This window comes from Macrosteles quadrilineatus, unplaced genomic scaffold (assembly GCF_028750875.1).
Source record: "Macrosteles quadrilineatus isolate MER2022 unplaced genomic scaffold, UCM_ALF_1.0 Scaffold_1__1_contigs__length_201487025, whole genome shotgun sequence".
In the NCBI taxonomy this organism is placed as follows: Eukaryota; Metazoa; Arthropoda; class Insecta; order Hemiptera; family Cicadellidae; genus Macrosteles; species Macrosteles quadrilineatus.
Window position 1 is genome coordinate 42,880,515 of NW_026542594.1, and position 127,714 is coordinate 43,008,228.

General features: G+C 35.7%; 1 protein-coding gene across 2 annotated transcripts; it reads left to right on the forward strand.

The window, feature by feature from the left end:
• Window positions 1-10,745: 10,745 nt before the first annotated feature.
• LOC128982843 (zinc finger CCHC domain-containing protein 8 homolog) lies at window positions 10,746-119,469 on the forward strand. Of its 2 annotated transcripts, none has more exons than XM_054401882.1 (8): window positions 10,746-10,887; window positions 18,917-19,308; window positions 39,059-39,234; window positions 43,631-43,848; window positions 69,390-69,514; window positions 107,185-107,374; window positions 107,740-107,843; window positions 119,106-119,469. In XM_054401882.1, the coding sequence occupies exons 2-8, from the start codon at window positions 18,928-18,930 to the stop codon at window positions 119,415-119,417; spliced, it is 1,506 nt and encodes a 501-aa protein (XP_054257857.1). In that variant the 5' UTR covers window positions 10,746-10,887; window positions 18,917-18,927; the 3' UTR covers window positions 119,418-119,469. The 2 variants fall into 2 exon arrangements, with proteins under 2 accessions (XP_054257857.1, XP_054257858.1); XM_054401883.1 differs by having other exon boundaries at window positions 107,743-107,843.
• Window positions 119,470-127,714: the final 8,245 nt, after the last annotated feature.

Consider the following 127,714-nt stretch of genomic DNA (forward strand, 5'->3'; position numbering starts at 1 on the left):
GCTATAGGATTGCCGGAAACCTGATTGAAATTCGTTAAAAATATTGTTTTGAGAGAGGAAATCGGATATTTGAGAGTGGGCAACTCTTTCGAGTGCCTTAGAGAGAGCTGGAAGAATACTAATCGGCCTATAATCTTGAGGAAGTTTAGGGGATGAGATCTTATTCAAAGGACGGACTATAGCAGACTTCCATTTTTCTGGGAAAATACCTGTTCTTAGAGAAGAATTAAAAATGAAAGTTACCGTAGGGAGGAGAGCAAACAAAACCCGTTTTATTAAAGAAATTGGGATATTGTCAGCACCATTAGCATCAGACGTAATTCGTCTTATAGCTTTCAAGACATCAGATTGCAAAATTGTACGGAAACGAAATTCAGGAAAATCATTGTTTAAATTGCATTGCAGTTTTAAATCATTTAAATGGTTCTGAATAACTGTGCTATTTAAATTTGTAGAGGCTGATAAAAAATAATCATTCAATACATTTAACGGGACAGATACAGTGTTCGACTGTTCTTGTTTTCCAAGACCAAACTTCTTTAAATTACGCCAAAGCACAGAAGAAGCCTGTTTTCTATCTGAAAACAGCCTATGGAAGTAATGAAGGCGAGAGTTACGTAATTGTTGCTTAACTTGGTTTCTGAGCTGACGGTATTTGGCCATTAGCCCCACGTCTCTAGTTCTCCTGGCTCTGCGAAAGACTGAGTCCCGCTGAGCCATTAACCTGAGGATCTCATTTGTGATCCAAGGCACGGGATGCTTCTTATTAACCCTTCGGGTAATGATTGGAGCGTGCTTATCATATAACTGCAAAATCATTTCATTTAGGGAATTTACCATGTCATCAACAGACTGTAGAGTATGTATAGATTGCCAAGGTATCAAATAAACATCAGCTAAAAAATTTGCTTCGTTGAAATTTCGAAAGTTTCTATACGTAATGATTTTTTGTTCGGGTTTTGGTGCTCTTATTGAGAGGGCGCAATAGATTAAATCGTGGCGAGATATGGCCGGGACTGGAAGCTGTCCGTGGTGGACTGAAGTTTCTGGATCATTTACAATGATGAGGTCTAATAGAGTTTCAGCTTCGGCAGTGTGATGCGTTGGGTCCAGTGGAAGTATAGTAAAATTGCAAGAGTCAAACATGTTTTTTAATTGTCTGCAGTCGTAGCGCTCAGGTTTCAATAAGTCACAGTTGAAGTCGCCCATGATTAAAATACGACCGTAGCCAGGCATGAGGCGCAAGAGAATGTCTTCAAAATCTGCCAGATGCCCCACGCCTGGAGGGCGGTAACATGCCCCCATGAGAAGAGCATCTGAGCCAGACAAACAAATTTCTAAAAACATGAACTCGGGTTTAGCCGAGTACTCACCCGGAGATGCATACAATTGTCTGGCATTCAAACCGTCCTTAACATAGACAGCTACTCCACCACCAGTCTTGTTAAGCCGATCATTCCTAAAGATAGAATAACCAGACATTGCAACAATCCCGGATGAAATACTCGGCTTTAACCAGGTTTCTGAAACAGCTACAATTTCAAAATTTTGCGATTGAAAAATTGCTCTGACTTCATCAATATGTTTACAAAGTGACTGTGCATTAATATGAGCGGCTTTGGTTTAGTGAGTGGGAGAACATTTCGCACCGTTCCGGCCAAACCTCGCATGCGGGGTTGGTTCGGCAGATTGGCCACAACCTAAACCCCAACTCTCACTTGTTAGCTGCGGAGAGCTACCTTCTGCCACTGGGTGTTGGTCCACCTACAGAACCAAGTGAGGGGGCCCTAGACTAAGGTGTAAATCGATCCGTGCCAAAAGAGTCTTGTGGCACTGGGGGCCTAATATTCAGTGTCTTAACGGAGCCTTCTGGGAACCAGGGGAAACCCAGTCGTATGTACCCCTTACCTCTATATATATATAAACTCAATTACGGTACCACTTTCCTTCAGATCACTTCGCAGGAAAACTAAAACATTTTAAAAATACAAAATTTACATTAAAACATACAAATAATGTTCAAATACATTTTTAAATAATACATTGTGGTATAAAAGTTAACAAATACACTTTTCCTTGATCAAAACCGTCTGTTTATAAACAGAAACCCCTAGATTGATTAATAATTACTACTGAAAGTGAGGTTATAAAAATAATAACAAATATCTGACAAACAGCTGACAAATAATTTATAAACTGTGTATTATTATATTCGTCAATAAGAATTGTATTGACTCAACCTTTGAAGGGCTGTAGGTCGTAGCTCTTAGAAAAAACGTAAATTCCAAGGAAGTTTGGCAAATCTACGCACTATCCCCTTTAATTTGAGACATAAATCTTGTAGATCGGTCCAGTAATTACTGAGAAAACAGTGTTACAACTGTGTATTAAATATATAGATTGCCATGCTCAAAACCAAATATTGATGATAAACAGCCGACTTTTTCATTCACGTAATAACAGACTTATTTTCACCCCATGCTGTAAATAGAACATGTGATTGGAATTTCTTCCATTTGTTTTGATTTTCTTTTTATATTTTGTGGTTATTTCACCATCAGCATAGCAACCCATAAGGCCCATATATTTTTTTAAATTTAGAATTAATTTTGTATGCTTATTTTTGAGCCTACAGTAGACTCCCTCTTATCCGGACACCTTTTAACCAGACATCAGTTTAACCGAACTACACTAGGCAGAAATGACATCTCTTTAACCAAACAATTTTTATCAGCACATCAGTTTAACCGAACTAGATCAGCAGGAAGTGGGCAGTACTGAAACGACTGTTCTCGCGGGAAAGATTTGAGACCAGTGATCACATGTCTAAGTACAATGCTCTCCTAAATTTAAGTCAAATGTTTGGATTAGTTTTAGAGTGGTTCTCAAGGTGTGCACATGTATCGTTACAGTAATTATCATAAAGTGTCTAGTTTTACTATTCTTTCGTAATCTATCTTCTATAAATATAATACGCTGAGCCGATTTTTGTAAACAGAACTCCTCCCTCATTTCTGGACCGATTTTAATTATTAAAGTGTCAAAAAAATGGCCTTGATCTGTAGTTTTGCAAAGTGTTTTTCATTTTTTGAAATCTTTATTAGTTTGGGCAGGATCTTCCTTCAAAGTTGAGTTTTCTCCCATAAGATTAACATGGGGGAATCAAAATATTTAATTGGAAACTTTGTCTCCACTATTTTGAGAGAACGGCTGGGTGTAGAAACTTGGTAGAGGTGTCCAAAGAAAAGTCTTGGTCTGTAGATGATTTATCAAAAGAAAAACAAAGTAAACTCCATTAGGGCTCTGCCCCAGAAGCATTTAAAGATCCCTCCACAGATTTGTTTACATTTTGGCCACGTGGATAATACTTTTTAATGAAACAGCTGTTAATTTTTAAATTGTATTTTGAACAACACTCGTTTATTGGGAGTTACTGAATTGTCAAAAATAAGTAGGCCTATTTGCAATGTTATTTTCTGATTTTAAAATGGATTTTCATCTGTATCATGTCATGTTTTGCAAAACGTTCTATTGTGAAATCAGTGGAAAATCCTTTTATTACAGTAACTCTTACAATTATTTATTATTGAACTATCTTATATCTGTTTTACGAGTTGGTGTCTGCCTTTTTCACCACTTTTGCCTATATTTTATCATATTATTCTAGACAGATCATCAGGGCCGGATTTAGCATTTAGGCGCCCCTAGGCCCAAATAATTTTCCGCCCCCTAGTCTGGTCAAAGTTATCATGTTCATAGGCCTAAGTGAATTGCTTGAATACCACTCCTTTTCGGAATTTTGTCATTGCAAGTTTTTTGAAGAATTGACCCATTTAGCCTTAACAAAATGCCGTGTTAAACACTTTTAGCAATCGTATGCTTTTAGTAAATGCTCATGTTTGTGGGACTGAAACAAAACAACTCAATCCACTGAGCATTCTTGCAAAAAACATGGCCATTGATAATTGATTCCAATTTCAGGCCCAAAAACATGAACTCCATACAGTACGTGATACCATAGATGAAACATACTCCTTTAGTAGATTCGTCATCATTATGGATTAGCTGAAAACAATTCTTGTTATATAAACTTAGTTTATACTAAATAAAACGATATAATCATAAACAATAGGTCGTCTCCTAGTTATATTACAAGAAATTAAAACAAATCATAGAACTAACCTAAAAATAATAGAAACAAAAGTACCGTACGTCAAAACTATCGTCCAGTGTCACCAACGTGAACTACACACGAAAAAGAATTTGAATTAACAAAGTGATAGGAAGTCGACTTGAGTTATATTTAATCTATGTTGGTACTGCATCTAGGTTATAGATTTCCAAAGCAATACAGAGCCAAACATATTCCGGCCAACCATACCGATCCTTAGGTCTGAGGAGAAAATTACAGCATTAATGGTGCTTTGGGGGGTATTGAATTAGTCAAAAACCTGTTGCAAACTAAAATTAATATTTTTTTCGTTAATTTTAAAGATAAATTAATCATTTTTTTAAATATTCAACACGACGTATTATATATTTTAACTTGATCCTGCAGATTTTTGTAAACTAATCAAAAGATTAGTCAATAACTTTTGTTTTGTGAGTTATTTGTTTTGAGTGTTTGGTGGTAACAGTGTCTAGCACGCATGCGCCCCTAATTACTCCGATCAATCAGTAGCACCGAGCCAACATAGTGGCAATACGATGCGTACAGTACAGCTCGGGCGCTCGTCAACATCCCTACAGCCTCCCGTACTAATGTTGTAATGAAATTGATGCGTAGTTCAGAAAAAAGTTTAAATCTTCTAACAATTATTTCTTTTCATCAACTTCAGAATCAGAATGCTGTATTAGCGAGCAGAGTTTTTTTTTTTTTTTTTTTTTAAATCAACTATGACTATTTATTTTTATTTTTAGATATACAAAAAATTCTCTCGGCCTTGCGCCCTCTGGGAGCTTGCGCCCATAGGCCCGGGCCTACCGGGCCTATTGGGAAATCCGGCCCTGCAGATCATCATAAATTCATGAGATTATTGTCATACATGTGTTCAATCATTGGAAAAATCTTCAATTGTGTAATACAATACTGTACAAAATTATACAAGTGCAGAAGGGCACGGTGCCCATTTGAGCTGTGTCCATATTTTGTTAAATTAATAGTAGTTTTCAGGACCTGGATAAAACTTTTTACAATATTTATGTAGAAATATGTGAATGATTTAGTAAGTCATTAAGCTAGAAAACTGCAATGTACTGAAGACTTTTCAGAGAGGTTACTTCGATGTATTCATTCAGCTTAGTGAAAACGTAATATAGGCCTAGATATGTTTATAAATAAGAACTTGAAATCTTAGAGAGCCTTTGAATGTTTGAATGTAGAGGGTTTTGCATGTTTACTAGCGCTACTCAGCAACAAAAACCATTTAATTTATCTCTAAAAATATATTCTTAAAGTGCACTTGATTTGATTTGATTTGTGACATTTTTAATTCGGCATATATTTCTCCAACAGATAATTCATCTAATAACATCCAAACACAGAAATCTTGCCTAAAATGGTACCTATCTTGACAAATTATTTGCAGTGGCCTATATTACGGACGTAGCCCGGGTTGGTAACATTATTGAAAATAACACAACATTTTGGCTGTAAAAAATGGCACAATGAGTAAATACTATTTAAGCAGCTACTGTCATGACAGAAAGGTCATACTCATTTTAAACTAGATCACATCATCCTTTATAAGATACGTTAATTAAAAATGTAACGTATCAATATTTACGTAAACATATTTCATGTAAACGTCAATATTTACGTAACAGCCAATGTACAGTATTTTTTGCTTTTTTAAAATGCCACATTGCTATTTCATTTGCATTATTTGTTGCCAATGAAGCCGCACGACCATATGAATGAGGGGGCCCCTAACAGTTCAAGAATAAAAGCCAATTACCCAATTTCATTTCAAGTATATTCCACTACACCTAACATTTTGTAGAGAGATTATATTGACAACTTTATGTAATTGATAAGGCTGAGACAACTAACTGTCATCCCCCATGTCAAGGAATTCCAGCTTTAACAGTAACCCCACAACAAATTTCTCAAAACTATGATAGAGGGTTATTCATTGGCACAGAAGTACGATAAGAAATGACACAACGTGACAAATGAAAAATCAAACATACACTCTAACGGAAATACCTCCTTTTGAAGTTAGAACGTGTCTTCCCAACAGATATCTTTTTTTTTCAAATAAAATCATAGATTAATCTGCATTACACTGATGAAATCACAGAAGTGTTTAGCTACAAAAGATCCATCAATACGATTTTAATACTATTTAAAGGTTCTTCCAAAGGAAGAGATACCAGATAACATACTAATAATAGCTCTGATGACTTACGGTATGGGAAATATTTTATTCATTGAATGATCATTGATCAACCATATTTGGTAACTAACGCAATTAATATCATTATTGTTTTTACACTTATTACTCTTTAATCAATGCTAAATGATCGAAATATGTATAATTTCACTAAATTTTTTAGCAGTCAGATGAATTAGCGTAAGCCTTGAAAGTAACCGTCGATTTCGACGGGTTTCACATAGTAATCATTATTGGCTTATACAGTATAGCATTTAAATGGTCCGTTTTAACAAAGTTTTTGTGAACGTCAGTTTAACCGGAAAAACCGTTATCCGGACTGGCCTCAGTCCTGAAGAGTCCGGATAAGAGGGAGTCTACTGTAAATTAATTTAAAAAGGGATTCTGCACATGTACAGGAAAATATCTTTTTAACAGTATGCGTAGATTTTCCCTGCGATGCACTCAAGCTGATATAAAAGGTTTTCAAGAAACATGCTTGCTACATACAGTATATGTAGGATATTTCTTCATTGCCATATTTGATATGTTCACATAGCTAAATGACTGGTTCAACTAATCTTTTAGGTTATATGACCTAGGCCCAGTTCCTTGAGGGTCAGCTAAGACTAAGAGAAGATGTACCGTGAACTCGAGTTACAAGTCGAGTCAGACTCAACTCGAAACTCGACCCGTAACCAATGCATCATGGGATGCCGCACTGAGCTATAATTCTAACTGGAGGTAGCACCGAATGTCAAAGATGCGTGTCGCCAGCCGCCATGTTTGCGTGAGGTGGGTGTCATAAGAAGCCATGTTATTGCTATGACAAGAAAACTCACTGCTATACCAACCTAGTTATAAGAAGCCATGTTATTGCTATGATAAGAAAACCAACTGCTATACCAACCTAACAAAATCAGCGATACGCTTTTGACAGACTTCTGCCATGGCAGTGCTACCTCCAGTTATAATTTTAGCTCAGTGGGATGCCGCAACCCCGGTCCGCAACGACTCGGTGTCGACCAATAGAATAGCGTGTCAGCTTTACGAGTCGACTCGACTCGACTCGGTCGGTATCACTAACCAACTAAGGGAGTATGTTTTATCTATGGTTACGAGTTCGTGTAGCTTCGGCAATCTCCGTACGAGTTCGTACCAACTCGAGTTGTAATTGAGATGGCTCGAGTCGAGTTGACTCGACTCGAGTTGTAATTGAGATGGCTCGAGTCGAAACTCGACTCGGGTCTTGACTCGAGTCAACTCGACTCGCCAACTCAACTCGATCGTCACATCACTAAGCAAAACACTAGGGTTTGTTTCGAGTTTCGACTTTCTTCAGTTTCTTGCGTTCTTCAGGAGACCTTGCCGTCAGACCGTCACCGCCCTTTTTTTCGTCTGTCTAGAAACGGGACAGCGGAATTTGAAATCGGAACAACGCTTCCCCCACTACTGCGCTGTGCCGAACGCTTCCGAATCTTACCGAGCAGTGCCGAACTTAAACGTCAAATTCAATGCTGTCTGTCGCGTGGTCGCGTGGTGTACTTAATCGTTTTGGCTTGTCTTGTCAACAATGCATGTATGCCAGTGCTCAGTTTTGTGATAAGAGTTTTGTTAATCGGTGGGTTTTGTCTCGACACCTTCGTGAAATACACGAATTCATTGAGGGGGAAAAGTATAAGTATAAGTAAAAAATAAGTACTCATACTGTGAGTACTTATTTAGGCTACCTACGATACAAAACCAATGATAGATTTTAAGGTACAATAAAAGAACGTGTTAAATGGTTTGCACTGTAAACAAAAAAACTATCACAACAGTTACAAACCGAAAAATAGAAACAAATAGGAAAATTGAAATAAATATGAAGAATAGGATAATTTTTTTAACATATTTTATCGAAATTATAATCAGGTAAATGGAAATTCACTAAGTCTATATTTGCTGCGGAAGGGGGATTATATTGCTGTTTACACAAAAATAAAAATAAACCTCATAAAACTCAGGATAATGGCTTGGCAATGATTATAGAATCTTAATTATTTCCTATATCCATGAATGATTTCTTTTACAACAAATTATTGCCTGTAAAATATTATTACAGCATTTCACAAATATTAGAACAGACTCAGTATAATAGATCATACAAATGGTGTAACTGATGAAATTATATTAACATATTGTTTGACAGCTCCATTTAAGTAATGTTAAATAATGTTTACATTCGGGCTAGTGACATCATTATTTGAAATTTATAATCCCTACCCTCTCTGTTTTAATATTCGTGCAGTATTTAATATGTTTGAACCAGCTGTGTGGAGTGGAATTGTGAAATCAAAACTCATTTGACAGTTAGTTCTGCTTGTTTATATTTTTAAACTTTGTAGGTTTGTTCTTTGTTACCATGGATATACCATCAATCAATAATACTTTTAAATCTCTCACCTCAAATTTTTGAAAGCCCACTGGGCAGAGCCCTAGGACAATATCGAAGCGGGAATAGTTCTATATGTATCCTCGGAACTGTAGCTTCATGTGTGTGCAATTTGAGCCCAGTCGGTTCAGTAGTTTTTGCGTTATTGAGTAGCAGACAGACACACAAACACACACCATCTCATTTTTATATATTAGTATAGTATAGATAATACATTTTAATATTTTTTCCCCCAATTTTAATTTAATTTATATAAATGTCATCATATTTACTTATCGTTTAATTTAAAACAGATTGTAAATAAAACTTTGCAAAAAAAATATATTTAATAATTTGTAATCATTAGGTAATAATCAACCATCAATTATAAATTAAATGAAATTGTAACAGCTGACACATTCTTATTTTCTAAGTTAAAGTTCTTGTTCTTCACATTTTTTTACTTGCCTTGAATTTTCATAATTTGAGTATTTACTTGAACAGAAGTGAATAAGCATGAGTATTTACTTGTACTTCTAAAAAAAGCCTTTCCAAGGAAGTATATACCCTCATAAACCTATAAATTTGGTGTGAATAACCACCAGCAAATACTTGCCTAAAGAGTAAATACTTGTTTTTCAACTAGTTATCAATAATCCATGCTTGTTTAAATTTACTTGTTGATAAATGCATGTAACACATTCAGTACCGTATAGTGTAATACACTTATTTAAATTATGTTTGACTCTAGTAATTTCCGCAAAATAATGCTTGAGTAATTGAAGATGGAACCTTTGTGGTATTCCTTCGTTATGTTCAAGCTATTATTTTGTTAATGAAAATCCATCCACAAGTCTCAATTATGCAAAACCTTCACATTTTACATGTTTAAACGAAGGCCTTAGACATTCAACAATATATATATTTATCTATATTTATTTATTTAATGTATATATATACTTGTACTGTATAATGTTTACTTTAAAATGGAGTACATACTTGCAAGTATACCCTCATCTCCGATAGATCAGTGAGTATACCATCTCATTTAGGAAGTATTTACTTGCAAGTAAAGAGTCGCTTTTATTCACAAGAGATTACTTGAACGACGAATACTCGCAAGTATTTACTCACAAGTAAATACTTGCTGTACTTGTATTCACTCGGCCCAGTGGTATGCTTGCTAGTGAAATCTTTTACTGAAATAAAAGTTTTTGAACTTGAACACACACACTGACATCCCAGATATTTTCACAACAGAGATACTGGTACCTACAAACATAAACGTAGACTCATGCTGAGTAACTTGTGACACTGACAAACAAACAAAATAAACAAGTAGGCCTATAGAAAATTCACAATAAGATATTTCTCATTTAAAATAGCCAAATTTTTGTGTTCATTTTGTTGTTACAGTTTCCAAGATGAAGAAAATATGTTGTAAATAAATGTAAATATTATTTGTGTGTGCGAGTGTGTATCAATATATGTGTTAAATTGTTACATTTTAAGAAAAATTTATTTTGAAGACCAGGAATTTTAACACGAGGTATGTTACTAGTTTTAAAATGTTCACAGCTGAAAATAGGCCTACCTGTTAGCTATAATTTAGAACGACATGGAATTAAACTTTTTCTTTCTATACTTTTGTTATTTAAACAGTGTAAACAACAATTAATAATAGTTAGGATTTTTATGTAATTAATCTTTATTTGGACTTATATAGTTTTTTGTAATTTTTTATAATTATTCTAGAAATAATTTTCAATTAACATATTTAGATTTATATTTAACATTAAACGGCTACTGTACTTTGTTCCCGCGTAATTTAAAACAGGCTCGGTGATGACAGAAACCCGCGATCAGATGTTCAGTTCGGATTTCAATTCCGCTGTCCCGTTTCTAGACAGACGAAGGTGGGCGGTGACGGTCTGACGGCAAGGTCTCGTGTTTTTCTACGTGTTATTTTAGCCTAAGTCACTGGTCCGAGTAAAGTCACAGTCCTCTCCCTCTCGCTCTTTACTCTATTAAGTTACACCTGTTTTTATTTTGCTAAGAAGGTTATAAGCATAAGCAGGGCAGGAACAATTTCAATTTCAAGTAAGTTATTCGTGGTTATGGTATAAGTTATAAGTTAGTGGTGAAGGGTTAAGTCATAATCTTAAAGTCTGCATAGACCTAGGCAAAGCAAACTTAACTTAATTTGAGGGCTTTATTCACTTTATTGTTTTGTTGCACTAGGCTACTTAGTGCGCCGTTTAATCATTGACATGAAAATTTAGATCGTCCTAGGCTATGCATGAGAGTGACAAGAATCCGACGTGATGCATAAGGTCTATATTTTCATGTAGGGCTAGCTTGTGCTTTTTTACTTTAGCCTGGAGTGGAGTAGCCTATTAGTGTTATCTGGTTAGTCTGCCAGTGTGTTAGTAGGGAAGATAGATCACTAATGGCCCAAAACCAAGTTCTGTAGGTTAACTTCAAACCTTTCTCTTAACACGTTCGCTGCGGCACGTCAAATAGCGGGCGTATCCCCAGTGCGGCGCAGCCCTCAGCGTCGAGTAAACCCGATTGCCGCGTGTGATTGGCCTTTTCAATTTTGGTCTGACGAATAGCAAATAACGTGAGGGGATGTCCTGCTTTACAACGAGAGTCGATGTAGTTCGCTAAACACCCACAGATAGCAGCACTGCTTGGAACGTAGCCGGTCCCATTGGAATTGTATTGCCAAATGGAGGGAAAAAGACGGGACAAAAAGAAGACTTTTGAGATTGCCAGACGGGAATTTTACGGGGAAATTTACTACCAACCTACACCACAACAAAATGCAAGTCACATACTACACGCTAACGTCGTATAGGTCCGCTTTCGGCCGACGCTAGAGCAAAAACGAAGACATACAAAAGGCATTACCGAGCGTTCCCGATGGGGTACGGACGCACCGTACGGGGGCCAAGCGCCGTACCCGATCGGGAACGGCCGCACTCTACGTGTTAAATACTTACCACCTGTTGTCCTTAACTCCTTTTGAAATACCTTTTGAGGTCTACTTTTAGGTTATCTTAATAGGCTTAGGCTGGGGGGTTTGCTGTAGGCCTATCTGGCTGCCAGCATAACGGCCTCGAAAATTACAGTTGTCGTGGTCATCTCCCTAGATTACGGCAACACCGTTAGGCCTATTATCTCTCGTGATCATGGATACATCGTAACTTAGTAATTTACGTGACTCGCCGACATGAAAAGATAACAAATGGCGATTCTTTATTGCATTGAATCATCACCGCTGACTCATCAACATTAAAACTAGTTTTTCATTCCCATAAGTATCCAATCACATTTAACTATGTCATATGGAATAACTTAAAAACTTAGCACTACCTAGAAAAATTTGGATAAGATTCTTGTTTACAGAAAAAAGCAATAGGCTTTTTAACTTTAAAACTTTAAAAGAATGCTGTTAAATCTAGATTAAAATGAGTGTTGTAAAGAAAAATAAAATCTTTACAAAAAACACATTCAAATATAAATATTTAAATATGTTTATTTGTAAAGAAAAATAAAAATACTCTGACTTATATATTTAAATATATACTAGTGGCTTGTAGGGGCAACAGCCCCTATAGGTATATATTCTCGTAATTATTTTTTACAAATTATTAGTCTCATGGGTTACCCTACCTTGAAATATCATTAAATATTTTTGTATATTATAATATGTATAGTTATTACATACCTGCATAATGCATTTTGATGTCTGCTCTGTTTAAAATAAAAATTCCAAAGGACTGTTAATGCAGTGAGTTTACAATATGAACTGCTTAATTATAATACCACCAAGGAACATTTTCAATAATAATATTCATGACTATTAATTAAATATATTCTTTGAATGTAGACAGATTCACTTCGATAAAACACATAAAGATAATGTCATCCTTCAAATTCTAAAATGCTAATTATATAAAAAAAATCTCTCTGAAAACAACATTTGTTGTGTATAGTAGTATTCATAGTATTCATCTTGGTTGATTCCTTGGTCTTTATTTGGTTCTAGTACTATTTTAACACCATCTAGCCGCTTTGCTCGGCTGAAAGCAACATAAAGTTACCATGGGGGTTTTTCTTCAAATAAATGCCAACTTTTGTGAAGGTTTGACCTTTCGCTTTAATTATAGGAATAGTGAAAGCTAATCGCAATAGGAATTGAATCCTTGTAAACGGCATATTAGGATCTGTAGATATTAGTTTTATTTGGGCATGAAAATAGGTCCCATTTGCCTATTCCATCAATTACTTCTAGCTTTACACTATTTTCAGACACACCTAACACAACCAATCATACTCTATTAACTAATCCAGACCCTTAAAATTGGGAAAAAGTCTATTTCAGCTGTATAATAGTTTGTTTTTTTTTGTACCTTTTGACTATTAATGATATTACATATCACCATATGCTTTAAATAAAGTTAAACCACATGTTTTAAAGTAAACAAAGCAGAAATGACCTAGATTTCCATGCTATTTAAATGTGAATTATTTTATTCCGTAACAACTTTTTGGTGCATAATTAAGAAAAATGAATATTTTTCCCCAAAATTTCATGCCCAGACCTTTAACCCTTAGAGTGCCAGGCGAGAAATAAAAGTAGCGCTCAAAAAATGCCTATGATTTTTCCCGAAGGTCGCGCTAAAAATGCCGAGCGCGATCTGGCGATTTTTAGGTTAAAATTTCGTAAAAATCGAATTTTCGATATTTCGACCAACGAAAATCGATGTATCGCATCTAGTAACTTTCGACTCAATGTTAATATATGGGTTAAAAGAATCCAAGTATCCATTCGGTTGTTATGACAGCTGTTCGATCATTACGAAACGTCCGGTCAGCCGGACGTTGGCACTTTTGGCTCGTTCTAAAAACGTCCGGTCGGCCGGACGTCGGCACTTTTGGCTCGTTTTAAAAACGTCCGGTTCCCCGGACGTTGGCACTCAAAGGGTTAAAATGAGACCTCTTCCAGCTTTCTACAGCCTCCCGTTCGCTCACAATTTCATTGTAAAATTTTGGGCTTACGGAATTAGATATATAGATTACTCTCCTTACAATACTCTCAATGATAAATTCTTTACAAATCTTGGTTGCCCCTAGGTTGGAAGAACTGTGTGAACAATAATTAATCAACAGAGCTTTGGCAGTGGAAGTTTGATGTTAATAATTAATGAGTGGGCCCTGTGGAATACAATTATTCCCAGAGATACTTAGGGGACGTCCCTGATACTGTTTGAAATTCTTCCAAGCTGAAAAACAAATCTTAAATGTACCGGTACACTGAATTTACTTTTCTCACTACCACACTAACTTTAGTGTTGCACTTCAATGTGAATCTTTTGTAGTGACCTATTGATTACCATAATATACCAAACTCTTTTGAATGAATAGTATTGCTAAAATAAAATACCCAGGTTATTGAAAACTATAATATATAACAATTCGATTTATTGCAGAAAATTGATAATATGACAATATTGACAATAAAGTTTATATCGAGTGCGACAATCAAAGATATTCTTTTTCATCAAAATTGTGATCAAACCCCTTGAAAGGGAAGTATATGGCGCGGTTACAAACCGACTCCGAATATGTCAACTGAGGCGTTATATTTTACTTTATTTTGAGATGACCAGTACTCGCAAATCCTTCGTTGGCCAACGACTTATAAAATGAAGATCGTGTCTCGTAGTCCAACCTGGTTAAACAGTATTTCTGTTTGAACGCAGTAAAACGTGATGAAAGATTGCTTATTATTTTATAGCTAAAGAGTACTATGGCGGTTCATCTATCTTGAAACACTCACTACCCCAATTAACACTTCCGTGTCTAGTCGAACCTGCAGCCTACCTCAACTTTCAGTATTATTTAATTTATTTTGCCCAAATCAAAACAAAGGCTGTTACACTCTTAATTAATACTAGTGAACCTGTGCGGCTCAATGCCCCGCAAAAACATATGAATTTAGAAAACAAATTCATCGTGTTATATATTGACTCGTTGAAAATTAAATACAGTAATAATAAAGCATTAGAAGGGAAGCAATCCAGCCATTTTCTAGCTGTATGCGTATTATATTTAGTAAATTAATAAGTGTTCAAGTTCAAGTATGTTACAGGGTAGTTATTTTTTTAAGACTTTTAAAAACACATTTAACAAAACATTTTATCATATCAAACCAATAGGCAGTGAATGTAGCATATACCTATGTAGCATATTTTGAGGGTCATAAAATGCTGCTTGAAGAAAACACTTTTAAAAATAAACACTGAAAAACAATATTTTTTTCACAAAAGCACTTCCATAAATACTACGATTTTAGTCTTAAAGTTACCTTCAGGAATATTACCCTGGTCAGAATTTTCCGTAATGAATATGCTTATCCTACTATTAAAAGATGTAGCCTTACTTAAAACAACATATACATATACAATATATACCTAGTTGCTCATGACTGAAATTGGTCTGGCTAAGAACATTGCTGCTCTTTATTTAAAGTGCTTGTGCTGCAAATGCCAAAGATGACAGAAATTAGCACCTTTCCATTTTAAAAGGTAACTTTGTTTCAGACGGGCAAATTTGTTATCCTCGAAATCAAAATATGTCCTTACTCACTTGTTCCATGTTAGGACTTTAGATTCTAGGCTACTTTAAATTGTTTTTAACCGTTCCGATCATGAAGCCTTGTGCCATTAATGAGGCCCTTTTTGATGTATTAATATCAATTTGCTCATGACTGAAATTGGTCTGTTTTTGTTTTGTGTTTGTTTTGCTTCCTTTTGCACATTATAGAGGAGGACACATTTTTTTATCCCATAAATTCCCCCCATAAATCCCCCTTCCCATAGTTAAATCATGCTTGTTCGCAAACTCATTCGAGTAATCTAGGGTTCGCAAACTCATTCGAGTAATCTTAGGTTTACATGTTTTTACCAAATTTCATCAAAATCAGATAATTTTTACTCGATTAATTGAGCTAACGGACTCAATAATTTTTATAGCCTATACAAATGAATTTGAGGCCTCAACTCTGGGAACCTCAAAATGATAAAGTAAATGAGTCTCGGGTTGAAGTATTACCAAGAGACCTACGGTAATAGCTTAGGCCTATTCCCTACAGTAGGCCTATAGAAAAATTGCTAATAAAAACGCAGTATCAACTAAAGCATTACTATTTAAAAAGCTCTATCTATGTATGACATGTAAACACATCAGCTTTGTTCACATTAAAACATGTGGATCTGTTCCATTAAAACCTCACAAGATTCATATTTAGTTTTCATTCAAACCATTTTTAATCACTAATACACGTTACTATAATAAATCAAATAAGCTTTTCCTTAGCAAGCCTATGGCATTTCCGACGCACCATTTCAAGTAGGCCTACCTATTATTAATAAGGAAATATGTATGGAGGACATTATAATTGTCAACCTTTTTTTTACATTAAAACACGGGGTTTTGTTTTATTGAAATCCCACGTGATCAGTATTAAGGAACGCGGCAGCGTTCCGCCCCGCCAAGTCCCCCAGCGGTACACAGCTGCTGCAGTGTATATATACATGACGTGACAAAGTGGCTTTTTTACTCGTCTATAGCTCTGAAGAACATTCATCTACTGGATAGGGGCACTCATTCTCAACAAAATAAAAAAAAGAATTTAAAAAACGGTTGTGTGTGAGCCAAGAAAAACTAGTTTGAAAATTCACAAATTTTCCGTGTTCTTCTCCTCCTTCTCCTTGAATGTTGACGGACCTACAGCCCAAACCACTGGCTCAATTTTAATGTTTTTTATGTTGTTTGAAAGCCCTTAACGTGTAGATGTGCCTTTTGAGGGTCAGAAGTCGGTGCGTTGACCCATAAACCCTTGGCAAGCCCTCAAAGTTTGATTTTGGCCCATTTAAATAACATGGGATTAAAATCAAAACAAAAGAAGGACCAGCTGCGACTAAATCTCAATTAATTTAAATGTTAGAGAAATTCATAGGAACAGCAGAAAATTGTTTTTAAAACTTTTATAAAGTATTTTTTTCAGGTATACCGAATGATTTGAACTACTTACTATATAAAATTACTTAGAGCAGTGATATTCCCCGATACTTTCCATTGAAAAATGCAGTGTACCGATGGTAAAGTGGTACAGCAGCTCGTCATTTTTAACAGTTTAATACTTCATTATATTGAATTTTAGCCTCCTGATCACAGTTAAATACTAAATAATGGTGTAAATACCTGCATTCATGTGATCAATTTGTTGCTAAATTGCAACCGGTTTCGACTCACAAAGGAGTCATCGTCGGGCCAGTACAGATGTCTTCTCGCTTCATTTGAAGGTCGTCAATTCATGATAAATAAATACATTTAACACGCACACGTACACGAACATAAAAACAAACATTTAGGGCTAAAAACGAAAGATGATACAATACGGTAACGGGACACGACGTGATCGTGTCTTCGACCAACGCATTTTATGTTGTTCAAGATGACCATTGATGAAATTTGAAACTGAGTTTAAGCCCAGTGGGTTTGTTAAATAGTTATTTTGGTACGTGTGTCAAAAAGTTTTTAGCCCGATCACGTCGTGTCCCGTTACCGTATTGTATCATCTTTCGTTTTTAGCCCTAAATGTTTGTTTTTATGTTCGTGTACGTGTGCGTGTTAAATGTATTTATTTATCATGAATTGACGACCTTCAAATGAAGCGAGAAGACATCTGTACTGGCCCGACGATGACTCCTTTGTGAGTCGAAACCGGTTGCAATTTAGCAACAAATTGATCACATGAATGCAGGTATTTACACCATTATTTAGAGTTTAATACTACTTATCAAAACATATGAAACCTAGGAACTTGAAACTTAGTACTAGTACTAAGGTTTGTTTTATGTTTTGATACACTAAAACAAATAAAACAATTTGGAAAATCACTCTACATATGTTAAACAAGCAATTAAAAAGTGATATGTAAATTTGGGATAAATGAGTTTTTCAATATTTGTTTTGCCTTATGCTATTTCTAACAAACCTAATCAGTTTGATTACATTTTTACATCTCTAATAAGGGCTCAATTTACACTAGTCTTTAGATATACGGGTTTAATTATCAGAACACTTATGTAACTCCGACCAACGCATTTTATGTTGTTCAAGATGACCATTGATGAAATTTGAAACTGAGTTTAAGCCCAGTGGGTTTGTTAAATAGTTATTTTGGTACGTGTGTCAAAAAGTTTTTAATCGGTTTAAAGCAGATAAGACCAAAAATGTAGAATTTAGTTCTACACAAACAATATTATTGAAATTAAATGAGATGTAGTTGTGCCGTGGTCTATATATCAGAGAAAAGAGGAATTTTATTTTAACTGTTAATTTTCTACAAAAATAATAAAATCTAACAAAAAACCACTAAGTGGTAACACTTTCCCCGCCAAGTCAGCAATCCAAAAAAGTTATTAAATCATTACTTTTTCCGCCAAGAAAAACAATGTAATGTATGTAAGTTTGGCAACTTGGCGGCAGACTTTTGCTCGATCACTTTAAAAAATACCATAAAACTAGTTTCATTGAGCAAGTATCCCTCCCATTAGTAAATTGCTAGGTGAGAGCTTATTTTACAAAATTTGACCTTATTTGTGCCACATTACATTTCATAAAATCATAATAGTGATGGTTTTATATTTACTGATTACCTCGAAATTATAATACTTAGTTGGACTAATTAATTAGAGAAGTTGATTTGTGAAATTATTCACAAACGTAACTTAAATGAAAAAAACCAAGCAAAAGTCTGCCGCCAAGTTGCCAAACTTACATACATTACATTGTTTTTCTTGGCGGAAAAAGTAATGATTTATTAACTTTTTTGGATTGCTGACTTGGCGGGGAAAGTGTTACCACTTAGTGGTTTTTTGTTAGATTAACATATGGTTTTCATTCAAACTGATTCATTATTAATATACAAGCTTTGACTATTTACAAGCTACCAGTACTTTAAAAAAATCAAATAAGCCATCATATGATATATGATTAGTGTACAGATAAAGCATTAGTTAGGCCTAGCAAATAACGATTTTGTGTGTTCTAGTCTAAATTAAAATGGAGGACCGTGAAAAAAGTAGTGAAGAAGAGGATGGAGAGATACTATTCTTTGAAGATAGAACACCAGGAAATGCTTCATCTAAACACATCTCTTCAAAAGCTAAACATTCGGAATCCGAAAACTTCCTCCGTTTTGAATCTACAGCTCAAGAAAGCCCACTGAGTCCTGATGAAACTCCAATGAGCCCTGCAGACTCGGATAGGGGTAGTAGGCCAGTTAGTGTGAATCGTGATGAGACTGACAGTAGGCCAACAAAGTCAAAATTGATTGGAAACAGTGATGAAGGTGGAACGGTTGAAGATATTTTGTTTGTTGAGGAAGATAGAAACCCTATTTTGACTGGGCAAGAGACCTGCTCACCAAGATACTATATCAATGTAAGTTTAGACAAATTGTACTTTTTTATTTGGATATTATTTTTATTTTATTTTATACTAATTGTTTATCACACGATACTTTGGTAGGCCTATTATCCGGAGGCCACCCTTATACAGCAATGCGTTGGTTATGTTAGGTTGGGTTATCATAAATATGTTTGTAGGACTTTCCTCGTTTTGTTATGAATCGAACGACACCAGATGAGTCATATTTTCGCACGCCAAATCCCCTCCAAGTAGGCCAAGGTCAGGTCGTTGACAGTACCGCATTTCCCATTAGGCCCACTAGGCCCAGGCCTAGGGCGCCAAATTTTAGGGGGCGCAAAATATTCAACTTCTTAAATGAATCCCACGAACGCACCCACGTGTCAGACCGGTAGCCCTGCTACCAGCCCACTGACGCGCGGGCCCGTCCGAGACCGAGTGTAGTTTGAATTTGCCGCATTTAGTAAGCAAATAGATGAAGAAGAAATAAGGGTTGCCTTGTTTGGTACTGCCGTGTTGGTAATAACCTGCTTTTACTTGTGTGATATTTCGTTTTGCTGTTGTCCCAACGACATCCCTGCAGCGACTGCCAAAAGTCAGCTATGTTATTCTCTCCTGTTTACTTAACCTGTTGTGTTGTTCTGTTTATGTTTAGTTAGTAAAAAATGTTGAATTATGCCGGTATTTCACTTAGAGATAATGAAATAGGTGTAATTTGTTCATCAATATATTTGCACACCGGTATTATGTATCGTGATGGAATTATTTCTGATTTTGAATGTTGTTCATCATAAACGTATTTTGTGTTGTTTATGTTAAATAAAAAAGACTAAAAACTCATACTTTTCAAGTTATTTCACACCATCCAAATAAAATTTTGACCATAACAATTATTATTTACTTAAAACTGGTGGATACCGGTACATATAGGCCTATATTTTTTACAATACAATATGGTACGGTTTTGTAAATGTTCCACTCCTACATTTTACAAGATTGGGATCTTCTGAGGGAAGGTAGGGTATTTATCATTGTTCATTTAATCTCATTAGAGGTATAGTATTATAGGGGCATACATTTTAAAGGAGTTGATTTATTGAAAGTATCAACGGATTATCCTTCTATATGCTACTCAATGACAATGATTGTGACATTATTTACGTTTCCCGACCAATATTACGGCCGGGAGGGCGCAACTGTTTTGTGGGCCTAGGGGCGCCGTTTGGCTAAATGCGGCCCTGGTCGTTGACCGTAGCGTGTGCATCGCCTGTGGTTCATTCCTTGTTAATGAGACTTTTTGACAAAAAAAAGTTAGATTGAAGCCAATTTTATATCTTGCTTATTTATCAACTTATTCTGACAAAACTTGGGATATTGCTTTGTATCGATGTGGTCTATTGATATTTGCACAATTTTGTTTTGCCAATAGTTCCCGAAGCAGCAAACCTGCTTACTCAGACCCCATGTTATTCTTACGAAGGATAAGACAAATATTATCTCCTTAATTATGAACATAAATTATAACTTGGTATGTGGCTTCACCTAGTTGAGTTGTTTATTGATTGTTTTATGTAAAATTAATTATCAACGAGTTTTTATACAAATAGGCCCTAACAAAGTTTTGATTCAACGATGTAACACCCTTAACATTCAGTGTAACACCCGTAACACAAGAAAACTGTAATTACGATTACTAAGCCTAGAAAATTACAATAGTCATAGTCAATGTATAACTTAAGTAGCTATAAGTATTGTTACTCCACAAATTTTTTTATAGAATAATAGTTTTATCCAATTCACAGATATCATAGATTTCTCAACCAGATATCAATAGCTAGGTCTATTTTAGGTAACACCCATAACTCTACTTTTAGTTTTAAGATTAATATCTTGAAAAATATCAAATACACACAAGTATAAGCATACTCAGCATACTGTAATATGCAAGACCTAACAGTTTTGAATGTGGTTTAAAAAATAAAATATATACTGTACTTTTATCTTGTACTATTAAATTTATGCTGTGTGAATGTGTTATGTTACTTATTGAATTAAATAATTATAACACATAATTGTAAGAAACTAAAAATAAAGTCTTGTTTTTATTCATTCCTCAATCTTAGAATTGTAAATATTACATCAGCTGTAAAAAGAAATAAAATTAAATAATGAGTCCAGACTAACATATCCTACTATCCTACTAATATTATAAGTGAGAAAGTTTGGATGTATGGATGTATGTATGTTTGTGACAAGTAAACGCAAAAAATACTGGTCGGATTGGGCTGAAATTTGGGGTGATGATAGCTCACATTCCCGTTTAACATATAGGCATATTGTTATCTCAAAACTCCTTTCAGGCTCTGCCCCAGTGGCTCTGGAGTTTCCCATGTTAACCCAAAAGGAATAAAAGAATTTTGTCAGCTGTTTCAACTACACAAGTTGGTTCTATGATATTAAATAGCATTAAAAAGTTATACGGTTTAAAAACTGGTTGCAGCACTATTAGTTTACTAGTGGCTTGTAGGGACATAAGTCCCTAAAAAGCTCAAATGTAAAACAACTTTTTGCAATACCGGTATTTAAACAAACTCAGAATAACATTATCTATGTGTCAGAATAGGCATCCCTACACCATATCTTTTGTGTAAAAACCAGTTTGTTGTTCTTCTTTGTTTGCTTTTGTTGATGTCATTTTCAATAAATAATTTGAATCACTCCAGTGGTTTAAAATGAAAAGGCAGCAAACATATCATTGTTTGTGAATAAATACTGGTTTACTAAGGTAGCTTTGGTCTTGTGGTTAATGAGGATAAATAAAAGCTTCCCTGTTTGGAATTTTAAAAATTCATTGGAGATTCGCCTTCAGATGAATTGAAGACGCCTGCAATTTCATCTGCAGTAGGCTTATCATACCTACGACGATCCATATTTATCCTGTCTACAAACCTAAGTTCTAATTCACTGTCACCTTGTACAACCATTTCTTCCGAAGCTCTTTTGTAAATTTGTGCAAATGGATTTTCTAATAGAATTTCAGCTAGTTTTGACAATATTTCAGGTTTTAAGTCACTATTTTCTCGACGCCTTTGATGAATTTCTGTTGCTGTTGATGTGTCAATAATGTACAATTGGCCATACACGGGGTCTTCATCATGTTGAGGCAGCAAATCTGAGATTGAACGAGAAATCTGTCCTTGAATTTTGAAACAGTATGGTCCTTTTCCTGGAATATCTTTCTTACTGGCTGAAAAATAAGCAAAAGCCATCGCACTGTTGCATTGTCGAATGAATTTATACAGTTGTGGGCTCTCTTCAAACAAACTTTTAAGTTCTACATTAGTTTTTGACTGAGGAAGGTTAATAAGTCCGTTATGGCAACATGTCATAAAATGATTATTCGTTAGTTCTTCTCTAAAATGAAGAGCACTACATTGAATGCACTCTTGGTCCAGTAATCCTGCATCATTGATCTTTACATTTCCCTCGTCTACCATGGGTCTCCTAAAAAGGGGTTGTAACATATCTTGATTAAGTTCGTCATTATCTACTCTTGCTCTCCTACGCGCACTGTCATTCCTATGAACAGTTCCCCGCCTTTGTGGTATTCCCCTGGCGTTCATATTAATTACAGTACTTATAATGAAAAGAATATATATCCAGCAGCCTACATACCAAAATATCTTGAATCCCTGGTGATTTTATAAAAGTATGATCGAATATGATTACTCTACGTTGTATATTCACTGCACTAAAAAAATTTACTTACGAAGGAATGCAAATACACCATTTTAGAACCAATAACATTATAGGTTATTTTAGTTGTATATATTTACACAACCTTAACCTTAAAATGTGTAGAAATATAAAGAAAACAACATCATTTAAAATAAACTTGAACATATGATTTAAAAATAAAAACAAAACAGAAGTTAGATTTAATTTCGACTCTTTGATTATTTATACAGAATATTTATTCTATGTCGTTTATTCCTTTAACACGACAATAACGTAAAAGCATGAAAAAATTAAACTTGAGTATATGACTTAAATTGAGTATGTATATGATTTAAATATAAACAAAGAATGCAGACGTTTTTCCGACTAATCTTCAATATTTCAGTTTTATTATAGTATACATTTCATAGTTGACTGGCTAAAAGTAAACCAAATGCGTGTATTGATCACTGTTTTCAAATCTGTGGCACGGCTGTTTTAATTTCAAAAGATGTAAACAAATTAAACCCCATGTTGTTTTAATGGGAAAAGTTTTATTCTGTTGCGAATTTATGGTAAAAAAATAAGAAAAATGAATAGTTTTCCCTCAAAATTCACGTCAAGACCTTTAAAATAAGACCCCTCCCATCCTTCTACGGCCATCCAGTCACTCACAATTTCTTTACAAAAATTTGACTTACGGAATTATATATATAGATTATGCATTTACCACAACATCTAATTTGAACCAACTAGCAACAAAAAGCTAAAAAAATGAGAATTTCACTTTTTTCATTGTTTAGGTGTAGTGGTTTAGAACATTATGGCTATGGTAGATGTGCTATACTATATAGCATATCGTAAACTAAAAGAACAAGAGTGCGCTCTACCCCTGACGCGCAACCAAATGCAAGGGTTTGCAAGATTACTGTTTTCACCTGCTACATTAAAGGTAGAATCAAAGTTAAGATCTCATATTAAAGAGGATGACATTTTCTATATTTCTGTGTTTCATTATTTCATTTATTTTTAATACACACCTTATAAAATTGATTTGTAGGACAAGAAAAAAGGTCTTTTCAACTAGCCCTAACTTATTGAAAAAACGTTAGGCCTATTTGAAAATTTTAAAAACGCAGAACTATAGATTGGTATTTGCACTACTATAAGCCGTTTAGAGTGCGTAGCTATCATTATTGGTTAATTCTAAAACAGTAATCTTGGAAACCTCTGCAAGCGCTTCTCGCGGCACTGTCCAATGGTGCAACATAGCAACTGAATCCCGAGCTGAGGTAGAGTGCACCCTTAAACCGTGTCCTCTCCCATATTGCAAACGCAAAGCACGAGTGTAACTGCAATAAGTATTAATTTTATACTTATACGCCAACCCCGTACGAAGACCGGGTACTCTGCTAGTAATAATAATCCTACTAATATTATAAATGAGAAAGATTGGATGTATGGATGTATGTTTGTGACAAGTAAACGCGAAAAATACTGGCCGGATTGGGCTGAAATTTGGTGTGATGATAGCTCACATTCCCGATTAACATATAGACGCATTCTTATCTCAAAAGTCCTTTCGGGCTCCCCCCCCAGTGGCTCTGGAATTTCCCATATTAACCTTATGAGTAATCATATTTAAAAGGAATAAAAGAATTTCGTCAGCTATTTCAAATACACAAGTTGGTTCTGTGATATTAAATAGCATTAACAAGTTATAAAGTTTACCGACAGGGTACAGTACTATTAACTTAAATGAATATATCGAATAATCTATAGCCTATATCGATATTTTTCATTGGAATGAGTGTAGGACAGATACTAAAGTGCAGCCGATTTTTTTTTCTAAAAGTGGTAGCCTATATGTGTAACTATTTTATACAACAAATGTAAAGATCAAAATGTTTGTATTTTGTGTCCTCTTACCGTTGCAAAGCACGGGTACAACAGCAAACACAGAATAAAAATAGAAGGGCCACTCGAGACGAAAGCTGTCGCCACTTTTACACCGCTGCCGCCACCAAGATGGCGTCCGCTGCGGATGAGTCACTGTAGTGGTGCGCGCACACCGTACCGTATTCGTTGGCATAGTCGCACACACCCTGCTTGTTTTATGTTTTACTTTATACTGTACGTCTTGCAAATGCCTCAAAACAGGAGAGCACTGTTTTGAAATGGAATCTGAACATAGCCATATTATACTTCTTTTAATAAAATCTGTTTGTAAAAGATACTTCGGTGAGTTTCTTTTTAGAGAAGATTTTAGCACAAGTACAGACTCAGTCAGAAAAAATGGATTCTTATTTGGCAGATATTGAAAATAAAATTTCGTCCTCAATCAGGGAAATTACTCAAACACATACAAAATTAGATACAAAAGTAGGACCGGACCATTAAGGTTAGATACTGTCATTGAATCTATTAAAGATCCAAAGCTAGAAGATGGAGTGGATACTAACACTAATGAATCAAGCGATTTGGACATCAGAGTCAATTACATTGAAACGAAGCTTAGCAGCGGGGAGGATTACGTAAAGAAGACGAGGAAGAGAATGGTCTTGGACCACTTGGTGGTTAACCGAATGGATTCCGTGGAGCAAACTGTGTTGGAAATTGGGCTAATCTCTGGCTCTATGCCCTTCAACATGGAGTCGAGTGCGTTGTACAGGTTTAGGACTGAGAAACTGCTCATGGACGAGAAGAATGCTGACGAGGAGATGGCATGTGGTGTGAACGAAGGGGATACCGATGAGGAGACGACTTGTAGTGTGGACGAAGGTGATGCTGACGAGGAGACGACGTGTGGTGTGAACGAAGGGGATACCGATGAGGAGACGACTTGTGGTGTGGACGAAGGGGATGCTGACAAGGAGATGACCTGTGGTGTGAACGAAGGGGATACCGATGAGGAGACGACTTGTGGTGTGGACGAAGGTGATGCTGATGAGGAGACGACCTGTGGTGTGGACGAAGGTGATGCTGACGAGGAGACGACCTGTGGTGTGGACGAAGGTGATGCTGACGAGGAGATGACCTGTGATGTGGACGAAGGGGATGCTGACGAGGAGACGATATGTAATGAGGAAGAGTTCCCGCGTCGTTTGGAGACTTCCGGGAACACGACAACCGCCGCGTGCGAAGAACTGCTTCCTGCAATCAATGTTGCGTCCTGGGATTGCTTCAAGAAGGTTAAGGACAGGCAAGATGAGAAGGAACAGGAGGAGAAGATCAGGCGCTGGAGCATGATGATTTCTTACCACAACCGACAAAATGTAAGAGATGAAGAGAAGGCTAAAGAAACTGAAGACATTTTCGGACAGCTCAGAAGTTTGATGATAGTGCAGCAGATCCAATCTGAGAGAAATGAGAAAGGTAGTTGGAGAGGAAGGGAACAACTTTCACAGAGAAATACACAGAAGAAGAAGAAAACCAAGTGTAAAAACGGTCTAGGTTAAAGATTTTTCAAATCGATATTGAAGGTTTTAGGGGGGATAATTGTTGTGTTATGTCTAACTGACTATTGGTATTAAAACCCTCAATATCTATTTAAATTAACCTTTGCTTTGAAGGACTGGTTTTTATTTTTTCTAAAAGACTGTTTTGTCTTAGTATTTAAATTTATAGTCATACTAGCAACAGAGTTAAATACAACGGTCTCTAGTAAAATAATGGTTATGAAATCCATACACCACTTTACTCACTAATATTAACGGTAGGGCCTACAGTTTAAACATATAACGTTAGAACCACACATTTAACATAAGGAACTCACTTTAAACATAAATGTAAATTGTTAACAACAACATTTAATCAAAGAGAAATTAATTAGATAACAATATAACAATAAGCTGTTGAATTATTAACACATGTTTCGTATGATTAGATTATGCATACTGGTAAACCAATTATTGCCATCTATAAAAATAATTGGTTTTTCTTTTCCGAGTCGGGTTAGCTCTTCTACCCGACCGATTTTCATAATTTTGGCCTTAAACTAAAGGTATGGACGTACCGCAGATTTGCCATCAAGCATCGGCATTCATTTTGACGTATATTACGAGTTATGCACAAACTGCCTCCGTGTACATTTCTTATGGGAGTTAAATTTGGGTTTTTTCGAGTTCAATGTTTCGCAGGCGGGCGATGGTTTAAAGGAGGGCTCTTCTACCTGCCCGATTTTCATAATTTTGGTCTTAAAATAAAGCTATTCAAGCACATATTTGTCATCAAGCATAATCATTAATTTATCTAATGTATTACTCGACGAAAGAATTTTTTTTCTCTTCAATTAAAGATGTGTTCCAGCAGTTCTAATTACATTATACATTTTGGTCTAAAAACCTTAAGTGAAATACCAGCTTTCATTCGAGCTATTGAATATTAAGATCGGACTACCTAAAGCACACTGCTGAATCACGAATCAACGATAAATGCAATCGTAAATTCGTTTTAGTACCTATCTGCAATCAATGATACGTAACTCTATTTTTATTTAAGTTATTTTATATGTCTTGGTCTTAAAATACTTCTAAGGCTTTCATTTGAGATATTGATAGTTTTAATCAGTTAAGTTCAAGATACTGTATCGCTCAATCAGAAAATATAAATTTGATTATATCTTGGATATGGAATTAAGTTTTAGCATTGAGTATGTTTATACTCAATGGTTTTAGATACATTTACTTAATTCTAATTACGTTATTCTATTTGTTTTGACCTAAGAACCTTCATTGAAATACCAGCTTCCATTTCATTAAAGCAAGCAGCATCACGACCAACACAATTGTTCAAAAAATGGAGTTTTTTGTCATCGATTTATAGCCAAACGATCTTGCTTGCAACCTCAACAGTACTTTCATAATTATTTGCAAATCTTCACAAATTAGGCTATCCAATGACCTATTAATTAATAAAATTGGTTCAGTAGAACTGTAGATTTAATAGTACAAAGTTTAACAAAAACATCTTTAATTCAGTATTTTCTCACTACTAAAAACCTGGAGGCTGCTTAACGTTTTTGCAAATAACTTTGAAACGGCGAGGAAATCGACCAAAGTGGAAGGTGATATTCTGAAAGAGAATAAAATTTCCTACAAATTACCATTATGAATTTCCTGAATATACTCAATAAAGGCAGCCAAAAGTTGGCTGCAAATATAAAATTGAAAATATAAACCTGGAAAAAAGGAGTTTTAAATGTATCTTTTTTATTTTTTATTTTTTAACCTTAAAAACCTAATAAAATCAAACTTTCATAATTATTTGCAAATCTACACAAATTAGGCTTTCCAACGACCCATTAAGTAACAAAATTGGTCCGGTAGAAGTCTAGATTTAGTTGTACAAAGTCTAACAAAAATATATCTAATTCAGTATTTTCTCACTACTATAAATTTGGAGATCACTTAGATTATTGCCAATATCTTTTAAATGGAGGGGAAATCGACCAAAGTGAATGTGATATTCTGAAAGAGAATAAAATTTACTACATATAACTACTATGCAATTCTTGAAAATACTTAATAAAGGCAGCCAAAAGCTGGCTACAAATAGAATACAGAAACTTGAAAAACCCAGTTTTTAATGTATTTTTGTTATTTTGAATTTTTCACCACAAATATTTAATAAAATCACAATTTTATAATTATTTGCAAATCTACATGGGTTAGGCTTTCTAATGACCCATTAATTAACCAAATCGGTCCAGTAGAAGTCTAGATTTAGTTGTACAAAGTTTAACAAAAATATCCCAAACTCAATATTTTCTCATTTCTATAAATTCAGAGGTTGCTTAGCTTTTTTGCAAATAACTTTTAAATGCCGAGGAAATCGACCAAAGTGGAAGGTGATATTCTGAAAGAGAATAAAATTTCCTACAAATTGATACCATGCACTTCTTGGAAATATTCAAAAATGGCAGCTTAAAGTCGCGCCAAAATAAGAAGTGTGAAAAACACCGTTTCCAATGTATTTCTTATGGAAAACACGTTTTCTTTAATTTATCACCATAAATCATAACGAAAACAAACTTTCATAATTATTTGCAAATCTACACGACTTAAGCTTTCCAACGACCCATTAATTAATAAAATCGGTCCAGTAGAACTCTAGATTTAGTTGTACAAAGATTTTTAAAACTGAATTATATGTAGAATAGATGATGAATTGTTTCAAAATGTAAATAAAGTTTAGTTTGTTGTTTTGTTTTGCATTGAACACAAGCTCATTTCTCTTCTGTTAAAATTTATCTAGCATTTTGTCATTTCTGAATTTAATTCACTACCGAAATCGTCCGTGATATCACTATTAATCGTGAATCGCGTATCAGTGACGACGACAGGTTTAACTCATGCTCTCAAACTTTTCCACAGACGAAACATTCCTGACCAAAAAATAAAAAACTTCCTCACTGAGTAACTTTTTCATGTCACGATTTAAAAATTACTGCAAACAGTCAACTTCAATTAGGTATTAAGATTGCATTGAGGTTAAAATTAATACTTTTAATTACACCATTAGCATCCACAATTAATATAGTTTAATTGTGCTGAGTTTCAAAAATTTTTATCTTGACTCTAAGTATGTCAAACAGCGGTGTTAATGAAAAGCGCGCACTACAAAATTCTCCGTTTCTAAGCGCTACTTTCAACCTGATGCCGCCCCAAAGATGGCGGACTGGCGACAATCCTAGTAATGGTTGTATATAGCGCATGGCCCTTCTATTTTTATTCTGTGTTCGCTGGGGTACAACAGCTTGTATAATAATATATAACAGTTCTCCTTCACTTGACTTCAACGTTAATTCATCATCACTTGCTGTTCTATTTCTTATTTAGATAAAAATTAAAAGATCAAAAGAAACTAAACTGTTTTTAATCAAGACACTAATACAAGACAATATTATTAAAGAAAGTAAATAAAAACACATGGTTAAATATTAATTAAATAACCATAGAGGTTAAACATCTTTCCCTTTGAGTTTCTTTTCAGAGTTTAGTCAGGAAAACGTCTTGTAGGTCTTATAATTCTGCCTCTTGATGATTGTAATCACAAAAATTTGATCCGTTGTTGATCCAGACTAACATATATCGTACCAAAGATTACATATGCTACGCAAAATAGATATTGCAGCCAAGCCATTTTTGTGATATCAAATTTCCATGCGAAGCCTAGCGAATGTCTTCACAACCTAAGACTTCATTGCCGACATGACCAGCTGTTATTTACGTATTTTTTGTTGTTGTTTATTGTTATGGTTAACCTATATTTGTGGTTGTTTGCTTATGTAAGTAACAGGAGGTTTATTAGGAGATGGATTAGCAAGAGTGAAGAAGTGTAGTATTATGTGTAGTGAATTACAATTGTATTATGATGTGGATATTTTCATGAACAATACCAGGGACGAGTGTATGTGATAAATGGAAAACACGGCAATCAAAAAACGGAAAGGCCTTCCCGACACTGCTTTACATTTACGTTTAGTGTGTGAACTGCATTTTGAACCTAACTGCTTTATAAATAATATGAGAAGTAAAAAGGAAGTTGTTCCAACATGACTAGTTATGCACTAACAAATTATGGATGCACGTACACCAAGTTGTCACTCAGCAGTCTGCACTCAATACTGCCTCTACAGACGATCACCACTGTCTCGCGGCAGCCCCTTCATCACATAGCGACAAATTCACCAGTATTTCTACTGTCAATGTCTCATTATCTGCCTAAAAACAGTTATGATAGAGTTCCGAAATATATTATTAACTACCTTCATCATACTATTATGCAATAGTACGGAATGGCACCTACATGAAGGGGGGGGGGGGCAATTAAAACTCACCCTGTATAGCCATAAGATTGGTAGAACTAGCGTCTGGGCTTTATGAATAAAATATATCTCAATCTTATAGCACTAAATCAACCACATGCGGCTCATTCAGGCACAACGCCTGCCTGGCAGAGGGGGTATTTCCGTTGTGCTGGAAAAAAGCTAGGCTCGTGCTCGTAGGGAAGAGGAAAGGAGACCCAGAATTGCCGTCCTCTTACAGACCCCGTTGCATGTTGGATACGGCTGGGAAAGTCCTAGAGAAGTTGATCCGTTCCCGACTGAATTCAGCCGTGGTTGCTGCGGGGGACCTGAGCCCCTCGCCAATACGGCTTCAGGAAGGGGCGATCAACGGTCGACGCTATTGAGGAGGTGAAGCAAGCCGTGATGAGAGCTGAGGATTTTAATCACTACTCTCGTAGGGTTGTGCTGCTCGTCACACTCGATGTGCGAAACGCATTTAAATCTGCAAGATGGTGCGATATGCTGGACGCTCTGGAGAACAACTTCCACGTCCCGGCATACCTCATGCGCATTATTGAGGATTACCTCCGGTTCTGCCTCCTCATGTATGATACTACAGAAGGTCCGCGGACGATGAGTGTCACTTCTGGTGCTGCCCAAGGTTCCATACTCGGCCCGGACCTCTGGAACGTTGCCTACGACAGCCTCCTTAGGTCTGAAATGCCTGAAGAAACCGTTTTAGTTGGGTACGCAGATGACATTGCAGCTTTAATAGCTGCTCGTAGTGTTGAGCTGGCCCAGCTAAAATTAAACCGAGTCATGCGAACTATAAACGCATGGATGGCAGATCACTGTCTCTCGCTGAACAAAACTGAGATCGTGATTCTGACCAAAAAGCGGATTGACACCATTGTGCCGTTGAGGGTGGGGGACGTCGAAGTCCAGTCCGTTCGTGCCGCCAAGTATCTTGGTGTCATGGTGGACTCTAAGCTTAGCTGGCGGGACCAGATATTCCGAACGGCGGACAAGGCCGCTAAGGTGATCTCTTCTCTTAGCCGGTTAATGGCCAATGTCGGAGGTCCTTGTTCCAGTCGCAGAAGGCTGTTGATGTCTACAGTTCAGTCTGTGCTCCTGTATGGTGCGGAGGTGTGGGCAGACGCGCTAAATAAGGAGGTGTATAGGATGCGGCTTGCCAGAGTGCAGCGTCAGGCAGCACTCAGGGTAGCATCCGCCTACCGAACAGTGTCTGAACCTGCCATCTTGGTGGTTGCTGGAGTAATCCCCGTCAAACTTTTGGCGGCGGAGAGGAAGGCAATTTATCAGCGGCGTGGAGAGGACCATGCAAAAATGGAGGAGCGCAACCGCACCTACCAGCTCTGGCAGGAGAGCTGGGAACAGGAGTCGCGGGGACGCTGGACCAGGAGACTGATTCAGCAAGTCCAACCATGACCGACGGTATGGTGAGGTGGACTATTACCTTACCCAGTTTCTGACAGGTAACGGGTTTTTAGGTGACGGGTTTTTAGGTGACGGGTTTTTAGGTGACGGGTTTTTAGGTGACGGGTTTTTTCGGTCGTACCTGTTCAGGATGGGCAAAGCCGTGTCACCCGATTGCATCTACTGCCCAGGCACTCCCGATGACGCGGAGCACACCTTCTTCCGCTGCCAGCGTTGGGAAGGTTCCCGCCTGGAGGCTGAACAACATGTAGGGCAGTTGTTGGTGGACACGGTCATTCCGATGATGACGGAGGGTGAGGACAATTGGACCTGTATGTCACATTTCGTCCAGGATATTCTCCGCACAAAGAAGCTAGAGCTTGACCGAGATGCAGTCTAGGTCATAAAGAAATTGAATGCCAGAAACGGCGCGAGCCCTGAGGGCTTAGGTCACACGTTGACCTGACCTGAAGTAATGTGACAAACAATCCCAGGTCTGTGTCCAACAGAGTAGAGGGGGTTTTTTAGTGAGTAGTCTGACAAGCTCAGGAGTCTCACACTACAGGCTGGCTACCTGTGTGCGTAAAAGCATTTTTACCTCCTCTCCCTTAAAAAAAAAAAAAAAAAAAAAAAACTATTTGTAATTTATTGTCAATTGAAAATAGACGTACGTTGAACGTTGTGGTTTAAGTGTTTATCAACGAAGACCACTAAGAGGGAAATAAAGTATCCTAGGCTATATATTTATGGGGTTCAATTTTGGAGAGGGGTGGTTAGGCAATTTCTGCTCCAGGCTCCAAACCTGGCTACGCCAATACAATGCCTTAATGTTGATTCAGGAACTTACCATAGCTACTGGGTATACCTACTGGGAAGGCGAACGAAATGCCTGTTGTAAAATGTAGTTACAGGCTCCCGGTACAAAGTATTCGACCTATTGTTAAATATAATGTTTAAAACAGGCCATACCAGTAAATTGGGATGTCGGGTCACTCGGGTTAGTTCACTTTCGTGTGATTGCGAGAGTGTGACTGACCTCCAATTTCCAACCTAAATATCGTTTATACAAGGTAAAGATAACCTCTTTAATTTATGTACAACTAAGGTTCCGCTGTTTCTAAAACTATGTGTTCTTAAATTTATTTTATATACTCGTCAGTTGAAAGATTTGTTACATAAAACAATCCAAATCAAAAATCTATATTTTATATCTTATGCTCTACATTTTCTTCAAAGCTCAGTTGCAAACTGCAATTACGAAACACCAATAATGTGACGAGATAATACGTATTTTGAAAACAAAAGCCGATCTGTGTAGATAAATGTCCTTCCTACAAAATATGTGTATATTGCTATGTTTAAAAAGATCAAGTAGCCAGTGAATGGTTAGATAGTAGTTGACTAACCATACATTCCTCATCGTGAGTTAGTAGCAAGATATTGCGCGAGTCTAGAAATCCGGAAGCAAACTTTGTGGATACAAATTCCGAAAACAGAAAAGTCGACGAACTCACAAATAGTCACTAATTATTAAAACTTGTAGGATTAAAAATTTCTAAATTGTTAAGGGTTCTCTAAATGTAAGTTAAAATTCAATGCAAAAAAACTAGTATAACCTTTGACTATTAACATTGTAAGCTTATTATATCACTGTGACTGCAATTTTTGAAGATTTTTATTAATTCATGTTTATATTAGTAAACCTTTAGTATCCTTTAGCTCTTTGTTACGTGGTTACTTTAATTTTAAATTAAATAACTGCCATTTTTGTTATGGTACATTAATAACAGCTGTGCGCTTTCAAACAATGATGACGACGGGTCGGCGAGCGCACGCGAACATTACCGAACTCACCCGAACTTGAATGGTAATGCAGATCGAGTCTTGACATAGCGCCTCTGTTGAGGGACCACCCAACTACGTGAAGGTGGCCCCGTCTAAAACCGACTTGGCACAAAATTGCCTTAAGGTGCATTATCTATTTTGCGTAGCATATGTAATCTTTGATCGTACTAATATTATAAATGTGAAAGTTTGTGTGTTTATTTGTTTGTTTGTTTTAAGTTCAATCACACATTAACTACTGGACGGATCGGGATGAAATTTGGCATGATGATAGCTCATATTCCCGATTAACATATAGTCATATTCTTATCTCAAAAATCCTTTCGGGCTCCGCCCCAGTGGCTCTGTAGTTCCCCATGTTAACCTTAAGAGTATTCATATTTAAAGGTAATATAAGAATTGAGTCAGCTGTTTCAACTAAACAAGTTGGTTCTATGATATGCAAAAGTATTAAAAAGTTATAAGATTTACCAACAGGGTGCAGCACTAATTATTTTTTTGCATTTATGAAAAAAGCTAATTTGAACTAAGCAGCGACAAAAATTGTGATTCACAATGAGAACTGTCAAAGAGGATTGTTTTCAGTAATGTTTATATTTTTAATTGCATGAATAATTTGTGATATTTTGCAAATTTTTAATAATTTATTTTTCTTTATTGTTAAGTTGAAGTGGTAGAACATTATGGCTATGGTAGATGTGTAATACTATTGTAAACAGTAAATTTAAAGAACCGAATTTTATCAACTGTGTCCTCCCCCATTGCAAACGCTAATCTAGAGTATAACTGCAATGCGCATTTTACACTTATATGCCAACCCCATACGAAGGACGGGTACTCTGCTAGTAATAATATATAACAGAATGTAACACGCGTAACCATGGAATCTCCCCTGTATCTGGGGTATTTGGCCGGCGAAAGTATGACTCATCCGGTGTTGTTTCTATTCATAACGAAACGAGGAAAGTCCTACAAACATATTTATGATAACCCAACTTAACATAACCGGCGCAGTGCGCTGTATACATACTTGGCAGAGTACATGTGGCAGCTAGCGGCGGCGACGCATTCAACTCAATCCTCCCCGACATCGCTGCCTTCTGGGAGTCAGAACTCAAAGGTTGCTAATTGTAATCATGTCAAATTTGGAAAGTAAGTCAATTAAAGTATGTTCTTTCAAATTATTATGTAGTTTTACTTGTTTATAATTGATTTTCCTTTATAATAATAGGAGTAAAATGACTACACAGTATGGTTTCTAAAGTCCATAGTGCAAGTGATGTTTATTTACAACAAATTAATAAACATAGCAATCACATGGCATATAATTAACACATGACAGCTGCTTCTAACTTAGTACCAAGAAGGCAATGAGGAACAAGATTATAAATAAATTCCAACACCCCTCCTTAATCTTGATCCTTCATTGGGGTAAGACCAAGGTTGGTCATGAAACCATCATGCTTGATTTTGCCAAGTGATTTTGTCAAAATGTCCGCTACCATCCTGGAAGTTGGAACGTAATTCAGCACAACTAGTTTTCTCTTGATTATGTCTGTGACAAATAACTGTTTACGAATTATATGTTTGGTCTTGGCATTCACGGTTCTCTTCTGCAAAATCTTCATTGCTGGCATGTTGTCACAATGCAAATTTACGGACCTGTGTCTTGGGGAAGCAAGAAACAGATGCTTGTTTATAATTGAATTTCCTTTGTCATCAAAAACTAAAACTTGCCCTTTACTAGCTATTTTGCTCACAGATAGCAAATTTGTAGATAAATCTGGTACATACGTCACATTCGATATCACTCTCTCACCAAAGTTTTTAAGGTTCACAGAAACTTTCCCAGAACCCGCAGAGTAAATTTTGGTATTATTAGCGACAGTGACCTCTTCAACTCCCTCATTCGAGTTAAACGTTTGAAAACTTTCTTTACTTTTAGAAAGATTGTCAGAACAACACGAGTCTAAGTACCAGCTTTCAGGTTCTACCTTTACAGTCAGAGCAGTTATCCAACTCACATTTTTATTTTTGTTTTCACCATCTGACTTACCAATTTTGGAAATTGACCCTATCTTTGAGCTATTACTAATATTAGCTTGGTTATTTTCAGGACAATCCCTTACCATATGGCCTGCCTTTCTACATTTGTAACAAGTAGGAATAAAAGGCTTCCTCGTCTTTGAGCTTTTATTAGAATTAGCTTGATTAGTATTTGATTTTGATAGAAAAAGCTTCCCAGTACAGTCTAACCTTGATATAACGAACCTCAATATAACGAATTCCTTGATATAACGAATTTTTTTTAATCCCCTAGAACTCTCCATAAGGCACAATGTATATTTTACCTCTACATAACGAACAAACCATAACAACGACCTTGATTTAACGAATTTTTCGTGATTTCGGCTAAAATAAGACACCTCAATATAACAAATTTATCAATGTCAGAACCTCTACATTGCGAATTTAACCTCTGCATAACGAATTGTCTACGTCTTTCCCTTGATATAACAAATCCCCCACCCCAGTATTGTTTTTGGAAAATCTGTTTCTTTATCAAATTAAATGGAAAGGTTACGTCAACGCTTGCGCTAACATTCGTCTGCTCCGTTTTACACATCTCTCCCTCTCCGTCTGCTGTCGCTGCGCACGCTATGTTGCAACTGAGAACTGATTTCATTCACTGAGGACTGATGACGACGTAATCTGTAGTAGGCCTAAGCTGTGATTGGGTGATAAGTAAATATGGTGAATTGTACAATTTTTGGATAAAGAGAAATCTAAGAAAGAATATAAAAACATAAGCAAAGAGAAAGAATAGCAGCATTGTTATTTTAACATTCCTTAATTTACAAGTGTTTTTATTGTCTTTAAGTTGGCTATGAATATGCACTTTTATAACGATTTATCTAATAATTTATTGTTTTCAATACGATTTGTTTCAACTAGCAACACCAATGCTATAGTTAATGATTATTATTGACATTCCTCTGTTGTGATAAATCAGTACCGGTACTGTACTGTAAGTAGCCTACCGGCCTATCGAAGCAGTCAGTAGCTTACAAAACTTTCTACTGTTTTGTTTTGTTTTTTTACATGGTTTATGACTACGCAATGTAGTGTTTGGCTAGGTTTTAGGAGGGTTAGAACAAGCTGTGATTTTAAACTTACAGTTTTTAACCTGTACCAAGGTCAATGCCATTGTCATGATTGCGCAATATTCAAGATCCCTCACCTTTTTTATGCCGGATAATTTAGGTTCTACCATTGACTATTGGATACAGAAGGTTCTACTGTACAATCAACACTGTACTGTAAAGTATTGTAGCCTATGCTACTTTAATTGTGTTTTAATGAGGTCAAATCCCGGCCTATATTGACCGACGCTGGTTCTGAACCTCGACTTAGCGAAATTCCTGCAAACCTAACCTCTATATAACGAACCTCATTTTAACGAAATCCTTGATATAACGAATATTCAGTTCGGTCCCATCAGATTCGTTATACTGAGGTTGGACTGTACTGCTTTTAAAAGTTGAAAATACTACAGAGGACTCAGTGGTATCCTTTTCAGCCATGCTATTTAATTTTTCTAGTACTTTACTATATTCTACTTTATCTGTACTCTCGACTGCCATCCTAAATGCCCTGTAAGACTCAGGCAAACCTCTTAGAAGTAGACACGCCTTCATTTCATCGTCTACGGGTTTCTCTATGTCAGCAAGTTGAGCATTGAGGTCAAGAAATTTAGAAATATACTCACTCATGCTGTTGCATACTTCCAACTTCAAATCTAAAAGCTGGTCTAGCAGAAATATTCTCCTGTTTGTGCTCTTGACTTCATACTGCTTTGCTAAAATGTCCCAAGCTTCCTTCGCTGATGTGGCCGTCCTGATATGTAGTTTTGGAGCTGCCTCCAGGTGCATGGCAATCTTGGCGAGTGCCCTCTCATCTTTGTCTGGATCCACAGTTAGCGGTGTCGTCTCTGTAGTAGTCCTTCGTGGTTCAATGCAATTCCACAATCCCTCATATTTTAGAGCCATCTTCATGTCAAATTTCCAACTGGCATAGTTGGCTGACCCTTTCAACTTAGAAATTCCAGGGGCTGATGTGGAGTATATAACTTTGTCTCCCATCATAGTAATTAATAAGTGTTAATCCAATGAAATTTACTATAATATTTCTTAAACACTTCTCTTCAAAAATTAAACTGTTCAAAATAGGCCACAGAGAACATGTTACAGTAAAAGTGAAACTGGGCCCATGTTTATAATTGATTTTCCTTTATAATAATAGGAGTAAAATGACTACACAGTATGGTTTCTAAAGTCCATAGTGCAAGTGATGTTTATTTACAACAAATTAATAAACATAGCAATCACATGGCATATAATTAACACATGACAGCTGCTTCTAACTTAGTACCAAGAAGGCAATGAGGAACAAGATTATAAATAAATTCCAACAGTTTTTTGGTCTCCCAGTAAAAAAATCCCTTTAATATAAGTGGCCTCCGTATAATACCAAAGTAGGCCTACCTATTATACTTTTCTATTTTAATTTCATAAAGATTTTCTCTTTTGGCCCAAGCACAGAACAAATCAGATTCAATCTTTTTTTTAATCTTTGTAAAAAAAAAAAAAAAAATAGTCTACATCTTTTAGAGCCATTCATTTATAAAATTTTACACTGTGAAAGTTATATATATTTACCAAAATACCTACTTTACCTTCTCATGAAGGAAAATTTTGATTTAGCTTTTAAATGTTTGTTTAAAAAAGTACATAAATTAACAGGATGTATCCATAGATAGCTTTAGTCAACATTTTTACTTTGTTACCTAGTTTAAAATAGCGCCAATCAACCCTTTTAGATTTAAAATGTCAGGGCTTACTTAATACTAGCCTAATTACTTTTAGTTTATATATGTACATTTTTTCGAGTTAATTAAACTAATAAATTACTTTCCAGGCCAATTTCATGAGCAAAAATGATGATAACTCATCCATCCAGAAGAAAAATAAGTTTGCCAATACTTGCTGGAACTGTGATGAAACAACTCACTCCTTGAGAGACTGTCCTGAACCTCGCAACCATGTTAAAATTTCCCGTAGTCGTCAGGAGTTCCAAAAGTCTAGAGGTCCCCAGTGAGTAGGCCTACAGCACTCTAGGTAGCCCTCCTTTAGATATAGGTCTTCTGAACCTTATAACTTGATTTTTGTTTTCTTACTTGATTATTCCAGTGAATGAATCTTCTACTCAACTTAATTTAATTCTTAATGAGTGCTTGTTACAATAAGCCTCTCTCAGAAGTTATACTTTTATACTTTATACTTTCTTATGAAATGGCGACCATACAATGTAGGTATTTTAAGCCAAGTATGAATGGAGATGAGTGTAGGATGAGTGGCGCGATCTTGTAGTCTTGTTAGTGACTAAGGCCGACATTCCTTAGAGTAGTGAATTATTAGTAATGAAAAAAAAACGGTCGTAGGTGAAGTAGTGTTTGCAAATAGTCTTTAAGTGATTGTTGCGTAAACTACATTTAAATAACCCTGCCGCAGCAAACCTGCAGACTAAGCAAATTTCCATTTACCTGGCTGGATTTCTACTAAAATGTTCCCTTAAAATTGTCAGATTTATTTCCTACTAGTGGCATGTAGGGACATATGTCCCTAAAAACTCAAAATGTAAAACAATGTAATATAATTGAACAAACTACGAATCAAATGATTTATTTGTCAAGATGGATATCCCTGTACACCATATCTTTGTGTGAAAAGGTCTCTGTGTTTGCTTTACAACACAGCACATATTGGACATTGACTGTTTCAGGGTTGTCAGTGGCCGGGAATTCCGGGAAAATCGGGAATTATGCGTGAATTTTAACAGCCGTGAAAAAACCGGGAAATATGCGTGAAAATCGTATTATTCCGTGAATTTAATTGATATCGTTAATACAGTTTTTTTCTTTCAAGTAATTTTAATAGTTATAAACCGTTTTGCAATACTTTCTTGGTTGATTTTATAGTAAACCAAAATTTACGGTTTACTGGTGAGTGGCGATGGTTCGGAAGAAGCAGAAGGTAAGTTGGATGTACACTGCCTACCACCATGAATAGGCCTACGCGGGAAGCCGACATCGCCGGTCGCCGGTCGCCGGAAGCACTTAGTTAAATATACTTGCAACTCGAGTCGAGTAATAGAGGTTAAGCCGATTTCGTTGATGTTTGACAAGTAAATAATAAGAAAGGAAAATGTTTGAGTTTTATTTAATCCCTTAACCCCTTTCAATATTGACATACTAGGCCTAATAATAATCGGCAACCTAGGCATCGCTTGCGTCATCCATTTCACTGACAGCGACAGCTGACACTGGGTGATGGTGATAGTGATAGGTAGTGGTGTGCAGCGAGTGCGATGTATTGAAATTTCAATTCGATTCTAAAAAGGGATGTATCGATACAACCATCCATTGGTTACCACTTGGACATTGGTATCGGTTCGGTACCAAGACTCGATTGTCAAAAGTCGATTCCGATAACACCTGACACCCGACAGGGATAAATATTTTTTTTTTACATCTATTAACTTTATAGCTACAGTATTAGTTTTGTAATCACGATTAGTTTTGTAATCACGGTTAACAATTTTCATAGCCAACATAGAAACTATCTAGTTCAAAACAGCGACGGTGCCGGTGACATTGTTTAGCTTCAGCTCATTGCACAACACAATCGTCACAATCTACATTTCAAGATGTCTGAGACTCAACTCATGAGACAACCGGCGCGCGAATGTCCTGCCAACACGAAATTAATTAATACTAAACAATGTCTGTATCAATAAGTCAGACATTTAGATGTATTATTTTTATTTTTAGTACAAAATAAATAACCTAAACACGTCGAAATATTCAGTTTCCTCCCTGCAATATTCAACCATTAAACTTTAACATCGTCATCGTCGTATGGTTAGGCTTGCTTTATATTGCGCCAAAAAGTAGGTCCATATTTATCTGTACTATCTACCTGATTAAAGAGTTTAGTGAAGTTTTAAGTGCTACTATGACACAATGCATTTATTGAAAAATATCATAAGCCTTAGTCCATGTAGATTTTGTAATGGGCTCGTTCTGGGAACATGTACCGGTGCACCGGTGCAGATTAACCGGTGACTTGTTCACCGGTACCGCCCCGGGGCAAGAGTCTTGGTATCCCAGAACGGTTATTCACCGGTTTAAGGTACACATCGGATTATAATATACACATTCACCTATTATTTACTTTATAATATTTAAACCAAACAAACTTGTTCTCACAGAATAAATTATTTGAAAATTATTCACTTAATACGTAATAACACCCTCATAGCATAAATTATTCACTCATTACGCAACATAACCTATAAAACTGATGAACTATTAAATTATTCGATGGACCCGCCATCATGCCGTAGCTACATGCTGTTGTCGTTGTCCAAGAAACTGACCGATCGACCGATCAGAGGCCGCCGGTGTATTATGCACCTGCACCGTACAATTTCTCCGGTGCATAAATCTTGCACCGGTGGAGGAAAAAGAGGAAATAATGGTCGAACTCTGCGATACTTTCAGATTGTTTCTGGCATCGACTATAAAAAGTATAACGCTCAGCAACCACAAGGCGTTTAGGAGAATAATGATCTTCCAAGATTTTGCTCAAATTATCGTAAGATTCATCGTCAATCTTCTTAGGAGAAATAAGATTGGTGAGGACGGCTAATATTTTAGGGCCTATTACAGTAATCAAGATGGAGACCTGCTTCACGTCCTTGACCTCGTTGGCCTTGAAAAAGTGTTTCAAACGTAACAAATACGAACTAATATCTTCTTCGTGCGGATTAAACTCCGATATCCGACCGATATTAGACATTTCACGCACACGCGGATTAAATTTCGTCGCCAAATGTAATAATTGTAGTTATTAGTAATTGTACTACTAATAACTATAAGATTAAAGAACCCGATACTAGGGACAACTTACAACCCGATACTAGGGACAACTTACTACTTTGCATGATCACTCCGACTGGCGTTCCACTTCGCTTCGTGCCATCGTTCCTCATCGGTGACGTCACTCGGCAGTGCAGCCAACCACACACACAAAACTCAATATTCTTCTGGCAGTGTAATATAGCCTTATATATTACAGTAACTTTACTCTTTGACCCCTTAAACTTTGGTTTAATGTCGAAAATTGAAAGGTTTTACCACTATTACGAAGCCCCATGCTATTCTTATGGAGAATAGCTATTTAATTTTAAGACTTTGGTATGCTCATCTGATTCATTTAGAAACGTGCTAGAGACTTCAAATTTGGTAGTATTGTAGTATGGGATCTTTAATAAACGGTGAAATTTGCAAGAATCCCATTTTCAAATTTTAACCCCCCAAAAATCCAAAATGGCGGACATCACAAAACACGTTTTTTTTAAACGGCTATAGCTCAAAAACGGTAAGAGCTAGCAAACATTTGAAAGGATGTTCCCGGTCAGAAATTAAATTTTCTACAAAACACTCTTCGGCGTTTTCCGAAAATCACACCCTTTCACCCCTAAAAAACACCCTACTTTCAATAATGGCAAATTTCTTTCCAATTTTTAATGGTTTTTGCTATTTTTTCTACCTAGGTAATATTTTTTTACAACATTATTAATGCTTTCTACTCTCCTTAGTTTACTTTAAATTGAAGTCTTTACATGTTTTTTCGTAACTTTACTCCTTGACCCCCAAAACTGAAGTTTAATCTCAAATTTTGAAATATTTTCCCATTTTTACGAGGTTATAACAGATTCTTTACCTATTCTATGGGTGCAAGATGAGCTAGAGACTTGAAATTTTCGGTGGTTGTAGGTCTAGTGCCCAAACCCCCAGGAAAAATTCAAAAAGTGGCATTTTCAAATTTCAACTCCCCCCCAAATTTTGAATTCCCCCCCTCCCATGTTATTCTTATGGAAAATAACATTGAAAAATACCGACTTTCGTACGCTCATCTGAACCTTTTAGAAACGTGCTAGAGACTTGAAATTTGATAGTATTGCAGTATGGGATCTTAAATTAACAGTAAATTTTGCAAAAAACCCCAAGGGTATACAGAGACGACTTGAAGAAGAAACGTAAACGTGAAACAGAAACGCAAAAACCTGTGTTGAATCCAAGCTCCTGGCTGGTTGTTGTTTGCTTAAGTAAATCCAAATATCAACCCTGGAAGGATAACTCAGATCTTCGTACTGAGGTATATCCAGGAACTTAGCACTGTTTAGTGAATGGTACTTGAACCTGGTACTCTTACCTTCTCTGTAGCAGCAAATCTAAGTACTCATTTAACCTAATGTTAAATTTAAGTGAATGAATCTGACATGTTGAAGAAGATATTTTTTTCATTTAAAATCCAATCAATCAGGCAAATGAAAATAAGCTTAGTCTGCAGGATTGCTGCAGTGGTGGTATTTTTTCCTTGTGAAAAGGCTCATCTATGAAGTTGTGATATCTGGTGTTGACAGGGTCATATACAAGAGGTATCATGTGGAGGAGTCCCAAGTGTTTGGTCATCTAGTACCAGGTCAGATCAGCAAGGGGCTGAGGAAAGCTCTGGGTCTTGAGAAAAGACAAATACCTCTTCATATTTACAACATGCGGCGGCTTGGCTATCCCCCGGGCTGGCTTCTGGAGGCTAAAGTTTCTCACTCTGGCATATCCATGTTTGATGGACAGGGGAGAGGTAGGTTTGCCGCATTGCACCTCTTAAAGCTTCTCACTTTTAACTAGGCGTCTCAATCCCGGGCCTTCAATCCAATCCCGGGATTTCGGGATTTATCTCAGCCGATCCCGGGATCAATCCCGGGATGATATAATATTATGATTTTAAACTTTTTAGCCATTTTAAATGAGCGAGAAGTCCCCTAGTCGAGTACTTTAATGTTTTAAACTGGCCTTACCAGTGTTACCCTGCTCAATGTTTCCGTTTTCTAAGTAAATAAATATTACCACGCGGAACTTTCATCTTCTTATTTACAGTGTATAAATGTTGATATGTCACTCTATAATATAATAAATACATCTATATAAATAAAATTACAGTTTTGTCTGTACATTGCTTAGAATTATGCAGTTTTTGGTTATTTTTACGTTTCATAGCCTAAGAAACGATAAGAGGTAAGATAAGAGGTGGATTGGTAAGAGTGTCTTTTGGCTATAAAAACATGGCCTCGAATCTTTTAAAACAAAATAACGGACCATCAAAAACCCAATTTTGTTTGATTTTTGTAAAATTTTCTCCCAATGTTTACTATTACATTTTATGAAATAACGATCAGCTGTTTAGATTACTTTTTCATGTTCTAGTTGTTTTTCTAGGCCACTTCATGCAAATCAAAATAAGAAGGTTACAATACCTGCAGACTGCCTTTAGTGGTCCTTAAATATCCAACAGGATTACGCGTTTCGGTATTTGTTATACCATCATCAGATCCATATATACAAACTTGAAGTTTTTTGACTCATCATGTCACGTCACAGTTTTAAACACAGTTACAAAACATTTAAACACGAAAAACTATTTACAGTAGGCCTACTAATTAAAAACGAGAGACAAAAGTGAAGCAATGCATGCATTTCAAATGTCGAGTCTCAACTGGAGGTTATCTTGTCCTAGTAGTTGTACTTTGTACCCCCGGCTTCCTTTATCATTCCTTTCTGTCTCTGTCTAATCCTATTAATGTTTCAAATAATATATTAGACTGGAACAAGCTTTTATCATTTAATAAATCATTAGGGCGAATTTTTGTTGCTTTATATATTTCATAATTTTCCAAAGTTGTCATAGTTCGTCCTTTCCTACAGATATGTAGGAAATTTAAAAATAATATTAATAAATTTAAAAATAATAGTGAAAGGGGATTCTTTAAGGAAATAGTCAATGCTGAAGCCGCGATTCAAGTATTATCTGATGTTAATGCACAAACAACGGCAAGGGTTATGATAAACAATAAAGTAAATAAAGTTATAAAAACTCATAAGAAGTATAATCCTAACACTAAAGAAATGCATGTTCTTAAAGGAATTAAAAATAAGTTAGAAAATAATAATTTAATTATCACAAAAGCTGACAAAGGGAACACTGTTGTGATTATGAATAAAACTGATTACAATTGTAAAGTTGATGAATTCATAACTAAAAATGACATTGACAAGTTAAATAAGGATCCAACCGAAACTTTTACAAAAGAAGTAAATAAAGCCATGTCAAAGTGTAAACATTTGTTATCAGAGAAAGAGATAAGGTACATGAAGCCAATTAACCCTCTAGCTCCTCCGTTGAAAGGATTGCCTAAGATCCACAAGAATGAAATACCTATCAGACCTCTGGTAAATTACATGCCTGCACCTGCCTATAAACTTGCCAAAAAGCTGGAACGTATATTAAAGGAGGAGGTAAAATTAGAAAATAGTAGTAGCCTTAAAAACAGCTTAGAATTGATAGAGAAAGTAAAAAATGTAAGTCTCAATCCCAGATATACACTTGCATCGTTGGACATCACAAATTTATACACTAACGTACCTGTAAATGAGACCTTGAAAATATTAGAGTGCAATTTAGAAAAACACTCAAAGTTGACTGAGATTGAACAAAAGGAACTCATGACCTTATTAAAGTTAGTACTAAAACAAAATTATTTTAGCTTCAATGGTAACTATTATATTCAACATGAAGGATTGGCGATGGGCTCACCTTTATCTTGTATACTAGCAGAAATTTTCCTAAACAATTTTGAGAACATGCACATAAACACAGAGAAGAATAAATACAGAGAAAAAATAATATTTTTCTACAGATATGTTGATGACATAATAGTCCTATTCAACGGAAACTCAAGACAGATAGCTCTATTTAATAACTATATTAATGGCATTCATCCTAAACTAAAATTTACAGCAGAATTGGAGCAAGCTAATGTGTTGAATTTCCTTGATATCACCCTGAAAAAAGAAAATAGTAAATTCTCATTCAACATTTACAGGAAACCTACAACTACAGATACCACCATACATGCAACTTCCCATCACCCGTTTTCATACAAAATGGCAGCTTATAATAGTTTTGTGAACCGTTTATTAAATGTACCATTAAGTCCAGAAGATTTTAAAGAAGAGAAAAATACACTGAAGCATATAGCAATTTCAAATGGTTACAATCCTAATATAATTGACGATTTAATCGGGAAACATTTAAGAAAGAGGACTGAACCAAAACCAACTAATCAGCGGTTTAAAAATTCAGATTATGTCCCAGTCGAATATGGTAGCAGATTCCCTCTAACTCTTAAAAATGAATTAAAAAAGCATGGGAAAATTGCAGCTTTTAGAACCAGCAATAAATTGGAAAACATAGTTAATCCAAAGGAAAAACAAAGCATTAATAACAAATCTGGAATTTATCAAGTAACATGCAATGATTGCAGCAAAATGTATATTGGTCAAACTGGGCGATCTTTTGAAAAAAGATTTAAGGAACATATCCCCCGAACCAGGGAGACACAAATATCCAGTTTTGCCGAGCATCTTGTTAATGAAAATCACAGTTATTCAAATGTCAGTACAAATCTAACAGCTTTACATATCTGTAGGAAAGGACGAACTATGACAACTTTGGAAAATTATGAAATATATAAAGCAACAAAAATTCGCCCTAATGATTTATTAAATGATAAAAGCTTGTTCCAGTCTAATATATTATTTGAAACATTAATAGGATTAGACAGAGACAGAAAGGAATGATAAAGGAAGCCGGGGGTACAAAGTACAACTACTAGGACAAGATAACCTCCAGTTGAGACTCGACATTTGAAATGCATGCATTGCTTCACTTTTGTCTCTCGTTTTTAATTAGTAGGCCTACTGTAAATAGTTTTTCGTGTTTAAATGTTTTGTAACTGTGTTTAAAACTGTGACGTGACATGATGAGTCAAAAAACTTCAAGTTTGTATATATGGATCTGATGATGGTATAACAAATACCGAAACGCGTAATCCTGTTGGATATTTAAGGACCACTAAAGGCAGTCTGCAGGTATTGTAACCTTCTTATTTTGATTTGTTTAGATTAGTTCTCACTTCTAGCTGTCACTGATATGTTTACATTAAAAGCTGTTTACAAATGCCGTAACCATTTCCGATCAAGTTTTGTTAGCACATCAAAACCAAGTGAGATTAAAAAACTTTGTGCCTTAACCGGTTTAATTAATTGCAAGTGCAACGATTGTTCTTGAGTTTTGATAACCAGGAAAAATACCGTGAATCAGTGTTGTATTAGTGCTGGGAAACTTACATTTTTTTAATCATCGTCACCAATAGCTTACTAAAAAGGTTTCCACTCATTGACGGCGCTTCAAGGACAGTTGTGTAAAGTGCAAAGTAAAAAATCACAACTGCAGTGGGTGATCGTGGATGTTTCTACGATCTTGGAAGATCTTTCTGATTTCACTGTGATCGTAACAGAGGTTTAACTTACAGATGTAGCTAAACTCGCTTTTCCAATGTGTCACTTTTGGTTTCTATTTACTTACATTTCGACAACCATATCGGTACCTTTCCTAATTAGGAAGTAAAACTACAAACGTTTAAAACCCCAGATTTGGGCGTTTTTTGTCACATTTCCTCCGAATGTTTGCTAGATATATGTACCGATTATCGTTTAGGGATTACGTAATATTTTAAATAAGAAACCTTTGTTTGGATAAAGGGGGTTTCTTCAATCTGTTATTAATATGTTAACATTAAAAGTTGCTTATAAATAATGATATTAATGGGAAATAACTTTGATTTTTGAAAACTAAAAAAAAAACTTAAAACCAAAGGAGATTAATAACTTTGGTAACTGCACTACATTAGTAAAAGTTTTTTTGAGCAAACCATAGTGAGCTTTTAAAGCTTTACGTTGTTAACGTTACATGTTACATGTTTTGTGGCCTGTGTATTTATTTATTTATATATTTGCCAACGGATAAACACCTATAATAAAGTTTGATTAGAAGGACAGTTTGAATTGGTCGTAAGTACGAGGGTTGTTTTTTTAAGTAAGGGCCGTTTTTATTTTTAACAAAAGATACAAATAATTTTGTAAAATAATTTTTATTTTCTGATTCTACACACTTTTACCTATTTTTCTATATAGTTGCCTTGTTTATTTAAGCACTTGTCACAACGTAGGCTACAACTAAGTTTTTAATTCCCTCTTCAAAGAATTCGGCCGCCTGCTCCGACAGCCAAGAGTTCACGGCCGCTTTCACTTCATCGTCGTCATTGAAGCGCTGCCCGCCAAGATGGTGTTTCAGGTAGCCTACCGGAAAAGGTGAAAATCGCTAGGAGCAAGGTCGGGGCTGTATGGTACATGGTCCAAAACTTCCTAGCCAAAAGAATCAATCAAATCCCAAGTCTTTTGAGAGTTGTGAGGCCTAGCGTTATTGTGCAGGAGCAAAACTCCTTTTGTCAGCATGCCGCACCGTTTGTTTTGAATTGCTCTGCGGAGCTTCTTTAGAGTTGCACAGTAGGCATCTGAGTTGATCGTCGTTCCTCGTGGCATAAAGTCCACTAGCAAAACACCGCGCCGGTCCCAGAACACAGTTGCCATAATCTTGCGCTTTGACAGAGTCTGTTTGGCTTTGACATTGACGGGTGAGGTTGTGTGTCGCCATTCCATTGATTGTCGCTTGCTTTCGGGAGGGATATGAGATACCCACGTTTCATCTCCAGTGACAATTTGACTCAACATGTCATCCCCTTCTTCGTCGTAACGAGTCAAAAAGTCCAATGAAGTGGCAAATCTCTTCACTTTGTGGTCCTCTGTGAGGAGTCTGGGTACCCACCGAGAACACAATTTCTTAAAGTTTAGCTTTTCAGACACAATTTTGTACAAAACTGATCTTGAAACTTGTGGAAATTGCAAAGAAAGAGTGGAAATTGTGAATCTTCTGTCCTCACGAACCTTTGTTTCGACTGCAGCCACCAAATCATCAGTGATCACAGAGGGCCGGCCTGAGCGTTCTTCGTCATGGACGTTTTGACGGCCATTTTTAAACTCTCTAACCCATTGTCGCACTTTACCTTCACTCATTGCATCCAAGCAAACTTCTGTTAACTGACGATGAATTTCTGCAGCTGATAGGCCTTTGATAGGTCAAAAAACGTATCACTGACCGTATCTCACACGCGGCGGGCGATTCAATAATCGTAAACATTATAAAGTAGCACAGCGATGCGTAGACGTCAGCTACAGAGCTGCAACTGGCATCAGTGTGAACGGGAAGGATGCCGGCAAGTGGCGCGGTGGCTTGTTGCGGCATCCGCGTGAACTACGGGACTATACACACAACCGGCCCTTACTTAAAAAACAACCCTCGTACTATATAGTTCTTTTCTTCAATGTTCTTGGTTTTTGGTACTGCTACTTTTCCTTAGAACCGGTGGTAGCAGTAAGAATCATTTTTACGTACAAACACATCACTATTTACAACTATAGTTATCGTTAGTGCTGCACCTTATTTCTTATTAAATTTAATTGATACTGTATAATTTTTGCGTTTTCTGTCTGGACTCCAAAATGTTAGTTTATGCTATGAAAATGATAAAACATTAGTGAAAGATTTTTTTAACAAACCATCATGAACTGTTAAAGCTTGGCGTCGTTAACGTATAAATGTTTTGTGGACTGTGTATTTATTTACTTATTTATATATTTTCCAACGGATTTACACCAATTTTACAGTTTGATTAGGCCTAAAAATGATTATGATAAAATTTGATGACACTATCAAAACTTTCAAATAATTATTTTGTTTGGTAATTTGCTTTGGTTAAAGCGTAGCAAATCCCCTAATACAATTCTGTATTTATGTGTGTATGTATGTTGTTAACGCATTAATGTCCTTATTTCTCAGTGTTTCGTGGAAAAGACAAGAGCACCTTTGATAATGAAAGGTTCATGAAAGGTCATTAGATATAAAATATGGACTAACACGATCGGGTGACATTTAATTGTGAAGCATTTGTTTTGGCTTTGAAACCGTCAGATATTGTATATGCGAAGGTTTATATGTATTCCTATACAGTAATAGTTTTGCCAGCATATCTGGAAAAATGCACACTAAATATGCAAACCAACTCCTGTTCTGAATATAAGGTTTCAACTTACTATAAGATTCCCGTACGTAGAACGGGCAAACAGCTAGTTTAAAAAAAAAACACGAGCAACAGCACTCGCATGTAGCATATACGTCACGCTAATAGCTATACTATTAGTACGCAGTACTATCCTAAATAATTAGACCAATTCGTTAATCACGAGGAAAAAATGTGGTTCGGATTCCACAATAAACTGTAGGTCCCTTAGTTGCCATTAGCTGTATGGGCTATTAATTAACAGCTGTGTCTAAGGAACATGTCGGCCTTAGTCACTAACAAGACTACAAGATCGCGCCACTCATCCTACACTCATCCTTCACTCATATTTGGGTTAAAATACGCACATAGTGGCGTCCCCATCTTAAATAATTGATAATTGAATATACTAAAGATAGCTGAGATAAAAAGATAAAATGGGAAGAATCATGAGTAGTAGCGTACAAATGTTATTTTCACTGATAGCAATAAAACAATAAAGATACTGTAAACAGTGTTTCCATCCGCAAGAAAAAAATATCCCTGGGCCAACGTCAAAAAATCCCTAGTTATCCCTAGTCCGTGTTCTAATAATCCCTCCAATTATCCCTCTTCGTCAAATCTAGATAACTTATTATTTTTGCAGCAATGCCAATGGATATCATGAATAGCCACCTAAATTATGGTAACTGGTGATAGTATTCTTAAATATCCCATATTATTTATAAAGTAATACTATATAAAAAACATTTTTGTACCATTAAAACCACGGCCATCTTTAACTCCACGCAGGCCGCGGCCTGGTAGATTTGGCAACGTTGCAAGTACCGTAGTATTGTTTAGCGCAAGACGTCCTAAAAGTTAACATGGAAATAAAACATAATAGAATCGAAAATCAAAGCAATATAAATTGAAAATCTATTTCTGTACATTCAATGTGGAGTCAACATTTTCATAGCCCAGTAACCAAGCTTTCGTATTCTTAAAAAAATACATAAATATCATTAGCTTAGCGTTCTCCAATCAAACACCTTTTACAACACTATACCTGAAACGTTGCCACTTCGAAGGCCGCGGCCTCCGGCCTGGAATTAAAGGTAGCCGTGATTAAAAACTGTCTATGTGGTACAAAAAGAGATTAATTAATTAAAAAATTAAACAAATAGTTATTTTTAAAATTTTATAAGCTAATAATCTATAATATTAAAACGAAACAGGGTTTTTTTATTTCACGATTCTGAATCAACTACTCGACGGATTTTCATGATTTTTGTGTTGAAAGAAAGATAATTTTGAGAACTAGGGAATGTCGAAGCCATAATTTTAGTTTAGAGTTTCAGTTTTTTAGAAATTAAGTTTTCATTTTGAAAAAGTCTAGCAGCCGACACTAGCAATTTAAAGTATTTTCAATGCTGGTTTAACTAACAGCTGGTTTATAACTGTCATTGAAATGTTTATGCTACGAGTTGTTTGTTAACAAAAATATTGTTCGTTGGTGTTTGCCTACATATTATTTCACTTTAAAATATAGGTAGTTTTCCTCTACCGTGAAGGATCTGCGTTATCAGGAAAAGTGTTATTTTGAACTAAACATCTCAAACACTTGCGTTTATTCAAGTTTTGTCGTAAATGCAATCTGTGTAAGTATTTAGTTTAAGCATTGCAAATTTCAACTCATATATGGTAAATATTTTTTCAGCAGTTTGTCGCTTAATTGTTTAATATATAAGTGGTGTACGTGTTGATACTTCTCTTTCTGTATGTTTGAATGTGAGTATGTCGGCATACTAAAATTTTGGTTAGTAATGAAAGCGTCAATCGGTGTAGTAGGTCTCTATAAAACTGTCAAATAAACTGCAGCAGAAACCAAAGTCGACTCATACCATACCAACTATCCCCGTAGTACTGATGATTCAGAAACTTGGACACTGACCAAAGAACTGAAAAACCTTAATGCTGGGTTAGATAATAAAGTGCAGAGAAAATATACAGACCAGTTCGAGATAATGGCCCGGAGGTTGAAATAAAAAAGAACAGAGAGCTAAGAGAAATGTGTTAACACCTAAATATAGAGATGCTTTCCAGAAGTAGGTAAAGCTTGGATGGACCAGGCTCTGCATAAACTTTTAAAAAGTATATTCCAAGGAGTACCACACGATAGACGGGAAATATCAAGTTATGAAACTCATCCTCAGACTGGGATCTAAATTTTGAAGAGGCAGGTGATAGAAGAGAATCCGCATAAAAGTGTCAGTGGTCACGGATGTAAGTACATAAGTAGTACAGTATGCAATAAGAGGTGGCATGTAGATACTCTACTCAAAACCAGTGTGAATCGGTCGCCAATCTAACTTCATGATTTTTCAAATCAACACAAATGCTGTTTTATGGTAAAATTATCGGATTTAAAATGCATATCGCCATATTTTAGGTCTATATTCGAATGGAATAAATAGGTGGTCACGTCACATTTGTTTATAAGGCGATCTTCCCCATTAAAACTGCCAGAATTTGTGGCCATGCGTGTAAACTAGATGTTCTGAATTATTCTGTTTTAGTTGACAACTCGATTCCCGTACGTAGGACGGGCCACCAGCTCGTGTTTATTTATAAGTATTTACAATTGTTTCAAAAGTATTACTCAAGTGTCCAAATTTCAAACTTAATTGTCTTTTTCAAACATCGCCACCATGCCTTGGTGAAAAGGTTAAACCAAGTTACTTACTAACCAAAAAACATTACAGAAATCACCGGCAAACAAAATCAAAACGAAAACAAACATTCGACATTGACACAGGGCACAGGGCTACTAAGAAAGAAACAAATTACAACAGTAATCTAGATCCGCCATTCCATTCCACCGATCGACTCCAGCCCTTTGCTTGTTTCGTGCAGTGTTGGCTGTTTCTCTTCCCTTGTGTGTTCCGACTTTGAAACACTACGTCACTACCACTACCTACAACCATAGATAAAACCTACTCCTTGAGGAGTATCTTCTATCTATGCTACAATCGATTTGTTACCAAAACCTAGGGAAAAAGTAGTATAATAAATGTGTTATCAATACCTTGCAAAATTAGCCAAAATAGGTCCTTAACGTTGTTGAAATACAGCCATCATAATGTATTATTTTATCAATATTTCAATTTTATAATGTCAAAGGCCTGAAATCCCTAGAAAATCTAAAAAACCTTCAATTTCTCTTATTATCCCTAGTTATCCCTCAATCCCTTTTCAATCCCTCGAAGGCCCTAAATATCCCTAGAAAGGGATTTTTATCCCTCAAATGGAAACACTGACTGTAAAACAATAAACCATCTGCTTATGTAGTAGCGTGTGTATGAAAAACGTAATTTAGGATTGTAAAAAATTTAATCATTGCACTAATAACCAAATACGAAGATAAAGTTATAGACCCTAAATACAAGCAATCTTAATAATGAAATTATAATGGTGTGTTTATTTATAGTTATATTTTATGGCTTCAATGCAAATAATACTTCAGTTTCCGATTGCAATGTTATGTTTACAAGAATTGCGTTGTTTACGTTTAATGTCAAAAGTAAAACTCAAAATAACTTATTAAGTTCTAACTAATGTAATAACATTTACAGAAAGTAAATCCAACTAGTGTACATGTTGCTCAAAATCGAGCAAATACAAAGAAGTACAGGAGTTATTTATAAACAAATAACTTGTTTAAAAACTAATAACAGTCATAATTTCAGATGGTTTTAAAAGAGTCAACTAAAATATTATTAACTAATGGAAATACTCACAATTTACATAACAGTCCTATTCCAGTTTAAAGGGTTAAATTTTAACAATCAAACTAGCCCAAACTTGACGGGAAAAGGTAAGCTTACAATTTAAGTCAACGTAAAAAGGATGTCAGCTTTTATAAAGTACCGTACCTAAGTTATTTAGCCAATTTGTAGACAATAAGGTGTAGGCTACTTTAAACTCTACAGGACAGAGTTAGGCAAAAACTGGCAGAACTCTGAAATGGTGTTATTTATCATAGGCTTACTCTATGCCAAATCCTTGAAATAAAAATTCAATAATAATAACTTATATCATTAAACACAAACCAACATCCAAAATTATACACATTTTTAATACAACATAGATAATTTACACATTGACTGTTTACAATTTACATATGTTCTTCTTCTCACCATTAATTTTTGCTTCGCAATGGGAATAGTATATTTCATTACTAGGACCGAAAGTGGCATTTTCCGTCGCGCGCCCAAGTTTTTGTGTGAGGCGAAGCCGAACATAGGGAACTCCAATTTCACGTGCGAGGCGAAGCCGAGTATGTGAGAGATATTTTCACGTACGAGGCGAAGCCGAGGACGGGAATAATGGAGCAAGTGCCGGATAGTAACTTTCGGTACGAGTTATGAACGATACTTTTCATCACGACGCAAAAATACACAAACACAGAATAGCAGACCTCAGTATATTAAAACAATTTGATTTCTCAATTAATTTGATTGAACATCAAAATAAAATAAAATCTTCTAAAAAGAAACCTACGTATATTTCTCAATAAATTTGGTTTAAACATCAAAATAAAAGAATAACACAACTTTTAGAAATACATACAGCTGATTAAAATCATTAAATTAAACCGTAACAAAACAATGGCGCGCGTAGTGAATAAATGGAGAACTAATTGAGAGCGAGGGAAAATCAGCTGATCGATTTTCCCTCGCCCTAAATTATAGCTTGGGAAACGACTACTTTCATTGATATCAGCTGTTATCGAAAATAGTTACTTTCGTTAAGGAGTGATGAAAAAATCTTTTTCATAATCATTGAAATATATGTATGATAAATGATCTATCTTATAGTTTAATATTAAATGAACCTACCACATAGTTGTTTTATTTTTTTAGATCAGCTGTCTGAAATTTTGAAATAGGCATTTGACAGTTCTGGTTGTTTACATTTAAATGTCAAAGCAAATGTAAACATTGTGAATTTTCTCATGCTTCCATGGAGACCAATTATTAATATTTAATTTCTTACAACAGCTGGAGTTTCAAAACAATGTTTGTTTCCCATGTTAATCTTATTAGTCCAGGAGCAAACTGCACATATCCAGCTTCCGTGGGATTTTTTGTGAAGGGAATGTGTGACTATGTGGAATCTCTTTATTATATGTCACATAATGGTGTAGTACTGGGTGTTTACCCTCAAATTGCGGGGTTTGGTTTTTATGACGTCGTAAATCCAAGATGGCCGCCATGTGTGACATCTATTCATTAAATTAATAATAACTCTTTTCAGAGTAAAATAATCGAATTTTAATTTACACCATTGAATTCAGCTCAAAAAATCAAACAATTTGGTGTTTTAAATCATTGCTCTATGACAATTGGTTACCGAGATATTGAAGGCGGAAAACACAGAACATTGTCCCCATGTTATCCTTATGGGGAAAAAATAAAATTGTATATCTAGCTTATTACTCAGCATATCTTAATAATAATTGGTATGTGGCTTCATTTAGTAGAGATCTACTTGATTATGGCCTAAAGTCCCCCATTTTTACATTTCCGTGGCAGCAAACCTGCATACTAACTTCCAATGTTATTCTTATGGACAATTTTTTGCATGCTTGTTCATGAACATACTTTGAGAAATGATGATGTGTGGCTCCATTTTAATTATTTATTGAAGCATTTGTAATTTGTTGAGTATACAGGTCTGCTGCTACGGGTAGGTCTGCTATAAACAAATTACAGGTATTAGAAAATAAAATAAATTAGACTATAGTTGTGAGGCATATAATTTTGTAGGATTTTGAATTAAGCAATTGTATGATTGTTGGCGATTGATAGGTAATGACATGTAGAACCGTGTACTAACGAGTATTTTGTCTGAAAGTGTGGCCAAGCTGGTGTTTTCGGCCGCCATCTTGGATCCGCCATATTGGATGTTAATAACTTTTTTATACAATGCTCATAATGACACATCATTATGAACTAAATTTTCACGCTGATTTCAATGCTGAAATATGTTTTTAAATATATTTTTTCGTTTGGAAAATATATTCAAATAAAAACTATGATTGGTGGACTTATTATCGCTTGCAATTCGTTATAGTCTTAAAGTATTCAGTGATGTAAGGGCTTTTATTTAAGCTATAGATCATTAAAATCGGACGAGTTAGAGTTGAGCTATGAACCACAACACAATATTAAATTTAACTTTTTCCAAATCAGTTTTATTAAAAGATTTATATCTCGGTTTGTTAATACGGCAAAAGGTTCATTCTAGTCTTAAATTACTCAGTAAATGTCTGGTTTAAAATGTTATTAATCACTAAATGAAATCTGACTAATTGAAAATGAGTCATGGGCCTTTATTTAACACTAGCTGTTGTACCCGTGCTTTGCAACGGATAGAGGACACAAAATAGAAACATTTTAATCTTTACATCTGTTGCTTATAATATAGTTACACATCCACCAACGCTTTTAGAAACAAAATTCAACTGTTATGGCCTCAACTGTATAGAAACATACCACCATTTTGGGTTTGATTAATTTTAAATCTTGTGTAGGCTGATATGAGAAAAACTGACCAAATCTTTGAATAAAACTTTCACATACATGATTTACCTTCATCTCCCTTAGTTACATATATTTTAAAGTTATTTTTGACATTTTCAATTTCAATTTTGAAGTTGCAAAAATACTAATTATTAAATTTAAATGAACATTTTTTTTTATTTCACTCTTCTTCATATTAAATCACAAATCCTTCCATCTTCAGTTTATTCACCCACAATAAATCATTAGCAAAACTAAGTCAGCTGTTATAAACTTAAGAAATATTGTTGTGCCTTATCAATTAGTCGAGGCGCTGAGGGGGTTTGAGCATGCATAAAAGTGTAACGAAATTTGACTTTTGATTGTTGCTATGGGTACCTAGTAGATGAAGAAAATCGATGTTGTCGCATTTCTAGGTGGTTAATAACATGGTGGGGAGGGGGTGAAGTTGGGGGCCGCCGCGCACAAAATAGCTTATATCTCAAGAACCAAAAGTCATATGAATACGTTAGACATGTCAAACTGTGCAGAAAAATGCATTCTACAAAGAGATTATGTAGTAGTTTCACGGAAATTGACAAGAAGTTACTAAAAATTATATTTTTTAAATTTACGATAAGTATAATCAGGAGTATACTTACTATCAGGATGAAGTGCGACAAGTGTTCCCAGGCTAGTGTCCGAAGAGTAGAGGAGGTTTTTAGTGGGTAGTCTCTGGGCCTTAAGCCCGTTGGAGTCCCACACTACAGGCTAGCAACCTGTGTGCATAAATGCATTTTCCCACCTCTCCCTACAAAAAAAAAAAAAAAAAAAAAATCAGGAGTATAATGGTTTTTGTTGTTGTTTAGAACCACTAATTTTTTTATTGACAACTTTTGAGAGTAGTACACAATAGGTAAATAGTATTTCTGTATAATGAAACTATTGCGGTACATAACTTAACAGCTATACAATCCTCAGATCCAATAAACATAACACAAACAAAGGCGCAAAACGCGTCACGGTCATTGTTCCTGCTGCCGTAACTATTAATGGCGAGTACAGTTCAATCTGATACTTATATTATACTTTTAGAAAGATGGAGATTCTGAAGATTCATTTTGATATATATAAAATAGTATTGAGTGACTATTATGTAGCGAGAAATATAGTTTGTAAAAGAAGAGAGTTCAAAATAAATTTTTGTGGTGGATCGTTTCCATCACGATCTGAAACTGCAATAAATTCCCTACGATTTATATATCTCCGAATCTGAGGTTGGTTATAACAATTTTATGTAGTTTTGAAAAGGTCATAAAAATTATGTTTTCGTAAAAAAATTTTAACATTTCACATTCTGACGTAAATTACTCAGGAAATTTCGATTTCAACTACATTTAACTATATATTTTTAGAAAGAGCTTTTACTCTTTAATTATGCAGTGTAACCAGTGTAAGCTAGGAATACAATGGAAACTCCATGTACAGTATCTAAACTTAAATTTATTTCATTACAATACAAAATTGATGGTAAAAGAAAAGAAACTAAGGGTTCACAATAAAAGTTTACAAAGGGTGGCAAATGAATTTACTAATTTAAGCTTTAGGCTAGGCCTATTACAATAGCTCTAATTTAGGTTGAGGGGTTATATTGCATGGATCTCAGGTGGAGTGATCGAGCGGCGTTTGAATTTAATCTTGTGATTATATATAGCCTAATTAAATTTTGTTTTGAAATATAAATTATGTTCGAAATATTTTCTGATAGGTTGAATTAATTAATGTTCTGAATAAGCTTCTATTAGTTTCTTGACTTTTAAATTCTGGTACAAAAGTTCAAAAGTTAGGCTTAAAAATGTTGTAATGGCTTCGATCCAAGGAAAGAAAATGTCTACTGGAGTGATCTCACCAAAATTGATGTCTTCTTCACAGTTAAATTTCTTGATGTTGTGTAGTTATTAATGTTTGTAACAAGGACGGATCTTCTTTAATCAAATTTCACTAATTTATTCCAAATATATGCACTTTTTTTATAAATTTTTATATTAAAATATGCAGTTTTCAATTTATATCTTCATACTAGCTCATCACTCTTGGAAGTGAGGAAGGTTTGATGCATTGTTGCTTTCACATATGTCAATGCTGACTTTATCACAGAAAATTGTAGGCCACTGTTCACACATATATTATAACAATTTTCATTTGCTATAGAGCTCAATTTGAATTTTGACAAGTTATTTAAGTAAAACTATATTGAATTTAAAGCAATTTTGTTACAAAAAGTTGTAGGCTATTATATATTTACATGAAATAAGGTTATTTGAAAATTGTCTATATTATATTGTATTGAATCAATTACCTATTGGTCTGTTTGGCCATATATTATACAAGGTTTGATAAAGGGAGATAGATTGACATATTGATAAAAATAAAAACATATGGTAAAAATAAAATTATTGTATTGAAAATTTTTGTGAAAATACTGAATTGTTACAGCAGTATAATATTTATTTACTGTTGATGCAATAAATTTATTTCTTATACAACAATTAAATAAAATTTGGTAATTAAAATAGTTTTGTAGTTTTTTTATAATTTTATTTTTATGCGTATTTAAAAAAAAAACATTGATATTTCTACGTAAGGATTCATATTTTACACAACCTTAACATTTGGATAATATGGATAAAAACCTTATTTTTATGATTTTTGCTGGTTTATTTGGACATTTCTAATTTGCATAATCCAAAAATTTGCCAACCTCTTTCTACTACGCCTAAAAGCATTGCTGAAAAATATAAATTTTTATATTATTATATTCTACATTTATCACTGAAACATAATATATAGTACATATCTACTTATATGGGCATGTAACTGTTCTCTGGTAAAATATATGTTACCACTACAAAAGGGCCAAAATATAACCACCACTGGTACCCAAATAGGGTCAAGGATTGAGAGAGAAGAAGTAAAATTATAATGCTTCGAACTTCAACTAATCAGCTGTTCAGGCAAATTTAATTGTTAACGATTGGTGGGATGATTCGTTGCATTACTGTCAGAGACAATGAGGGGTAAAGAAAAAATAACCTCTCTTTTTAAGTTTTGAGTAGTGGTTTTTGGTAATTAAAATACTGTCGCAGGTTAATTAGTGCACACAACTCACGTAATTAGTGTTAACGACACTCGTAGAATTTTTAAAGCACTCACCAAGGCTTGTATTTAACATTTTCTACTCGTATCGTTTACACTACCTTTACGCGATCGCCGAAACAGCTGTTGCACCAATTGTGCTGCCTGGTCAGGTGATGGAAACGTTCAACCACCAAAATTTATTTTGAACTCTCTTCTTTTACAAACTATATTTCTCGCTACATAATAGTCACTCAATACTATTTTATATATATGAAAATGAATCTTTAGAATCTCCATCTTTCTAAAAGTATAATATAAGTATCAGATTGAACTGTACTCGCCATTAATAGTTACGGCAGCAGGAACAATGACCGCGACGCGTTTTGCGCCTTTGTTTGTGTTATGTTTATTGGATCTGAAGATTGTATAGCTGTTAAGTTATGTACCGCAATAGTTTCATTATACAGAAATACTATTTACCTATTGTGTACTACTCTCAAAAGTTGTCAATAAAAAAATTAGTGGTTCTAAACAACAACAACAACCATTATACTCCTGATTATACTTATCGTAAATTTAAAAAATATAATTTTTAGTAACTTCTTGTCAATTTCCGTGAAACTACTACATAATCTCTTTGTAGAATGCATTTTTCTGCACAGTTTGACATGTCTAACGTATTCATATGACTTTTGGTTCTTGAGATATAAGCTATTTTGTGCGCGGCGGCCCCCCGGGCGGCCCCCCAACTTCACCCCCTCCCCCCAACTTCACCCCCTCCCCCCAACTTCACCCCCTCCCCCCAACTTCACCCCCTCCCCCCATGTTATTAACCACCTAGAAATGCGACAACATCGATTTTCTTCATCTACTAGGTACCCATAGCAACAATCAAAAGTCAAATTTCGTTACACTTTTATGCATGCTCAAACCCCCTCAGCGCCTGGACTAAATAGTCTTTTGAAATATTAAAGAAACTATATCTGTACTATTAAAATTTTTTAACAAATAATCAAAGACAGCAGACAAAACTAATATGATTATCAAAGCATCAAGGACAGAGGACAAAAAAATGTAATAGCAAATACAGTACATATATGTTTCATTACATCTCTGATTCTACTCTACAAAAATATCAACAAACAACTTAATATATACTCGTACAAACCAGTTCTTTTAATCAGTTCCATCGTCCATTGTCTTTACATTTTCACACTTACCATTAAGTAAACATAGTAACAGATATTTCATTGATTTTAGAGACAAAAGAACACTGTGCACTGCTTTGTTTTGGTTTAATTTAATCAGTGGTGTGACAAAACACAAATAATTTATTTATCAAATAAAGTAAATGTGAACTGAAAGCTATGTTAAGATAAAATAAGAGTATTTTGTATTACCATTTGATAATTAAATATAGTTACACATAAACAACAGATTTTAGAACACAAAAATCAACGTACAATTTAGTTATTGATGATATTCTTGAGTTAAATTTAAACATAGGTTTAGCAAAACACAATAACTAAATTTACCTAAATATACATATAAAAAAAAAACAATGTGATGTGCAAGTTATGTTAAGTTAATCCAACACATGTTAAGCAAGTCGAATTTATTTAAAGTAGCCTCCAAATTCATACAAAACATCTATCCATTGTAATTTTCTTACTGTTTCCATGAAAATATATCAATAACATTATTTTCATAACACTTAAGACACTTTAAAAATCGAAAGCAGAGCCTGAATTGATACAGCAACACTTTTAGAATAGGTATTTTTTTTATAATCATTGACATAGTTTTTGAATAAATGATCTTTGATAAATTTTTAGATTAAATACAGTAAACCAACCACATAATTGTGATATATCTTATATTACTAATATTATAAATGTGAAAGTTTGTGTGTGTGTTTGTTTGTTTGTTTGTGTGTTTGAAGTTCAATCACGCATAAACCACTGGACGGATTGGGCTGAAATTTTGCATGATGATAGCTTACATTCCCGATTAACATATAGGCATATTCTTATCTCAAAAATCCTTTCGGGCTCCGCCCCAGTGGCTCTGTAATTCCCCATGTTAACCTTATGAGTGTTCATATTTAAAGGGAATTAAAGAATATTTAGTCAGCTGTTTCTTTTTTTTCTTTTTTTGAATTTTTTTGTTTTTTGGAATGTACTGGCGGCCACTTTTCTTAAAGAGGGTATTAAAAAGCTGGTGCACAGATATAGCAAATGTCTCAATCTCTTTGGTGATTATGTCAAAAAGTAACCATAAATGGACCAAACTTTTGGTAATAAATTTAATGTTTTATATGAACTTGTCTTTTGTTTATAGCCTATCGGAGGTTGAAAAAAAAACAACCCCTCGTAAAAAAGTTGGTTCTATGATATGGAAAAGCATTAAAAAGTTATAAGATTTACCAACAGAGTGCAGCACTATATTTTTTTTTGCATTTATGAAAACAGCTAATTTGAACTAAGCAGCAACAAAAAACTGTGATTCACAATGAGAACTGTCAAAGTAGGATTGTTTACAGTTATGTTTATGTTTTTCATTTCATGAATACAGTAGAACCCCTGATATCCGGCCTTGGTTTTTCCGGTCCTCTGTTTATCCGGCCAGAGGCCGCGGCGGCTGCCGCTCTCATGTGAACTAAGCTGTAGGCAAGTGAGCGCAGCGAACGAGCTCCAACCTAAAGGTGAGTGAGTGTTAAGCTGCAGGCAAGTGAGCGCAGCGAACGAGCTCCAACCTAAAGGTGAGTGAGCGTAGCGAACGATCTTCAACCAGGACGTGATTGAGCCATGCGAACGAGCTCATCTTTAAAATGAACGAGCTTTTGACATAAAACCACATTAGGACAGGACGACGTCTGTCGGGTCAGCTAGTATATTATAAGATTAAGATAAAGACTTAGGGCCTACCTCATTAGACATAAATAAAACACAAGTTAAAGAATGATCTTTATTAAGAAACTAGAGGACCCATGCTGCTCCGCAGCGTTAAAATAATTATTATATCCGAGATATAATCAAATTTATAATTTTTTCAAATTTATAATCGGTCGGGTGGAAGAGCCAAACGAACTTGGCGAAGAAAACCCAAATTTAACTCCCATAAGAAATACATGGGGAGCAAATTTCGTTTACGTATATGCCAAGTGGGATTATAGATACATTTATGCCGATGCTTTATGGCAAATCTGTACGTGCATACCTTCAATTGGAGACCTCTATCATGAAAATCGGTTGGGTAGAAGAGCCAAACGAACTCGGCAAAGAAAAACCAAATTTAACTCCCATAAGAAATACATGGGGAGAAAATTTTGATTACGTATATGTCGAGTGAGACTATAGATAATTATATGCCAATGCTTGATGGCAAATCTGTACGTGCATACCTTCAATTCAAGACCTCAATCATGAAAATCGGTCGGGTAGAAGAGCCAAACTAACTCGAATAAGAAAAACTAAATTTTTTTAATATATAAGACTAGCTGTTGTATCCGTGCTTTGCAACGGGAAGAGGACACAAAATAGAAACATTTTAATCTTTACATCTGTTGCATATAATAGTTACACATCCTCCAACACTTTTAGAAACAAAATTTAACTTTTATGGCCTTAATAGAAACGTTTAAGTTATGACTTTTAAATCTGGTAAGTAGTGGATACCACCATTTTGGCTTTGATTAATTTTAAATCTTTTGTAGGCTGATATGAGGAAAACTGACCGAATCTTTGAATAAAACTTTCACATACGATTTACCTTCATCTCCCTTAGTTACATATCTTTTTATTTATAATTGACATTTTAAATTTCAATTTTGAAGTAGCAAAAATACTAATTATTAAATTTAAATGGACATTTTTTGTTAAATTTTATTCTTTTTCATATTAAATTACAAATCCTTCCATCTTCAGTTTCTTCTCTCACAATAAATTATTAGAAAAACTAAGTCAGCTGTTATAAACTTTAGAAATATTGTTGTGTCTTATCAAAACAGTCTTTTGAAATATTAAAGAAACTATATCTTTACTATAAAATGTGTTAAACAAATAAATTAGCATTAATGACAGCAGACAAAACTAATATGATTATCAAAGCGAGGACTAAAAAATGTAATAGCAAATACAGGATATGTTTCATTGCATCTCTGATTCTACTCTACAAAATATCAACAAACAACTCAATATACAAACCAGTTCTTTTAATCAGTTCGTCCATTGTCTTTAAATTTTCACACTTAGCATTAAGTAAACATAGTAACAGATATTGCATTGATTTTAGAAACAAAATAACACTGTGTACTGCTTGTTTTATGATATTTTCCTTGGTTTAATTTAAGTTTTAAAACACAAATAATAAATTTATCAAATAAAGTAAATGTGAACTGAAAGCTATGTTAAGATAAAATAAGAGTATTTAAATTAATTAGTTATTGATGATATTCTTTAGTTTAATTTAAGCATAGGTTTAGCAAAACACAATAACTAAATATACCTAAATATACATATAAAAAAACAATTGATGTGAAAGTTATGTTAAGTTAATCTAACATATGTTAAGCAGTTCAAATTTATTTAAAGAAGACTCCAAATTCATATAAAACATCTATACATTGTAATTTTCTTACTGTTTCCATGAAAATATATCAATAACATTATTTTCATAACACTTAAGACACCTTAAAAATCGAAAGTAGAGCCTGAGTTGATGCAGCAATGCTTTTAGAATATTTTTTTATTTCTATAATCATTGACATAGTTTTTAAATAAATGATCTTTGATACATTTTTAGATTAAATAAACCAACCACATAATTGTATGAAATATTATATTAAATTTCATTGGATCAGCTGTCTTAAAATGTGAAATATGCAATTTGGCAGTTCTTCTTATTTACATTAAAATGTCAAAGCAAATTTAAACATTGTGAGTATTCTCATTGCAGCCATAGAGACCAATCAATATTTACTTTTAAAATCCTCACCTCAGAACTTTTAAAGCCAAAGGGGCAAAGCCCATGGTCAGTATCGAAGTGTGAATAGTCCTATAATGGTCCTTGGTATGGTAACTATATTTTTGTAAAATTTAAGCCCAGTTGGTTCAGTAGTTTTTGCACCTATTAGTAATACACATACAGACAGACACCATTAGATTTTTATATAATATTATTTAACATTAATAATTATTTTTATTTAGAAATTTTTCTTTGGTTAAAGCAATTAAAGACATACAGGGCTAATCAGGGTTACAACATTTGTTTGGTGTAAGTACAAAGTAAATTATGTGTGATGAGGCATATAAGACTAAAAGGTTCCACGTCTAAAAATTGTAACACTGATGACTAGCCCTGTATGTCTTTAACCAAAGAAAGTTTTGGACATAAAAATAATTTAATGTTAAATGATGGTTCATGACTCATTTTAAAATAACTTAGTCAGATTTCATTTAGTGATTAATAAAATGTAAAATCAAACATTAACCAAGTAATTTGAGACCAGGAAGAACTTAGTGACGTACTAATAACCCGAGATATACATCTTTTAATAACAACAGAACTTTTTTTCTTTTTTTGCTGAACTCCTGCATCAATCTTTGCATATTTCCAAACTTTCTATTTATTGCAGTGTTATTTATTTTTGTTAATATAGTCTATCCTGTTGTTATTGCATTGTTATATCTTGTTCTTGTACAGAGTTTATCATATTGTTATTTTTCTGAAAGTTTTATCTGTTTTTCGTTTGTTCTGCCTCTTTACTGAAGTTTCACTCAGCTATTGCATTGCATCATTGTTATTGTTCCTATACTGGTTTTGTTTTTCGAATATCTCGTTTTGTCAACTTGTTCAGATAGTTTGTTATTTATAGTTGTTACTTATAGTTTGTTATTCATAGTTTGTTATTTATAGTTGTTATTTATCTTTTTATGTCTTGTATTGAAGTCTTCTTTTCCAGTTTTTTTTCACTACTTTTGTACTGGCCTGTGATTTTTTTCTGCTTCTTCCGTATGTAAGATTATTGTATTATTCATGTAAAAATGGTGCAACCGTTAACAAATAAATAAATAAAATAAAATAAACAAATTTGTAATAAGTTAAATTTAATATTGTGTTAGGGTTCGTAGCTCGACTCTAACGCTCTAACTCAACCGAATTTAAAGATCAATAGCTCAAATGAAAGCTCATACATCACTGAATATCTTAAGACTAGAACGAACTGCAAGCGTTAATAGGAACTGGAGATATAAGAAAAATAATTTAAAAAATATTCAAAGTACGAAACGTCCGTAAGAAATGTATGGGGGAGAGTTTTTATTTGAATATATCTTCCAAACGAAAAAATATATTTAAAAACATATTTCAGCATTGAAATCAGCGTAAAAATTTAGTTCATAATGATGTGTCATAACACTAGCATTGTATAAAAAAGTTATTAACATCCAATATGACGGATCCAAGATGGCGGCCAAAAACACCAGCTTGGCCACACTTTCAGACAAAATACTCGGTAGTACACGGTTCTACATGTCATTACCTATCAATCGCCAACAATCATACAATTGCTTAATTCAAAATCCTACAAAATTACATATGCCTCACAACTATAGTCTAATTTATTTTATTTTCTAATACCTGTAATTTGTTTATAGCAGACTTACCCGTAGCAGCAGACCTGTATACTCAACGAATTACAAATGCTTCAATAAATAATTAAAATGGAGCCACACATAATCATTTCTCAAAGTAAAAAAATTGTCCATAAGAATAACATTGGAAGTTAGTATGCAGGTTTGCTGCCACGGAAATGTAAAAATGGGGGATTTTAGGCCATAATCAAGTAGATCTCTACTAAATGAAGCCACATACCAATTATTATTAAGATATGCTGAGTAATAAGCTAGATATACAATTTTATTTTTTCCCCATAAGGATAACATGGGGACAATGTTCTGTGTTTTCCGCCTTCAATATCTCGGTAACCAATGGTCATAGAGCAATGATTTAAAACACCAAATTGTTTGATTTTTTGAGCTGAATTCAGTGGTGTAAATTAAAATTTGATTATTTTACTCTGAAAAGAGTTATTATTAATTTAATGAATAGATGTCACACATGGCGGCCATCTTGGATTTACGACGTCATAAAAACCAAACCCCGCAATTTGAGGGTAAACACCCGGTACTACACCATTATGTGACATATAATAAAGATATTCCACATAGTCACACATTCCCTTCACAAAAAATCCCACGGAATACAGTTTGCCCCCCGACTATATGGAGAAATACAAAACTTTAAAGGGCCCCAGGGCCTCACTCTCTAATTATTTACCTTAAAAGAAAGTTTCCTGCACAACTTCACGCTACGCTCTTTCCAATGACACCAAAAACATGTCAATCGGTTCAGTAGTTTCGGAGGAGTAATAGTCACAAAAATCCTGCTTGCGTATTAAATAAGTATAGATTCGTCTAAAAACTGAAACATATAATATAACATATAAATATTATTTACATTCGTTCGCCTGTTGAGTGTAATGTAAATTTAATTTTCCTATCAAAATAGACCATTATTTATACTATTTCATATATATATATATATATTTATCGTCCTAAAAATAAAGAGTACATTAGACTCTCACTAATCCGGCAGATATAGGACCGTAATACTGCCGGATTAGTGAAAATGCCGGATTACTGGAATGTTATCAGTTAAAAACACTTAAAATGCAATTAAAACTCGTCTCCGAAGATCGCGTGATCGGAAACTGCTATTGCCGCGATCGGGCATGACGACGATGATGTTTCCGTAATCTTGGGAGACGATGATAACGTCTACACAGCCGCGGGAGATAATCATTATTTTGCCACTATTGCTCATGACGTTTCCGTGACCACGGGAGGCGATGATAACGTCTACACGTCCGCGGGAGATGTTCGTGATTTTGCCGCGATCGCGCAAGTTGACGATGACGTTTCCGTGACTGCGGGAGTAGACAATAAAGTTTGAAACACGGCCGCAGGAGATAATAAAATCTTTGCTGCGACAGCGGAAGACAATGATAATGTCTACATGACCGCGGGAGATGTTCATGATTTTGCCGCAACCGCGCAAGACGATGACGATTACGTTTCCGTGACCGCGGGAGGCGATAATAACGTCTATAGGTCCGCGGGAATGTTCATGATTTTGCCGCGATCGTGCATGACGATGATGACGTTTCCATGACCGCGGGAGTTGATGATAACGCCAACACGGGCGCGGGAGATAATCATGATTTTGCCACGGTCGTTCATGACGACGATGACGTTTCCGTGACCACGGGAGTAGACAATAAAGTTTACACGCCCGCGGGAGATGATAAAATCTTTGCCGCGACCGCGGAAGACAACTATAATGTCTACATGACCGCAGGAGATGTTCATGATTTTGCCGCGATCGCGCAAGACACCGATGACGTTTCTGTAACCGCGGGAGTAGACAAAGTTGTTTACACGGCTGCAGGAGATGATAAAATCTTTGCTGCGACCGCGGAAGACAACGATAATGTCAACATGACGGCGGGGATGTGCATGATTTTGAAACCATCGCGCAAGACGACGATGACGTTTCCGTGACCGCGGGATTCAATGATAACGTCTATCTGTCCGCGGGAGATGTTCACAATTTTGCCGCGATCGTATATGGCGACGATGACGTTTCCATGACCGCGGGAGATAATCAGAATTTTGCCGCGATCGCAGAAGATCTCCCGTCAAAAGATGCCGGATTACTGGAGTGCCGGAGTGGTGCAGTGCCGGATTAGAGAGGGTCTACTGTATATCTGTTTCAAGAGTTATTGGACGTATTTTAATTTATATACCGTAAGTTGAAGTCCTCAAATTCACAAAAAAAAAAAAAAAAAAAATACAAACAGGTTTTGCGATCCCGTTAATCCCGGGATTAAAAGTCACCAATCCCAGGATTTCTAGGTATCAAAAATCGGCCGGGATTCGGGATCCCGGGGTTGAGACCCCTTCTTTTAACACATAAATTTAAAAAAAGGAGTCACATCTTCCTAAGTAACTCTTTGTTTAACATCTCATTGTAAGCACACAGATAATCTTTGATTAGTAATTCTTAAATCTGTTGAAACAATCATGTTTATGGTTAAAACTTAAAAGTTTATGCCCACAAGTCAGTTGACATAAATCTGGGGTTTACTTGTGATTCACTGACACAAGATTGTTTAAGTATCTACTACTTATACCAAGGTATTTTTTTTCCGCCCAAGACAAACCCCGTCAGTTAAATCTGTCGTTGTAAGATGGAACTAATTCTTGTTGGTTAAAAAATAAAATTCTTTGAATGTAAATCTTAAATTTGGATAGTTAATTTAAATTAAAGAGTGTGAGCCTTATTTTTATTATGACTTTTGATAGAGGTGAATGACCCTGACACAGAAGTTGGGGAAGTAGTTGAAGAAGGAAGCAAGGATAAATATGACATCAGAAAAATAGTGCACTACCCTGGCTTCAATGTTCCTCCCCCACCAGGCTTCTACGATGTGAGTAGTGATTTTGTTTTCATAAAACAAATGACTCATGTGTAATAAGTATGTTCGTATTCCTTCCTTTTTGCAATTATAGCACCTGATGATCTAAGGTAGCTTGCATTAAAAAAATCTATGCCCCGCTTTCTCACAATTCCAACAAATCGGTGTCTGTTGCGACCTATCGGGAGCCCTAAAAACTGTTTTCGAAGTCCCTGGGTATGAATGTTTGTTCAATGAAGTATCTTGATTTAGAGAAGTGGACCTATCGATGTGTCTAATAACGGGCGTTTCACGTGGTTTCGGAGTTTCAATCATGTCAACCTCGACAGACTTGCTAATACGAGGTTTTGGAGTAAAAGCTGCTTCGGGAAATATGCTCTGAGCAGGTGCAGGAGGAGGTCGGTAGTTCTTTTTTTCCCTTATGTAGCTCTAGTAGCCCTCGGCTAGTTTCAGTAGTTCACTAACTGTTTGGAACTGCTCCCTTCCAATCGTTAGTTTATACTCTGGTCTCATGTTCCTAAATATCCTATTAAGAAGGTAATTTTTCGAATATGAACCATGACGTCGCATTAGCATTTGTAATGCAACAACAAAATTGCGAAGTGGTTCGTGTTCTCCTTGGGTTCTTTTGAGTATCTCTTCTTCCAAATTTCTCCTATAATCTGGTGGGAGAAAGTATTCCTCAAAATCAAGAAGAAAGTCCTCATAAGATTTCCAATTATTTTTGTTATTTCTATACAAATAGAGAGCCTGACCTTTAAATAATTTTGGCAGAGCCCTAATCAAGATATCGTGATTCATGTCGTAGGCTTCAATAAGTTCATTGAGTCGTTCTAAAAAGGATATCGGGTCTTTGATGCCATAGAATCTGAGATTCCACTTACGCACTTGGTTACATATTTGACCAATTGCTATAGAATCCTTTTGTGATCGATTTAACACAGTAGGACTGAAAGCTGTCATTTGTTGCATTGCACTCATAGTTGGCCTCTCAGAAGTTTGAACCGTAATGGTTTGGGAGTCCAGTGTGGCTGCCAAGGGTTGGTTGTAACCAGACGCTTTGCCTACTAACAATGAGAGGGTTCGTTGAACTTCTTTAAAGTCGGTGTCAGGGGGTAGACCTAACATTTCTCTCACGCTCTCACTTTCTTGTGTCCAATCATTCTGACCGTACTTTAGCCCCTCAGGGTTGAAATCTCCTGTGAACCCAGCGTCATCCAAGGGGTTTGTTTGGATGTGAGTCGAGGGGTTCGGATAAGTGCATTCGCCAATGTCAGTCGAAGCAGGTGGTGTAGTCATTCCTACTCCTTGTCGCAAAAAATCTCGAAACACTTTACGTAGGTCATTGACCGTTCCTCTCGTATCCAAATTAAACTTCTGCATCTCTTTTTGCAACTCTGCTTTGTTTAAAGAATATATCCAGCCTACCCGGCCATCTTAGGAAAACGGCGATGGTGCTACTGATGTAGCAGGGGGGAGAGCGGGGAACTCTGACGACATAGTGGCCGTGGTGCTTACTGTAGTTATCGGTACGTCCGATGTAGTTGTTGGTGTTGATTCTGTCGTGGCTGGGTTTGTAGCCTTCCAAGGATTTTAGTCTTTGTTTTTCCTTATACTACCCCCCTCGCCTTCGTTCACAGACAGGGTGAAGAGAATCCTAAATATTTTAATCCAATGCCTTAGTGAATACATTTTGATCGATCAATCCTACGAAGTATGTTCTTGGCTTAAAGTTGGTCGTTTTATCCAGTTTCGTCAAAAATAAGTCGTCAAGCTTGTCGTCGGGCTGTCGTATCGTATCGTATCTGTTGTTTGAATCGTCCCTGTTCGGGCGCCAAAATGTAACGCTTATCTGGTCGACAACGTTCTTGTCACCTGGTAAAGCCGTTTACATTTAAATTTTGTCCAAATAGCTCAGCAAGCCAAGGTCCGGTTATATTTGTTGGTTAAGGCTCAGACCCGTGACGTTTAGGACGATGTCCAACAATTTACGTTTTCGGTCTCATCACAGCCCACATAACCAACAATAAGATTAGCAAGGTGGTAAGATAACTTTAAACCGGATCGTGGAATAGGTTGGGATTTTAAAGTCCGGTTGATCCTGATTAATAGGTCGGAGAAATGACGTTATTTCCCAACGGTCGTTGGTCGGATGGTTGGGAGAGGTTGTTTATTTGAGAATCGGTCCCAACGGTCGTCGGATGGAAAAATCAATTGGGTCGCTAAATGTAAAATCGGTCCCAACGGTCGTTGGATCGGAAGTAAGGTTATCCCGAGTGTAGTCGGCAGGGATAAATGTTACTTCCCGACGGTCGTTGGATGGATAAATCAAGTGGGTCGTTAAAGGTAGGATCGGTCCCAACGGTCGTTGGATCGGAAGTAAGGTTATCCCGAGTGTAGTCGGCAAGGATAAAGGTTACTTCCCAACGGTCGTTGGATGGATAAGTCGAGTGGGTCGTTAAAGGTAGGATCGGTCCCAACGGTCATTGGATCGGAAGTAAGGTTATCCCGAGTGTAGTCGGCAGGGATAAAGGTCACTTCCCAACGGTCGTTCAAATCAAATCAAATCAAAAAATCCTTTATTTACAGTACATTTCTATACATGAATTGTGTCAAGTCAAGAATAAACATAACTATACATTTGGCAAATTTACTACACTAATTAATTAAGAGCTATAATCTATATGTATACACTTTCTCCCCTACAACTACTTACTGTTCAACCATTACAACTAACTATTGATTTGACATACTAATATCTAATTGAAAAAGTCCCCAATCTTGTAGCAGCATTTATCTGACAACAATTTGAACAAACTGGTTTTAAATCTTTTAAAATCTGTCAAACCCTTTATGGTGCTAGGCAGGCTATTATACAATTTTATACCAGAGTAATATGGAGAATGTTCAATGGTGGAGGTGTTATGTCTAGGGTATGTAAGGCTATTCTTTTGTCTTGTGTTATAGTTGTGAAAATCAGAGTTATTTGGAAAATTTTATAAATTTGGTCTTATATACAAAATTAAATTATATATGTATATACTAGGAAAAGTAAGAATTTTGTGATTTTTAAAAATACTCTTACAGGATTTCTTTCCTTTAAGTCCAAAAATAATACGGATAATTCTCTTCTGCATTTTAAAAACTTTTTTTCTCCTATCTGAATTTCCCCAGAAGATCAATCACACCATAATTAAACAAGTGATAGACATAACCGTAATAAACCATCATGAGAGTGGATATGTCAACAGATTTAGATAAAATAATGAACATAAAATGAGCTTTATTTAATTTTTTTACAACTTCACCAATATGATTTTGCCAAGTCAATTTTTGATCCACTATGATGCCTAAGAATTTAACTGAGCTTACTGAATTTAGAGAAAGATTCAAATCTAATTATGTTAATGAGTCTGATTTCTGGTAGTTTTTTTGGAATTCCATCAGAAGAGATTTATCTTTATTTAAATCGTTGGATGGATAAATGGAGTGGGTCTTTAACTGTAGGATCGGTCCCAACGGTCGTTGGATCGGAAGTAAGGTTATCCCGAGTGTAGTCGGCAGGGATAAAGGTTACTTCCCAACGGTCGTTGGATGGATAAGTCGAATGGGTCGTTAAAGGTAGGATCGGTCCCAACGGTCGTTGGATCGGAAGTAAGGTTATCCCGTGTGTAGTCGGCAGGGATAAAGGTTACTTCCCAACGGTCGTTGGATGGATAAATCGAGTGGGTCTTTAACTGTAGGATCGGTCCCAACGGTCGTTGGATCGGAAGTAAGGTCATCCCGAGTGTAGTCGGTAGGGATAATGGGTACTTCCCAACGGTCGTTGGATGGATAAGTCGAGTGGGTCGTTAAAGGTAAGATCGTTCCTAACGGTCGTTGGATCGGAAGTAAGGATTATCCCGAGTGTAATCGGTAGGGATAAAGGGTACTTCCCAACGGTCGTTGGATGGATAAGTCGAGTGGGTCGTTAAAGGTAAGATCGTTCCCAACGGTCGTTGGATCGGAAGTAAAGTTATCCCGAGTGTAGTCGGTAGGGATAAAGGGTACTTCCCAACGGTCGTTCAAATTCAAATTCAAATTCAAATTATTTATTAACTCATAACATCTTTTGGAGTACAATGTACATAGATAGGAGTTTTGTCAATATTTATAAAACTAATACTACACTGATATATTTGATATAGGCTAACTAATTACAATTATTAAAACTTTAATAATGTAATAGTAATACTGTAAACTAACTAAAGCATTTCATTTCATTTCATTCATTTGTACAAAAAGAAAAAAAAACATCTGTCAATTCTCAAAACTAAGCTCAAACTACATGACGAAATACCAGTCTGGTCTGTATCAGGACAGGATATAGGCTTTGTCCTGTGTATAATTCTACTACAGCAAAAAAAATAATAATATTAATAATAATAATAATAAATAAATAAAATAAAAATAATAAGGACTCTTTCTTAAACCATGGCACAACTTACCCTCCAAAATTATCCAGAAAAAATTCTTCAATGCTATAGTAAGATTTTTCCAATAATAATTTATGTATGGTTTTGAAGGTATTTTTTGATGAATTTTTGCATATGGTTTTTGATAGCTTGTTAAAAATTTTGATTGCCATGTAATTTGGACTATTTTCATACAGAGAAAGTCTATGGTGTGGATATTGAAATAAGTGTGAGTGGCGTATGAAATAGTTATGGTTAAATTTAAACTTATCAAAGCTGTCCTGATTATTGTAGAGTAACTTGAAAATTTCTAATATATATAAACCTGTTACTGTTAAAATTCCAAATTCTTTAAATAATGATCTACAGCTTTTTCTTTTGGAAACTTTTGCCATTGTCCTCACCACTAATTTCTGTGCATTGAGTAGTTTTTTTGTTTTGGAATTGGATCCCCAAAGAACAATACCATATCTGAGTCTAAATTCCATGTAGGCATAGTATACTAGTTTACCAATATCAGTAGATGTTGTATCATTTACTACACTTAATGCAAAACGAAAAGAATTGAGCTTTTTTGTTAAGAATTGTATATGGTCGTCCCATTTTAATTTTGAATCAACATGAATGCCTAAAACTTTATGAGTATCCGCTAAGTTTGATATATTGTCAGATAAAAAGTCAGAATTTTTACAATTTTTTACTTTAAAATGCATTATACGTGTTTTTGAATTATTCATTAGCAAACCATTTTTTGTGAACCAATCTTACAGTTCTTCTATAGTCTTTTTAATGGAGATTTCTAGTTGTCGAATATTTGAATTTTGAACTATGACGTTGGTGTCATCAGCATACAAGAAAATTTCACCTGATATGTGAGAATCAATGTCATTGATAAATATCAGGAATAATAAAGGGCCCAGTATTGAACCCTGGGGAACTCCATGTATGACCTTTCCCATCTTGATACAAATTTTCTTTTGCTTTTTAAAATGACCGTCCTTTGTTTTCTATTATTTAAGTAGTTTGAGAGTAGTTTTATGACTTTACCTCCGATACCTACTTTCTTCAGTTTATTTGCTAAAATCTTGTGATTAACACAGTCAAACGCATTTGATAGGTCACAGAAAATTCCTGCTGTACTCTGTTTCCCCTCCAATGATTCTGTGACCATGTTAACCAACCCAGTCAATGCAGATGTGGTAGATTGATTTTTCCTAAAACCGAATTGTTATTTTGAAAAAAGATTATTACTTTCTAAGAAATTGGTAAGGCGTGAATTTATTGCTTTTTCAAATATTTTAGAAAAATTACTTAAAATAGAAATAGGTCTGTAAATTGTTGTATCTGTTTTCCTTCCTTTCTTGAATATTGGTTTTACCTCAGATAATTTAAGCTTATCTGGGAACTGACCTGTACTGAAGCATTGATTGACTATTGTACTAAGAACTGGGGCTATTATTGGTTCTGACATTTTTATAAGTTTTGTTGGGACCTCATCCCAGCCAACAGTGCTCGAATTGCTTAAACTACGTATTATTTCAGAAACTTCTGTGGTCTGTGTTGGATGGAAGTCCAGTAAAAGTGTTTGGGCTACAGTCTGATTATTTTCACAATCAGTCACAGGAGGTTTTGATATTCCTAAATTATCAACTGTCTCAATAAAATGGTGGTTAAAATGTGATGCTATAATATACGTATCATCTAACAAGTTGCCATTAACCTCCAACTGTATTTCCTCTTTGTTTTTATCATTTTTTAAACCAATTTCCTTCTTTACTACAGACCAGGTGGCATTCATTTTGTTTTTTGAGATTAAAATAAATTTATCATTTGCTGCTTGCTTACTCAGTTTTATAAGAACATTGAGGTTTTTTCTACAGTTTTTATATTCTAACTTATCATTTTCACAATTAGATTCCTTTCTTCTTTTCAGCTAACATTTTAATTTCATCATTTATCCAAAAAGATTTAGTTGGTTTCCTAACTTTTGACAATTTTAATGGAAAACATTCATTCATAGTCATTACAAATAAAATTAAAAACCAATCAAAACTGCTATTAGATGAGTTTAAAGTATCAAAGCTCTCAAGTTTTTGGTTAAGTAAAACTAAGAAAAGCTCTGAGTTTTCCTGTGAAAAGTGTCTTTTAAAAATGCTAGAAGGACTAAAATCTTTATAACTTCTAGGAAGTGATGCAATCAGTGCATTGTGATCCGAGAGATAGTGCTTAATGTTGTTTAGTAAAGATCCACAGTAATTTCTATTAGTTAAGATATTATCGATACAGGTGGCTGAACTTGAAGTTATTCTGGTAGCCTCAGAGCAACTTATATTATAACCATATTTTTTTGCAATATTTTGAAACCTACTTGCATTTACATCCTTAAAAAGTAAATTAATGTTGAAGTCTGCAGCCAATATGATCCTTTTGTTTTTATTCTCTTTCGATAACAACTTAAGAAAATTATCAAACTTATTCAAAAATATGTTAGTAGTTCTGCATCCTGGAATTCTATAGATTGAAATTACTAACAAATTAAGTGAAGTTATTTCCACAAAAGAGCCTTCAAATGAGAATTCTTCATTGAATACCATAAGATCATCTCTGACGAAAAAAGACAATGAATCATGTATTAAAATGCAAGAACCACCTTCAGACCTTTCTCTAAAATAATAGCCATTGGCTAACCTAAAATTTGACAATCTGTTGAGAAGATACATATTTTCTTTTTTTACACAATGCTCATTTATACATACTATTTTTACTTTACAATTTAAATCTAAAATGAACAATTCTAATTCCTCTATTTTTTCATTTACTCCTTGGAGGTTCCAATGTAGTAAAACATCCTTATTACTTTTATCAAGGAATTTAAAAGATGAAAACTGTTTGCTGTTGCTCTCTGAATTTAAGTGTACAAATTTGTTTGTGGTCTTGGTTCTAAAAAAGATAAATTATTTTCTGTTTTATCAACAAGAGTATCATTGGAACCACCAGTGAGTATAACATCATTATCACAACACATGATCTCACTGACCTCAGCCCCTACACTGCCACGAGCCACTGCTTCAACATAGGAATGAGGACCCGGTGCCAGGATAGTGGAGGGGAAGACACAGGGACCACTTCTCACCACACTAGACACACATGTGTTGCTGCTGTGTTGAAGCCGGTTGGTCTGGCGATGCTGGATATGATTAAAGTGCAGTTCCGGGGACGCTGTAGGTTGACTAAAATCTGAGGTGTCTGTGATGTTGCTAGGAGATTCAGGAGTGCAGTCTACAATGCTATCTTCCATTGCTGATGAAGGTATATTGCTGACTACAGGTGTCATCCTTCCTCTAGCCTCCAATATTTCATACTGTAATTTCTTCAAAAATTCCGGGTATGCAAGTCCATTCCATAGAGCTCTAGTTGAATTTTCTTGTCTGGCTATAATACAAACTGAGGCCCTTGTACACAGCTGAAACCTTACTATGTTTTCGGCAAACAACTTTATTGGAATTTTGTCCCTTACACATCCCATAGGGGAGCAGAATAAAGTTTTAAGGTTCTTCTTATTAAAATCATTATTGAGGTGTAGGAAAGATGACTCATAATCTTTTTGTTTAGGTTTGTCCGAGTACTTTGACTTAGTAAGAAGTCCATAAACAGCTGCTCCGTTGTTATCATGTTGGCATGATAAATGTTGATTAATGCTATCAGAGATCTGTGGTCTTCAAAAATGCTTTCTGAAAGTCACCGCAACACCTGCACTCATATTTCTTTTGTCACCAAAATCACTAGAGATGCAATGAGCAAAAGCAACAGACTTGTCGTGTTTATTTTTCTTGATAATATTCCCCATATCCTCTTCTATGATTTTTATATTTTCTTGACATCTCGCCAGGTTATCTACTTCAAACACACTCTTGTCCAGAGATGACAATTCATTATTTAAAGAGTTTCCAGTATTGGGACATGGTAAAATTTTAGGGTTGGTTTCCTCAATTTTACTTCTCAATAAATTTACTATGCTTTTGCCTATATTATCTTTTCCTTTGTGATTAAAATGGAGGCCATGATTGGTGTACAAATGCCTTGGTAAGTCGTGCAGTGACAGAACTGAGGGTTTAACCTGTAGCCTATTTACCGTATTTATAATCATGCTATTAATTTTTGAGATTTTCCCATCTAAATAAGGGTCGTCATGACGTAGCGATAATGTAGCAATAGTAAGGTTTGTGTGTGCCAATATGTTTGATGATTTGGCAATTTTCTTTGGTAGCTGGTAAGCGTACTTTGTTTCCACATCGTTTGTTCCACCAATCACCACAACATGATCCCTTTTGGTGAAGTTTTTTGTAAAAGTTGATACATCATGTGTGACCTGATTCAATGTTGCATTTGGTCTTGCAATAGTGAACACAGAGAGAAAGGTTTGTAGTTGAATGTATCTCGTAAGATCTTTACCATGGCTATCTGCCAGAACAAGTATTCTACCATTTGTCAGGTCCTTGCGTATAGTTTCACGTTTCTTCTGTTGACAGGAGTGTTCTTGATTTTTCTCAGTTTTGTTTGTAATTTTTTGTCCTTTATTACTTTTTCTTTTCTTACAGCAGTTAGCTCTTATGACAGCACCCCTTTTCCCCTGTTTATCACAATCATACTCTTTTTCTGTACTGCATGATTTTAAGCTGGTAGACTCCTTTCCTTCGAGATTACTTAATAAATTATATTTATTAAAAAGAGATATGGTTGGATTTTCAAGTGGTTGAGGCCTAAAGGTAGATGAGCAACAAGATTTGTTAGTTCTCACTTCTGTCCATTGTAGGTTGTGAAGGTTAGCTACACTGGTTTCACTCTGTTCAGGGCTGATAGTTACTGACATAGGTTTACCTTTTTCGTTAGCACTGACTACCACCTTATTAACAGTTTCAGGACTATAATATTCACTTGATGTTAATAAGCGCATAGCATCTACTGTCATAAATATACTGTTTTTTATGATGTAAGCTAGTCGGGATCTAGCTTGAATCAGATCATTTTGATTAAGAGTGAGTAATTTAGACAGTTTTACCAGGTTTATGGTACCGCCTTTGATCATGTCTCTTTCAAAAGCAAGGATCTCCACAAAAAGGCAAACATACATTCCACAGTCATAAGAGTTTACCTGTTTAGGACCTTCAACAATGACAAATTCATAATCTGGTGACCCCAAATATAGTGACACTCTATTAGCAACAGTTTTAGCATCATCAATGTTGTGCTGTCCTAATGAATCATAGTGATGAAAACTATTATTTATTTTTGTACATACTAAAGTGCTCCAGTGAGAGCCACTCACTCCATTGAGTTGGGTTGAATCGTTAATCGGCATTATCAATGTTTGAAAATCCTTTATTTGCAGTGAATCCAAAAAGTGTGAATAGTCAATGGAGTTCTTGACAGCGTGACAAATGAGAGGATTCAGAATCAAACAGGATTTTGAGGATACAATGTTTGTATTTACTAAGTCGAAATACCTCTGAAGTGTTAAATCCGAGAGCCACTGAGTACTCAACAATTCATCTGTTATCAGCATGCTGTTGTAGCTGTGGTCAGTCTGGGTTCCAATACTATTCATTTCCACAATTTTACCGGTAATTGGTTCGTTTGATGACGATTCATTATGTATATCATAGCTAGTGCTAAGTGGATCAGTTTCATTGGGAGCTGAAATTGTAGAACTATTCAGTGATCCGTTAATTTTTTTATTACTATCCTTAACTGTAGAAAAATTAAAATCATCAACTTTCAAATTTAACTTCTTATCAGAGATAAACTTAGATAGCTCTTTTTTTTATCTAAATATTTTTCCATTCGGAGATTTGATGTAAACATCGACTTTTCCTTTACTCAGACCACTTTTTCTCACATGTTCCTCCCTCACCCAGCCCTTTGGTACGCCAGGGTTATTGTTAAATATTGCCATGGTAAATAACAATATTGTAATTTAAAATATAAATAGGGCTGAATAATTACTAATATGACATCAGTACTTAATTTGACTCTTTCAAATATGCAACAAAGTTTACACCAAATAAATCCTTTTATTAGAACTCAGAAAACAGTAGGATTATCTAGAAGCAGATTCAGATAACAATGTTTGTAAACATTGAGCCCGCTTCAGCATCACAGGTGGGCTTATCTCTAGCATTCCGAAGGTCAGTTTATGAACTTTGATTTACCACGCTTGTTATCAAGGATCTTATCTTGTTTCTAGAAATATTCATGAAAATTAAAAACTTTGTTTTGCTTTAATTGCTATTTTCTTCTGAATAAATTGTCTTTTCAAATAAACTACTTACTCATTGTTTAGAAAAATCCCTTTGCAACACTTCTATATAAAAATTAATGCTAAACTTTAAATTTTCCCACAAATTGGGTCAAATATTGAAGAGCACAAAAACAACATGTTCACCTTGCAACTGGTTCCACGCTCTGCCTTAAGAAAAAAAAAAAAAAAAAAAAAAAAAATGCATCGTTGGATGGATAAGTTGAGTGGGTTGTTAAGGTAAGATCGTTCCCAACGGTCGTTGGATCGGAAATAAAGTTATCCCGAGTGTAGTCGGTAGGGATAAAGGGTACTTCCCAACGGGCGTTGGATGGATAAGTCGAGTGGGTCGTTAAAGATGAGATCGTTCCCAACGGTCGTTGGATCGTAAGTAAGGATTATCCCGAGTGTAGTCGGTAGGGATAAAGGGTACTTCCCAACGGTCGTTGGATGGATAAGTCGATAATAGTGGGTTTGTAATTGTAAGGTATGGGGTAATCGCGGGTCGCGTGTCTGTTCCCCTGCTTACAAAACCAGATTATAGCTTGAAATAATCGAAATATTAATTTTCTTTAGCCTACAAGTTTGGATGACTCGATGCCAATTAGCCGCCTTTACTCTCTATTTAGGTTTACTATGGAATCCAGACGGACGTCTGCGGGAGAAAATCGGTAATAAAATCGGACGGTCGTCTGCAGGATGGAGATTTGTGTAAGGGTAGGGTAAACAATTAGGAGAATGTGTATATACACTTGGCCCAATCAAATCTACACAACAATGCACACCAAATCAAGCAGGAAAATAATGCAAAGCAATTTATATAGTTGGAGGATAGGCTATTAGTAATTCAAGCTATTATATTAGGCTACTACGTTATGAAATTATTTCAAGCTCCAAGCAACTATTAATGTGGTATTTTACTGAAATGAATGATAACTTGAGTCGAAATAAAATAAATGAAAGGAGGTAATCTGATGTAGGATACTATGGTCAGGGTGTCTACCAACCGGGAAAACCCGGGAATTGTACTTAAATTTTTACTGGCCATGTTAAATTTTTACTGGCCATGAAATGTACGGGAATTGTCCTTAAATGCCAGACTATGTCCTTAAATTTTTAATGGGCCATAATTTTATTGATCGCTAGTTGGTTAGGAGCACATAAAAGGTTTATCAGATGTTTGTTTACATTTTCATAATTTATTACTAGAGTAATTATGCAATAAAAATCCCATTGTGGTGATATTCCAAGTACTGTACAAAATGTCAGCTGACATTCTTAATGTTTTAGTCAGATTTGTTTATTTATTCTGTTTAATTCTTGTATTCAGTTTTGCTTAATAAAACCTAAGTTTTATTCTCTAAAAGTTTATTACAATTTATTAAGCAAATATTATCATAATTAGTCTGAGAATCAGTATCTATAGGCTTCCTATAAACCATTCTATTCAATCACTTAATACTAGAGAAAGAAATGGATAAACTGTTAAGACCAGAAAGATTTGAATGTCTACCTGATACAACCAAAGCAGCATTTGAATTCAAATATTGGTTGAGGACTTTTGAAAATTTTGTATCCTCTGTTGATAAAGTAAGTGACGAAGAAAAGTTAAAACTACTCATAAATTACATTAGTCACAACGTATATGAATTTATTTCAGAAGCAAAGACCTATGAAGATGCTGTGAAGGTTTTACAGACCCTCTATGTGAAACCTCAAAATGAAGTTTATTCAAGGCATATATTAGCTATTTCCAAGCAACAACCTGGGGAGTCTGTAGATCAATTCTTACAAAAACTGAAACTTTTGAGTAAAGATTGTAATTTTCGTAATGTTAATGCAGAAGAAAGTAAAAACGATTACATTAGAGACTCATTCATCACTGGGCTATTATCTCCTCAAATACGTCAAAGACTACTAGAGAACAATACTCTGAAATTAGAGGATGCCGTTGCTCAAGCAAGAGCTCTAGAATCAGCTCAGAAACACTCAGAAATCTACCAACAAACTCATCAAAATCAATTCTTGAACAGTACTTTAAATCAAGAGATGAATCAAGAAGAATGTTATAAGGAATCATCACTGGCTGCCTCAGGGACAATAAAATGCTTCTTCTGTGGGAAAGCCAAACATCCTCGAAATGTCTGTCCAGCCAGGGATGCTGATTGTCGAAACTGTGGGATAAAAGGTCATTTCTCAATTGTTTGTCGTCGTAAAAAATCAGGTAAATCTTCTAATCTTTCAGCCATGGAGAAAAGTCATGAGTCTGGACTGCTGGCTGCCGCTCCTCGATGTTTATCAAAGTCTGTAGTTACAGTTAAGATTAACAATGTTGTCGCTGATGCTCTAATAGATACTGGTAGCTCTGAAACATTCATAAATAAAACATTCGTTGACAAAACAAAGTTTTTAGTTGTTCCTGGAGGAGGCCAGATTTCTATGGCATCTGTAGACTTACAATCCCGTATCTGTGGGCACTGCTTCGTTGATATTGAGCTTTTAGGGCATCAACATATAAAAACTAAGGTTTCAGTTTTGCCTAATCTCTGTGCAGACATGATAATTGGGCATGATATTCTCTCTAAGTATACAAATCTATGCATATCATTTGGCGGTTCTAAGCCAGCACTAACTTTGGGCCCTTGCAGTTTGCCTACAGCTATTGTTGAACCTCCTGAACTATTTGCTAATCTTTCACCAGATTGTCACCCAATAAAAATAAAATCTCGAAGGTTCTCCCTTGATGAAACAAGATTTATAGAAAATGAAATAGGTAAATTGTTGTCTGAAGGAATAATTGAAGAGAGCAATTCTCCTTGGAGGGCTCAAGTCCTGGTTACCAAAAATGAGAATCACAAAAGACGGTTAGTCATTGATTACTCTCTAACTATTAACCGTTTCACTAACCTTGATGCTTATCCTCTACCAAATATTGAAGATCTTGTTTCAAAAATTTCTAAGTATGAGGTATTTAGTACAGTTGACCTCCGAAGCGCTTACCATCAAATCCCTATTTGTGAAAATGAGAAAAAATACACTGGCTTCGAAGCAGGTGGAAAACTATATCATTTCAACAGAATACCTTTTGGAGTTACCAATGGAGTTGCTTGTTTCCAGCGTGTAATTAATGGTACAGGGTGGCGCAGATGGATCGGGTGGTTTTAAAATACTTGTCAAACTGTCAATTTTAAAGGTATTGGATTGAAATAAAGTGCAAAACGTGTAGTTACAATGGAAGTTTATTGACAAAAAATTAGTTAAGTTAGTTTTTAAAAATTGCATCCATCAAATGCCTTTCTTCTCGAGCGACGCATTCTTGGAGTCGGTCCTTGAGGTTCCGCATTGCTCGCTCAAGCACATCACCAGGAATTGATGTGATTTCGTTGTGAATTGCAGCCTTTAACTCCTGAAGCAAGGGTCTACATGAACAAACCGGACCATTCAGGAGTTGAAGGCTGCGATTCACAACGAAATCACATCAATTCCTGGTGATGTGCTTGAGCGAGCAATGCGGAACCTCAAGGACCGACTCCAAGAATGCGTCGCTCGAGAAGAAAGGCATTTGATGGATGTAATTTTTAAAAACTAACTTAACTAATTTTTTGTCAATAAACTTCCCCTACACGTTTTGCACTTTATTTCAATCCAATACCTTTAAAATTGACAGTTTGACAAGTATTTTAAAACCACCCGATCCATCTGCGCCACCCTGTATAATCAGTAAAGAAAAGTTAGAAGGGGTTTTTGCTTATCTAGATGATTTGACGGTTTGTGGTAAAGATCAAGAAGATCATGATAGAAATCTTGCAAATTTCTTGGCAGCAGCCAACAAGTACGGGCTGACTCTGAATCAAGACAAATGTTCATACTCCCAAAGATCAATCAGACTTCTGGGATACCTAATTGAAAATAACACTATTAAACCGGATCCTGAAAGACTTGAACCCCTTCTGAACTTACCTGTTCCTAGTAATTTTGATTTATTAAGGCGTGCAGTTGGAATGCTAGCTCACTATTTAAGATGGATCCCTCAATTTTCTGAAAAAGTACACAGATTAGTTAAATGCAAAACATTCCCAATTCCTCCAGAAGTTGTTTCTGACTATGAAAAACTGAAACAAGAGATAGCTCAGTCTGCTATTAATACTATTGATGAATCTATCCCATTCGTAGTAGAAACTGATGCATCACAGAATGCACTTGCAGCGACTCTTAGTCAAATGGGTCGTCCAGTTGCTTTTTTTCACGATCTTTATCAGACAGTGAAAAGAGACACTCGATAATAGAAAAGGAAGCAGCAGCTATTGTCGAGGCAGTCAGGAAATGGAGACATTTCTTAGTTGGACAGCATTTCAAGATTGTGACAGATCAAAGGTCGGTGTCATTTATTTTTGATCAAAAACACAGTAGCAAAATAAAGAATGAGAAACTTCAACGATGGAGGCTAGAACTGTCTTGTTTTAGTTTTGACACTGTCTACAGGCCTGGTATTCAAAATTCAGTCGCTGATGCCTTCACTCGACTCTGCAGTTCGATGCCAAATCAAAGTTTAATTGACTTACATAAGTCACTATGTCATCCAGGCGTTACTCGAATGGTGCACTGGGTCCGAACCCACAATCTTCCTTACTCAGTCGAAGATGTGCGAAAAATGACTGCAGGCTGTCCACTATGTGCAGAGATCAAACCAAAATTCCTGAAAACTTCTAGTGGACATCTCATCAAAGCTATGGCCCCATTTGAGAGGCTTAATATGGATTTTAAAGGGCCAATCCCTTCAGTAACAAATAACACCTATATTCTAACTATAGTTGACGAATATTCACGTTATCCTTTTGCACTCCCCTGTCCTGATATGAGCTCAAGAACTATTATCAAACAACTTCACAAAGTCTTCAGTATTTTTGGTACACCATCATATATACACACAGACCAGGGTAGCGGTTTTATGTCGGTAGAACTAAAATCATTTTTACATAATTTGGGAATAGCTACAAGTCGTGCAAGTCCATATAACCCACGTGGAAATGGGCAAGTTGAACGATTCAACGGAGTAATATGGAATACTGTTCAGCTAGCATTGAAATCGAGAGGGATGAAAATAACTCAGTGGGAAAGTGTTTTAGATGAAGCCCTTCATTGCATCAGATCCCTCTTATGCACAGCTACGAATTGTACACCGCACGAAAGAATGTTTTAACATCAAAGAAGATCTAGCAACGGAGAAACTATCCCTACTTGGCTGACTATTCCTGGAAAAGTTCTTATGAAGAAGCACATAAGAGGCAGTAAGTTTGACCCACTGGTCGAAGAGGTCGAAGAGGTTGAAGTAATTGAGACAAACCCAAAATATTCTTTAGTCCGCAATAAAGAAGGAAGAGAATCAATTGTGTCCTTAAGATATTTAGCACCAAGAGGAAATGTAATGCAAAATCCAACAAATCTTACTTATGAAAACGAAGACGGTGATGAACAGTTGGAACAGAACACTACCTCGTCAAAATCGCTCCTTCTGGAACAGAACACTACTTCGTCACAACCGCTCCTTCAAAACTATACAGATTTATGTTTACCACCAGCAACGTCAGATGGTGTTCCTGAAAATGATGAACATCAAACCAGCAGCGCTCCTTGCAATCAACCTCATCCACCACGTCGGTCAACCAGACCAAAGGTGTTACCTAAGAAATTCGATGTGTATAAAATTTACTAGAGCGGAAGAATGTGGTGATATTCCAAGTACTGTACAAAATGTCAGCTGACATTCTTAATGTTTTAGTCAGATTTGTTTATTTATTCTGTTTAATTCTTGTATTCAGTTTTGCTTAATAAAACCTAAGTTTTATTCTCTAAAGGTTTATTACACCCATTAACAATCTCAAACCATTAATATTTTATCACGACAATCAAGTGTCAAGTCAAGTACTTCCAAGAACTGTTGACTCAGCAGCTAGCTCATAAAAGTTGTATCACTTTTATTCCTTTACAACTTCTTTTTTCATGGTGTCTACTCTCCGGGAAATTCGGGAAAACCCGGAAAACTCCGGGAATGTTATCTTGCCTTGAAATGTCCTGGAAAACTCCAGGAAACCACCCAAACCTCCGGGAATCCGGAGCCCGGTCATCGGAATCGTCGGCTAATCGAAATACTACCGCTTTTGTTGCCGTGATCGTGGGAAACGATTATCGGTGTGACCGAAACTGCAAGATATGCTCACGGGTATTGCCGTGATCGCGGGAGACGTTTATCGGTGTCGCGGAAACCGCAAGATAGGCTCACGGGTATTGCCGCGATCGTGGGAGACGATTATCGGTGTCGCGGAAACCGCAAGATAGGCTCACGGGTATTGCCGCGATCGTGGGAGACGATTATCGGTGTCGCCGAAACCGCAAGATAGGCTCATGGGTATTGCCGCGATCGCGGGAGACGATTATCGGTGCCGCCGAAACCGCAAGATAGGCTCACGGGTATTGCCGCGATCGCGGGAGATGATTATCGGTGTTGCTGAAATCATAAAATATGTGAACCTGTTTTGCCGCGATCGGTTCGCGGTGTTGATGAGACTGCAAGATATGCTCACCGGTATTCCCACGATCGCCGGAGATGATAACTGGTGTCGCCTTACCTACCAGTTATACTGTTTTATTATGTTGTATAAAATATTATTCTTTGGAAAAGTTTTGTTTTAAATAATAATAAACTATTATTAGCGTGTTGCGATTAGTTGAGCGGGTTCCAAAAGTAGCTCTTAAAATTCAGGAGTTTGTCTTGAATTCTCCTGGAAAACTCCTTGAATTTTTCAAACCAGGTTTAGTAGACACCATGTTTTTTATTACTAGGGTAATTATTATTAGATCCCAAACCTGTTTTATCGTTAAAATAATAGCTTTATAATGGCTGTTAAATTTCACTTCTTACTTGTACTTTCGGCTTGAAGATCTACAGTCTTATTTTGTAAGTTAACCCCTTTTTTATCGACATTTTATCATTCAATTGACAAAACCACAAGCATTGTTGTTTGCATTAATGTTTTATCACTATGTAGGCCTGCTTGGTTTCAAATTATGTCATTGCATTTTCTGTATCTTTGTCTTATATTGTTGGCTATTCAGGTTTCAATGTTTTTTGTTTCCCATATATTTATTTATTGAGTTGTATGCTTTAAGCAATCTAAATCTTATGAACTAGAATGATGATAGTGACTTTGCTGCTATTATAACCTCATTGTTTGTTACTCAGTTTATATAGGCCCTCCTAAATAATTAGGTCTAGGCCTGGGTATTTTGATTCTTGAAAGAGCTGTAAAATATATTAAGAAAATGTAATTGAGCCTAAGATGAACAACTAATGATTGCTATGTTTAGATATTAACTTTGCAAATGAAAATACAATAATCTTACTCTGTGCTTATTGCTTAATAGCCGCTTACCATACCTTGATTTTGTACTAAGAATTGAGTAACAATATGCATTAAAGATTTTTTTTTCAAAAGTAGTCGAGAACCTAACGTTGTGCGAGGGCGAATCATGCCAAATTAATCGGCCTGGATTGGATAAGCTATGCTATGAAGTTTACGTGACCGATGGAGATATTTGTCGCTATCGCAGGAGACAATGATTGCGTTTCTCTGTTACACTATAAAAGCCTTACCTAAAGTATAGGTAGGCCTATGTTTGTTTGCTTTCAATAAATTTCTTTTTTGAAATTTTTAACTCTTATCTATTATTATTTACTTTTCTCTCTGGTACAACTATAGTGAATAACAAGATTAATACAGTTTGACAAATCAGGAAAATTATTCGGTAGGCCTAATAACACCGACAAAGGTTACGGCAAAGTGTCCTTTAATGTACGGGAATTGTCCATGAATTTTTTATCCAGAATGTAGTAGACACCCTGTATGGTTCAAAGACTGATTACCAGATAGGAATGTAGATAACTGCGGTAGTAAGCGTTCTACTGTAGGGTTTAATGGACAGTGAAATTCAAATTATATGATTGAATAGGAAAACTATTGTGATTTTAGAATTTGTATAGGAATAGTAAGAATAATTTGCAAATTTAGTATGGATTTATAATACAGTAAAAAACAAGCTACTATAGGCTACTAAATGGCTAAAAGCCGAAAAATGGTAGATAGAGCGTACCTTAGTCGAAATTGATGTTTGATGCACCCTACTATCCGTTATAATACTTATACTTGTACTACTCACTCTACTAACTCGTACTACTACTTCTAACAACTCGTCAGCTCGTGTGTCGGTGTCGGAGGGTCGGAGGTAGACTGTCGGTCGTGGTTGCTCTCGTTCGGCGCTCGACACTCGAGCCTCGGGCGCATGCGCGAGTGCCTCATGCGCATGCGTGGGTTCTCCCGCTACCGCTATTGCCAACTCGCTGACTCTTCTGCGCATGCCCGACTCTGGGGCCAGTTGTAACTTGTTAAGATTCTAAATACTTAAGATTGTATTTAAATATTTTTCCCAAGTAATTATTTTATTTTTCTATTATTTTTCGCTGACTGTTTTCCTTTCTTCATAACAAATAAAACATTATTCCTTGTAATGTGTTAAAATTCAATTTTAGCATGTTACAATCTTTTTTACAAAGCATGTAAAAACATGTGTTATGCCATGGCAAATGTCATGGAGATTTTGGGGGGCCACAAATAATCCACAATTCATGAAAAAACTTTTTTTGATTGTTTTGTACACCATTAATATGTCTCTGCTTGGTAAATAATTACTTTCGTTTTATATATAAATATATACAGGGTTAGGCAAAAGTCTGAAACCCCTCAATTAACTTTTTAACGCCTTTCAGTGGGAAAACCAAACTCGGCACATATTTACATCATAAGAAATTGCACTTTTTCATCAAAGTTACAACTTACTCCCAGCCCCCAAAATGGGGTATTTTGGGGGCAGCCCCAAATTTTAAAATTTAAAAACCTATCATGTGACCCCTCATTTTAAAGGGTTTATCAAAATGGCAGCCATTTTAATTTTAAGATAAGCAAACAAGGTCTGGACACCCCCAGTTAACTTTATAACGCGTGGCATTGGGGAATCCAAACTCGGCACATGTATACAACATAAAATAATTCACTTTTTCATCAAAGTTAGAATTTTTAACCCGGTCCCAAAATGGAGTATTTTGGGGGCAGCCCCAAATTTTCAAATGTAAACACCTATCATGTGACCCCTCATTTTAAAGGGTATCCCAAAACAAAATAAATGGCGCAAACAAGTGGTCAATATCGCACCCCTAATCAAAATGGAAGCCATTTTTTATTTTAAGACAAGCATACAAGATAAAGTCTAACAAGATAAACAAGATAAAGTCTAATTATTTTTGAGTAGAGTACTTTCGATCAGCCAACACACATTTTTACAAGAGTGGGACTTGTCAATATAGTCCAGAGAAAACACATCGAGTACCTAGGTTGTAAAAAGTAGGTTCAACATTTAATTTTGAAAATTAGTGCTTAATTATAATCCATCAAATATCCATTTTATGACTGCCATTTTGAGTAGGTATGCGATATTGACCTCTAGTTTGCGCCATTTAATTTGTCTTGAGATACCCTTTAAAATTAGGGGTCACATTGTAGGTGTTTACATTTGAAAATTTTGGGCTGCCCCCAAAATACCCCATTTTGGGGGCTGGGGTAAAGTAGTAACTTTGATGAAAAAGTGCAATTTCTTATGTTGTAAATATGTGCCGAGTTTTGTTTTCCTACTGCTACGCGTTAAAAAGTTAACTGGGGGGTTCCAGACTTTTGCCTAACCCTGTATGTATATAGATTTGTATATATATTAATCCATATAATTAATACGCCAACATAAAATTCGTCATTGGAACTCCTCCGCCATTTCCAAAATTAAATACCGATTTTTACCATTCACGTCTCATTGGAAAGAGCGTGTCGTGTTGATTTGCAAACTGACCTTAAATTTTGAAAAGGTCCCTTGGGCTCTGCCTTAGTGGCTTTTGAAGTTCCCATGTTATCCTTTTGAAGAAAATATTTATTTACATTATAATCAGCTGGACAATTTAATTGCTGTTAATATTTAAGTTGCAATTCAAGAAAACGCGTGCTACAAACATTAAATTTTACCGACTTGATTCTTGATTAAAATTAAATATTTACTATTTGAATTTGTGTTTGCGTAAATATTAAAATGGAATAAAGTGAGAAAGCTTAGACAGTTTACTGTCTAAGAAAAATAAGAAAAATGAATTGGCTGACATATTATTGTATTTCTTGAGCAATCATTGAAAAAGAACCAATGTGTAAACTATGGAAATATTCAAAAGTCATGGAACGCCAACAAGTAGGGGAAATAGAGATGAGATTTTTTTTTCTTTTCGTTAGTAGCCTATTATAATAAAGGACACCTACAAGATGAAGAATCCTACAAACGATGAACAAAGGATGTTAGCCGAAGTGCTACCATTTTTAGTAGGAAACGTGGACTTTGTAATCACTGCAGAGGAAACCCCTCTAAGGCTGAATATTACTGGTACGGCAAGGACATTAAATAAATGTTACTATAAAAGTCAAGTGATTTTTAGAAGAGAATTACTTCTTCGAAGAAACCTGTACTTAAACTTTCATTGAAGGATTCAATTACTATCCAAAATTAAGGGAATCAAAAAACTATCTGAACAACATTAAGCTTTTTAACTCTGCATTTTTTCAGGTCAATATAATTCACGTTATTACAGCAACTAACCAAAAGAATGCCAATTGAAGAAAATAAAAGTGTGACAGGCATGTTAAGCAGGCAATCAGGTAGTTCTAGAATTCTATAAAAAAGACTGAAATTTGTAAACATACTGGCGACAACGGTGGTACCAGACTGGCTACATTTTCAATGAGGAAGATAAACATGGACAACCTTATGCGGTTATGAGTATGTCAGGAAACATTTGTAAAAAACACTGATAAGGTGATAAGCAAGATCAGCTTTTGTAAATAATAATTACTAGAAATGTTGATTATATCAAACTGGTATGGACATCATGATTATTTCCATTAGTTGCATAATCTTTGAGTTGACTCTTTTTAACTCATGGGAAATTACTACTCTTATTCAGTTATTTGTTATTAAATAACTCCTGTACAGTAGACTCTCAGTAATCCGGCAGATATAGGACCGTGAACTGCCGGATTAGTGAAAATGCCGGATTACTGGAATGTTATCAATAAAAACACTTAAAATGCAATTAAAACACGTATCCGAAGATCGGGCGATCGGAAACGGCTATTGCGCGATCGGCCATGACGACGATTACGTTTCCGTAATCGTGGGAGATGATGATAACGTCTACACGGCCGCGGAAGATAATCATAATTTTGCCGCGATCGTGCATGACGACGATGATATTTCCGTGACCGCAAAGAGGTATTGATAACATCTATACGTCCGCGGGAAATTTTCATGATTTTGCCGCGATCGCGCATGACGACGATGTCTTTTCCGTGACCGCGGGAGATGTTCATGATTTTGCCGCGATCGTACAGACGATGATGACGTTTTCGTTACCGCGGGAGTGGATGATGATGTCTACACGGCCGCGGGAGATAATCAGAATTTTACCGCCATCGCGGAAGACCTCACCCGTCAAAAGACGCCGGATTACTGGAATGCCGGAGTGGTGCAGTGCCGGATTATAGATGGTATACTGTAATACTTTGCAATTGCTCAAACATGTACACTAAAGTAAATTAAAATACCAAAGTACCCTGGAAACATTTTATTTTTTAACACAAGTGAGTGTTTTGGCTATTCATGCTATGATCACAGTGAAAAAATTTGGTATTTTAATTTACTTAATAACATTTTAGAGTTTAGCACTCATTGGTGTAACTAACAATGAATATACAGGGTGATCAACTCATGGAGGCCACCATTAGCAGTTGAAAATATAATCTTATTTTTTCTAAATTCAGCCGCCATTTCCCAAAATTGCGGCCAACTTTGAAATTTCTTATAGAACACCCTATGTTTTATCATGTTTTCGGATAGAACATGCAATTTAAAAACTTTTTTATACTTGAAATTTTTTCAATAAACCCACCCAAAATGTACATTTTACATCATGTAGCTCCTAAACAAGTAGGTTTATAGCGAAAATGCGAAGAGTAAATAAGTCAAATAAGTCTTAAAATTGCATCCACATTCCATAAAGACCATAAAATACACAGTTTTCCACTTTTCAAGCTTGCCGCCATTTTGGAAAATGGCCGCCATTTTTGAAATAATAGAATTAATATTTTTAACAAATTTTAATATTGATAGACGTGAGTTAGATGTAGATATGTAAAGCAGCTTATGCGTTTTACTAGTGAAAACATGGATTTTCAACATGGATTTTACAACAAGTGAATTTTTAAAACTGCTGTAGCAGTACTAAACGTTGAAGTTTCGCAAGTGATCTTTGGTTTCATCTTTTTTTTATTAGTTTTTCTTTTGTTTTCCTCATTTTACATTTTTCTTTAAACCCCTCCAATTTACCAGTGGAAGAAACAGAAGGTCCTTAGAGTGGGTCTCCTTCATTTTCTGCGCGTCTCTTAATGCCCACTGAAATGGAACCGGTAACTTTACTAAACGAGTCTTTTCTTCCTGATTCATAACTAGAAATTCATTTTCCCAGTCTTTCGGCTTGATGGCTTTGTTTCCCGTAGCTTTCATATCCCTCTTCTTTTTCTAACAGTTTTTAAGAGTTTTATTCACTTGTGCCTCAGTAATAACCTTTCCTAATACATTGCAAAACTTTTTTGTTAATAAGGACAAGGCTTTAGTTTTTGTTTGCATTTTTTATTCATCCAAGACACTATTTTTTAACGATTTTTACCAGCAATGCCCGATCAACGTTAGTACATGGAGGGTAATCTTCACTTGCAGACAGATAAAGCTAGACTAAGTTATTCCTGTGTAGTGTGTGAAAACAAAGGGCACCAAGGCGGGTGATATGTTCAGAATTGAAAGTTTGCGTCATCTTAGTATTTTCTAGGCCTAGTTTACTCTAACCCGTTAGAATATACCAGGATTCGCCAAATGACGCAAGTATATTCTAACTAGTTTTAGCAAATTCTTATTCACCTCGTTTAGAGAATTAGCTAAAACTAGTTAGAAAATACTAATAAGAATATACTAGTTTTATTCACTCCACTAATTATTTATACATTGGTATTTCCCTATAGATTTGAAGGGTTTCCTGATAACGTGCTGCATGTTGTCTAAACTCTCGGCGATGTTGAGTTATAATTAAAAGCGATATAGTACGGTGCAATTAGACCTAAACTGGGACATCAAAAAAAAAGTTCCAAACCAGCGCTAAATTGTTGAATACACTTCCCTCAATATTTAAAGAAAGTTACACTGATTTGAGTGTCGGGTTTGGGGGGTGGGTTTTGGAAATGGGACTTTTTTACTTTTTTGCAAATACCTCAAAAACGGTGTTTTTTCTCAAAATGTAATGAATTACCATATAATAATCTACATTAAACAAAATGATACCATACAATCCTATCTAGATCTACTATGTACGGTTCAGGAGATATTAGGGGTAAATGTAATTTTTTTCTTAAATTTCTAAAAAAGTTATTTTTTAAATGGAGGAAACCCATGGACACCCATAAAAAAAGTTTCTAATGCGTGCTAAATTGTTCAATAGACCTCCCTTAATATGTGTAAAAAGGTTACACTGATTTGAGTGTCGGATTTGGGAAGGAGGGTTTAAAGAAAAGGGAGGGGAATGGGGCTTATTTTACTATTTTAGAAATATCTTGAAAACGGTGCGCTTTTATTGATACATAATGAATTACAAAAATAATTTACATAAAATTTCGAACAAGATTATACCATACAATACCTATCTACTATGAACGGTTCAGGAGATATTGAGGGGTAAGTGTGATTTTTTCTGATGATTAAATAGAAGTGGCTTTTTTAATGGAGGAAACCCACGGACACCCATAAAAAAAGTTTTTAATGGGTGCCAAATCGTCGAGTAAACCTCCCTTAACATGTGTAAAAAAGTTACACATAACACACATACATACATAGTACATTACATAGTTGGGTAGGAGGGAGTGAAAACGGGGTGGGAAATTTTATTCATAAGTAATTTTGTAAATTTTCTTAAGTAACACGTTTTTATTTCCCTTTTTAACACAAATATAACAACAATTTAACTAAATATGACTTACCTACCTGAAAAGACAAACCTACCTAGATACGTGAACACAGTGTACATTCTACCGTTTGAATTCTTAAGTGAGGTTTCTCATTGATAAGTTATTAAACCATTGCTCAAACCATTGCTAACCTCTTTAATGAAAAATTTGCTAATGTGTCCAAAGATAATAATCTTAACTCCTGTATCCATACAGCAACTGAGTTAACAAATAAAATTTATATTAATTCAGATATAAATTTTCAATTCAGAGATATAACAGTGTCAGATGTTAAAAAAACTATTAAAAAATTAAAAAATAAAAAATCTGTTGGATGGGATGAGATTCCTATCGAAATAGTTAAGAATGTAACTAATTTTATTGCACAACCACTTTGTCTGATAATTAATCAATGCTTTGATGAAGGAATTTTTCCACATCAACTGAAAAATGCAGAACTAAAACCACTGTATAAAAAAGGTTCACCGGGAAATCCTGAAAACTATTGTCCCGTATCCATTTTACCATGTTTATCAAAGGTTTTTGAAAAACTTGCATACAACCGAGAATAAGTCTGCCAGTTTTTGATGGTACTTTGCGGGATTGGCCAGGTTTTAAAGACACCTTTTTATCTCTTATCCACGACCAAAGTGGACTTTCAAATATTCAGAAATTTCATTATTTATTGTCCTCCACAAAAAATGAGGCTCTTTCATTAGCTAGAACGTTGCCTGTAGCTAATGATAACTATTCAATCATTTGGAAGAAACTTTTGGACAGGTATGACAACAAGCGTGTACTTGCCAATTTTTACATTGATGAAGTGCTGAATTTACCATGTCTCACTAGTGAGAACCCTAACGCTTTGCGCCATATGATCGACACAGTATCTGAAAATAGGCTAGCACTTAAGAACTTGAAATCAGACAACATTGATGATTTTATTTTAGTTCATTTGACTTTGAAAAAGTTAGATAAGAGATCCCGCCAATTGTTTGAAGAAAGTTGTCCCAAAACAGAACCTTTGATAAACTTTTAGAATTTTTAAACAATCACTGCCATGCAGTAGAAATAGCTAGTGAGTCATCTATTACTAAGCCTAATGTAGCCTATAAGCTTAGTGACAAATATTTGCCAAAATCTAGTCAAATATCGAGATTACAGCCTAAAAGGGCAGAGTCGTCCCGGCAAGCATTTTTGTCCGCTTTTGACACTTCTGGGAATAAGCCTACTTGCCTTTATTGTTCGGATATGCACAACCTTTACAAATGTCCGACCTTTTTAAAACTGAACTCAGTGCAGAGGCGTGAGTTTGTTAGATCCAAGGAAGCTTGTTTTAATTGCTTATCTAGTCAACATATGCGTAAACAATGTCGTTCAAAATCAAGTTGTCGTAAATGCGCACAGCGGCATCACACTTTGGTACATGTGGATACTACTCCCGAGTCTCAACTTTCTTCTTTACATAGGCCTAGAAGCTCTGCTGGTGAGGTTGCCACTCAAGACAATGAAATCAAAACCAGTTGTACGTCTCAAATTGTTATGTCTACTGAAACCTTGTCTTATGTATTGTTGGGCACTGTTCAACTTTTAGCTCAGAATGTAGCTGGACAATTTGTTAAAATTAGAGGTCTAATTGATCCAGGTTCACAAATATCATGCATTTCTGAAACATGCGTTCAAAAACTTTGTTTGCCTCGCATCAAGTACAATGTACCAATCACTGGTTTGTCCCAGGGGCCCATTTCAAAACCTAAAGGAGTTGTAAAGTGCGTTTTGAAATCGCCTCATAGTGGTGACCTTGAAGTAGTCACTACTGCTGTTGTACTTAATCGCATCACAAATCATCTTCCTTCTCGAAAGCTGAAATCATGTGTTCGAGAACATTTTCATGACATCCAGTTAGCGGATAACAACTTTGACATCCCTTCGCCAATTGAATTTTTGCTTGGCGCTGATATTTTCCCCCAAGTTTTTGATGGAGGAAAACTTTTTATTGCTGATGGTTTACCCTCTGCATTTCACAGTATTTTTGGATGGGTTTTGTTAGGCTCAGTTGATTCAAAGTATTTTGATCATTTCAACCCGTCAAGCGCATCGCCTGTCATGTCCAACTTATGTCTTCTTGCATCACAATCAACACTTGATGAAAGTTTAAGGAAGTTTTGGGAAACTGAAGAAACTCCTTCAAAACCAGCGTTAAGCCCTGATGATCAATTTTGTGAAGATCATTTTCAGCAAACCCATACCCGTGACAGTAGCGGACGGTATGTTGTCAAACTGCCCTTTAAAGAAGACCCGCCTAGGAGAATCATTTCAACCTGCTCTGCGTAGACTATATTCTTTGGAACGGAAACTTAACAAATCTTCAGATTTAACTTCAGTCTATTGTAAATTCATGACAGAGTATGAAACTTTGGGACATATGACACTGTTATCTCCCGATGACACATCTTCTAAATACTTCATCCCACATCATGGTATTTTTAAAGATGAAACACAGCCTAATAAATTCAGAACAGTTTTCAAGTTAGGTTGAGAAATAACTTAGGCCTATCAGACGTAAGCCCGATGTAAATATGTGTTAAAACAATAGGCTATAGGCTAGGCCTATGTTCATCTTTGAAAATCCAAAAATAAACTTTAAACAGGCACTAGGCCTAATTCAAGGCAAAGTAGACACTTCTTCATATAGGCTAGGCTAGGCCTATGTTTAGCCAAAACTCAATAAAAAAGGTAAAAAGCAGGAAATATCAATTGGATATGTTTAGCAGCATCTTCAATTGGCATTAAATCACAAGTTGAATCTTTGTTAGGCTAGGCCTAGTTAACAGGTAAATCAAAAGTTGTAACTTACCATAAGATGGGTGTATGGTAGGCCTAATTAGGCTAATAAGACTCAATGTCAAATCCAGTTAATAAATGCAAGATATGTAAGCAAATTAGGCCTATGCTTCTTCAATGTGTTTATAAGATGACTAGCTGTACCCGCGGGCTTTGCCCCGTTTAACTTCATAAGTATTCGCATGGCTCAATCACGTCCTGGTTGAAGTTCGTTCGCTACGCTCACTCACCTTTAGGTTGGAGCTCGTTCGCTGCGCTCACTTGCCTTCAGATTAGCTCGTTCGCTACGCTAACTCGCCTCTAGGTTGAAGTTCGTTCGCTACGCTCACTCACCTTTTGGTTCCAAATTAGGTGTTGTCATAAATAAAAAATAAAAAAATAATAATGCTGCGCCCTGTTGGTAATCCTTGTAACTTTAATGCTATTGAAAATCATAGAACAGAACCAACATGTTTAGTTGAAACAGCTGTTAAGATTCTTTAATTCCTTTTTAATTCCTTTTAAATATGAAAATTCATAAGGTTAACATGGGAAACTCCAGAGCCACTGGGGCGGAGCACGAAAGCCCGATCAGAATAAAAACTACTTAGTTTTCTTATTTAATGCCCAAAGAATCGGTGTACCGAATTTCAGCCTCCTAGGTTAATGGGAAGTGGGAGAAATAGTGATGAGTGAGTGAGTGAGTCAGTCAGTGAGTCAGTGAGGGCTTTGCCTTTTATATATTTAGAAGATTGTAGATCAAAATTAAATAAAATTCCAACTTCTTTCAAGTCCAAAAACTCCACTCTTCCTGTACAAACTTGAAGACAACTTGTAGAACTTTGTAGAAACTTGTAGAAGGTAGACAAGTTGAAGATTCCAAAAAATTGGTAAAAATAGAATTCAAATATTGAAAACACACTTCAAAAAGATTTAAATTAGATATTCCTCAAAAGTTAAAATAGTTTTAAAAACAATGAACTAATTTAGATTGCAAAATATGAAGTTCAGAAAGTCACATGTTAAAGTTTGAAGTTGAACTATTAACTTGCACACAGTAAAAAATCAACTTTAAAAGTTAAAAAATGTAAATTATCAATTATCAATTATCAATTATCAATTATTTAAGATGGGGACGCCACTATGTGCGTATTTTAAAGGCGGGTTCAATTAATTATGCGGTTGCGAAGGACCATGTTTTATAATGCGGGTTGAAAAGTAGACAAATTGGCAAAAATTAAAATGGTAAAAAGGAGGTAGCAAAATAGGTTATGACTCACCCTACATATTGAAATCAAGTGGGCTGAACTCAATCCTCTTCTAGCTAGAGTAGAATATCCTCAGCTTGTTTTTTAGTGCTCATGAAAGGCAGGTATTAGACAGGATTATGGAGTATGTGTGTGCAGTGGAATTGCCAAGAAATAAAGTTTGAAATACTAAACATCTTAGATTGTCTGTTTCCTGATAATTGTATGAAAACTAAACTAAGGCTCTTCTACCTTTTCCATAATATTAATATTGATTTAATAAATAAACTTTTACTTTATAACAACACCTCCCCGCCAAAATAAAAAAGATTTCTTCACGTTACACAAAATTTATTTACACAAAAGTTTTTGGGAGGTTAGCTCTTCACCTTACATTCCCATTCTTGGGGGCGCTCTGCGGCTTCTTTGAGAGCGCCGGAGGCTAGGTACCTCAGATTCCATACTATTGTTCTTCTGTTGTGGTGATTGTCTTGGACTTACAAATCTCGGTGATGAAATTGGTCTTGAAATGGTAGGAGAACTATCATGGGCAGAGGTTTTCTCAGGTGTTCTGAGGTGTTACGACCTTTTGAGCTTTTTCATATAATTCCCTGGGAAATTGGATCACAAAGTCGTCATCGTCATCTTGGCCTGACGGGTTACTCCTCAAGTGGTCTGCATGAACAAACCGAATGCGGCCCTCTACTTTAACTAAGTAGGTTGCCGGACTTATAACCTTGGTAATGATACCTGGCTGCCAATTTGTTTTTCTCAGGTGTTCTGAGGTGTTACGACCTTTTGAGCTTTTTCATATAATTCCCTGGGAAATTGGATCACAAAGTCGTCGTCATCTTGGCCTGACGGGTTACTCCTCAAGTGGTCTGCATGAACAAACCGAATGCGGCCCTCTACTTTAACTAAGTAGGTTGCCGGACTTATAACCTTGGTAATGATACCTGGCTGCCAATTTACTTTCTCGTTACGTACAGTACGAACATACACTGCTGCTCCTACTTCAAAGGAACGAGCTTGGCCTCTGTACTTGTTGGCCTTTTTTACTAGGATTTCATTTTTATCTTGCATTTGTTAAGGCAATGAGTGTGGCTTCAAGAGGCTAAGATGAGTCCTAGGCTTGAATTTGTATATTGCTTCAGATGGTGATATACCTGTGGTAGAGTGAGGGGTGTTCCGGTAAGTAAACAAAAATGAATCAATTCGGTGTTGTAGAGAGCGGGTCGTGTTATGCTTGGTATCATGGAGCATTTGTTTGAGGAAGGCTTCCTTGACAGTTTGCACTGCTCGTTCGGCTAAGCAGTTTGATGCAGGGTGATAGGCCGGTGATAAAATGTGGTGAATACCATTTGATTCCACAAATTCTCGGAATTCGAGCGAAGTGAATTGAGGTCCTCCATCCGTAACCATGGTAGAAGGCAAGCCAAAGCCTGCAAAGCAATGACGTATTTTCTCAATAGTTTGTTTCGAGGTGGTGGTTGTCATGTAGAATATTTCTATCCATTTCGAATGTCCGTCAACTAGGATTAAAAAGTCTTTCCCTTCGTATGAAGCAAAGTCCAAGTGTACTCGTTGCCATGTGAATTTAGGCCATGACCATGGCTGTAGCGGTGCGAGTGGAGCAGATTTCAGAGTTTTCTGGCAGATTGAACAATCTTTGACGGTATCTTGAATTTCAGAATCCATTCCTGGCCACCACACAAAGCTTTGGGCTAGAGCCTTCATTTGGGACTCCCCCGGATGTTCGGTTTGTAGCAAAAGCAATATTTCTTTGCGATGTGTCAGAGGGACAACCACTCTACTCCCCCATAAAATGCAGACTCGTTCCACCGACAATTGGGAGCTTTTGTTGAGGTAAGGGGAAAGATCTTTATCTTCAACGAAGTTAGGCCATCCGTTTGTTGTATATTCTAACACTCTTGATAGGGTAGGGTCAAACTTTGAAGCGGTTGCAATTTCCTTAGATGTTATTGGAAGCTCATAAGTTGTAGAGAAGAACGCAATTGATCCTTCATCATCAGTCGCCTTGCTTGGTAAACGGGACAATGCGTCAGCATTTTGAATTTCTGAACCTTTACGATACCTTATTTCATATTGGTAAGCAGCTAATGTCAATGCCCATCTCTGGATTCGAGCAGCAGCAAGAGTGGGGATTTCCTTAGTTTGGCCTAGGAGGAAGATCAAGGGTCGATGATCAGTTACCAACGTGAATTTTCTAGCGTAAAGAAAGTTGTGGAACTTTTTTACTGCAAAAATGATTGCGAGGGCCTCCTTTTGTATCTGGCTATATTTTTCCTCGCATTTAGTGAGGGTCCGTGAAGCAAACGCAATCGGACGCTCTGAGCCGTCAGGTAAGGCGTGTGATATGACACAGCCTACACCGTAGTGAGAACTATCGCATGTGACCACTATGTCCTGACCTAGGGGTCATGAGGCATCAGCACATTATCCTTCAACAACAGGCGCTTACTCTCTTCAAACGCCTTGTCACATTTATTACACCAAAACCATTTGACATCTTGGTTAAGTAGCAGCCTGTACAAAGGGTGAAGTAAGGTAGATAGGTTAGGCAAAAACTTTCCATAAAAATTGATTAGTCCTAGATATGACCTTAATTGAGTTAGATTTTGGGGCCTAGGTGCATTTGCAATAGCTTCAGTGAGTTGCTCGCTCTGGTGGATTCCGTTCTCATCTAGGCGGAAACCTAAAAATGTGATGCTCTTTTTGAACAGTTCACTCTTAGAATTGTTAACTTTGACTCCGTACTCCGACAGTCTCTTCAACACTGCTTCAACTTTAGTCTTCATTTCCTTAATCGTTTTACTAAAAATCAGAATGTCATCCAAATAGCAGTAAGTGTCATCCAGACCAAACAGAATTTTGTCCATGGTGGCTTGAAACAAGGCACCGGCACTGGTAATACCATATGGCAAAAAAGCGTACGTAAAAAGACCTTTGAGATTGTTTATTAACTCTAAGTTGGCTGTAGGCAGAGTGTAAATCGAGTTTTGGGAAAAATTTCGCTCCTGAAATTTTACTTAAAATATCCTCAGGATTTGGCAGAGGATAATAGTCAGTTCGCAAGTTAGGGTTCAACGTGAGCTTGAAGTCGCCACAAATGCGAACACCATTGTTAGGCTTAGGAACAACTACAATTGGGGTGCTCCATTCTGTTCTAGTGACCGGGTAAATGACACTCGATTTTTGCAAATCTTCGAGTTCTTGTTCTACAGCCCCACGAAGAGCATAAGGCACGTTCCTAGTCTTACAGAAAACTGGAGTTGTCTGATCCTTTAAAATTAAATCAACTGACATGTTCTTAATTTCCCCGTGATCATCATCAAAAACTGTTGCATATTTCTCCATTAAACTTGTAACTAAGTCTACAGAAGGAACGTCCTTACCGTTTATCAGGTGAACTTCCATGTCTTTATCAGCATTTGACTGCATGCGGGAACCCAGGCGATTCCAATCCAGTTTGATTTCAGATAACCAATTGCGGCCTAGTAACGTAGGCTGGCGTGATTCTGCGCTTTCAATCACAACAATCGGAAGTTGGCGATCTCCATCCTTAGTGGAAACAGTAGCCTGAAATTCTCCCAACACATTAATACTTTCATGAGTATTATATGCCTTTAACTTGATATCTCATTTCTGCAAAGCAGTTTCCTCATTATAGAAATGTTTAAAATAAACATCGTCGGGCATGACGGTTACTACCGCCCCCGTATTCAGAACCATGTCAATTGGAGTACCATTGACTAACATATTAAGAACAAGCACATCAGGTTTATTGCCATTTGCATAAGCGATAGTGAACAATTCAAACTCATCGCTGTCATGCTGATCTTTAACTTGAGGTTCATCCTCCGTGTTGTCACCATCACACAAGTTTATGAATCCCTTTTTCTTAAAGGTATTCCTAGCTTTGCACATATTAGATAAATGTCCTTTCCTCTTACAAGAAAAGCAAGTATATTCTGTATAAGGACAGGCTTTAGCATCATGCGATTTGCCGCATCGATAACATCTATATTTCACATTGTTACTGTTACCCTGGTAACTAGCATTACTGGTACTCGTCTTATTAAAATACCTGTTTGGCTTTGACTGTCTTAGGCCTACAGAGGTTTTACTGTATGAAGGCTTAACTAGGTTAATTTCACAAGATTGCTTTTCAGGATGCAATGATCTAACATTTTTGTTAGCACTTTCAGTCAAAAGAGCAAGTTCTAGGGCTTTTGAAAAGTCTAGGCTATCCCCCTCCGCTAAAAGTTTGCTTTGAATAGAAGGTGACTTTAGCCCACATAAAAATCTATCTCTAAGTGCTTCGTCCAAAAATGTATCAAAATTACAACTAGCTTCTAGTTTTTTTAACTGTACTGCATACTCAGATATGGTTTCCCCCTCTTTTTGGGAGCGCTTGTTAAAAATAAACCTTTCATAAGTAGTGTTAACCTTTGGTACATAGTGTGCCTTCAATACTTTTACAATCCCCTTATAATCTACTTCACCCACTTTTTTAGGATGCAGAAGGTTTTTCAGAACTGAATATAGGGCAGGGCCCATGATTGAAACAAAGTAAGCCACTTTATTATCATCATCAATCTTATTGATGGTAAAGAAATTTTCTAATCTCTCTGTATAGTTCTCAAAAGTTTCAATTTCCTCATTAAACTCATTTACTTTTCCTATAGTTTGCTTTGCCATATTTATAATCAATAACTAGAAGCAATACTCACAGAAGAAATCCAATTTCTCATTTGAACATACATTTAACCTTTTACAAAACTTTTCCAAGTTCAAGACAGGTTATGTTATTGTTTGGAACCAATTTCATAACGTAACAGTGTAAAAAACTGTTACTTATCCCTGTTACTTTGAAGTAACTGCTTCGTGGTCTCAGTTGCTTGATAACTGTTGCTTGTCACTGTTCCAATAACTGCTAGCTGGAGCCGTTGCATGTAACAGTTACTTGAACACGAACACGATTTCTTCTATTCCTGTTGCTACTGGCCTTTTGCAATATTTACAAAATTTGCAATTTTTACACTTTAAAAACAAATTCACACGTGAAATTCTTTAAAAATACTCGTTGCCACTTATTATACCCGGAATAAACATATGTTTAAGGTAAAACTATGCTTATGGCAAATGCACAATTTAAATATACTGAACACTATAAGCATAGGTCTTCACTACCTGGATCATGACTGAGACTGCCTCTTATCGCTTGGCTTCATCCTCTGATGGGTTATAGGGCGGACAGGTACAAAGTTCATTTTAGGCCCTATAGCCCATCATGCTATTGTTCTTAGATTGTATGTTTCCTGATAATTGTATGAAAACTAAACTAAGGCTCTTCTACCTTTTCCATAATATTAATATTGATTTAATAAATAAACTTTTACTTTATAACAGTACGGTTAATACTTTGGCGCACATCAGGATTCCAACGAAACAACACAAAACAGCGTGGTTCTATTATGCACGTAATCCATGTACGCTTGGAAATAGGTTGGCAACACTTAAAGATAATAATACTATGAGCAGCTGATTGGTTATTATAACTACGATTTAATCTGTCATTTCGTGTTTATAGTTTCGGTATTTCTGAACTTTCTGGACTTTTCTTTTAAAAGTTTTTAAAACATTCCTACGATCTTAATACGTAAACAAGAAAATACCTTTAAAGGATTTTTTTAGGAGCGGAAACCACTTCAAATTACATAAACATACGGAACTATATTCTTAAGTCGTGGAGCACATTTCTTGCCGAGGATAAATAGCGGAGTGATACGGACCAGGTACTACTTTCTCTAGGGCACCTATTTGTGTTGCCAGCTGAAACTAAAAACGTGTTGTATAGTGTTTGAAAGACTAATTATTTATATGCTTTATAGGGACTGTAGGAAAAATATAATGTGTAACACGAGTGCCAAAGGCCTTTGCTGCACTTGAGATCATTCCGCACGAGCCGCCTGGTGTGCAGCAAAGTGCCACTTTGCCCACTAGTTACACAAATAACTATTGTGTAACTAGTGGGCGAAGTGACACTTTGCTGCACACTAGAGAACTGCTTAGGCACGAGCCTCAGGCGAGTGTGGAAGGTCTCTGGAGTGCAGCAAAGGCACTTTGCACTCGTGTTACACATTATATTTTTCCTACAGTTACTATATAAATCATATTAATAATTGGTCTTTCAAACACTATACAACACCTTTTTAGGTTAGGTTAAATCCAATCGGTGAATGAAATGGGAATCACTGCTACAGCTGATTGTAATTGTAATATCTTTGTTGCCAACCTATTTCCAAGCGTACACGGATTAGGTGCATAATGAAAGCACGCTGTTTTGTGTTGTTTGGTTGGTTACTGGTGTGCGACAAAGTAAAAACTGTACGACAACGTAAAAACTGTGCGACAAAAGTAAGTATATGCAAAAAATAGAAGCTTTCTGTGCTATAATCTGTGCAAGGAAGCCCACTTTGTCGCGTGACTGTAGGAAAATATAATCTAACCTGATACAGTATTCTTGATTCGTTCAAACTTACTTATAATACGTACGTATTAAATATAATATTAATATATACATGGTGTGCCTTAAGTAGACAGCCAAACTCCGGGAAATGGTTCTTTGAGTCAAAATCAGTGTTGCCACACAGCTCCGGAAGTAATCCCTCCTCACGAGCATAAAAATCCCGTTTTTTCCTCTCTAATCCGCAAAAAGCGTAATTACGCGCAAAACGGCAACACTGGTCAAAATAAAGAGAAAATCAAGAATACAATTTTTTCCAAAATCGCTTTGTTAACCAGATAGGCCTATCCGCATTTTGTTTGTTCACATAAACATTTATATCTTTGAATTTTTTCAACCGATCATTATCAAACTTCGTATGTATGTTTAGGTAAAATAGACCCACGTAGGAAGAAAAATATTTCTTACTCCAATAAAAAAATTTAAGTTGACGGTCATTTTATTATTTTAAATTGAAATAGCTAAAAATTGCTAATTTTATGAAAAAATGTCTAAAACACTTTTATTTAGCTTTTAAATTTCCCTATCAAACGACACCAAGTTCAAAAGGATTGGATAAAAAAAAACTGAATATATAACGATTAATTATTGTGATCAAGACTACGCGATTCTGGTTTGCCTCATCTTACACAAAAAATCGTGATATTTTAGTAATTTTTTAATTATTTTTAAAGTTAAATAAGTGTAGAAATGTTTTTCATAAAATTAGCCATTTTTAGCAATTTTAATTTTAAATATTTAAATGGCCGCCATTTTGAAATTTTTAATTGGATTAAGATAATTTCTTTTCTGACGTGGGTCTATTTTACCTCAACATAGGCTACATACTAAGTTACATAATGATCGGTTAAAAAATTTAAAGATAAAATAATGTTTATGTGAAAAAACAAAATGGCATACGTCTGGTTAACAAAGCGATTTTGGAAAAAAAAATATTCTTGATTGATTTTCTTTTTATTTTCACTCATAAGAACCATTTCCTGGAGTTTGGCTGTTTACTTACAACACCCTGTATACAGGGAACAACAAGAGAATCAATATTTTTAACGTATTTTATGATTTTATTAGAATGTTGATGCAATTTTTCCAACTTTTCATAGTTGATAGGTAGTGTATAGTATCATTGTGTTTGAAATTCAATAAATATTATTTTTGTAATTAATTATATTTTTAACGCACCCTTTACGAGCCTCCCTTTTTTAAACCCTTCTACCAAAATCAGACACTAAAATCTGTGTAACTTTGTTACACATATAAGGGGGGGGGGGGGGGTATTGCACAATTTAGCACTCATTAGAAACTTTTTCTATGGCTGTCCATAGGTTTCCTCCATTTAAAAACCAACTTTTTTAGAATATTAAGAAAAAAAATCACACTTACCCCCAATATCTCCTGAACCGTTCATAGTAGATATGTATGTTATCATTTTGTTCAAAATTTAATGAAACTATTTTTGTAATTCATTATAATATATCAATATAGCCTAAACAAACGCACCGTTTTCGAGGTATTTGCGAAAAAGTAAAAAAGTCCTATTTTCACCCCCTCGCCCCCAAACCCGACACTCAAATCAGGGTAACTTTTTTTTACGCATTAAGGGAAGTGTATTCAACAATTTGGCGCTGGTTAGAACTTTTTTTTTATGTCCCGGTTTGCTCTTTTTTTAAGCTAATTGCACTATAATAATAGCTATCACCAGCAGTTTTAAATTAACAAGTAATCTGGCAAGTTTATGTTTATCCAAAACAATCATTAGGCTATTTGAAATGAGAGGGTTTACTTCGAGAAGGACTTATTTCATTTCAAATATAACAAATCACTTCTGAATTATGTAAAGTATAATAAAATCTCACAATTCTTTCTACACAATATTACATTTGAATTGTACATTAAAAATTCTCAATTAGATATTGTGTTTTTAATATTGCCCTGTGGGTTGCCAAAGTGAGAGTTTGTAGAATTAAAGGATGTAAAAGATTTGTTTTTAAATCTTTAGTAGGTAGATGCCGTATGTAACAATCAGTAATACTCCTCTATGTTATCATCCCATTGCAAAACATGGGTAAAGCATGACTCTATAAGCAACATCAATCCACTTCAAGTTAGGGGCTTCTCTTTATGTTGCAGGACAGTGGCTACTGGGGCTGTCCTCCGCAGTCTCAGCGGCAGAGTGTGGAGGTCATGTTGACAAGATTGGAGGGAAAGATTGCTGGAGGATATAAGCGTAAGAAGCTGTCTCTTAATGCAACAGCCTCGGATGTTGATGATACATCACAGAGTGCTGAGTCTCACGACATGGAGTATGAGGAAACACCTGGTGAGCAGTTGTTCTACGATACAAAGCTATAACCAAAATGGCGAGATTTACTAATTGCTCTTTGAGTTTGGATAAATATACTCCAATCTGTCCGCAAATTATTAGGCGATACAGTTCTTTTGCTACTGTAATTTTAAATATCAGCGCAGAATGGCTATCATTACTCAATAAGGGGGAAAGGGGAGTTTGAAGGGTATTTTGTCTGCAATTTTGTAATAAAAAAAATAATATATCTGTTTTATCTGTTGTAAGTCAGACTACATTTGACTCATCATTGACAACAAATTGTATGATAAGAAACGGATTGTTTTCACCTTTCAGTTACCTATGGTGTGAATGATATATTGATGTTTTGTATGTTCCAGAAGGGCATGAGTTGCCGGAGGATCACTGCAAGTTTATACCTCCACTACCAGATGAGGATCTTCCTGCTCCTCCTCCCTGCGACCTACCAGAGGCTGAGACTGTTGTAAGTAACAGTGTAACAAATAACACAAATAAAAGTAAAACAGTTGAACTTATACGTTTTTACTGATACAACAAATTAACCCTCCGAGTGTCCCTTGTTTTGGCCTTAATGTCTGCCTATTTTTTGCTCATTTGCAAGGTTTTATTAAAACGGATCTGAGAAGCTTGAAAACAATGTTAATTATACTGTTCTATATACCATTTTGTTTGGAAAATCATGGGCTTCAATATTATACATAGAACATAAGAAACATTTGTTTCAAAAAAAATTTTTAGGTAAAAAAATATTTTGGAAAATTTTCAAAAAAAAAATAAGTTTGCGCTCAATGAAATTGTATAAATTATAGGCCTATGAATATTTGAAAATAGCCACTTTGTTCTAAATTTTATGAGGATTACAAATATATAATAATATAAGGAAGTAGATTTGCAAATAAATAATTTATGGGCAAAAAACAGATTTCAGTACATAGCGTTTAGCTAAGAATGCATAGCCTAACCATAGCTAGGAATCTGGCTGATAATTTACATCAATATCACTACCTACTTCTTCAGGATCATCAACCAGCCCTTCAAAATCACTTAAATCTTCTTATTATGCACCACGTATATCACTATTTTTGATTTTTAACACTAAAACAATGATAAACGTAATAAAACACATCAGTCATCGGTCCGAGGTTAACCAAGCTGTTTACAAATACGCACGTCAGCTGTCTGCTACAATATTTTCGGAACTAAAATGAAAAGCGCTTAGAGACAGACCTCCGGAGAAAGCTCTGAATCTGTCAAATAAAACGATACCTAACTCGATCCAGTTCAATCCGATTTTGTCAGTCATAGAGCCTTCGCCGTAAACAGTGTTTGTGAGTCGCTGCAGCGACACAAAACACTACACAAAGTGTGTTATGTGTCGCTGCAGCGACAAATAACACTCAGAGGGTTAAGTAGTAATCGAGCAGACCAAGTGAAGCTCTTATACTACACCCTCGCTTTTATTTTTCATATACTCCTCCTCAACAGGCTGTAGAACACGTAGGTCACGTAGGCACGTAATGAATATAATACTAGAAATAGGAACAATATTGCAATACCCATACATAATTTGGAACTATTTAAAAAGAAACCTACTTATGCTGGAGCATTATTTTTTTCCAAATTACCATTAACTTTAAGACAAGAGCCGAATCCAAGAATATTAAAAAGGAAACTTAAAGATTTTATAACGACTAAAGCATTGTATAATATACAAGAATTTCTTGGCCCAGAGTTTATTTCAAAACCTTCTGGGACTTGAAGGGTTGGATGTTTGGAATATTTTACTGCTTTCTTATTTTATATATGATTGTTATTTGTTTTGTTGAGAATATCTATTGTAATAGTATAAATAGCCTTCTTTTTATGGTAAAAAAATGGTAGAAATAAGTTAGAAAACTGTTTTAAGTTATAATAAAGAATCACTTTTCGACACTGTTCAATGTACTGTAAATATGTACTTAAAGAATAAAGATTGTTTGAAATTAAATGAAATGAAACAGCTGAAGCGATCTGCACAAAATTTAGCAATGTCATAGTAGACCAACTATGGGTTAGTATAAATCTGAAATGGTACAAATGGGACTATAGGGCTATTCCCTACGTGAATTTTAAAGTATGGTACTTTAACCTTATGGGTTGATTGGTCGCTATGACAGTTTTTGCAAGATAACAATAAAAAGGTAAACAAAAGAGTCGCTATGACAGTTTTTGCAAGATAACAATAAAAAGGTAAACAAAAGAGTCATAACATATGTCAAAAACAAGCAATTTATCACACTAGATAAATGAAATAAATATGACACACTGTCATAAGGGCGGGTTAAAAAAAACTTAATTAACAGAATGCCAATTTAAATCATACTTTTATTATTTTTTATCACACAGCATTGGGTGGGATTGAAATACTAACGGGATATTTTCGAGACGAGATTATAGGCCGTTAGCTTATCATCCAGGTAAAAAACTAAGAACTAGAGGTGTGCAGATATCCGAAAAATCGGGTCGGATTCAGTTTGGAAAGATACATGCCATTACCATATATGTTATTTATTTGTATCAAGAGACAAACACTGAAACATGGCCTTGCCATATAAGTTATTTGCACCAAGAGACAAACACTGAGACATGGCCTTGCCATATATATTGTTATTTGCATCAAGAGACGAACCCTGAGACATGGCCTTGCCATATAAGGTATTTGCACCAAGAGACAAACACTAAGACATGACCTTGCCATATAAGTTATTTGCATCAAAAGACAAACACTGAGTCATGGTCTTGCCATATAGGTTATTTGCAACAAGAGACAAACAGTGAGACATGGCCTTGCCATATAAGCTATTTGCAACAAAAGACAAACACTGGAACATGGCCTTGTCATAAAAATAAGTTATTTGCTACAAGAGACAAACACTGGAACATGGCCTTGCCTTGCCATATAAGTTATTTGCATCAAGAGACAAACACTGAGACATGGCCTTGCCATACAAGTTATTTGCATCTAGATATAAACACTGAGACATGGCCTTGCCATATAAGTTATTTGCATCTCGAGACAAACACTGGAACATGGCCTTGCCATATAAGTTATTTGCATCAAGAGACAAACACTGAGTCATGTCCTTGCCATATAAGTTATTTGCATCAAAAGACAAACACTGAGAAATGGCCTTGCCATACAAGTTATTTGCATCTAGATACAAACATCGAGACATGGCCTTGCCATATAAGTTGTTTGCATCAAGAGACAAACACTAGGGGAAAAACGGTCTTGTACATGGATACAGATAGCTTTGTGTTAGTAAAAAATCGGAGATGTACAGTAATACAGACAGCTTTATGTTAGTAAACGAATCGGGGTTGTACAGTGATACAGATAGCTTTGTGTTAGTAAAAAAATCGGAGATGTACAGTAATACAGACAGCTTTATGTTAGTAAACGAATCGGGGTTGTACAGTGATACAGACAGCTTTGTGTTAGTAAAAACATTGGGGTTGTACAGAGATAAAGACAGCTTTGTGTTATTAAACAAACCGGGGTTGTACGGTGATACAGACAGCTTTGTGTTAGTAAACAAATCGGGGGGAAATCGGTCTGAGACATGGCCTTGCCATACAAGTTATTTGCATCTAGATACAAACATTGAGACATGGCCTTGCCATATAAGTTGTTTGCATCAAGAGACAAACACTAGGGAAAAAACGGGGTTGTACATGGATACAGACTGCTTTATGTTAGTAAACAAATCGGGGTTGTACAGTGATACAGACTGCTTTGTGTTAGTAAACAAATCGGTGGGAAATCGGTCTCTTACATGGATACAGACAGCTTTATGTTAGTAAACAAATCGGGGTTGTACAGTGATACAGACAGCTTTGTGTTTAGTAAACAAATCGGAGTTGTACAGTGATACAGACTCCTTTGTGTTGGTAAAAAAATGGGGGTTGTACAGTGATACAGACAGCTTTGTGTTTAGTAAACAAATCGGAGTTGTACAGTGATACAGACTCTTTTGTGTTGGTAAAAAAATCGGGGTTGTACAGTGATACAGACAGCTTTATGTTTGGAAAAAAATCGGGAAAAAATTTCAAAAAATCGGATCCATCAAAATCGGATCCAGCCCAAGATCCGGAATTTTTTGATCCGATCCGGCGGATCCGGTAGTCCGATATCCGGATCCGACCATCACTAATTTGGAAGTTTTGGACAGAAAATCAAATCTTAATAACAATCATTAATTTCCCAGGACAAAATCACAGCAATACGTTTAACAGTGGTCGAAGATGCAATATCAATATCTAATTTTAATTTCCTTTCACATTGAACGAGATTCGGGTAATGTCGCTTAAAAGTCCGGCTGCATTTGGCACGACGGTACTATTGGGTTTTTGGTCTGTGATGTTTGAGTTTAGTTAGGGGCTATAGGCAGTTCGGGTGGCGGCACAAAGGCTGATAAAGACAAAGGATCAACGCTCTCTCAAATCAAATCAAACATTATTATTCCATGCAAAAACAAAAATTACAAAACAGTATTGTAAATAGTAATGGAACTTCCCCACATAGGCGAAGCCTGTGCGTGGGGAACGAGTTATAATCAGTCCATCCATATTCTATAATCTAACATCGTTATACTAAATTATTACTCTACATACTAATTACACATTTACAAAAAGGGAAAAAACAATTTTACTAGGAAGCCATAGCAGATAACGTAAGTATTATGGAAGTATCTAAAAAGTGTAAAGATAGAGAAAAAAAAGAAAGTAATAATAATAAAAAAATGATAAAAATCCAGTAAAAAGGGGATTTGATAATACTGTCAAAAATCACTGGGACTTGGAAACCATTCATACATCTTCTACCCACACGCACGCACAACAACACACACTCACGCACGCACAACAACACACACTCACGCACGCATAACAACACACACTCACAAACACACAATACACACACACAAAACGCATGCAACGACTCACTACTACAGGGCCTGTACAGGCGGCTGGTAACCCCAAAGGGCCGTCACTGCTCTGTCCCTGTGGGCCAGCGGCGAGCCGACTCTCTCTCTCTCTCTCATGCAACTATCTCACTCACTCACACGCACACGGCACCCTACGTATATAATGACACAAGATAACCATCAATCTGGCCACGGCCTGTTTCCACTAACCATTTGTCTACTTGATTTTTAAATGTTTGCAAACTGCAAGGTTCGGGATACTTTAAACTATTTGTTAACTTTGAGAACATAATTTTTGCAATGTATTGTGGAGAAGTTTTATTTATCGATTTATTCACTTTTGGAAATAGGATACCAATATAATTGAAAATCTAGTTGGGTAGTTATGAGTTGGTTGGCAAAAAATATATTGTTTATTTTTAAAATATATATTAGTAAAGATCTGGTATATAGTTGGGAAATATTGAGTACTTTGAACTCGTCGAAAACAGAATCAGGATAGCGATTGTACATAAGCATAGTACACATTCTTTAACTATTCAATTGGTAAACATTTTGATAAATTTGCAAAAACAAAAATAAATTTACGTAGTTTAGTTCTGATTAGATTGATGTGGCCAGACCATTTTAAGCGTCGATCAAAAATCACTCCTAAATATATAAACTCACTGACACATTCAATACTTTCACACCTGTCACATACATTCCCAGCACCACAACTATGTAATTTTAACTCTAGGTTTCTAGGGTCATAATCAGTTTTGAGGGAGATTGGCATATACATAGTTTTGAATATTGACAGTAAGTTTATTTTGATCGAACCATCGCTTGACAGTGAGTAAGCCCCGCTCCGCATATTGATACACCTCCTCCCAGCTATCGCCCTCGAACATAAGAGCGGTGTCATCAGCATACAGGAAGATCTGTCCGGCTTCCAGATTAATTTTGCCAAGGTTATTAATATATTTTAGGAATAAAAGGGGTCCCAAATTTGATCCTTGAATTACTCTAAAGTCAATGTTTTGTGGTGTACTATTCTTCCCTAAAATGGAGACAATTTGGGACCGATTAGAAAGCTAATTTTTAAACCAATTATAAGCAGTTCCAGTTACCCCTATACACCATAACTTGTGCAGCGATCTGTCAACAGTGTCAAATGCCTTGGCCAAGTCAATGAATACTAAAAGGGGTTTTTTGTTTTTATTTATTGGTCAATGTATACTGTTAGTTAGAGGGAAAAGATTGTCATTCACATTTTTGTTTTTGCGGAAGCCGAATCGTTTATCAAAGAAAATATTATATTGTATTAAATAGTTTTCAAACTGATATCTCAAACACTTCTCTATTAGCTTAGCAAGTACGCTAGCCAAAGTAATTGGTCTATAGTTTACACATTGGGTTTTTTCTCCTGCTTTGTATATAGACAAGACTTTCCCAACTTTCAATATATTAGGGAATTTACCTTGAAGTAGACTGTTGTTGATTGTGTGCAAAAGAGGCGGTTTCAAATCGATGAAGTTATCATTAATATTTTTTTTTTTAATTTGATCAGCACTAGGAGCAGACCCACCTTTAAGCGCATAACAACACTACTAAGTTTTTACAGCTTTTATGTTAAGCAAATTATATTATACCAAAAGCTAGTTTAGAATGTTAGTGTTGGCTGCTAGACTTTTCAAAAATTAAAACTTAATTTCTAAAAAAACTGGGACCCTAAACTAAAATTATGGCTTTTACATTCCCTAGTTCTCAAAATTATCTTTCTTTTATTTATTTTTATTTATTTATTTATTTATCATCATCACATTACATCAATTCTCTTGACAGGTGATTTGTCATTAAGTCTAATAAAATTATACATTGAAAAATCAACATTATTAAAATCTACATTATAAAATACAAAACAAATAAAGCAATCAATACAAACCTATGGGAGAAGTAATACCTTTCAAATTGTAATCACATCTCCAAGATATTCTTCTAGTGAGTAAAATGCCCTCTCCAAAAGGAAACTTTTTAAAGATAGTTTATTGTAAACTTTTGGCCCTATATACTGAGGAGATAAATGAAATATTTTAAGCCTATGTTGAATTGGTTTTATAATATTTTTGAATCTTGTGTTATGTGTATGTGTTATGTTATTGTGTCTTTCAACACAAAAATCATGAAAATCCATCTAGTGGTTGATTCAGAATCTTGAAATAAAAAAAAACCCTGTCATGTTTAAATATATATGATGATATCTATAATTCAGTATTTTCTAACAACAATAAATTTGGAACCGCTTAGCTTATTTGCCAATAACATTTAAATTTTCGGGATATCTACCTAAGTGGATGTGATATTTTGAAAGAGAATAAAATTTCCTACAAATTACTACTATGTATTTCTTGATAATATTTAATTAAGGCAGGCAAAAGTTGGCTACAAATTGAAACTTAAAAACAGAAACTTGAAAAAGCTGTTTTTACAGTCAGTTACAGCCACATGACACTCCTAGGAGCTTTGTGACTTGAAAATCCCCAAGATTTTAAGAACTATTTACATATGTCAGATGACAGTTTCCGTTATACTTAACAACCAGTGACGCCCATGACACCTTACATAAAAAAAGGACGCCAGATTGATATTTTAGTCTGGTTTTGTTTTGTCAGTTAATTATTAGTTGTATTGTGCATGCCCAAGCCGTCTTTAGTTGATCAACTTAGTCGCTGAACCCTACACACTCTAGTTTTTTTTTTTTAGAAATCTCATTGCCCGGCGATAAATTGGTTGATTGTAAACCAACATGTTTTCGGTACAGCACCGAAAACCAAAATGTCGCCTGGCAACCTACAAATCGCCGTCAATCAAATTGACAGACCCCCACACCAGAGGTGCCCATCCCCCCAAACCCAGAGGCACAATTCCCCCCATGCCAAAGGAGGAGTTCCCCCCAATTTATGCTGCCCTCTATTTTGAGCCTAACCTCTCCCTGCAAATTTACCTGGCAATTTCCCCCTTACCACATAAAACCAGCATTTCAAGTATTCAGTAAACTTAAGGCAAAGAAAAACAAAACTTGTTGATAATCAAAATTAAACGTTTATTAGGAAACGTCATTTAATATACAAAATTATATCTAACTAATGGACGAATTAGAAGTTTTTAAATTTACAATTCAGAATCTGTATTGTCATCCAGCATGTGCTTAGTATTGCAATAGCCAGCGTCTTCAAAACGTTCAACAATATACTCGGTGAATTACTCAACTCCAACACAGTATTGTAACTGTACAATATATTAGGTGGCGTCACTTTTTACAGGGCTTAAGAAATTCAAACAACTTTAAGTGCATGAATAATACTATGGCAAAAAGTATCTTGTTGCAAAATTAGGCAGAGTCAAGAAATAGGGCAGACTAAGAGGGGTTGCTCGCCACTCCCAGGCTGTCTTCTACGAAAATCGCCGGGTCAAATACCCACAATAACTTAACTGCTACCAGTACATAATGTTTTTGTGTCAAAGTAATTTTATAATTCATTTTGATAGTCCCAGGATTACGTTTTATGACTAATAATGATAGAAACGCATCTTGTCAAACAATCCTTAATAAATGTACGGTAGTGTCAAATTTTACTCGCTACATATGTTTTGGTGGTTCTTTAACTCCACCATTGTCAGGCTCACAAAAGGATCCACTTCTAGAGGTGTCGTCAGAATATGTTACACACATTAAACACAAAACACGATCAACTTAACAGATATGCCTATCAATTCATGCGTGTACATTGCCGCAGGCAGGACTGGAAGTTAACTGAATCAGGTTGTGACGGACTGACGTGATCTCTGGATTGTCATCTGTGTTATCAAAAGCTGATATTGGACTAATTGTAGTGACGAAGGAGAGTTTTGGAAATATAATGGGATTCATAATTGAGTTTTCCATTCAAAATTATTGACAATAATAACTAATTTATATGCTGGATAAATTATGGTCTCGAAATTCTACATTACTGCAGGAAAGGAAATGTATTAAATACTTTGGAAGACTTTGAAATATAGGCCTACAGGGTGGTAAAAAAGTCCCCGGACAGTTAAATATTTTGAAAAATGATGTAGATAGAGCTACAATACTTGGTACAAAGTTACAGGGCATACAACTCTATTTTAACACATATTCAGTGATCCAATAACTCTTCAGGGGGACGGCCCACAAGGAGTCGGAAGAAAATTTTAAATGGAAGCATAGGTCAATATGCACATCAAATTAAAGGTCTTTTTTAGTAGAATACAATGCCGCAAACCGCACTTCAAAGGGTTGATCCTGCGCAAAATGGCAGATGTTCAAAGATTTCTTGAATCCGCCGTTTTGAATCTTTGAACGACTGCCATTTTTTACTCAGGCATTCTTTTGAGCTTGAATTTACGGCATCGTAATCTAATAGTGAAGACCTTTAATTTGATGTGCATATCGACATATGCTTACGTTAACAATTTTCTTCCGATTCCTAGGGCTGTGCCCCCTGAGGAATAAGCGTATAATAGCAATGTAAATTGAATGAATCTTTGAACAACTGTCATTTTGCGCAGGATCGACCTTTTGAAGTGCGGTTTGCGGCATTGTTTTCTACTAAAAAAGACCTTTAATTTGCATATTGACCTATGCTTCCATTTAAGATTTTCTTTCGACTCCTTGTGGGCCGTCCCCCTGAAGAGTTATTAAATCACTGAATATGTGTTGAAATAGAGTTGTATGCCCTGTAGCTTTGTACCAAGTATTGTAGCTCTATCTGCATTATTTTTTTAAATATTTAACTGTCCTGGGACTTTTTTACCACCCTGTATAAATTCATTAATCCCATTATATTTTCAACACTCTTAGTCACTACAATAGTCCAATATCAGCTGTTGAAAACGCAGACGACAATCCAGAGACCACGTCGGTCCGTCATAACCTGAACCTGATTCAGTTTACTTCCAGTCCTGCTGACGTCAATGTACACACGTGAATTGATAGGCCTGTCTGTAGTAATCGTTTTGTGTTTTGTGTTAAATGTTTGTAACGTATTCTGACGACAACCTCCAGAAGTTGATATTTTTGTAAGCCTGACGATGGTAGAGTTAAAGAACCGCCAAAACATATTATGTAGCAAGTAAAATTTGACACTACCGTACAATTTAAGGATTGTCTGACAAGGTGGGTTTTTACCATTCTTAGAAACAATCTTAATTACGAATGGCAAAATGTTGTTGGTTTTGATAGTGGACTACTTAGAAACACTTTTCGAGCTGCTTATACAAAATTATACATTCATTATGACAGCTAACAAAAAAATCATCCCCCCCAAAATTCCCCTCAAAAAAGCCCCCCCCCAAAAAAAATTCCTGTGGCACAGTACCCTCCCTCTGGGCACCCCTGCCCCACACACACGGCGATATTTGTGCAATTTGATCGCTCATCAGCCAGATTGCCGGTTGGTAAGCGACCGGGTGTCCTAGTGTGTAGCAGCCTTAAAACATAACCTCAAGTAAACAAGCCCGAGTGTTTGGAATCTTTTGTCTGCAGCTGTGCTGAGCTGAAGTGTTGTGTGAAGATTTTTGGCTGCTGGGTTGACATATGTATTCAAGCAACAAACTTTCGAAACTAGATATTATGAATTGTGATTTTCAAAAGAGAGAAAACCAGGGGAACGTGGCTAGAGTGTGTTATAGTTTTGCTTTATATTTGTAACTTATTAACCAATACTGAACTATCTGAATCCGAAAATATGCGAATCCGAACCTTCTATATCTAATCCGACCCGAATCCGATCCAAAATGAAATTTCACTATCCCCACACCTCTAATATCTAGTATATTAGAGGTGTGCGACAAACTGAAATATCAATTACAGCCTATGCTCCATTGGCTTTAGAAACTGCAAGTGGGAATCCCATTAGGGTGAACCATATGTGCTATTGACTTGAGTAAGATACTGCAACTAGACATCCCATTGACTTTGGATTCTGCAAGTAGGCATCCCATTAAGGTGAACCATATGTGCTATTGACTTGAGTAAGATACTGCAACTAGACATCCCATTGACTTTGGATTCTGCAAGTAGGCATCCCATTAAGGTGAACCATATGTGCTATTGACTTGAGTAAGATACTGCAACTAGACATCCCATTGACTTTGGATTCTGCAAGTAGGCATCCCATTAAGGTGAACCATATGTGCTATTGACTTGAGTAAGATACTGCAACTAGACATCCCATTGACTTTGGATTCTGCAAGTAGGCATCCCATTAAGGTGAACCATATGTGCTATTGACTTGAGTAAGATACTGCAACTAGACATCCCATTGACTTTGGATTCTGCAAGTAGGCATCCCATTAAGGTGAACCATATGTGCTATTGACTTGAGTAAGATACTGCAACTAGACATCCCATTGACTTTGGATTCTGCAAGTAGGAATCCCATTAAGGTGAACCATATGTGCTATTGACTTGAGTAAGATACTGCAACTAGACATCCCATTGACTTTGGATTCTGCAAGTAGGCATCCCATTAAGGTGAACCATATGTGCTATTGACTTGAGTAAGATACTGCAACTAGACATCCCATTGACTTTGGATTCTGCAAGTAGGCATCCAATTTATGTGACCTTGAGCCCATTGTGAAAAATTAATTTGTGGTTATACGTCCAAAAGTTATTGGATTAATATGCTTGCTCCAATAATATGCTTGGTTATATTGCAAGCAGAATTACATTGTACACCTAATTTTGTTCGCAGGTTGATGAGACATCTCTGGCAGAGCTGGAAGATGCCAAGAAGCAGCTGTTGGCACAATTAAATGACACCTCTCCCATATGTGGCACCCCTGAGAGTCGGGTAGGCAAAGTCAAGTCTGTAGACATGGGAACTCCACTGCTGCAAAGTGTCTCCCCCTACCAGAGACTGCCCTCGGCAGACAAGTTTTCTGTAAATATTTGTGATGTTATTAACTTTGAAAATCTACCTGATTCCACTGGAAAATACAAGAAAATGAGTGGTCTCATCCGCAAAGTTCGGGTAAAACTCTCAAAAATTAATGATGAACCTTGAAAATGTTAATTAAGATTGATATGCAGGTGATGTCCAAAATAAAAGTGTATAGTTCCAATTTTGTGACCATTATTTGTAATTCCTGAGCCAATCCAAGAGTTATAATTCAAACGCAGGATGGTTATTGACTTAAGTTTGGGAGGCCCAGGTTTCTCTCCCTCCTAAATGTAAAAAAATATAATTAGAAGAAATATTTTAAGCCCTTTTTATGTTTATAACACATTTTTTGTAGGTACATCGTTCTATACTTTAGAGCCTAAAAGATTATCTTGAACCCAGTTTTACAAGAAACTAGTGTACCTGTTGCTCGAATTCGAGCAATTGCTAAGTATTACAGGCGTTATTTTAAAACAAATGACAGCAGGGTGTCTAGTAGTCTGGAAAATCGGGAAAGTCGGGAATTAGTATTGAATTTCAAAATGGTCTTGAAAAGTCGGGATTTAGTCTTAAATTTGATTTCAAAGTCGGGAATTTTTATGATTTTGCCGTGATTGTCGTCTTCCGTTTACGTAACCGCGAAAGCCAATGATGATTGTCCTCACGGCCTCGGGAAATGTACATGATTTTGCCGCGATCGCGGACGACGACGATGACGTTTCCGTGACCGCGGGAGACGACGATGATGTCTACACGGCCGCTGGAAATGTTCGAATGATTTTGCCGTGATCGCGGACGTCGACGATAACGTTTCCGTGACCGCGGGAGATGACGGTGATGTCCAAACAGCCGCGGGAAATGTTCATGATTTTGCCGCGATCCCGCACAACGACGATGACGTTTCCGTGAACGCGGGAGACTTAGATGATGTCTACACAGCCGCGGGAAATGTTCATGATTTTGCCGTGATCGCGGACGACGACGATGACGTTTCCGTGACCGCGGGAGATGACGATGAAGTTTCCGTGACCGCGGGAGACGACGATGATGTATACCCGGCCGCGGGAAATGTTCATGATTTTGCCGTGATCGCGGACGACGAAGATCACGTTTCTGTAACCGCTGCAGTCAATGATGATGTCTAAACGTACGGTACGCAGAAGATTTCATGATAAAAAAAACCAAATTAGCTAGTTTAAGCGAATTTCCCTATAGGGAAGTAGCTATTACCGTAGGTCTCATGGTAAGACTTAGGCCCGGGACCGATTTACTTTTTCATTTTAATGTCCCCAGAGGCCAAAAACACCATTCGTTCAAATTTTTATATATGTATATATATATAGATATATATATATATATATATATAGATTTATATATATATGTGTCCGTGAACACGATAACTTGAGTAATTTTTATCCGATTTTGATGAAATTTGGTTTGAAGGTGTAAGGCGGGATAAACTTGAATGAGTTCGCGATCCAGCATGATCGGACTATGGGAACAGGGTTTTATGGGGGGTTTTATGGGGTAAAAATTGGTTTTTCTCACTTCTTACCCTCAAAACACAAAATTTCCCAATTTTTCTCTAAACCTTCTTAAAGAGCTTAAAAAAACAAACAATTCAGTATATCAAAGTGTTTTTGTACGGTTATTGGTTACGGAGAAAACTAAAAAAATGGTAAATTTAAAATTCCCATGTTATTCTTATGGAGAATATTGTAAAATGTTGTAGTTTGCTTGTTTATGGATATATTTTGATCAAACTTGGCAAATTTATTTATTTTATAGTAAGCTATAAATATTTTACTAAAAACACACTACTTTATTAGTTTCCTTGTAGCAGCAAACCTAGGTACTCGTTAAACCTAATGTTATTTAAATAGATCAATTGAAAATCAATTCGGCCAAATGGAAATTCGCTTAGACGGCAGGTTTGCTGCGGCGGGGGTATTTTTTTATTGCTGCATTATTTCTTTACTTGAAAACACCACATTATCATAATACTGCTTTATGACAAAGACAAAGAGTTGGTGTAATACTATTTAGAAAATTTGGTTAGAAAAAGCTATAAAAATTGGTATTGGTATCAAGAATCGATACATTTTGGTATCAACACCCACTAATTGTTGAAAAAACTAGTCTTGAAAAATCTGGAATTAGTCTTGAAAAGTCTGGAATTAGTCTTGAATTTTATAATGGAAATAAACTAGACACCCTGTGACAATCATAATTTCTGAAAACTTTAAAAAATTTGACTCAAAGACTATGGAAATACTTAAGATGTACATAACAGATCGATATAATCAACATTTCTTGTAAATATCGTATCATTTTTCAAAAGCTGATCTTGTTTTTTAGTGTTTTCTACAAATAGCCTTACTCGTAGCCGCATTAGGTTATCCATAATAATGATTATTAATTCTAAAAAAAAAAACATTAGTTCTATTTATTTTCCTTGGTGATGTTCTATGACTTTCCTATGTTTCCATAGTTTGCAAATGGACTCTTTCAATGATTACTAAGAAATGCAGCACAATGTTAATTAATTCAGTTTTCTTTTTAGTATATCATATTATCCAGGCTCTCTCGCTTTTTTCTAGTAAATATTTCATTTCCAACCAAGTCAGTACAGCTCGTGACACCTAAGCTGGCACTTGGCCTAGTGCGGGCAGTGTAGGCGGGAGGAGGGTGGAGGTTGGGAAAAGACCGGACTGCAAACATTTCCGCTGCCTCACGGGGTTGACTCCCCTTGTATTAAGTACTTGAGCGCCTTCATATGGGTCGCGAGGACAGTTGATGCAACCCGCATGACGGGACATAATGTTTTTGAAATAGGTACTAGTAGCGATAGGCCAAGTGCCAGCTTAGATGTCACGAGCTGTAAATATTTGTAGCAAACTGTTAAATTAGCAAACTGATTGCCTGTTTACAATTAACATATGTTCTTCTTCTCACTTTTAATTTATGACGACAGCTGGAGTTTCATCAAAGTTTTTGTTTACCATGTTAATCTTATGGAGAAATATGAAACTTTAAAAGGTTCCAAGGCCTCACACTCTAATTATTGCCCTAAACAGAAATTTTCCTGCACAACTTCACGTTAAGCTCTTTCCAATGACACCAAAAACATGTCAATCGGTTCAGTAGTTTCGGAGGAGTAATTGTCACCAAAAAACTGCTTGCGTATTAAATAAGTAATAGAAGGTAACTTCTTGATCAGCATTGTATGTGTCTTAAATTTACGGAAAGTACAGTAAAACGCCAACTATCTGAACTCCGATTAATCGAATCGCCAATAATCCGAATCGGCTCAAAGCTTAATATAAAAAATTAAAACTAAGTGCAAAAGTTCGATCGATAGCCGTGTAGACACAATGACAACGCCACCCCGCGTGGCGGTGTAGTGAATTGACAGTGTGACAGTGTTTAGATGCGCAGAGTGTACTGCGCATGCACCTGCAGCCACTACCCCTACCCAATAAACTATCGGTGAACTATCGGTTCTAGGTGGGTTCTAGTTAGCTCCTCCCTCTCCTATTGTGCGGATTGCTGATTTTTATATCGGGTTGTGAGATTGTCAAACTTGTGATCTGCATAACTGTATTTAATGGTTACAAGTGTTAAATAACTAAGTAAAATGAGTGCAAAACGAAAACGTGATGTCCTATCGCTAAAAAACAAAGTGGAAATAATAAACCAATTAAAAAAAAGAGTGGCGGGAAAGGTATTGGCAGACAGATTTGGTGTCAGGGCGGTTATGATTACTGACAATAAAAATAACAGGGAAAAGATTTTAAGTTTTGTGACTATGTTGGAAAGTGATGATGGATGTTCGTCGCGAAACGTGATGAAAAAGTCAAAAGATAAATAGCTTCAAATTGCAGTTTTTACCTGGTTTTTGCAACTAAGATCTATTGGACAACCGATTTTAGGACCTATTTTATGTGAAAAGGTGCAAATGTTCAGTGAAAAAAAGATGTAGCTGATTTTAAGGCAAGCACGGGATGGATACGCAATTTTAAGAATCGGTACGGAATTCGGGAATTGGATATTGTCGGTGAAAAACATTATGCTGATAATGAAGCTGCTAATAAATTTTTGGAGACATATAAAAAAGAAAACAGAAATGTACGACTCTGATCTTGTGTATAATGCTGACGAGGTTTGAATTGGAAAGAGTTGCCAAGAAAGACCCTAGCATCTAAAAGAGAACAAAGTGCTCCCGGTCACAAAGTCAGTAAATATCGCGTCACTATAATGGTCTGCACTAACTCTACCGGTACCTATCACCTTCCTTTATTATTGATCGGCAAAGCAAGGAAGGGCTTTTAAGAACGTAGCCAACTTACCAGTGACCTACACTAATCAGAAGAATGCTTTGATGGAGAGCACTATTTTTTTTTGGAGTGGTACGATATAACCTTTATTCCTCAAGTAAAGAAAATTAAACAGGAAACAGGGAAAAAAGGGAAAGGGGTTGTATCATGGACAGTGCGCGGACACATTCTTCACTGGAGCTTCTCGTGAGAGAAAAGGGGAGATTTAAGTGTCTCTTTTTACCTCCTAACGTGGCAAGTCTGCTCCAGCTCATGGATCAGGGTGTAATTGAGTGCACAAAACGTCTTTACAGACAACAGCTGCTTCGTAAATTGCTCCTAGCTGGAGAGAACAACAAAGAACAAGTTTTGGATTCTTACAAAAAAATCAACTTGAAAGACAGTTGCTACATGATTGCAGACTCCTGGAACATGGTTAAGAGTGTTTCACTTAAACGGGTTTGGAACAAAATAAACAGTAAGTCAACAAAAGAGCAACTCGAGTTAGAAAAGCAAGCTAAAGAACATGAACTAACTGATGAAGCTGCTGGCGTAAATGAAGACGACCCGGAATTGCCGTCAGTTGGGGAGTTAGTAAACATGGCTAAGGAAATTGCGGGTTGTTCGGAGTGTGATGTCAATGATATGGAAGAGTGGTTGGAATGTGATAAGAACGATCAAGGATACCAAATAATGACTGATGATGAAATCGCAGTGAGTGTCATGAATGAAGATTAAAACAATGGGACCACAAGAGACGAAGAGGCAGGAGACGAAAGTGTACCATCACAAAGTGAGGTGTTTATGTGCTATGACAACGCCCTCAAATGGATGAAGCGGCAACCAGAGTGCGACGGTGTACTGCTTCTTGCTGTCCGGCGCCTGCGTGATCTAGCTGCGTGGAAACAAGCTACAAGGTCACGGCAACTTACGCTGATTGAGATGTACAAATAACGCGATGTTAAAGAACTTTTTAAAAAGAACTTTATATTGTACTGTGGTTTATGTTATAAATGTGTAAAGGACTCACCCACTAACAGCTTATTGGCCAAGGAAATGGAAACCCTCTTGTAAAGCAGTTTGCATTACTTGTTTTTTTAGTAGCAGTAATGATTATAAAGATAATAGCCTTCATAAAAGTAAAATACTACTCTTGAGTTGAGAAGTACCATAATTTAAGAGGCATCAAGGGATGAGGAGGAAGGAAGAATCAACAATTTAGGACGTTGTTTTTTTTAAGGTAATTATTAACTTTAAAAATTGTTTCTATCTAGCAGAACGTAACATCATTATGTTCAATAATGTTTACAATTTTGTTTACAAAATTCAACTAATTAAACTCATGGTTCATTAAAACTGTTCAGTCAATTTGTATTTTTTTATGTTGCATAATACATTTATAAATTATAATTGTTCATTACATTAAAGAAATTAAAGAAGTTTAACTTGTCTTTAAAAAACTATTTTGGTTTAACTTGTTTTTACAAAACAAATCTAATTTCTCATAAGGCAGGCATTACACTGGGATAGGTATGATGTGCTCTGGTGTCTCAGATATAAGTCTGAACATTCGTCATTTCTTTGGCATTTCCAACCAAGGTGTTGTATGCAACTAAATGCTTAATACGTATCAGTCACTCTCTCGAGATGCCTGATTAGGGCACATTTTCGCCTACTAATCAAAAGGTCGCCGGTTCGATCCTGAGAAAAGTTAGTAGCTTTTTGATGGTTCGAAACTTGACCCAGCTGTTCCTGATCATTGGGCTTTAAATAAATGATCCTGGCTAATGAAACAGCTGATCTTAGTCAGTAACAAAGCTACACAGATCATCTCACACCATTCTACACTCATCCTTCACTCATATTTGGGTTAAAATACGCACCTAAGTGGCGTCCCCATCTTAATGATTGATAATTTGATAATTATCTCAATACAATATCTCTAATACTAAGGTTCTTTCGTTTTAATGTCTTTTTCTGTCTAAATAATAAGTACTGTAATAATAAGTACATTTGTATTATGGTTGTGTAAGAGTCTCCACTGTTTACTGGCTCATGCTGCATCATTATTGCATGAGAGATGAGGCAAATGGCTCAAGACGTCATGTCCGAGTCACCAGAATGTGATCAGCCTATGTGTTAACGACAAGCAAGTACCAACAATAGATGCTTTGGACTTAAAAACAGGAAGATACTGTGATTTTACAAGATATCTTAGAAATAATACACCTATACATAATATTATAGCCTATAACTTAGGCCTACATATTTTACAAGTACAAAATATTTGTATATACATTTCATTTACATATTTATAATGAACTACATTATATATATACCATAGGAACATTATAAAAGTTCTATAGATTCTATTATCATAATACATAATAATTATTTATGACTAGATATAATAAAAAAGGAACATAGCTTTTTTTCTTTAACACGATTGTAAAGTTGTTAACTACAGTATTTGAGTTTAACGAAGTTAGTGTAAATGTTTTATCTTTATCTGATGTGGCCCACATGTCTAAACTTAAAAACTATATCATTATTCAGCATCTTTGTTAAATAGATATCAACTTGTAAGTAGCCTAGTTCCCTGTTGACTTTGGTCATACATCACTATTAATATCTTTGTATTGTCGAGAGAAAGGAGTTGGCCCATCAATCATGAAAAATTGAACTAATGTCTATTTAATACATTTTGTTATATTATCACAATCTGATACCTATAATTGAATTTCTGTTGAACATTACTATACTGTACTTTCAGTTAAAGACGTTGGAAATATCTTTCTCTACATTGTTGTAAAGTATTGTAATATTCTCACATAAAAAAACTAAATTTGTGCAATACAAATTTTAACCAACACCTCCTTTGTATTAGTAATTGCATGTTATAAAAAAAATATTATTTTAATTACCTAATGTGTAGCCGACCTCAGGATCAAATGGAGCCGTTCACACAAGTGACTACTCTGTCGGGGAAATAAATATGTGCACTCGAGTTTGAGCCTAAGTTTCTCTGAGATGAATTATCCGATTTTGTTGAAACAAAAACGAAATATAAGCTAGTTTAAATACATTTTACGTGGTAACAATTTAAAAAAAATTACATAAATTTACTAACAAAATATTCTAATTAACTAGTCGTGAAATACATATTATAATAAGTTAACTATGGTGGTAGGAAAAATCTACTTTGTATTACGAGCACCACGCCAATTTCTTTTGTGTTGATTGAGCTTGTTAAAAAATTATAACAGCTAAATGCCAAGTAAATATTTTCCTCCAGTATTTATTTAATGGTTTCTTTAATTTTCCACTTTTAAATAAACCACTGAGAGTAGAAATTGTAGTGGTCATCACCCTTTCCGGGAAGTGTTGCGTTAAGCTGGAATATCCGATGAGTAATGGAATGTAAACATTGGCTCCCCCCTTTCTTGAACTATGGTCGCTATGAGAGATGACTAACCAAGCTAACCAGTTCATCTTAGATTTTTACACTGGTAACATCTATTCGAAAATGCCTCCTCGCCGGAATTTTTCCGATGGTGAAATACAGATGATAGAATGATTTTCACAGTAGTTTGTCATGAGTGAATACCGAAGCAATATCAGTGTTGTGGCCAGGTACACATTAGCCCAGTCAATAAATGTTTTTTATCGCAACTAAATGGTGGAAAGCTAGATTTTTTATATGTGATAGAACCACATGAGAGGTGTATTTTTCAAAAAGTCCCCACTTCTACCCCTTGAGCTTTCCCCCCCACCCCCCTCCAAACATAGAAATTGCCGTGTTTTACTTAATTGGTCATAATTGGAATGCTATGTAAGCTATTAAGCAGCAATTTGTTTTGTTTTATTTCTGATTAGCTTTCCTACAACTTTAGTATTTACAACATTTTTATAAAACCAATACTTAGGGAGATATAAAATTTAAACTTAGTTAAAAGCTTTGTTTCAGAGTGCAAAATTTTGTTTTTCTCTATGTATACTTTTAAATAAAAATAATACGCAAATATAGTTCAAACAAAAGTTTTAGTACGTTTTTCAAGGTTTACAAATATACTATTGGTTAGTCATCTAGGTGACCGGGTGAAG

Bases quoted from the DNA above. Each gene is read 5' to 3' on its own strand.
- LOC128982843 (XM_054401882.1), top strand. From the start codon at position 18,928: ATGGAGGACCGTGAAAAAAGTAGTGAAGAAGAGGATGGAGAGATACTA. The intron at 39,235-43,630 runs GTGAGTAGGCCT...TGGTGTTGACAG, and splicing joins CAAAAGTCTAGAGGTCCCCA to GGTCATATACAAGAGGTATC. The intron at 69,515-107,184 runs GTGAGTAGTGAT...TTTATGTTGCAG, and splicing joins CCCCACCAGGCTTCTACGAT to GACAGTGGCTACTGGGGCTG.